The sequence below is a fragment of the Sorex araneus genome, chromosome 2, assembly GCF_027595985.1.
Source record: "Sorex araneus isolate mSorAra2 chromosome 2, mSorAra2.pri, whole genome shotgun sequence".
Lineage (NCBI taxonomy): Eukaryota > Metazoa > Chordata > Mammalia > Eulipotyphla > Soricidae > Sorex > Sorex araneus.
In genome coordinates this window covers 125,439,241-125,561,272 of record NC_073303.1, presented here as the reverse complement: position 1 = coordinate 125,561,272, position 122,032 = coordinate 125,439,241, and the positions used below count along the sequence as shown (strand labels likewise).

The following is a 122,032-nucleotide window of genomic DNA, read 5'->3' as shown; positions in this document are numbered from 1 at the left end:
GGTGAGACTCACTGCCAGTTTCTGTTCCTCTTCCCAGCCCAGAGCAGTTAACACTGCTGTCAATAATTCTGCATTGCCTCTTAAAACAATTTTTGTTTTCAAATATTAACTCTTTTTTAGCTTTTTGGGGTCACGCACAGGTTATGCACAGGGGTTACTTCTGACTTTGCACTCAGGAATTACTCCTGGCGGTGCTCGGGGGACCATGTGGGATGCTGGGAATTGAACCTGGGTTAGCCACGTGCAAGGCAAACGCCCTACCCGCTGTGCAGTCGCTCCAGACCTCAAATATTAACTTTTAAGCGAGAAATGTGCTGGAGAGATCGTATAGGGGCTCAGGCTCTTGTCTTGCACATGGTCCACTTGATATGGTCCCTTGAGTCCCCTAAGCCCTGTCAGGAGAGGTGTGAATCCTGAGCACAGAGCCAGGAGTAAGCCCTGAGCAATGACACCCTTTCCCCCAAAGCACCTCCCACCCCACCAATTCTAACAGAAACACTTTCCTTCCTGCTATTTGGTAAGATTAAAACCAGGGGGCCTGAAAGAAAGTACGGCAGGTAAGATGATTGCCTTGCACACGGCCACCCAGGGTTCTATTTCAGACACCACACATGGTCCTCTGAGTCTGGCCAGGAGTGATCCCTGAGTCTAGACCCAAGAGTAAGTAAGTCCTGCAGACTGCCCTGCCTGCGAGATGTGGCCCAAAAACGGAAAGGGGACAAAAAATGTTAAAAGTAACACCAAACTGTTTCGATCCTTCACCATTAGGTGTCTCACCAAGCTAGAGTTTTGGAGACTTGAGAGGCAAGCTTCAGAAACCAATCGAGGACGCAGAGATCAGCGTGGCTTCCTGAATTTCATATGCCACTTGTTATAGCTAGTGTTTTGGAAAAAAGGCACTAAATAAAACAAAATTTCTGTTCATCTACACCTTTGAAGTGTCATATGGCCCCCACCCCACGGTCAGCCAGGAGTGATCTCTGAGCACCACGGTCCAAGGCGGGAAAGATAAACAGCCGGCAGGATGCTCGCCTTGTACACGAACCCGGGTTCAATCTCCTGCACCGCATATGGTCTCCCGAGCCCCTCCAGGAGTGATCCCTGAGCGCAGAGTCAGAAGTAAACCCTGAGCATCACCGGGTGTGACCCAAACCGACCCCCCCCCCCCCCAATAATAATAAAATAACCTTAAAGAGGCAGAGAGATAGCTCAGTCAGCTGGAGCTCATGGACACAGCCTGATCCCCCAGCACCGCAAGAGCGACCCCTGAGTACAGAACCAGGAACTGATTCTGAGCACCTCCAGGTGTGACCCCCCAAACCAAAAACTAACTTAAAAAAAAAAAAAAACTTCAAGCGAAATCCCGGGTTGCTTGTAGAATCGCTGCATTTACTCATTCCCCACTCCCGCGAGCAATCATTAGCAAGCCTCCTCGCAACGCTCTCACACCGGCCCCCCAGCTAGGAGAGCTGAGAAAACTCCCGCCGAGCGCTCGGTCTGGACCACTGCACTGGGTCAGGTTGCAGCAGGAAATGTCCCTCATCTGTTAGTCTTACCAGCCGTCAGCCTGCAGCTCCGCGACGTCAAAGCAACGTGGGCTTCCAAACTAGCGAAGCGGCCCCTCTGCCTTGCAAACTCCCGCGCCAGACCTGGCCGCGGCCCCGGGCATCCGGCTAACCCTGGCGCGCCGCAGCTCGTGCTGCGGGGGGCTTGGAACGCGCGCCAAGGCCGAGGGCAGGGCCCCCTGCGCCTGCCAGGACCTAGTCACCTGGGTGTCGGCTTGCTGCGGCCACTGTGGGAGGTGGGGGGGACACGTGGAGGTGCAGGGGCCGCGGCGGCGCTGACATTGGTTGGTTCGCCCCCGAGTGTCAAGTGGGGGCGTGTCGGGGGCGAGCTAACGGTCCCCCCGGTAGGGGGGGCGTCACCTGGAGAGCAGGAAGCGGAGGGCGGCTTGATTTCCGGGCCTCTCCGAAGCCCACCTGGAGGCAGAGCCCGAGGGACGCCGCCCCCGCCCACCTGGACGCCCCCGCGATGCCGCCCCGAGCGGGAGGTGGCCCAGGTCGGCGGCCAAGGTGGCCAGCGGAGGGACAGGCGGCCGCCGCGGGCACGCCGGGGAGGAGCCACGCCTCGTCCCCCCGGGATGCGGGGCTATGGCAACCCCCACGCCGGGTTAGCTTGGTGGCGCCGTGTTTCCCTGCTGCGGTTTGAACTGCCCGCCAGAGCAACCGCTACGCCCCGCCCCGCAACACAACGCAGCGCGCCCCGCCCCGTTCCTCTAGGCTCCGCCCCTTCGGTAGGCCACGCCCCGTCCCGCCGGGCCCCGCCCCGGCCCGTTGTGCCCCGCCCACTCCGCCCTGTTCCTCCTCACTAACTGTTCATTGGTCTTTTTCTGTAATCCTACTGGTTTCTAGTTTAACGCTAAGCACCATTTCTAGAAATGGAGTTTGGGTCAGGGTAGGGTTTGGGAGAAGGATGAATTATGCTGAATTAGCATTAAGTATTAAAGCATAAAGTATTAAAATTAGCATTAAGTATTAAAGCATTATTAAAGCATAATCACTAAATTAGAATTATGTATTAACGCATAAAGTATTAGTAATGTAAATAATGTTGGGACCAGAGAGAGCATAGGAGTTAAGAAGCTGTAGGCAGTGGTGCCCAGTTTAACACCCAAGACCATATGTGGTCCCACAAGCACCGCCAGGAGTGACCCCCCTCAACACGGCTATGAATGGCTAAAATATTTTTTTAAAAGACTGTATTTAGAGAATTAAGAGAACTAAAGAAAGTGGTTTTAGTAAGAGTGAAATAGTCACAGTTGGGCCAGAGCGACAGTACAGCTGGTAGGGTGTTTGCCTTGCACACTGTGACATGGGCTTGATTCCTGGCACCCCTGAGCACTGTCAGGAGTGATTCCTGAGTGCAGAGCCAGGAGTAAGGCCTGAGCAGAGCCAGATGTAACCCCAAAACAAAACAAAACAAAACAAGCAATAATTTCTAATCATCCACTTTTAAACATTAAGTATGTCTGGGCATCTAAAAGGTGGCTGATTACCAGGTATTATCCTTCTGTTCATGGCAGTCTTATTTTGGTCTCCCTTTCCTGTTCTTTTACTCTCTGTCTAGACCCTAAATGAGGCATCCTACTGGAATGAGCCCAGGTCCAAAATGAGCCCAAGACACAAAGCCTGCTCCTTAATGGTGAACTCAGGAACAGGGTGCTCACCCAGCTGGAGAGGGCACTTGGGATCCCAACCCTGCCCCTTCCTTTGCGTATACCACCTTAAAAGGAAAGACCTTGCTGAAGGGACTAGTGTAGCAGCTCTGAACTACGGAGATCCCTTCAGTGGGCTGCAGGGATAGTGCAGATGGTAAATCACTTGCCTTTCACGAGGCAGTTCATGGTCCCTGAGGCACTTCCTGGAACAACTCCTTTGCCCAGAGTCAAATGTGGCCCAAAACTTCCCTCTCCGCTCCCTTCAAAAAGACAGAGGCGGGGGCTGGAGCGCTAGCACAGCGGGTAGGGTGTTTGCCTTGCACGCGGCCGACCTGGGTTTGATTCCCAGCATCCCATATGGTTCCCTGAGCACCGCCAGGGGTGATTCCTGAGTGCAGAGCCAGGAGTAACCCTGGTGCATCGCTGGGTGTGACCCAAAAAGCAAAAAAAAAAAAAGAAGAAGACAGAGGCTACCCAGGGTTAGAGTGCTATAGAGATTATGCATCCAGATATGGAATATTTAATCTCTATTAAATACTTAATATATTAAATATTAATCTCTATTAAATAATTTTAATAGAGCTATTAAATCTCGGTTAATCTCTGTTAAAAAGCATGCTATGGGGCTGGAGCGATAGTACAGTGGGGAGGGTGTTTGCTTTGCATGCAGCCAACCCAGGTTCAATCCCCAGCATTCCATATGGTCCCCACAGCACCGCCAGGAGTAATTTCTGAGTGCAGAGCCAGGAGTAATGCCTGAGTATCACTGGGTGTGACCCAAAAAGCAAAACAATAAATATATATATAAATATAATTTCCAGTTTAAAAAATAATAAAAATAAGAAGCATGCTATTTTCTTGCTGTTTACTGACCAGTCTTTGACCTCCTTGTCTTCCTCTCTGGATTTTATGTCAGCCCACTGCTGACCACATTCTAAATTCTAAAATTTAGGTTCTAAATTTTAGAACCTGTCTGCTTTTTACAAGACTTAATGCTTCTCATAAAACAATAGAAGGACTGAGAGATAGTACAGGGGTTAAGGTCTTGCTTGCCTTGCCTCCAGCCAAACCCAGTTGATTCCCATATGGCTCCCCTGAGCATCAGTGAAAAACTATCCCTGTGCACAGAGGCAGGAGTAAGTCCTTGGCACAGCCAGTGTGAGCCAAATCCCACCCCAACTCCATAAGAAAAGATAATGGAAGACTTTTCCGATCTTCTAATCACTGTGATATTCAGCTATGCAGCTATGCTAAAATGGATCAAGGAACAAAGAATCAGACTTTCAGGCTGAAATATTAACTTGCATCCCCATAACCATCTCAGGATTTTGTTTCGAGTCACACCCAGTGGTCCTCAGAGATCACTTCTGGTGAGGCTTAGGGGACCATATGGGGTGCCAGGGATCCAACTTGGACCAGCACATGTAAGGCAAGTACCCTACCCGCTGTAACTATCACTCCTGTGCTTTTCTTAAAAGGCACTGGTATTCCGGATGGCAAGGCAACTACCCCGTAAGGATGATGTAGTGATGTCTGCCACATAGTAAGTGCTCAAGAAAGATAACCTGCTACCATTGATAAATGTTTCTACTAAGCAACCTACATAGTGATCTTGAAACTTCAGCTTCCTGCTGGTGGGGGAAAATGATGTGAGATTTATTTTTTAATTTAATTTAATTTTTTTCTTTTTGGGTCACACTCGGCGATGCACAAGGATCACTCCTGGCTCTGCACTCAGGAATTACCCCTGAGCACCGACTATATGGGATGCTGGGAATCGAACCAGGGTCAGCCGCGTGCAAGGCAAATGCCCTACCCGCTGTACTGTCGATCCAGCCCCCTGATGTGAGATTTAGAATCAACACAAAGTTTTCCATCTCCTTGCTTCCAATTGTCATTGCCCTGCCCCTCTGATGAGTCCCAGGATCCACTCCCACTGTGTTTGATGCAAGTTGATCCATGCTCTTCTCCATAGTCTGATAAATCAGAATCAGCTTGATAACCCAATTGGAGAGTCAGAATCCAGAGCAGTTTGTGATTATTAACACTTCTCTTTATGGAGCACTTCACCAACATTCCTAATTAGGTGCTATATAATACTTCTTCTAAGGAAGCTTATTTTGACGCTACTATTGATAACCTTCTCTCTTTGGTTGAGAGGCACTCAGTAACAAAGGTGATGGCCAGAATATTTGTGTCTGGTGTCATTCTGAGAAACAAAAAAATTTATGCTGTATCCCTGGGAACTTAAAAATGGGAGGCTAGGGAGATGGGAAAGATCAACTTAAATCTCCCGTTAAAACGGACAGTTGGAGCTCTTTCTGAGAGCGCAAGGTAACTCAAAATTCACGACTTGTGGATGGAGGAGAAAGAAATCGGTTTCTCCGCTTCATTATAATGACATTTCACTGGGTTCTTTTCTAAATGTTAATCGCTTTCTTCTCCTATTTGTGATACAGTGTGAAGGAAGCAAACAAATATAAGTGTTGTGAAGCCAACAGCATTTATTTTATATTTTTGGTCCACAATCTGCCCTGCCCAGGTAGGCACCACGCAGTGCCTGGATTCTGACCCGGGGTCCTTGCATGCACAGCAAGCGCCTGGGCGGATCTCTCTGCCTCGGGACAAAATCCACAGGGCTGTACAGGGCAGTGGATGAGCGCGGTCACCCACATCCCTTAGCTTGAATGCGGTGGCTGCCCCCACGCCAGCCTCTGCAAGGCGGGGCGAGAGGACTGTCAGGTATCTTAAGAGAGAAAAAGTGGCAAAGAATAAAAAATAAATAAACAAACAAATAAATAAATAAATAAAATTTAAAAAACCTGAAATAAACAGGGGCCAGCTCCAGCACACGGCTCCACGAATGGAAAAACAACGTTCTGTTCCCTTTCCCCTGGCAGACGCAGCAGCTGCGGGGCCCCTACCTCCTTGCCCTCGCGGTAACGGCTCACCGAGCACTCTAGGGACACTGCGCTTCTTCCAGTCCTCTGTCCTCCGGAGGACTGTCACCTCCTAGCGACCTCAGGAGTGAGTCAGAAAGACCAGCCTGACACGCGGGGCTCGGTTTAAACGCTCCGTTTTATTTTATTTTTTTTGCTTTTTGGGGTCACACCCGGCGATGCACAGGGGTCACTCCTGGCTCTGCACTCAGGAATTACCCCTGGAGGTGCTCAGGGGACCATATGGGATTCTGGGAATCGAACCCGGGTCAGCCGCGTGCAAGGCAAACGCCCTACCCGCTATGCTATCGCTCCAGCCCCTAAACGCTCCGTTTTAATGAAAACTCGAAAGCAGCCCCAGCCCGACCGACGGCCCAGTACAACTGCGCGCCATTCCCTCCCCTCCGCCCCGCCCCCCGAGGGGCTCCATCGCGCACGCGCAGTTCAAGTCCCCCAGCAACCGCCAGGGCGGAAGGGACGGTAGCTGACGTCATCTGCCGGCGCCGGAAGTTGGCTGCGGCTGTGCCTGGAGCCGGCATCGGGAAGGGGAAGCGAGGAGTTAGTGTTCTCTGCATCTTAGACGCAGCTGGCGGTGCGGTTTGGAGGTAAACATGCGGGACGGGACTGGAAGGAAAGCCCTACTTTAGATGCGCTGGCTTGGGGATTCGAGTTGGGAGAGACTGGGCCGTGCTTCTAGTTCCTCTGAACTCTTGCTGCTTAGCTGGAGTCATTTTCTTAGTCTTCCTCTGCCTTGGCCCCAGGAGGCATTTCTAGTGCATGCAGAGGACAGGATGGAAACAATTTTGGTTTTGTTTGGGAGTCACACCTGGCAATGCTCAGAATTTATTCCCTATGGGATGCCGACGATGGGACCCAGTCCGCGGCCTGCAAGCCAGCGCCCGGCCCGCTGTACTCGCTCTCCAGCCAAAGAAGGATATCATTTTTAGCCATTTCCTACGAAGGTGTGGAAACACACCACTTCGTGCCAGTGGTAAAAAGACTCGAGCTTGGCAGGTCGGAATCTCGCTGCTTCTTGAATTCCCACTAATCCTGTGCGAGCCAGTATCCCTGAGGCTCTGTGTCTTCATCTGTGAAATAGGAAAGATGCCTTCCAAGCTTTGCGTGTGAATTAGGAGGCAACGTCAAATGACTGCTTGGTTTTCTCTTTTATCGGGTCGAATTGGGGAATAAGTAAATTTGGGTATCTTGTTCCGTTTAGAGCCACACATTGGGATGGGAAGAGTACAGACTTGTGAAGAACCCTTTTGCCATATTAAGTGTCTTGAGTCTGATTTCAGGAGCTACCAATGGACACCCAGAAGGACGTCCAACCCCCAAAGCAGCAGCCAATGATATATATCTGTGGAGGTAAGAGTTGACTCGATGGACAGTGTTTTATTCTTTCATGTTGTATGTTTTAATAATGTTTCCCTTTGAAGTTACGAAGTAGAACCCTTTGACAGCTATAAACGTTCCTCATATTAAAGTTTCGTTTCCTCTCCTGGACCCGTGCATTGCCCACAATTCTTTTTTCTGTCATCCTTAATTTATTTGCTAACACTAACATACCCTTGAGCTTGAGTATATTTTACTACAGACAGTTTGCTTGGCTGTAATGCTTTCCTCTTACACATTGAATGGCCATATTTTCTTTTTCAGAATGTCACACGGAAAATGAAATAAAATCCAGGGATCCAATCAGATGCAGAGAATGTGGATACAGAATTATGTACAAGAAAAGGACTAAACGATGTATCCTTTCGACTATGCTTTCTAAGCTGGAGGCAGAAGAAAGGGGGCAAGTGTGGGGATTAGAAAAGACCCATTTGCTAAGGATTCTATTTTATGACACCAGCGTTGCAGAGGGGCTACTCCTGGCTGAGTGCTGTGGGGGCCGTGTAGTTCTCGGCATTGAGCCTTGGCCCCTGTGTACAAAGCCTGCCCTGGAACTCACTGGGCAGTTTCTCCTGCCCCAGGATTCTATTTCTAGCTAAGTGCTCATTTATAAGTTTGAGTATATGGGTAAACTAAAACTACAAGGAGACACAGAGGGCTGCAGAAATAGTGCAGGGATTAAAGTACTTTCCTAGGATAGGACTGATCCTTCCCTCCCAGCCACCCAACTCCACCCTCTGCTGGGAGTGACCAAAGCACTGACAAGTGTGGCTAAAAATCCCCCAAAAGAGAACTGTCTAATTATTGTGTCTTTCGATTAATGGGAGCAGAGAACTGAGACCTGTGTGTTTGTCCACAGTTAAGAATAAATTATTGTGTGGTTTTCTAACGGTAATTTTTAAAACTTTGTTTTGGTGTGGGGATTGGGCCAGAGCTCTGGGATCTCTGCTCAGGGATCACTGAGTTGCCCCTGGGATCATATATACCGCCCAGAATCAGATGGTAGCTGTGTGCAAGGCAGCGCCTTAACCTTTGTACTATCCAGCCCCTTGAATTTTATTTGTGTATTTATTAGAGTAAGTCTGATATGTGAGGGGTGGGGTGGGGGGTGCTAGGAATCAAACACAGACCCTTAGTATGGTGCTGCATGTCTTCCTCTACTTAGCTACCTCCCCAGCTGAAAATAATGTTTTATATTTTCATTTTCCAGACTCTGTTGTTTTTAAGGGGTAAATGATTTTTATTTGCTTCAGATCAGGAGCTCAGCCTCAAGAACTTGCGTTACTCACTGGTTTTTCTCCCCCATGTCCTCCTTGGGCTGCTTCAACATGTTTTTTGTTTATTTTGGATTTGGTGAGCACTCACCAAGCAGTGCTCAGGGCTTACTCATAGCTCTCTGCATCGGGATCACTCCTGGCAGTGCATGGAGGAACCATATTTGCCCCACAAGCAAGGCAATTGTTCTTATCCCCTATATTATCTCTCTGGCCCTAACAGTAATTTAAAATCAACACGTTTTTCACCTTTTGGGGATTTGGGGGCTGCTGGGGATGGAACTTGGGGCCTCACGCATGTAAGTGTTCTACTGCTGACCTACATCCATAAACTTTTTTTTAAATTGATTTTTTGGTCAGTTGGTTTTTGTCATAGGAAAGGGATCAGTAAAAATTTTTTTAGTTTAGTATATTTCCAGTTGTCTTAGAAAATATGAATTCCATTCCTATGTGTATTTTAAATAACTACTCATTGCAAATGAAGAAAGGACTTGAAGATGTTAATTCATTCATGTCTTTAAAAATTTTTTTTCCTTAACTTTTTTCCCAGTGGTGGTCTTTGATGCTCGATGAAATGTGGAATTCAAAGGAATATCTTCACATGTTTGAATTTGCTGATTTTTTTCTCAGTGTTATATAGTTTGATTAGCTACTTACTGTTGTGAATAGAACTCTATACCTATGATTTTATTTTGTTTCCCTTATAAAAACATGTAGTCTTTAAGATATAAGCGTTTGTATAAAGAAATTATTTTTGTTGAGTTGCATGATTTATGGTATTTTATGGTATATAATCCGACATGCTGACATTTGAAAGGTGCTTATAATCACTTGTAATCACGACTTGGACTTTTGCGAAGCTCTCTGAATATCTGAGTAACACTAAGAAGCCACTTTTTCCATTACCAATTATATAAACTCTAGTATCACTTTTAATAATAGAGTATGCCAGTGCCTTTACTATCTCTATATACACGTCATTTTGGATTGTACTTTATGTCACTTGATGTAAGCCTCTGTCCTTATAATGGTTGATTTCTTTTTCTAAATTTGGGCAGAAATGTTAATGGTTGCTTTCTCTAAGGTAGACTAAGCCCCAAGTTATGTGAATAAAGCAGAATATTAAGGCAGGTAGAAATTTCCCAGGTATAATCAGTTCGCAAAAGTAGAAAATTCTGCTTCTGGATATAAAAAATAAGGACTGGCCTACTCTGAATTACTGAAGAAACACTTAAAATTTTGTGCAGATTTTTAAGGCTGTAAAATGGATAGTCATATCTGTACTGCACCTGTCCCCCATTTCTTCACCATGGAATGCCAAGTTGACCTCCCTGATCATTATTTTGACGATGACATATAGTCCAACTTTTATTAAAGCCTGTGTGTCTCTAACATTGAACAAATAATCTGTCCCATGTTAACAAAACATCTGTCGGAGCACGAGAGATAGCTCAAGTGGTAAAGGGGCGGTGAACAAGGCTAGAGGGTTTTCCACACCTTTCCCAACAAACGTTGGAGTGTTGAGGGGAGGGGAATTATAGAGAAGTGTGGGATTGCAGCTATTCTCCCAAATCTCAAGGATTTCTCCATGTGATGGAAGTAAACTGTTTGACCATATAGTGGGCTGAGTATTTTAGGGCAGAATGCTGGAGGAACTGCTGGCTCATTCTAAGAGCCATGAAATGACTACATAACCCAAAGCTTGAGATACTGCTCCTCATGGCAATATAGCAAAGTAATCTAAGGATTACTCTTAAGATTTGAATCTTTACAAGTATGCAAATTCAACACTGTCCTGCATTGGCAATGGACATCATCTAAATATAATTAACATTGGACTTGTTTTGCCATTATCATTGCCTACTAGTCTAAGTTTCAGTGCAAGGAGAGATATACATTTATTGAACTGTTTTGTGTCAAAGACAACATTAGATACTTTAACTCATCTGATATTAAGCGTGTTATATCTAGCATTATTCCTCTGAAATGCATTGTCTTACCAACTTTACATTAGAGTATGCAGTAAGTATAGTGTCTAATTCAAGTCAGCACTCGAAAATTTTTGAATGCATAAGGATGAGGGAATTTTCTTTCATTTACCCTTTTTTGTACAAAAGAGGGAATAACTTAATCCAGGATGAAATCCAGATTTCTCAAAAGATTGTTTCAGTAGTTACTTAAGGAGTAGATATTTCCTGGCAGGTAGCCCAAGTCTCTGAAACAAACAGTAAGAGCATATTCATGCAATAGAAAACCAAGGGAATGGGAGAGGAAAGAGAATTCAACTTCAACTCTTCGATTTTCTTCCCATAACGGCTCGGGGCGGGGCAAGACTGGCCCGTCGGTCCAATCAGCGACATGGCGGGGCTGAGGGTAGCCAATCAATCAGTTGGCTGCTTAGGCCCCGCCCGCCCCCTAATCCGGTGGTGGCTCCACGCCCCCTCTGCCCAGCGCTTGCAGGCCAGGTACTGTCCTGCGCTCCCGTGGGCCACCCAGGTGAGTACTTGTCGGCCAGAAGGCTATCAGCCCTGTGCCCGGAGCCGGGCTGCAAAGCGGAGCTGGAGGCGCAAATGCATGGTCCAGTTCAGGGTGAGGATTATCCTCCCGGCACTGGGGAACAAACCGAGGGTCCTCCTCTCCCCCACTCCGACTGGCCGGCATTGAAGTGGGCAGCCTGGAGTGGGGTCCTGGAGACCCTGGGCCGAGAGTGCGGAATAATGGAGCGGAATCAGAGGATCCCCGGGTAACCCCTGGCCGTTGCGAGCGGCTGTGGACCCGCTGCCTCGCGCCCCCTGCGCTGTACATAGAAACCGTTGCTAGGCTGGAGGATGCACTCCTCTGGCTCCGGCAGCAGGGGGCGCTGCGCGCGCCTGTGCTGGAACGCTGGTCTCGATGCAAGAGTTCCTAGTCACACACCAGGTCAGCAGGCTAGTTAGGCACTCTAGGGCAGTGGGTGTGGGGCCGTCCAGATAAAGGAGAAGACTTGAACCCCACCTCGGACCGGGGGTTTTCCCGACTAGAAACAAAAGCGTTGCACGTCGAAGCAAGAATTCTAAAGAGAGCAAATATGCTGTGGCAGAGCTCTTAAAACTGAAGCATGCACATTTAGTGGTGGTGAGAAGTTTACTACCGGACAACAAGCAAACGTTCCAGCTTCCAGAAATGTTGAAAGGGTGGGGCGGGAGCCATAATACAGAGGGTGGAGCATTTGCCTTGCACCTGGTCAACCGGGTTCCAGACCAGGTGATCCCGGAGACCAGCCAAGAGTAAGCCCTGAGAACCGGGTGTGGCCCACACAAAACAAAAAAATGTTGAAATGACGTTCAGAATGAGAATGTTGTTGTTGTTTATTTGTTTGGGGCACACCTGGTCATGCTCAGGGGTTACTCCTGGCTCTGTACTCAGGGATCACTCATGGCGGTTTTTGGGAACCATATGGGACACTGGAGATTGAACACAGGTGGGCCAGTTTCAATGCAAGGCAAGTGCCCCGTCTCCTGTACTATCTCTCCAGTCCCCAGAATGAGATGAATTTAGGATATTTTCACTGTAAACATACAATACAAATTCCAATCAGAGTCTGCCAGATACTATCAGGGTAATCAATTTTATCCCAATAGGTGCATAGTGATGACTAGCTCATCAGAGATTCCATTCTGGGCGTTTGAAAGTTCTCATCTTGCAGAGTCAGACGTCGTAAAGGTGTTAAGGTGTTAAGGTTAAGGTGTTTGCCTGGCCTGCAGCTGGTCCACATGGGTCCTTGAGCCCCAAGGTAGGAGTGACTGGCTGGAGCACCACCAGACATGGCCCCGAAGACAAAAAGTGATCAGCTTGGGCCGAGACAATGTTAGCGGAACTCAAACTGATCTCTGCTGGCTCTGTGCAACAAGCACAATCTCACTTCTCAGCTGAATCCTATCTCAAAGGTGATGAAATGACCCAGATATTCTGTCAAGTCAAAGCCAGCCAGGAATGCGTCAGAGCGCCCCCTTCCTGCAGAGCGCTGACATTGAGCTGTACTGCAGGACATGCTTCTAATGAATTGGACTATTGCTGCTCCTCATTTCTCTTTCATTATGTTAGGTTTTAAAAAAACGTTTTGTTTGTTTGACACACCCAAAGATGTGCTTCTGACTCTGTGCTCAAGAATCACTCCTGGCAGTGCTTGGAGGGAACCACGTGGGGTGCTGGGGATTGAACCCTAGCAGGATGCAAGACAAGTGCCTTACCCACTATACTATCCTTCTAGCCTCCCCATGTTTCTTTTTAAAATCGCTTCCATCCTCTTTGCTGTTGTTTGCAGTAATGGGTGGCTGGGGATTGCGTGAGTGTCCGATTGTGGTGCTCTCAGAGCTTTGCGTTGCTCATGGGAGTGGGGCACATTCTTGGTGGAGACACATACATTATTGCTGTAGTTTTGTGTGGAATCCGTTCCTTGTGGCACTCACACCTCTTTCTAGTTGTTTTGGGGCGGGGGTGATGCATCCCTTTATGTGGTTCATACATACACACCTGGCTGTGGTGCAGCCAGGGTTGGATTGTGGCACGGGGGACCCTTTGGGTTGTCAAGCCCAAACAGCACGGTGGCCAGGACTGTGCCAACCATATCCAGGACACTCGTGACTATGTGCTTGCAAGTCACCAAGCTGTTCCTCCAGGCCCTCAAAATGATTTTCAGCACTAGACCCGGGAAGGACCCTCTGCCGTGAAATTCTGTCCTGGAAGGCAGCGCTTCCCTTTGGGAAACTGCCCTCTGTCCTCTCCAGCCCCAGTCCCACCAGGTGAGGCTGCCAGAGGAAAGTGCCCTAAATAAGTCCTGTCTTCCGTTGTTTCTCCCATAGATTTACCCTCCCTGAACACCCCCACCTCTTTCCCAAGGTCCAGTCACCCTTATCAGAACGGGAGATGAGTTCCCAGGAAGAACTCTGGCTTTGGATTTTCACTTCTTTTCTCTGAAGCCCCGAGGTGCATCAAAACCAAACTATTTTCTGTATCGTCTTGTCTACTAGGGAGATAGTACTGGGGTCACCAATCTCCCTGCATCCCGGATGGTCTCCCCAGCACTTTCAAGAGTTGTCTCTGAGAGCAGAGGCAGGAGCAAGCCCTGAGCACCACCGGCTGTGACCCACAAAGCAAAACAAAAATAATCTGTTTTTTTGTTTGCTTGTTCTTTTTTTTTTTTTCAGTTAATTTGCAGGCATCCAGGATAGATCATGAATGGGCAGAGGAAAAGATTTATTTCCCCCTACAGAACCAAATGTTTTGTTACTGTATTTCAATTTTGCCTATGTGAGATAAACCCTGAATGTTGACTGTTGTGTTTTAGGAAGTTGAAAGTGAGTGGAGAACATAGTCCACCTCCTTTTCTGTGGAAATAAAAACAAAACTTTTATAAGTATCTAAGTGGTTATCAAATACTATCCAAATTGTGCCTTGGTGTGGCCAGTAGCTGAGTCAAGTGGGAAGCATGGGATATTGGCTTGAGAAAAGTGTTTCCACTTCTCTGCTCAACCCACCTCGGCCTCCAGTGCCCAGGCAAACGCCTGGCCTAGATCAGGCCAGCCCCAACCACAACATGGGCACTGTGGGTCCATCTCCTTCCCTCACAGAAAAGAATTTCACTGAGGAGGCAAAATGGTGAAGCAAGGTTGTTATTGAGACCGATTTTAAAAGATGTGAGGGGAGAGAGAAAAGGAGAGATACACATTGGAGAGAACACAGGCTTCTTAGAACAGAAAAGGGGAAGTAAAGAGACAGAAAGACAAGCAAGTGACATACATGTTCAAGTGGACTTGCAGAGGAAGCTGCGAACAATGTTCAGAAGGAGCTTTATACAGGTTTTCCAAATGGATTCGCTATGTTTTCACATCACTGTCACTGTCACTGGCATCCCATTGCTCATCGATTTGCTCGAGCAGGCACCAGTAACGTCTCTATTGTGAGACTTCTTGTTACTTTTTTGGCATACCCAATACGCCACGGGTAGCTTGCCAGGCTCTGCCGTGCGGGCAGGTGTGTAAAAACACAAAAGGAAAGAGGGGGGCCCACCGGGGCTCTATCTCTCCCGCTGCCGGCATTCCGTAGTCTCCAGCTTCCCCACCCCGGGGGAGGTTGATGGTGATGATGAGGCAGGCAAAGGAAGGAAGAAGGCCAAACTGGTTGCTCGATCAGTTTATTTCGTTCTCTCTCTCTGCTTCTCTCCCGGTTCTCGATCTCTCTCTGGATCTTCCTCTAATTCCCTTTCTGCCCCGCTCGCTCTCACTTCTTACATCTTGTACTCTGCTTATGTGTGTGCCACTGTGCTCTCTTCGTCTGTCTCTGTGTCTGTCTCTCTGCGTCTTGTGTCTTCTTCCTCTGTCTTCTGCCCCTTCTGTCTCTGTACCCCTTGTCTTCTTTCTCTCCCCGTCTCTTCTATCTCCCCTCAGTGCCCCACAATCTTAGTTTTTATAGCAAATTACATAGGGTGGTGACACAAAGGTGAGTTTAACATCAACAAATCAACAAAGAAGGGTAAGACCACTTCTCGAGGAGATTAACCAAATCTCATCTAAGGAAATCTCATCTAAGGAGATCCACTCAAGGGTGGGGGTCCAAACAAGGGTGTGTCAGGGTGTGAGCTAGTAATCTACTTAAATAGTTATAGTAAATCTACTTCTAATATTTCTAGCAATGTCATTCTGTATGAGCACAGTAAGAGATAGAAAGTTTGGTTCTTCCTGAGGACATCTCACTATACAGTCCTCAGGCCAGGTTAGTCTTCCTAACCCCAGCAGGGTCCTAGTCTCGTCGTTACCTTTGGATCATGACAGCATTGTCCATGATCATGCCCTCAACTTATAGTTGAGTATTGTGGTGCTTTGGCCTGGCCTATCTCGATGCCAGGGTAACACATAACTCACCACTTGCCCTGGATCCATCCTGTCCCTCATCGGGACCCTGATTTTGGAATGCTAGGAACTGAGGGCAACTTGAGTTAAGAAAGCAGATGCCCAGAAGTAAATATTATTGGAGTCAATCAACTCCCAAGTTACGAGCACAATATTGTCTTCCTGTGTCCATACAGAAAAAAACATTGCTTTAAGATAATCTATGTTCCCTAAGTCAAGGCTAAAAGGACAAACCCCATGTTCTCCTACAGGCAGGATACTCTCAGTAGCTTGCCGGGCTCTGGAGAGGGATGGAGGAATCTAGCCTGAGTCAGCTGTGTGCAAGGCAAATGCCCTACCCGCTGTGCTATCACTGCCAGATTCATGTTTTCACGTAGTAAAAGTTAATCTGGGTGTTGTCATAGAAAAACCACTATTAATGGTCTTCTATAATCTCATCCCTTGCACTGTTGATGGGCTCTTCATAATCTCATGGATGGGACCTTGGATTTCTGCATCTGGGTGGTGCTTCAGTGTCCCCTGGCTACAGAGCTCAGGATCTCTGCATCTAAGAGTGATGGTCCTCACGCCTTTGGGCTACTTCAGTGCTCGGAAATCTCTGCTTAGGTTTTCAATTATTACTGTTTCCCCAAAGCACATTATCAGGGCCCCCCTACCTATTTGCCTTGCAGTATTTGGATATATATTAAATTCTCAACTGTTTCCTTACTTTATGTTTTCAGCTATGACTACAGAAGATAATCCCTCACTGTGGGGGTTCGGAACGACAAAAACGTTTAAAATTCCCGTCGAACATTTGGATTTCAAGTACATAGAGAAATGTTCCAATGTTAAGCATTTGGAAAAAATTCTCTGTGAGCTCCGGTAAGCATTTAAAATCATCTACGTTCAAGTCTGCCATTGTTAAAGGAACCAGGAACTTGGCAAACCCAAAGCTAGTTTAGAAATATTAGCGCCCATTTTTAAATGTTGAGGCTGTTTTTGTTGTTGCCCCTGTTTGGAGTTCTGGAGCAGCGGTTTTGATCCTGAGGTTGTTTCTGCAGACTTGTTCAACAAGGCAGTTTGCCTCTTGAAGCCAGCAGTGGCGCGCCAAGTTTTGGGGAGAAACAGGGTTAATCGGGCCCTAGGAACTTGAAAAGATGGTGCACTTGCTGTCTTCCCCAAACCACTGTGCTCTCAGGCGGAGGCTTGGAGCTTCTAGGGTGGACAGAGGCAAAAGAGGGGGAGATGGGCTCGTGAAGAGGGTCCAGACGCAGGGTCTCTGGGCTGACAAACAAGGGGGGGCGGGGAATGGATGTCAGTAAGTCACAAGCCAGAAAGAGCACAGGTCTCCACGAGCTGGGCAGAAACGGAGTTTCTAGTGGCTGGACTGAGTGTTCTTATCTCGTCCTTTGTTTCGGTGCTCAGACCATGCCGGGTAGTGTAAGGTATGCAGGGAAAACGCCTTTTCCCTGTCCCGTCCCTCTGTCCCCCACCTCCTCTGCCATTTTCTTCTATCCATGTAGCAGGGAGGGCGGGTGAAGAATCAGGAGCAGAAGCTCCTCCTTGGGAAGTAAGCAGCATGTCTCACATTCCATCTCACATCAAATTTCCATTTATAACTATCCCCCCACCCCCAACACTCGCAGTTTCTAGGGCCTGAAAGGTGGTATAGAGGCTAAGGAACACACCTGTATGTGTTCAGTTTCCTGCCCCCAATATGGTCCCCAAACATCTCTCACTTGGAGGGGTCCTCCCAAGCAATGATTGCCCCCCTCCCCAAAACTAAATAAATAATTTAAAGGACAAAGGAAGACACATAGAGATAGTACAGGTGGTAAGGCACTTACCTGCCTGGCATGTCGTCAACCCACGTTCAAATCCATGGTACCGCGTGTGATCCCCCAACCAATGTCAGGAGCGACCCGTGACCACGTCAGGAGCAGTGCCTTAGGACTGCCAGGTATAATTACATAAAAAACCAAAAAGCAAAAGGTTTTATTTTGCACCTATATTACCCATTTTAATTGTTAATCTTTGCATGATCATGGCTTATCATAGTATAAATATGGTTTTTGTTGTTATTGTTTTGTTTTTGGGGCCACACCAGGCCATGCTCGGAGCTGACTCCTGGCTCTGTGCTCAGGGATGCTCCTGGCAGGGCCGGGAGGACCAGATGGGGTGCCGGGGATCAAACTCAGGTCAGCAGCATGCAAGGCAAGCGCTCTCCCACTGTACTGTCTCTCCGTTCCCAGTACTAATATTGCTGAATGGGTACCATATTCCTACACCAGGCCTGCCACCAGCGTGCCGGTATCTCCACTACCCCCCTCCAGTCCCTGCTCCTGCCACCCCCCACTCTCAGCCTCGCTTCCTTTGGCATGATGTCAGGGGTCGTTTCCGTTGGGCACTATTTCCGGACTTTATTTATACCCCACATACAAGAGAGATCAGTACACGTTCATCCTTCTCCTTCTGACTCAGTTCCCTATCCATGACCCCCTCCCGTTCCAGCCACATTGAAGCAAACTATAGCGTTCCACCCCCCGCATCAGCCCAGTGCTGTTCCTTCGTGTATGCAGACTGCATATGTATGTGGATGTGGAGTTTCTCTCTCTGCTCACTCTCCTCAGGCACTTGTGTTCTTTCTAGATCTTGGCTGTTGAACTGCACTGAGTATAGGGGTGTGTCTATTTTTATGTTATTCATTTAAAACTTTAAATGAACCTTATGTACAAAATTAACATGTATTAAAGGCGGGTGAAAGTGTTATTAGTTGTAATTTTTGTGGGCGGAGCCCCACCAGTGGTGCTTAGGGCTTACTCTTGGCTCTGCACTCGGGGAACCACTCTTGGTGGCTTAGGGGACATGTACAGGGCTGGGGATTGAACCCGGATCATCCATGTGCAAGGCAAGCGTCCTCCCCACTGTACTATAGCTCCAGTCTCATCCCTGTAACTTTTAAAATGTGTGATGTGAGCCAGAGAGAACAAGCTGGCTAGAGAGCACGCTTTGCAGATAGGAGGCCAGGTTCAGTCGCCGACAGTGCATGGTCCCCTGAGCACTGCTGAGTGAACCCTGAGCAAAGAGTTGCCCCTGAGCACCTGTTTTTGAGCTGCTGACTCAAAAGCAAATAAAAATGGAGGCTGGAGCGATAGAACAATGAGTAGCATGCCTGCCGTGCAAAAATGGTTGACTTGTTTTTGATCCCTGGAACCTCACAAGGTCCCCTGAGCCCTCCAGGAGCGACCCTGAGCACAGAGCCTGGAGTAAGCCCTATGAATAGCTGGATTTGGGGGAAAAGGTAAAGGAATAAAAATAAATAAAATAGAAAATTTGGAATGGAAATTGGTGTCTTTGGGCTGTCTCATTTCCCCCCTTTCATTGTAGCCCCTCCACTCCATGGAGGAACAGAAAATAATGAGGGTTATGTGGGTCGAGGGAGTGGGTGGGAGGTGGGGGTAGCCCCCGAGATCTCCGTGGAACCCCTGCATTTAGATACTTTCATCCACTGGTCTAGACAACCCACAGTAAAGTGAAATTCTGAATTTTGTGTCAAGGTCCGGCGAGGAAGGGTATTATCCTGAACTTACAGAGCTCTGTGAAAAGCGCCTTCAAAAACTGGCCCCTCAAAGTCGGGCTCTGCGGAAAGACAAGCCTGCAGCAACCGCGTCCAGTTTTACCGCAGAAGAGTGGGAGAAAATTGACGGGGATATAAAGGTAGAGAACACGCCATCCGGTACCCCCTTCCCTGACATCCCAGCCTTCTGGGGTTTGGGGCCATGTGGACATCTGCTTCGCTCACCAGAAACCCCAGGCTTCTTGCTGTCATAACAACTTTTTAGTGATAGCACTGTAGCACTGTTGTCTCGTTGTTCATCTGTTTGCTCGAGCGGGCACCAGTAACATCTCCATTGTGAGACTGGCTATTACTGTTTTTGGCATATCGAATATGCCACAAGTAGCTTGCCAGGCTCTGCCGTACAGACAGGATGGATACTCTCGGTCGCTTGCCGGGCTCTCTGAGAGGGACGGAGGAATCAAACCCAAGTCGACCACATGCAAGGCAAATGCCCTATCCGCTGTGCTATTGCTCCATTCCTGTTTAAATTTATTATGAGCATTTTGAATTAAACTTAATACTTATTAAAATAGTCCAAGTTAAGAACTTTGGTATTGGCTTTTAGGATCTATATCATGTGTGCCTTTTTAAGTTTGGTAAGAAATTAAATCGTTATATCCAAAATATACAATAGAATACTCAGAAATTGGAAGCTATAGCTCACAAGTATTGGGAATGTGATCTCTATGTTATATATATATATATGTATTATTTAAAATCATAGATAAAATTAAGCATATAAATATTGAGTAATAATGTAAGTAATTATAACTAAGTTTTTCTTTTCCAAATATACATCTGATTTATTAAATGTTGGCATCATCCAAAATATACATTAGAAATATATTTTGTATGTATATTTGTCCAATGTAAGAGTGAATGAGTCTAGTCACACTAATATTGCTTCGAAAAATATGACATAGAGAAAAACTTATATTTGGCTATTTGCAAATCAAAGGTAATTTCTAAGTTGAGTACATATAACCAAAGTAATAACATCAGCTAATTTTGCTAATTTGTGATAGGAGTATTTTCTTCTAAAACTTATATCCATGTTGTCTTATGTTCAATGTAAACGAAATCAACATAAGAAGTGAAGGCTGATGATACGTAGGAAATATTTTCAGTGGTAAAAACATAAATCTCTGGAGCGGAGTGATAGTCCAGCAAGGAAGGTGTTTGCTCTGAATGCGGCCGATCCAGTTTCGATCCCTGGCATCCCATCCCCCGAGCACTGCCAGGAGTAATTCCTGAGTGCAGAGCTCCTGAACATCCCCTGGTGTAACCCAAAAAAGCTAAATAAGCAAACAAACAAAATGATACGGTTCTTTGCTGTCTCCTGGGGCCTATTTGAAGAGGATCTGACAAATATTAGACTCTCAATATGATGAATAAAAATTGGTACACTCTCTCTCTCTGCCTCTCTCCATCTCTCTCTCCCCCCTCCCTCTCTGTCTGTCTCTGTCTCTGTCTCTCCCTCTCTCCTCTCTCCTCTCTTCTCTCTTCTCTCTCTGTCTTGGGGCCATATCCGGCAGTGCTCAGGGGTTATTCCTAGCCCTGTGCTCAGGAGTCACTCTTGGCAGGCTCAGGGGACCTTATGGAATGCCAGGGGTCCAAGCAGGGCGGCTGTGTGCAGGGCAACAGTCCCACCTGCTGCACTATCGCTCTGGTCCCCCGGCTCGGTCGCCTCGCGCTGAGAGAGAGAGAGAGAGAGAGAGACGTCCTGTTGAGTCCTCCTTGCTGGCCCCTGTGACCTTCGAGGCTGGGAAGCTTGCTGTGGACTCAGTAGCTGCTGTCCTCGCTCTGGGCTCGAGAAGGTGAGGAGGGGCGCTGCGCCCTCCTGGAGCCTCACAGCAGTCAAAGACCAACACTGAACAGAGGGTTTCTATGCGGCTAATGTAGGAGAGGAGCAGTTTTGGTCCAGCCTGGGGAAAGGGGTGATGATCAAGATCTTGCAGGAGAAATGGAAGGGCAGCAGCACTGTGACTGCACTTAACTGTCCATGCGTGACGGCCCGGGAGAGAGCTCCCGGGGCCGGAGCCCAAGCTTCGAGAGCTGGAGATCTTCTGGTTCTGTCCCCAGCACCACAAAGTCCTCTGAGCACTGACAGGAGTGACCCCAAGCCCCGAGCTAGAACTAGCCTCTGAGCACCACCAGGTGTGTGGCCCCGCAAATAAAACGAAGTCAGGCGGCTAAGGGCCTCTGGGACGGCTCTGTCGGCAGAGTGCCTGCCTGGCGGGCGTGAGGCCTGGGTTGGATCCCCGCTCGCCTCCCGGGCTGCACTGGGCTGCACTGCCTGCGGGATCCCACAACCAAGAGCATGGGCTCTCCAGCGAGAGCACCTCAGGCTGGGGGGGGTGCGCCCCACGCGCAGGGTGCAGATCCCTGGACAGCACCAACGCTACGCGCATGACCGCCCTCCATACCCTGTGTCCCAATGCCCTGAGGCCTCAGGTTTTCGAAGCAACAATTAAAAAAAAAAAATGAAAAAGTGCCTGCACTCAGGGATCTCTCCTGGTGCGCTCAGGGCACTAGAGTAGGTGCCAGGGATTGAACTCCGGTTGTCAGCCAAGAGCTTGCAAGGGAAGAGCCCTGCCTACTATACTATGTGCACCCATGAAAAGAGGGGCAAGGTCCTGGCAGGCAGAGAAACAGGACACTGTGAATCCTTAAAGTCAGTTCACGGAGGTGTGGGGGGCTGGGGAGATTGCACAGCGGACAAGGGCTCAACTCCTGGTGTTTCCCCAAGCACTGCTAGGAGTGATCCTGAGCACAGAGCCAGATGGAGCCAGAAGTAACCCCTGAGCACTTCCCAAGGCCATATTATTGTTATCATCATCATCATTATTATTGTTTTATTTTTAAATTTTGTTTTGGGGCCACTCCCAGCGATGCTCAGGGCTCACTCCTGGCTGTGCACTCAGGAATTACTCCTGGAGGGGCTCTGGGGTCCAGTATCTGGGGTCCATTATCTGGGGTCCATTATCTGGGGTCCGTACAGGGTGGTGGGGATGGGGCGGGGTTGACCACATGCAAGGCCAGCGCCCTCCCTGTGTCCCTATCACTCTCGGCTGCTTTACTGGTTTCAAACTGTCGTCATTTCCCTTCTCAGAGCTGGGTGTCGGAAATTAAAAAAGAAGAAGGCAAAATCCAGTGCACCGACGCCGAAACAGTCCCGGCGCCTCGTGGGGACCCACTCCCTCCCGTCCGCGGTGCCAGGAACTCTCTCTGCGACAGGAAGGTGGGTGCTTTGGGATGGGGGTGGGCCTGGGGGCTTCATTCAGTAGAAGCGCTATCTCTGTATAACCCAGGGGCCAAAGTGGAGGTTTCCCCAGCCCCACCCAGCAGCTGGTTTTTTTTCTTGAGTCACAGAAGGAATTTTGGGGCCAGAGCGATAATACAGCGGGTTTTTGCTTTGCATCCAGTTGACCCTGGTTTGATCCCTGGCACCCCAAGTGGCCCCTGCTCCAGGCTGGCTGAGTATTACTATCACTCCCCACCCCGGGGCACTGCTTGGGAGCACTCCCCCTTCCCCAGAGAAACATTTGTGGGGGTTCTGGTGATTGCTTCCCTCGTCCCTTCTGTTGCCTTCAATGTGCAGGTGACTGGGTGTGGTCACTTTAAGCCACCCAGCTGGTACTTGGTCAGGAGTGGGCAGGTGCCCCCCCATGAGGTCATCATCCCAGGGGCTTGTCACACAGGGAAAGCATGGCACAGGAGGTGGGGGCAGGGCAGAACTCAGTTGGACTTTGTGAGCCAATACTTGAGTCTTTTTTTTCTTTTTGAGTCACACCCAGCGATGCTCAGGAGTTACTCCTGGCTCTGCACTCAGGAATCACTCCATGCTTGGGGGACTATATAGGATGCCAGGGATTGAATTCGGGTCAGCCACATGCAAGGCAAAAGCCCTACCCACTGTACTATCACTCCAGCCCCCGTTGTCTGACTCTTCTAAGGGAGCCAGTGAGAATGTAATTGAGTCTTTTCAAAGATAGAATTAGTACCAGTTGGGTGTCCATCATAAATTAATCAGCTCATCAGAAATCATATTTTTATTGCACCTGTGGGGTGTGGCTCACACACAGCAATGCTCAGGGATTAACCTCTGTTAGCCAAGGATCAAACCAATGTCTGCTGCATGCAAAACTTCCCCAGCTTTGAGTCTCACGTGTGTGAGTTGTAAGATTTTAGGCATGTACTCTTAAGTACCATAGATTGTTTCTAGAATTAACTTTAACACTTTTTTTTGGGTTTCGGGCCCATACCCTGCTGTGTTCATGGGTTACTCCTGACTCAGCAGCTCAGGGATCACTCCTGACAATGCTCAGGGACCCTCTCGGGTGCTGGGATGGAATCCAGGTGGGTTGCATGCAGAGCAAAAACCTTAACTCTTATCCTGTCACTTTGGCCCCTAAATTTCAAATTCTTTTGGAACTTGCTGTATATTATTCTGTTAATTACAATATTGGATTTATGTCTTCAAGGATACTATTTTTGTTATCCATTCCATTTGTTTCTTTGTGGTATTTGCTACAGTTTTTTTGTTTCTTTCACCAATACTGCTGTTTCCTCCATGGGGTTCTGGTACTAAGTGCTCACTGCCAGGGTGGCTGAGTCACCCATTCAGTTTTTCTAGCCAGTGCTTCAGATTCCAGTGTGAGCCCCATACTTTACATTCCCTTGCTTAGTCACATCGGCCAGTATGTGCATTTACGGTGAAACCTACTAATCATGTGAAATATGATTTTGCTACAGGAAAAACACACCAAAAGTAAACCGGCTAAAAAGAAAATTCCAAGAGATTATGCAGAGTGGGACAAGTATGTTTTCCCTTTCCTTCCCTTCCTCCTTCCCTTTTACTTCCCTCTTCCCTTCTCCTTCTTCCCCTTCTCCCTCCCTTCTCTTCTTCCCTTCCTTCCCCTCGCCCTTCCCCTGCCTTCCTCCCCCTTCCCCTCAACTCCCCTCCCCCTTTGGCCATACACCCAACACTGCTCAGGGGCTACTCCCAGCTGTATGCTCAGGGGCCACTCCTGACAGTGTTCTAGATACAGCGTGGTGAAGGAGATCAAATCAGGCTCCCTGCATGCAATGCCTGTGCACAGCCTACTGAGCTATCTCTCCAGCCCCCTAAACACTTTCCCTTTGTGTGTATTTTTTTCTTTAAAAGTTGTTTTTGTTTTTGGTATATTGATCTCTTCTTCCCCATAAACTACTGCATCTCTTTGTAATCACAAACAAAAATAAATAATATTGTAATCCATACACCTACTCAGAGTTTTAAAAATTATTTTGAGAGAAATTGATCAGTGTAATCACAGCATTCTGAATAGTTTACATCTGATTACTAATTCAAGTTCTCATTAAATCACGTTTTTTTCTAAGCAAGAATGCATAAGAATTGCAATTCAAAGTGCATTTTTGGAGCATGCTTCTGAAGCAACCACAATAGTACAAGAATATTATTCATACATTTTATTTTCTTGCGTACAACATACTTTACAGAATTATTCTCCTTTCTTTTAAGATTTGATGTGGAAAAGGAGTGCTCAAAGCTTGATGAAGATTACAAAGAAAAAACTGTGATAAACAACAAGTTGCATTTGTCTAAAATTGAAACGAGTATAGACATAACAGGTAATTGGGGGCAAAATAAGAATAACTTAGTCTTGGGGCTGGAGTGGGTAGGGTGCTGACCTTGCACACAGCCAACCTAGGTTTGATCCTTGGCATCCCATATGATCCCCTGAGCTCACCAAGAATGATCCCTGAGTGCAGAGCCAGGACTAAGCTCTGAGCACCGTCAGGTGTGGCCCAAACACAAAACATCCACAAACAATAAAAGAAGTTAATCTTTACATTAAAAAATTTTTAACAAAATCTCTTGCCACAGAAGACATTCCCTCAACGTTACCTATGTTGGAGCTGTGGTACACGAGTGGGAAACCTGCCTGTAGGCGTGAGGTCAGGAGTTTGGTCCCCAACACCTGCCCACATACCTTTTGTGATCCCCAGGCCAGCCATGACAAAATGTGTAGCACCGCAGCCGCAGCCTTGAAGGGAATGCGAGGTAGGGAGGAAGTGTCACGATTTTCTCCTGGAAGTGATCACTTCTAACAAGTTCAGCTATGTCCATTTTTTAATTTCACGTGTAACAGTTATCATACTTCTATAATAAGAGCTTAAAATAAGGCCAGAGAACCGCAAGGCCACATATGCAACACTCCACAATACTGACATCCCAGTAGGAGCACACCAAACTAAAGGAGAAAGTAACATAGAAGCCAACTAAACTCAACACACAAAAACAGTTACACTGAAGGCTCAGCTAGTGATGAACAGCTTAGGAAATCCTCAAACACTTCACAAGCCTGTGGTGAGATATAACAATTTTCACAAATGTTCTTTCACTGAAATATTTTTGATAATCCCTTTAGCCATTTTGGTTGTTACAAGCAATATAAAATAAATTGCTGTGTGCCTGATAAACGGGCAGGCTTGGGGGGGTCGTTGGGGACAATGGTGGAAGGAATGTCATTCAGGTAGGTGGGATTGGTGTTGGAACATCAAAAGCCTGTAACAGCTTATATTGAGAACAACTTTGTAGACCATGGTGTTTAAATAAATAAAATAAAATAAAATAGGGCCAGAGAGATAGTCCAGTACGTAAGATACTTGCTTCTTGCATGTGGCCTATCTGGGTTCAGTTCCCAGGACTATATAGTCCTCAGATCCTGAGCACAGAGCCAGGAGTTAGCCCTAAGCACCACGAGGTATGTCCCCCTGAAATATGTGTGTGTGTGTGTGTGTGTGTGTGTATATGTGTGTGTGTGTGCGTGATAAACAGCAGGGCCAGAGAAATAACTCAGTGGGCTATAGGCTGAGGACATACTTGGGATGCTGAAAACCCAATTTAGTACCCCTCCACACCTGGTGCTTCTCAGGTACTACTCTTGGTTCTGTGTCCGGGGGCCATTCCTGTCAGTGCTGGGGGACCCTGTGTGGTTCTTGGGATCAACTGGGGTGGGGAGTCGCTGCATGCAAGGCTATGCCTTAACCCCTGTGCTATCTCTGGGTCCTCAATTTGTTTTTGTTGTTGTTTTTTTAATCCTCTTTCTTTTTCTTCCAAATTCTTCCCCCATCCCATTTTTAGTTTTGTTTCCAAACCAAAACTAAAGCAGTTTCATTTGAAGTCCATAGTGCAGAGAACCACTGAAATAAACCAAAATCAATCATAAAAATCTCCAACCCCAGAGGTCCGGGCGGGCGCTGTGACCTCCTGGGAGTAAACACTCAGCACAAACAAGATAAGACAGAAATGCCCGCGCCTGAGAAGTGTGATGGATGACTGCACTTGGGAGCTGCAGAAGGGCCAAGGGTCTTGTCTTCCATCCTGCTAACCGCCATCCTGACCTTCTCATTGTGTGCCATCCCTGAGACCAGGGGTCAGTTCTGAGCACAGCGCCAGGAGTGGCCCTAAGTATACCCCACCTTTTCCCTACCCCCAAATAAGTGTGAATGGTTGAAAAGCATGTCCTTGAATTTAGGAAACCTTTTGGTGATAAACTTTATACTTCTGTCAGAAAATAAATTCTTGTGGCTGGAGAGAAAGTACAGTGGGTAGGGCGCTTGCCTTGCATACAGACGGACTAGATTTGATTCCCGATGTCCCACAGGGTCCCCCATGACCTGCTAGGAAGTGATCCTTGAATGCAGAGCCAGGAGTAAGCCCTGAGCACTGCTAGATGTGGCCTCAGTAAACAACAAATAAGTGTGTGTGTGTGTGTGTGTGTGTGTGTGTGTATTAAGCGGACTGTAGCAATAGCACAGCGGGTAGGGCTTTTGCCTTGCACATGGCCGACATGGGTTTGATTCCTACATCCCTCTCTGAGAGCCTGGCAAGCTACCGAGAGTATCCTGCCCACATGGCAGAGCCTGGCAAGCTCCCCATGGCGTATTTGATATGCCAAAAGCAGTAACAGCAAGTCTCACAATGCAGACATTGCTGGTGCCCGCTCAAGCAAATCGATGAACAATGGGATGACAGTGCTACAGTATATTAAGCACTCTTTTAAAATTTCTCTTAATTTGGGGGGCTGGAGTGATAGCACAGCAGGTAGGGCATTTGCCTCGCACATGGCTGAACTGTGTTTGATTCCCAGCATCCCATATGGTCCCCCGAGCACCACCAGGAGTAATTCCTGAGTGCATGAGCCAGGAGTAACCCCTGTACATCGCCAGGTGTGATCCAAAAACCAAAGAAGAAAAAAGAAAGAAAAAAATTCTCTTATTTTTGTTGTTGGTTTCATTTAGGGTCCTGGCTTTACTTAGCAATGCTAGGTATGTGTTGCTGGGCTCTTGCATGAAAAGCATGTGCTTTAGTCCCATGAGAAACATTCCTACCTCTTAAGTACTTTTTTTTTTCCTTTTTGGGTCACACCCAAAAAGGGGTTGCTCCTGGCTCTGCACTCAGGAATCACTCCTGGCGTTGCTTAGGGGACCATAAGGGATGCTGAGGATCGAACCCAGGTCAGCTGCATGCAAGGCAAACGCCCTACCTGCTGTGCTATCGCTCCAGTTTCGTACTTTTCTTTTCTTTTCTTTTTTTTTGTTTTTAACACCATACCAGCTAACCTGTATTTTTAGGCCTCACCGAGAAGGAGAGAGATGTTCTTGCTACCCGTGAAAGGGAGAAGGGCAATGAAGCCTTCCACTCTGGAGACTACGAGGAGGCTGTCATGTATTACACGAGGCAAGCGGACTTCTGCGGGGGTTGAAACTTTCAATTTAAAAGTTGATCATGGGGGCTGGAGCGATAGTACAGCAGGTAGGACGTTTGCCTTGCACGCGGCCGACCTGGGTTCGAATCCCAGCATCCCATATGGTCCCCTGAGCACCGCCAGGAGGAGTAATTCCTGAGTGAAGAGCTAGGAGTAACCCCTGTGCATCGCCAGGTGTGACCCAAAAAAAAATAAAAAGTTGATCATGTTTCAATTTAACTGGTGATAATTAGTCTAGTCTGAATCAGAACCATTCCAGGGACTTGTGACTTATCATTTCCCTTGTGTTTGCCTCTTTGTGTTTTGTTTTGAGAGCCACCCCTGGCAGTGCTCAGCAGCTACTCCTGGACTGGTGCTCAGGATCACACCTGGCAGTCCTCGGGGAACCGTGCTGGACCAGGAATCAAGCCCAGGCCTTCTGCTTGCAGAGCATTGCTCCAGCCCACTGGGCCCTCTCTCTCTCTGGTCCCCTGCCCAGTTTTAAAAAATACTTTTCTCATTTGACTATAAAACCACGCTCCCGGAATGCGGCCATGTGACCTTTCATAGCCCAGTTCTCCCTCTCAGAGAACCTGGCTAGGTACCGAGAGTATCCTGCTCGCATGGCAGAGCCTGACAAGCTCTCTATGACATATGATATGCCAAATAAAGTAACAATGATGGGTCTCATTCCCCTGACCCTGAAAGAGCCTCCAATGGAGCACCGCTGGGAAGAACGAGTAAAGAGAGGCTGCTAAAATCTCAGGGCTAGGATGAATGGAGACATTACTGGCGCCCGCTTGAGCAATTCGATGATCAAGGGGATGACAGTGATACAGTGATACGTTTCTCAGGGGCCAGAGCCATCATACAGCAGGTAGGATGTTTGCCTCTCACATGGCCAACCTGGGTTCAAAGTTCCGCCAGAGTGGTCCCTAAGCACAGAGCCGGGAGTCAGCCCTGAGCACTGCTGGGGCTGCATCCCCTGGAAAAACAATGCCTGCTTACACCTGAGTTTCTATCTCTCCCCGCCATAATTTTTTTTAAATAAAGATTTTATTGAAATAAAGGTAGAAGGGCAGGAAATATCCCATAGCAGAAAGGGGTCTCATAAGCAGTCACCCCCACTTTTGTCAGGGGACCTGATGGTCGTTGTTTTGTTTTTCTTTGGCTTGAGGGTCACACCCGGTGATTCTCAGGGCTTCCCCCTGGCTCTGTGCTTGGGGGTCACTCCTGGCGGGGTTCAGGGGACCGTGTGTGGAAGCTGAGTTGACCCTGGAGAAGGCAAGCACCAACCCCACTGTGCTGTCACTCCGGCCCCCTGATGCTCCTATTTTTGCAAAGAAAATTAGCGCTATCTGGATACTCCACACAAAGTCCCCTGGGCACAAAGGTCGCTTGCACCTGTTTTTCTGGTGCCAGGGAGAAAAGCCAGGGACTCACACAGTCAGGCAGTGCCTTGCAGTCTCAGCCTCTTGGGCCCACAGTGGAGGCATTCAGAATGGGGCCCGTGGTCACATGGCCTCCACCCAGCTCCAAACTCCAAGGGCCCACGTCACATAGGACCTTCCACACACGGGCCCTGTCTGGGTCCCCCGCCCTCTGCTCTTCTTCTACTTGAATCCTAATACAGTTTTTGGCTCTTAGCCCATGGCCTCACTTTTGTCTGGTTTTGGTCTTGTTTGGGGCCCCCGCCTGGCGGTGCTCAGGGCTTACTCCTGGCTCTGTGCTTCGACATTGCTCCTGGCAGGGCTCAAGTGCATGACCCCCTGTACTATCCTATCACCTGAGCCCCTCGTGGCTCTTCCTATGAGAAGTCTTCCAGACTAGGTTGCATTCCTGCCCTGCTGAATCATTCATTCCTGTGCCTGGTGGAAGGGCTCTTGCTCTGTTTTGTTTGGGCTCCAAGGGCCCAAGGGCCACTTCGAAGCAGGGCCGGTATTCTCCTACGAGCCACACCCCGCCCCTTAAAGGCCCTTCAGAGATGTTCCCTCTCCTTCAGAGCTTGCTGGAAATACAGTTTCAGTCTCCGTGACTGGCTCTGATTGGACCACGAGCTCCCTAGGAGCAACCTGCTTATCAGCTTGGCTTTTGTTTTATTTTTGTTTGGGGGCCACACCAGGCAATGCTCAGGGCATAGTTCTGGCTCTGCTTTCTGGGATCACTACTGGTAGGCTGTGGGACACCATATGGGATGCTCGGGAACAAACCTGGTTTAGCCGCGTGCAAGGCAACTGCCCTACTCACCATACTATTGCTCTCGTCCAGGGCATTGTCTTTTTTTTAAATATCATCATATCACCCATCCACAGCAAGGTTGCTGGTTCATCATCAATGCTCCATAAATGTGTGTGCCAATATGTGAGCCTCCTGTATCTGCGGAAAGTGCGTAACTTCCAAAAACACTGGCAGTGGCCCACACCTTCCCTGTGGTCTTGGGGACACATTTCTTTTTGCTGATCCCGGGGATGGAACCCAGGACCTTTACACATGCAAGTGTGCACTCTCTCAGTGGACTTTCCTCAGTGTCCTTTTGGGAGATTTGTGGGAGTTGGAACTCATGTCACCCCTAAAGCCTGAGTCAGCTGCAGACCTCTCAGCCAGATGTTAGCATCTCTGTCCACATATCAGTTTAGTACATTTGAGGGCATTTGTTTGGGGGCTACACCTGGTGTGCTCAGGGCTGACTGCTAGCTCTGTGCCAGGGGACCATATGGGATGCTGGGGATCGAACCTGAGGTGGCCATGTGCAAGGCAAACGCCCTCCCCCGTGTCCTATGGCTCCAGCCCCTGATTTAGTACATTTTGCAATTTTTTTTATGACCTTTGATGCTGCCAGAGGTATGTTTTTTAAGGCCTTCATTACAAAGTGTGCCCCATGCTAGGACAGCATCACTGGGTTTCCTCATAGCTGCTGAGTCCACTGAGCACTTCCCGTGTCCTCCGTGTCATCAAGTGGCTTTTCCGGGATGTGTGCCTGGCCCCTAATCTCTTCTGAGGAGGCCCCTCAGTCAGGTTGGATGAACACCCCCCTTCCTGACCTGCGTCATTCTCATGACCTCCTTAAAGCCCAACTATCGGTACATTCTGGTCAGTGGCCCTGAGTTGGCGTATGGATGGTGGGAGCCACTGACTCTTTCCCCGCTTACCTTGCCCTCACCGTGGGGTGCCGGTCCCCGTCTGTGTTCCAGGAGCCTGTCTGCCCTGCCCAGCGTAGCGGCCTACAGCAACCGCGCTCAGGCCCAGCTCAAGCTGGAGAACTGGAACAGCGCCTTCCTGGACTGCGAGAAGGTCTTGGAATTAGAGCCTGGAAACATAAAGGGTAAACCGTGCTCCTCACGCTTTCAGATTGAGAACAGACAGGGCCGGAGAGATAGGCCAGTGGGTAGGGCGCTTGCCTGGCTTGTGGTTGACCCGAGTTCAATCCCAGCACCTGCCAGGAGTGATCCCTGAATGCAGAGGCAAGAGTAACCAAACCAAAGAAAAATTACTGGGCCAGGGTGAAAGGTCAAAGGAGAGGACACAGGCTTTGTGCCTTCGAGGCAAGGGCTCCGTCCCCAGCAACTACATGGTCCTCTGGGCACAATCAGCAGTGACTCCTGAACTCCACACCCCAAGAGCTGCTGCATGTGGCCCCAAATAAAACCAACAAATCAGTAATAAAATGAAAACACACAAATTGTAGTCCCCAGACCAGTAAATAAGCAGTAAGATAAAAATTCTTCAAATATATTCCGATTTCTTTGTGTCAATCATTACCTTCATAAAGTTGCTTAGAGATCCAGGTTGGTACAACAGGGAAGTGGTACAACAAGGAAGACATTTCCCTTGCATGCTGAGGTTCCGGGTTCAATCCCCAATATCCCATATGGCCCCCCAAGCACTTCCAGGAGGGATTTCTAAGTGCAGATCCAAGAGTAACCCCTGAACATTGTCATGAGTGGTCTGTTCCCACCATAAAAAATAAATAAATAAAGAATCCATAAAGTTGCTTTAAATGTCAAGTTTAACTTGGATTATAAATCCCTAACTATTTGCACTCAGGTAACTAGATAATCCCTGAGTAAGGAATACCACTTATCTGTATTTTAAAGGAAACGTCTCATGTCTCAAGATTATCTTCAGCGTGGCAGGGTTTTTTCCTTCCACGTTTCTTTTCTGTTTGTGGTCAGTGATCAAAGGCAGGGCCTATGTGCCAAAGGCACGTCCACCAGCCAGGCTTCCTCTCCATGCCCACTCGGTTCTTTTCCAAACAACGACTTACTCTGCAGATTCCTGTTGCTCAATGGATAGGGATGGGCCTGGGAATGTGCATTTTCAGTATTTGATCGTTATCAGATGATACATTGAACCCAGCAAAGAAAATCTGAAGCAGATAAGCGAACTGCTCCTTTTGACCCTAGCTGACTTGTTCATCAGAATTCCCCCAGTTGTTTGGCAGAAAATGCTTCCTGCTAATCCTCATAGAGGTTGCTAGAAAGACTTCACTCATGTCCCACATTTTGAGCCAGATGCTGGTCAAAGAGTGGAGTTATATGGAAGAAAGGGTTTGCTGCTTTTTTCAAAGGCAAATGGAATGATCAGAAAGTGGCATCTATACAAGTGAAGTGATGAATACATTAGAAGGAGGAAAGCGTGACCAGTTAGGCAAAAGCTCTCTGTGATGGTCACAGGAGAGGTGGAGGATTCAGGTATATCATCCCTCGGCCTCAGAGTAGCCGGCCAGGCCCCCAGTGGCAGGCTGTGTGCTGTGGTCTCTGTCTTCTGTGTACCTGTATCATCTTCTGTACACACAATGTCATGAAAATGACCATAACCAAGCTTTGCCCAGTCTTCTGACACCCTAAATTGTCCGATTCGACATGTAGTCATCCCCTGGATAAAATACGTTTGACCCCTGATGCCATATGTCAAAAAAATTAATTTTAAATTTTTGTAAAAATGTCAGGTCTTCTACGCCGGGCCACAACATATAAACATCAGAACAAGCTCCTGGAAGCCAAAGAAGATTTAAACAAAGTGCTGGAGGCTAAACCAGATGATGCGCTAGCCAAAGTAAGCAGAAATGGGATTTCCCAGCGGATTCTAGGGTTGGCTCTTTCTTTGGGTTTGCGTGGAAAGGTTATCTCTGTCGGCCAGAGAGACGGTCCAGGGGACTGATGCGCTTGCCTTGCATCTGGCTGACCGGGGTCCATCTCTGGCACCATATATGTTCCCCTCGAAGCACTGCCAGGGGTCACTCCTGAGCCCAGCGCCAGGCATCGCCCCTGAGCACTGCTCACTGGATGTGGCCAACCCTGCTCCCTGCCACCATGAGATAAAACATCTCATGGTCATCTTGCTGGATGCGTGGTGAGAATTAGCCACGGCTTTGGAAAGGAGTCAGTCCTGTCCAGATATGGATGGAGAAAGCTGCCTCTTCCCTTGCCCACATCCATGAGCTGACTTGGGGACACGCATTTCCCATTTATGTTGTCGGCGAGATGGTTTGTCTTCATTCAGTGCAGAGACGGACAGACATATAGTGGACAGACATGTAGGGCTGGAGGACGCCCCGGGCAGAGAGGGTGTGTGTGTGTGTGTGTGTGTGTGTGTGTGTGTGTGTGTGTGTGTGTGTGTGTGTGTGTGATGCTGGTGTGCCTAGCAGGACCACCTACCTGGGGTCTCCCTCACCCAGCCAGCTCACCCCGTTCTGCACTTAGGGCCTCTGGACAAGAGGCCTCCCAAACCAGGCCTGGCCCAAGATCCCACAAGCTAAATGAGCAGATCCCATGAGCAGGCGAGGGGGACTCCTCAGCCAGACCCAGGGCTCAGCTGTCCCCAGACACAAAGCAAGCCAGTCAGCTGCTAGTTTACGTCACTGCCTCTGGCTCAAAAGTCTCCTGGGGTGATAAGGGGTGACCCAGAACAACGCCACACACTCACTGACTTATATCGCACTGACAGGGCTGACATCAAGGACCCCCTGACTTTTTATAAGGACAGTCACCCACCCAATATCCATTCCAAAGGGAAATATTAACTTTTTTGATGAAGAACTGACAAACCTTTCTCTTTTTTCTCCCTTTTTGGGTCACACCCAGTGATACTCAGGGGTTTACTCCTGGCTCTGTACTTAGGAATTACTCCTGGCGGTGCTCGGGGGACTATATGTGATGCTGGGGCTCAAACCTGGGTTGGCCGCGTGCAAGGCAGATACCCTACCCACTGTACTATTGCCCCAGACAAACCTCCTTCCTCCTGCAGAGAGAGAAACCTGTTCCCCATGCCTGTTCCCAGCACAGACCCACAATCCAGCCCTTAAAATATAGCTAGAGCAGCAGCAGTGAGCACAGGGGCAAAGGCGCCCGCTGTTTTGGGGTTTTGTTTTGGGAGGGCCAGAGGAGAATGTTGCAGGGGAGGCGGGGAATTGGGCCAGACCTGGTGATGCTCAGGGCTTGTTTCCTACTCTCTGCTCAGGGGTCACTCCTGGCAGTGCTCAGGGTCCTGAGGATTGAAACCAGGTTGGCCGTGTGTAAAGGAAGCGCCTTACCTGCTGTACTCTCTCCGTCTCTCTCTGTCTTTCTGTCTCTGTCTCTCTCTACCCCTCTCTCTGTCTCTCTGTCTCTGTCTCTCTCTGTCTCTGACTCTGTCTGTCTCTGACTCTGTCTCTGTCTCTATGTCTGTCTCTCTGTCTCTGTCTCTGTCTCTGTCTCTGTCTCTGTCTCTCTCTCTCTCTTTCTCTCCTGATATCTTTATATTCTTGCTGGACAGAAGGGTTTTATTTTTCCATTCAAGGAGGATGTTTTCTTTGAAATTGTGATTATGTTGCAGAAAATCTTGGCAGAGGTTGAAAGAGAGCTGAAAAGTTCTGGACCCGTCTCTAAGACTCAGACCAAAGGGAAAAGACTGGCGATTCAGGAAGTAGAAAACTCTGAAGATGAAGATGGAAAGGACAGAAAGAAGCAGGAAGAGGGCAGTGGAGATCAAAGTAAAGCCTCTTTTCTGTTCCGGGCATGCAAACTTCCTTTCCCTCTGATGAGCTGCCTCAGGTTTCTGTTTGGATAGAATTTTAGCTTGACAAACGTTTTCTAGCTTTTTCTTGTAAATTTACCATCAATTATTTTCTCAACCTTTTTTCTTTTGGGGGAAGGGAGTTCTGTAGGAGAAAGGGGCTGGACCCCAGCCTACAGTGTTCAGGGGTTAATCTTTTGAGATATTAGCTTTCAATAATCTGGATTAGGGCCCAAGAGCTAGTACTGGGACTGAAGCACTTGCCTTGCACGCAGCCAGGCAAAGTTCAAAATCTGACATCAAGAGTCTCCTGAGCACTGCTGAAAGCATTTCCTCACCCAGCACTGAGCTGAGGATAACTTCCCCCAACACACCACACACACACACAAACACACACACACACACTCACACACATACTCACACACACAGAGTCACACACAAACACACACACACACACACACACACACACACACACACACGCTGCTAGGTGTGGCTCCCAAACAAACCTAGATTAGATCAAGCTTCATCTTCATAATGTTAAGCAGTGAAAAACTTTTAGGGAAAATAATCTGCATACTCTCTTGACCAGTTTGGGGCTGATGGGGGTCTGGGTGAAGCTTTCCTCACCCTTGAGTTTCTGAAACAACCCAGGGAAAGATATTTAATTTGTGAGGCCAGAGAGAGAAGACAGTAGAGGGGGTAAGACACTCATCCTGCGTACCAGTCAGCCACCACCGTTCTATTCCTGGCACTGCATGTGGTCCTCTGAGCACCACCCGGAGTGATCCCTGAGCACAGAGCCAGGAGCAAGCCCTGAGCGCTGCCGTGTGGGGCCCCTAACAAAACAAAAAGTTAATTTTCCAAAATCCTCATCTGGCAAGCAATTAATTGTGAGCAATTGAATAGATGATTTTAATTTTTGAGCAAGAAGTAAAGATTATTCAAATTCATACACCTTAACAAGGAGACTAATTTTTAACTTATTGATAAAAAATCATGCTCAAATGTACCCTTCAAGTTAGAATCCGAACAGGTGAACTGGGACAAAGGAAAGGAAAGGGGCTAGAGAGATGGTACAGAGGGTCAGGCTTTTGTCGCATCAACTACAGACCACAGTTTGGTTCCCCGGCACCACCGATGGCCCCAGTATTGCCAGGAGTGACTTGTGTGCACAGAGCCAGGGAGATCCCTGGGCACAGCATAGAGCAGCCTAAAATCCAAGCAAGGGTAAAGGGAGGGGGAGAGGAGGAGCAACCGTGACAGCGACAGCCCCAGCCACGGGGAAGAGAGGCATTGCACTGAGTGAAAGAGGCATAATGGAGGCACACCGCCCCTTAGGATAGAGGCCCACTGCCCTTCAGGATGGGCCACTGCCAGATATGCACCCCCCAAAAAGCCCCCCAAAAAAACGAAAAATAAATAAATAAAAAGATGATCAGCCAAGTGCATTCCAAGTAAAGGAAATCATTTGAATCTGGAACAAGACAGAGTATTAGCTTCACCAACCCAAGCCCAGGGAAGCTTTGTGAAACTTATTTTTGTCTGTTTTGTGGGCCATACCCAGAGAGGCTCAGAGGCCGTTCGCAGCCCAGTTCTAGGGGTCACTTCCTGGGGTGCTCGAGGGACCATGGAGTGCAGAGAACAACCCGGCCTCCTCTTGCAGAGCATATTCTCCGACCCCCTGAGCAATCTTCCTGGTCCCGAGGTTATCATTTTTTATTTGTTTGTTTGTTTTTGCCTTTGGGGGGTACACCCAGCAGAGCTCAGGGCGTACTCCTGGCTCTGCGCTCAGGGTTCACACCTGGCAATGGTGACCATAGGGGGTTCCAGGGATCAAACCTAGGTTGGCCACATGCGAGGCAAAAGCCCTGCCTGCTGTACTATCACTCCAGCCCCAGATTATTATTTTTTTAGTGACATTTAATCAAATCAGGACTCTCGAGATGGAACGGTGTATCTGATTTCATGCTCCTGCCTCCAGACTTGGGCTGGAGAATGGTGGCAGCGGGCCCAGCCCCCCTCGCTGGTCTCTTGGAGACAAGTCTTTCCCTTGCCACAGCCCTTGGCAACCTTTGGTTTCTTCACTGTCCTACCAGCATTTTATCTTTCCCCAGAACATCAGGTAAGTTGAAGTCAAAGCGTACAGGACGTTGTATCACTGGCTTTCTTCATTTTGCTTACCGTCAGTGGGGTCCAGTCATAGTTACATGGATTGTTTCGTTTATTGAGGCAATTTATTCATCTAGCTGCATACTTTATATTGACAAACTAGTTGGTTCTCTTCGTCAAGGGCATTTGGGTTGCTGCCAGAGTTTGGTGTGTCTGACACTCTCCTGCAGGTTTTCCTTTGGGCAGACGTGGTTTCTGCTTTCATTTTCCTGGGGCAAATACCCAAGGATTGTTGAATATTTTACATCTCTATTGAACTTGGTTTCCGTTTTGTGTCACACCCAGCAGGTGCTCAAGGCTATATCTTGGCCCTGCACGATGGAGTGGGCAAGCCTTCCACCTCTGTGTTTAATTGTGTTCTCAAATATTTGTTCCTTTGTATACTATTGCAAATGGAGTTGCTTTTGTTTCTTTCTCTTTTCTCATTACTCCTTGCCAGTATACAGAAAGAAACGGTTGATTTGCGTCCATTGATCATGTACTATGAATTTTTACTTAATTTACTTATCAGCTCTAGCAGTGGTTTTGTGCGTGTGCGTGTGTGTGTGTGTGTGTGTGTGTGTGTGTTTGCTATCTTTGAATTGCTGCCAGTGGCTCCCTGCAGTGGACAGTGAGGGAGAATGGACTCAAGGAAAGAAGGGCGAGGGAGGGGGACCCAAGAATGCTTCCCCTCTCTGCTTGCCACACCTCTGCCCCCCACACGTGGGGAAATGCCTGCTTGGGTGATGACTGGTTAAGTCAGCTTGAGCACCTGCACCACTCAGGTCCCACCAGCGCTGCAGGCAGCCGTCAAGCTGGAGTCCACTCACTCTGCCCAGCGTGGGAGACGATCCCTGCCACCCGATTCCACAGGGAGCTTCAGGCTCAGGCTAGATCGAGGAATTGCTCTTTGCAGGAGAGGAAAAGTCAGTCCTCAACTCGGCACAGGCATCCTGGGTCTATCACCTTCCCTTATAGGAAAAGATTTCAGAAGGAGGCGGAATGGTGAAGCAACATAGTTTTAATTGGATGAAAATCTAATTAGAAAGACGTGAGGGGAGAGACAGAGAGGAGAATTTCTTGAACAGAGAACTCGGGCTTCTCCACAGTGGAACAATGCCGGGGATGGCTCCTAGCAGGAGGTGATGTACAGTTCCCCCAAATGGTGTTTTTCTGGTGCTCTTCAGATACATAAAAGTCAGTCTGGATGTCGTCCCAGGAAGGCCTTGCACTGTGGACGGTTTTCTCAGAAGCTCCTAGATTCTTCCATACCTTCTCTCCTGAGGGGTTCACCCTTCTCTGGGTCAGGCCTTGGATTCCTGCATCCGGGTGGTGCCTCAGTTTCTCCTCTCCAAAGAGCCCAAGATTTGTATTTCAAAGGGAAGTGGTCTCCATACCTCTGGGCTACTTCAGGACTAAGTCATCTCTTTTAAGTCTTATTATTTCCCAAATGTACAGTATCAGGGATCTTTACCTATCTTCCTCAATGGAAATGTGTAGGTTTTTTTGAAATACATATATTCAATAGATACATATTAAATATATGGTGTGCATATATGTACACATACATATATGTATGTATGTATGTATGTAATGCCAAATACTTTATGTAATCTTGCCATCTATGAACAGATCATTTTATTTCTTCCCAGTACAGATCTGTTTCTTTTTCTGGCCTCATTGAAGAGATTCTGCCTTCTTATATGCTGTCCAGGAGCTGTGGTCAGAATGGCATACTCAGCCTATTCATTTTTTAAAAAACAAACAAACAAAACCTTTTTTATTGAATCACTGTGGGATAGAGCATCACAAAGCTGTTCATGATTGAATTTCAGCCATACAGTATTCCAATACCATACTGCCACCAGGGCACATTTCCCAGCACCAGTGTCCCCAGGTTCCCTCCCATCACCCCCACCCCCACCCCCACCCCCTGCCTGCCTCTATGTCAGGTGCTTTTCTTCTCTCTCTCTCTCTCTCTCTCTCTCTCTCTCTCTCTCTCTCTCTCTCTCTCTCTCTCTCTCTCTCTCTCTCTCTCTCTCTCTCTCTCTCATTTTGGGCATTGTGATTTGCAATATTGATACTGAAAGGTTATCAAGAATGTCCCTTACCTACTTTTAACCCTCTGACTCTGCTTATTCTTAATCTCCTAGGAAATCTGTCAGGATTTCAGCCTTGGGTATGATGGAGCCTTGATTTTTTTCCCTTAAATTTACTTTATCACATTGATTATCATGTTGAAAATTTTCACTTTTGTTCCTGATTTCCTGAAGTTTCAAGAAAACACATGAAAAGGGACTTGGTCAAACGCTTCCTTGCTTCGTTCCCTCAGTTCTCTTCATGCGGTGTGCTGCACTGATTTTCTTCTGCCCGCGTCATGTTACATTCTTGAAATACATTCCACTTGGTCGTATTGTGGGAACCTTTTTTGGTTTTGTTTTGGGACAATATCCAGCAACTGCAGGCATGTGGGGGGAGGTAGGGGACCATATGTGGTGCTGGGATTGAACCGGATCAACTGCGTGCAAGGTCCTCTGTCTCTGGCATCTCTGGCCTCTCTTTCTGGCCCCGTGAATTCTGGGAATACGCTGTTGAATCTTTGTATTTTGTGGGGAATCTTTACCCTCTGTAGCCCCTGCCCCCCCCTCGAAGCCAGTATGGCCTTGGCCTCTCCACCATCGGCTCTTTTGAGCTCTTCTGATAGGGATTCTCTTGGTGCTTCCTCAAAGAATCCTTCCTGCTGCCTCCTTGCTCCCCCAAACCTGCTGGTGCCCGGGGCAGTGGCTTCTCTGCATCATCCCTCTGATCAACCTTTCCCGCCTAGTAGTTCTGTTTCTTGGGGATCAATTGGCAGAGCCAGATGGCCCTACCCATGCCCAGGCCTCCAAGGTCAGCGCCCCTCTGGTCTATATTTATTTGCAGTCACCTTCTGAAGAGCATCTCTGGAATGTCCCATCAGTAGAGTGACGAAGGCAGCAGGACTCACAGGTTTTTCCTGTATGTCCCACCTTATGCTCACCTTTGCAGAGACTGGGATAGTTATTTATTTCGGGACCAGTTCAGCAGGTCACTGCGTTCATTGCATTGTGGGTGAGGTGACTTGGCGAGTCGGTAAAGCAGGGAGCAAGGGAGGCAGCCTCTAAACACCAGGGCTTCCTGCTCTCTGCTCAACACCCCTCCGTCACCCACTCTTGGAGAAAGGACTGGGAAAGTCAGCCCTCACACCCACCCAGCGCCAGTCCCACGAGGCAGCCGGCAGTCAGTCAGGCCTCAGTCTGTCGAGACGATCCCTGCCACCCCATTCCCCCGGGAGTCGTGGGCTTAGGCTGGAGAGAGGAATTGTCCTTGGCAGGAAAGGAGAGTCAGTCCTAACCTCAGCATAAGCTTCCAGCTCTTCGGCCTTCCCTCACCGAAAGGAATTCTAGAGGAGGAGACAGCATGAAGGAAGGGATTTTTTTTACTGAGTGAAACTTGTTTAGAATGACGTGAGAGGAGAGAAAGAAAGGAGTCGGTGTTCAGGGTCTCCTGTTTCAGGACCAGAGAGAGACAGTCCAGAGGGGAGGGTGTTTGCCTTGCACACAGCGTACCAGAGTTCCACCCTCATCATCCCATATGGTCCCCCGGCACCGCCAGGAGTGATTCCTGCATGCTGAGCCAGGAGTAACCCCGAGCACCAACCAGGTGTGACACAGAAAGCTAAAGCAAAAAACCAAAAAATACAGGCTTCCCCAGTGGGAAAAAGTAAGCAGAAGTCCAGAGCAGCAAGGGAGCAAGCTGTGTTCAGCTTGAAGAGCGATTCCAAATAATTTGGGGAGGAGCTTTTATACAATTTCTCGAAAATCTGTTTTCCTAGAATTTTGCATACATAAATCTCAATCTGGGCTTTTATTCTAGGAAAGCCTCATACCACTGATCTCAGAATCTCCTGGATTCTTCTGGAGCTTCTCTTTTTCTGAGGGGTCTTCCCTTCTCTGGGTCAGGCCTGGGATTTCATATTCTGGCTGGTGCCTCAGTTTCCCCACTCCAAAGAGCCCAGGATTTGTATTTCAAAAGGAGGTGGGGATCTTCTACTTCAGGGCTAAGCGATCTCTTGGGTTTTAATATTTCCCAGAAGCACATTACTGAGGAGGCCCCTCCCTCTCTGCCTGCAACAGCAGCAGATAACTCCTGGTTGTGTTGGCTTGCGGTATTCAGGGAGTGTGTTCCTTAGTGCGTTCCTTAGAGGCTTCCCAAGAGTGTCTGTCACTGCTGCACTTGTGGGGAGAGGAAGGTGACAGTGAGTCTGAAGGTTACTGACGATGGGGCGGGAGCATGCAGGGACAGCTCTGCGTGGTGTGTCAAGCCGTCCGTCCACTGCTCTTGCTGACTCAGCCCTGGGCTGCGGGTTGGGTTTTTACGCCCGGGGCAGGGGTGAGGCTTCAGAAGGAGAGGCTGGTGGAAGACTAGAGTCCTTGTTCTCCTAATTCTACTGTGTCCACCCTGGGGCCTGGCTTCCTTGGCTTGTCACCCACCACTGGGTGTTGTTCTGCTGCCCCCAAGAACGGTTAATTAGTATGTTCCCATCCACTGATTTTTATCTACTGATGTTTGTGGTTCTTCTCTTCCCCCAAACTTGTGATTCCAATTCTGGCTTGACCACTCACGAAACAGGCTGGAAATGAGTCTATTGAAACTCCCACGGGGAGGTGGGGTGGGGGGAGGTGGCGCCAAGGGCGATGGCATCTCACATGAAGGTCCCTCTTGGTCCCCTCTCCACTGGGGGAGTGAGAGCTGAGAGTAACCCCCCTCCCCCCCAGCGATACCAGCCCCGCGTGGCCGTAAAAACTCAACCCAGCCAACCAGCAAACTCAGACGAGGGGTGGGAGATGTGGCTTGGTAGTGGTTGGCCATGTGCCTTGCATGTGTGGGGCCTCTTGGTAGATCGCTGGGCCCCGAGGGGCAAAATCAAACCCAACAGAAAACCATTCGGAATTGCTTAAAAGAGAAAACTGGGTGTCTCTTGTATTTGAGTGCTTCCTGATGGTATTTTGAAATGCATTTTGTGTTCGAATCAGAGAACTATGTATACATCATTTTCATATTCAAAAAGAGTCACGTCAATTATGAAGGCATTGACGAGCACCTGAAAACTTGTCCTTAGAGAGCAAAAGGGTGTCTCCACCCCAGAAAGGTGTTGTTAATGCCTTTTAACCTGAAACCGTTTCTTCCCAAGGCTCCTCGCCCAGGGATGATTGAGGGCCTTTGGGCTCTGAGGCTTGTTTCAGGGAGGGGGGCCTTGGTGAGGGGAATGTGCAAGAAACAGACTCAGGTACTGCATAGGCTAAGCATGGGCTCTACCCATTGAACTATCTTCCCGGCTCCAAGTAGTGCTTTGTGCCGGGGGGGGGGGGGGGCAGGGAAGCTCACACCAGCTGTGCTCAGGACCTACTCCTGGCACAGTGCTCAGAGATCACTCCTGGCAGTGCTAGGGACCAAACCTAGCATGTAAAGCAAGCTCCATACCCCTCAGCACTATCTATCTCTCTGACCCACAAATACTGGCTTTCTTTTTTTAAAGGCTCACTTTAACCTTAAAAACTGGGTGCTGGCACCAGATCAATAGCACAGCAGGCAGGGCATTTGCCTTGCACACGGCTGACCCAGGATTTATACCCGGCATGCCATTTAATCCCCCGAGCACTGCTAGAAGTAATTCCTGAGTGCAGAGCCAGGAGTAACCCCTGAGCACCACCATGGCCTCCAAACAAACAAAACAATTGGGTGACTTGGGCCAGGGAGAAGACTCAGCACCAAATGACCCCTGAGCCCCACAGGGTGTAGTTCCCAACCCCCAATCAGCCAAACAACCCGGGTGCCTTATTGTATGTGACTTCTTGTAACTTAATTTAAACACGACTTTAAAAAATCAGGGCTGGGATTTGTTGTTGTCGGCTTTTATTTTATTTTTATTTTTGGCGGGGTGGGGTTGCCACACTCAGTGGTGCTCAGGCTCTGCTCTCAGAGGTCACTCCTGGAGGGACTTGGAGGACCATTATGGGATGCCGGGGATAGAACTCAGTCAGGCACATGCCAGGAGAATGCCCTCCTGGTTGTGCTATGGCTCAGGCCCCTGAGGCTGTCTTTCAAAAGAAAACTCATTTTCTTCCAGGTCCTTTATTTTTTAATTCATTATTCTTATTATTTATCGGATCACAGTGAGATACACAGTTACAAAGTTGCTCAGGATTGGGTTGTAGTTATTCAATGTTACAACACTCAAGACACTTCACCAGTGTACATTTCCGGCCACCCTTGTCCCTAGTTCCCCTCCCTCCCGCGCCCCCCCACCCCAAGACTTTAACGTGGTGCCTGACAGAGGGGTTTTTAGCCCTAATGAGTCACTCATTTTATTCTTAAGGAGGAGGAAGAGAGAGAAGAGGAGGAGGAGAAGGGGGAGGGGGAGAATGGAGGAGAAGGGAGAGGGGGAGGAGGAGGAGGAGGAGGAAGGGAAGGGGAAGGAAAGGGAGGAGGAAGAAGAGGGGACGGGGAGGAGGGGGAGGAGAGTGGAGAAGGGCAAGAGGGGATGTAGGGAGGAGGAAAAGGGGGGAGGAGGAGGAGGAGAGGGGGGGAAGGAAAGGGAGAAGGAGGGAGGAAGGGGAAGGGGAGGACGGGAGAGGGGAGAGGGGAGGAGGGGGAGGGGAGGGGAGAAGGGCCGGAGGGGGATGTAGGGAGGGAGAAAAGGGGGAGGCGGCAGGAGGGGTAAGAAGGGGCGGTGCGGGAGCCGGGCCGGGCGGCGCGGTGCGGGGCGCTGAGTGCGGTGCCGCCCGCCCGGCCCGGCCCGCTCCCCGCCCGCGCCCCGCCCCGCCCGCGCCGACCCGGGCTCACGGCTCCCGCCCCGGTCCGCAGAGGCGGCGCAGCCGGCCCGGACCATGGGCAACCTGCAGAAGCGGCCGGCGGGCCCGAGCGCGGGGGAGCGGCCGGGGGCGCGCGGGGCGCGGCGGAAGGAGGCGCGGGGCGGGCCGCAGGGCCAGGCGCCCCCCGCCCCCAGGCCGCCCCCGCCGGCCGCCCCCGCCGCCGACCCCGCCGCTGACCCCGCGGGCCTCCGCGGCCAGGGCAACGCGCTGTTCGCCAGCGGTCAGTTCTCCGAGGCGGCCGCCAGGTACGCGGCGGCGATCGCGCAGCTGGAGCCGGCAGGTAGGCGGGGGCGCGCCCGGGGGTCCCCACCCGCCCCCCACCCGCCCCGGCCGCGCCACCCGCCCGCCGTGCTCTGTGCTTGCAGGCAGCGGCGTCGCCGAGGAGCTGAGCACCCTCTACTCCAACCGGGCCGCGTGCCGCCTCAAGGAGGGCGACTGCAGGGGCTGCGTGCACGACTGCTGCAGGTAAGCCGCCCCGCCGCGGCCGGGACCCCCGCGAGCCCCCGGCAGCGGGCGGGGACCCGTCCCGGGCGGGTGGGAATTGGCCGGTCCGTCCTAAGGCAGGTTCCCGCAGCCCTGCTTCGCAGACAGCCGCCCCGCAAACGGGCGCGAGAGTGTGCCAACGGAGTTGCGCTGTGCCAACACTGGCCCCGTCTTATCACAAAGCCCAGCCCAGCCGGCGCGCGGCCGCCCCCGGTCTGGGGTGCCCTTGGCATAACTTTGTCTGAAGCGTGTCCCCCGCCCCCCCCCCCCCCCCCCCCCGCTTCTTCCCGGTTCAGACTTTGCAGACAGGCTGGTGAGTGGCTGGAGATGGGCTTTCAGATGATGAGAACCTCCCGTTCCCACCCTGCCCCTCCCTCCCCACAGACAGGCTTTGTGTTCCCCCTTGAACGTGCCCACCCCAATGCCCTGGGCACATCTGTCCTTCTGAGAGATGGCTGCGGCCCTGCAACCTCTTCTGCCTGCTGTTGGGACTGACCCCACCTTCCCCCCTTCCACTCTCAGAAGCCAGCGCTCACCTGCTTGGAAAGGGGATGCTCCCATTTTTCATCAATACTGTCAGTTTCTCCCGCGGGTAAGAACTCGCTAGATCTGTGCCCTGTATTTTAAAAAGAAGATCTTGAGACTCTCGGCGTTTTTTTGTTTTTTTTTTTTTAATTTTGGGGGGGGGCATGCCAATTTTATATATTAACACTTGAAACAAATTTAGGAGGTGGGGGTGGGCTTTGGGCCACACCTGGCCATGCTCAGGGCTTACTCCTGGCTCTGTGCTCAGAGATCACCCTTGGTGGGGCTCAGGAGACCATCTGCAGTGTGGCACCGGGTTCATGCCCGGGTCAACCACATGCAGGGCAGGCTGCATCTCTCCGGCCCTGTAAGACAAATACTTATATTTACTCGAGCTCAGCCCAGAAGCCAGGGCTCGGATAATGTTGACTCACTCCTGCTCACTGTTCCAGTTGTCAGGATTTTGCCAAGTCCAGATTGTAGCCGGGAATCTGCCCTAGTTGAAGTCCTTCTCCTGTGAAAGTTGGCAAGGCAGCACATTCGGGCTCCCCCCCCCACCCCTGCAAAGAAGAGCCATTTGTTAAGGCGCACTGCGGATACCTGGCCCTTGGGCAGGTGCCTGTGTGGGTACCAGGCTCTAGCTCTGCTGTCCCTCGTTCATGCATGACCCCCTCCCCCTGCCTGCCCCTGCCGCCGGCTTTCTTGGTCCTCAGTGAGATGGTCTAAGATGGCAAGGGCAGGTGCTTCCTTGCCAGAATCCCTTTGTATTTCAGTGCAGACCTAGGAGGAAGTCCGCAGTGGGGTATCTGTTGGCGGGGCGGGGTGGGGGGTTGCCCTGGGGAGGCCTGTGCAGGGGGGAGCTGGGCTGTGGGTTAGATCCCGAGTTCCAGGCCCAGGATGCCAGCCCTGTGAGTGGGTCCCAGTGGAAGGCTGAGGATGCTCAGACCCCAAGTCGCCATTCCTGGCACAGCCACGATGAGCGGCTGGGCTCAGTGAAACGGGGTCATGTCTGACGGCCCTGCAGGACCCAGCTGCAGTGGTCAGCACTAACGTGGCTGGGATGGTGTGTGTGTGTGTGTGTGTGTGTGTGTGTGTGTGTGTGTGTGTGTGTGTGTGTGTGTGTGTGTGTCTATTAACGTGGCTGGGATGGTGTGTGTGTGTGTGTGTGTGTGTGTGTGTGTGTGTGTGTGTGTGTCTATTTGCTTTTGGACCACATCCGGAAACCCTGATACTCTGGGGTGGGCTCTTGCGGTTTTTGGACAGCTCCCGGAACCCCCTTCTCAGCCCCGTCTCGGTGTGTGTCCTGGCTAAAACTCACCGGGAAAACACAAGACCTGTGTCCAGGGTCTCGAGTGCCGATGGTGCTAGCCAGAGTCCTACAGTGAAAAAGTCTGGGGGTGGCAGAGAGGTGACTTTGAAAATCAGGACCTCTGGGGACCTGGGACCTCGGGGGTACCTGGGACCTCTGGGGACCTTCTGTGGACTGGGGAAAGCAACCTTTCATGCTCTAGAGGAGTGGATTGCATTTCAGCGTCTCACTTCCCAAGGCTGCTCTGCGGCACCCCAAGATGTTACCCCAGGGCCTCTCTGGGGGTGGGGTGCTGAGGGGATGCAAGGGGCTGGGGGCCGTCGGCACAGTTTCATGTTTCAGGAGAGACAGGAAAACAGCTCACGGTGCTTGTGCAAAAGTTTAAACCTTTTTAGGTTCCAAATGTTTTGAACCATTGTTGAAGAAATTACCTTTCATTCTCATAATTTATTGTTTATGATGAGACAGTGAAAAACAAGCTTAAGCTTTTCTTCTCCTGTCTGTCAGAAAATCTTTTTGGGTGGTCTAAACCCTAAAGTTGAGTTTTGTTATTTTTTTGTTTTTTGTTATTTCTAGATTGGGACAGTTTGAGCTCAGGGGTTCCTCCTGGCTCTGTGCTCAGGAATCACCCCTGGCAGTGCTCTGGGCACCATGTGCAGTGCCAGGATCCCACTGCGGCCAGTGGTGTGCAATGCAGATGCTTAGATCCGGGGTCATCTTTCTGACCCCGGTGTATAATTATTCTTTAAATAACCCTTACTGGTTACAAGCGCAATCCATACCCATTCACAGAGAAACCGTGTTAGATCCCAGTACAGCACAGAAGAAGACCATCAGACCACCCCAATCCTGACACCTTGGTAGAGAAAAATTGGTCATTTTTAGAGAAATGAGACAGATCAGGATTAAGGAAATTTTCAGGCGAGCACAAGTGGTGCAGAGTTTGGAGCCACAGCCCAGGGCTCTGGAGTATGACAAGGCAGGAGGCACGGAGCCGGCCAGTGACTCAGTCACTTTATTGTGTATGTGGGCAGTCTGGGTTCCTGGGCCTACTGCATGGGGAGTGTGTGTGTGGTGAGTGTGGGATACGGTCACTGTGTGGTGTGTGTGTAGTTATGTGTGGTTATTGTGTGTGTGTGTAGGGGGGGTTATGTGTGGTGTTGTGTGTGTGTGTGAGATTACTGGGGGATATGTGTGATGTATGTGTGGTGGTGTGAGCTGTGGTCATTGTGTGGTGTGTGTAGTATATTTGTGGTTACTGTGGTGTGTGTGTGTGTATGTGTGATTACTGTCACACATACAGTGACAGTGTGGTGTATGTGTGCCAGGTGTGTGGTGTCTTTGGAATGTATGTGGTTCCTATGAGGGGAGTGTGTGGCGTCTGTGTAGCTTGTGTGTAGCTTGCATGTGTGTGGAGCATGTGTGGTATAGGGTGTGTGTGATATAATGCATATTGGGGTGTCTTTCCCTCCATCCGTCTGTCCCGAAGGCTTGTTCCAGAGGTGTTTGCGGGGGGGCTGGGGGCCCCCTGTTGGGTGGGGCCTGTGGCAGGCAGAGGCCTTCCCTTCCCGGGGCCTCGGTCACTAAGGACCAGCTGTCTGTGGCAGGTGGGCTGTTCCTTGACTGCCCCTATGGCCAGCAAGGCGGGCTGCCGGCAGCTGAGGGGGGCCCGAGGGGCCTGCGGGTTACTGGGCACGGTAGGGCTTGGAACTGGCGGAGGGTGGCGAAGGCGCATGAAGCCTGGGGCTTGGTCAGGGTCAAGGTGGCGGTGAACGCTGGAGGCCGAGCTCAGAGGGGGAGCTCCAGGGAGGACCCCGGAGGGTCCAGTCACTGTCATCATTGGCCCTGCCGTCTCTGGGTGCTGTGCCTTCGTCCTGAGCAGGATGGAGCAGGCAGGGAAGGACTCTGCACTGTGGCTTGAGCCCCCAGGAGCTGAGCCCGGAGACTGTGCGAGGGCCGCTTGCTGATGCTACCCTGGTCTGGGCGCTGTGGTGGTGGCGGGGTCAGGCCTCGCAGGGGCGCCCAGGCGCTGGACAGTTGAGAGCGGGGCTTCCTCTGCCTCTCTGGGGTTCCCAGGCCCTCTGGGAAGTAGCAGGTCAGCATGGGTGTGAGCATCCGTCCAGGACAGGTCAGAGAGCACTTTCCCAGGAGTAGAACCTGGCTTTGATTCCAGGGTGGCCCCGGGGACCCTCAGCACCGCGTCCTCGGGCCCTTGTGCTAAAATCCCAGTGGGGCCCCCGAACCTCCCGGGCACTGCCTGGAAGAGCCCAGCACTCCCACCCTTAAAAGAAGCATTTTTCCAAGGCTGGAAAGATGGCTGGCTCCAGGGATTGGAGTGTGTCTTACCTCCAGAGACCCTGAGTTCTGCGCCTCGCCCCGTGGCGCCCTTGAGCATCCCTGGTGGCCCCGGTGGCCTCGGGCCGTGCTGAGCCCCAGCTGCAGCCAGTCGTGAACCCCAGCACTGAATCCCTGCCAACCCCCTCGCCACCTGGCCCCCCTCAGTAGCATAATTTCCTGGTTTAGGGTATTTGTGCTTTAGTTTAGTTTAGTGTGTTGTTTAGGGAGGTAGGGGTGCACCTGGCGATGCTCACCTAGGAATCACACCCTGTGGTACTTAGGGATGCTGGGGTCGAACTTAGGCCAGCCGCGTGCAAGTCAAGCACCCTCCCCACCGTCCTATCACTCCAGCCCAGCAGTAGCACCATTTTCTGTGTCATAATTTCCATTTTTCCCCCCTCAGGGCTCTGGAACTTCGCCCCTTCTCCGTGAAACCTCTGCTGCGGCGTGCGCTGGCTTACGAGGCGTTGGAGCGGTACAGGGATGCATACGTGGATTATAAAACCGTCTTACAGGTGGACTGCGGGATCCAGACGGCCAGCGACAGTGTTAACAGGTGCCAGCAGGTCCCCCCAGCCGGGCTGGTGGCCAAAACGGGGATCCAGTTCATCGCTCCCCGACTCCACACCGGGCACTTCCCTCTGTCCTCGTTTCCATTGAAATTTTTTTTAAGTGTTTGGGCCACTCCTGGCAGTGGTCAGGGAACCATTTGTGGCTCTGGGGACCGAGCCTGGGTTGGCCGTCTGCAAATACGGTGGGGAGGCAAATACCCTCCGCACCACGCCATCTCCCAGCCCGCTGCACCGTTTCTAACGTCACACATTTGCCATCACCCCCCTGCACTCTTAAATGTGCTTCCTGGTGCAGGTCATACCTTTCCATGAGGCTTTTCTCTTTCTTTTTCCTTTTTCGTTTTCTTTTGAAAACGGCCCCGATAATCAGAGTGCGGGCGCTCCTTCCCGCCTCTGTAAACCTCAGCGTGTGTGGGAAGGGGTCTGGACTGGCCTGGGAGCTGGAGACGGATTATAGAAAGGTCCCAGGAATGTCCCTGCAAAGGCCCGGGGGCACAAGACGGCCTCTTCCCTCCCACCACTCTGTGCTCCCCCATCCCCAGAGCTCGAGGCTTGCAGATGGTCATCGCCCTCCTCTGTCCACTTCTGCCCAGGGCGTCCGGCAGTTCCTACCCTTCGCGGAGGCTGCTAGGTCTTTGGGGATCTCTCTCGCTGGAAGTGAACCCTTGCTCTGATGAGGAACTGCACGCAGCGGGAAGAGGGGCCCCGTGTGCTTTAGAGCATGAGCAGTGTCCCCCTGAGTGAGAGGGGGTAGGGGTCAGCATTGTCAGCGTCCCTGAGTGGCTTCCGGGGCACAGTGTGGGGAGAATGAGTGTCTTTAGCTGTGCAGTGCTCCCCAGTGTTTGTCTGGAGTGGAAGGCTTTCGAGGGTTTGTCCTCCACAGCTGAATCCCACCACTGTCCGCACAGTGTGTGGGGAAATGGGGGGCGTCCTGGAGCCCCCAGAGCACTGCACTTGGGGGGATCTTCGCCAAGAACAGACAGTGCCCTCTGGTCCCAGGGGCCCTCGTCAGGGTGGGCTGAAGCAGGGCGGGCTGTGCTCCAGGGCTGGCTGCGTGCAGGGCTGGCGCCTTCACCCCAGCACTGTCAGGGCTGTTTCCTTTTTTTTTTTTTTTTTTTGCTTTTTGGGTCACACCCAGCAATGCACAGGGGTTACTCCTGGCTCTGCACTCAGGAATTACTTGTGGCGGTGCTCAGGGGACCATATGGGATGCTGGGAATCAAACCCAGGTCGGCCGCGTGCAAGGCAAATGCCCTCCCTGCTGTGCTATTGCTCCCGGTGGTGCTCCAGGGGACCATGTGGGGTGGTGGGGATAGAACCTGGGTTGACCACCTTGGTCCAAAGTGGTGGTGCCCTCCCCGCTGTGCTGTCCCCGGCCCCTAGGCCAGCTCTTCAGAGACCGTGGACGTGGACACGAGTCATCCAAGAACGTAGGGTTTCTTGGTCAGTCACAGCTTTTGCAGACTCGCCTCTCCACAAGATCTGCAGCAAGAGAAAGAGCACATCAGGTGACCCGTCGGGTGCTTGTTTTCTTCACAGAATAACGAGAATTTTGATCGATCTGGACGGGTCGGGCTGGCGGGAGAAGCTGCCACCCATTCCCGTGGTGCCCACGTCGGCCCAGGTGCGGGCCTGGCAGCCTGTCCCAGCGCCGTCCCCGGACCAGGCTGCAAAGTCCCACAGCCCTTGTTCGGGCAGTGGCCCAGGTGAGTCCCCGGGTCCAAGTCTGCCCCCTTCCGGGGCGGTCTGAGTCGGGGGGGGGGGGCATCCACTGTCCAGCAGGGCTGCCAGGAACTCAGGCATGGTTCTGAGCTATGTGACATCCTATTGGCCCCCCAGTTCCAGGTCTTCTGTTTTTCTGGTATTTTTTTTGGGGGGGGGTCACACCCGGTGATGCTCCAGGGTTCCTCCTGGCGCTGAACTCAGGAATTACTCCTGGCGGTGCTCGGGGGACCATATGGGATGCTGGAAATCAAACCCGGTTTGGCCACATGCAAGGCAAATGCCCTCCCCGCTGTGCTATCGCTCCGGCCCCTGCAGAGTCTTCTGAAGTTGCCTCCTGTCCCCAGTGTCCCCAGGTTCCTGGAGCCAGGGGGGAGCGGCAAGAAGACTCAAGACCTTGTTCTCAGGAACAGAGGGGTATCTGACTGGGGGCACCTCCAGCCCAGCACCCAGGAAAGTTGAGGTAGTGAGGTAGTGAGGCCTTGAAGAGGAAGAGATTGAGTGTAGAGGCTCTCTCTCTCTCTCTCTCTCTTCCTCCTCTCTCTCCCTCACTCTCTTTCTCTCCCTCTCTCTCTCTATCTCTTTCTCTTTCTCTCTCTCTCATGTAAACATCCAGCAGATACTCCCTCCTGCCTTATAGCTCTATCTCATTTTGGTAGGGGGCCACATCTGGTGGTGCTTAGGGCTCACTCCTTACCCCAGGACTGCCGGGAGGTGCTCCTGGGGGCTCTGCGGTGCTGGGGAACTGGGTTCGGCCACATACTAGGCAAGAATCTTAGCAAGTCCTGCCTCTTGGCTGCCCTCTCTGGTCAGCTCTGAAGCCTGTGGAAGGATCCTTGCTCCAGCTTAGCTCTCTGCAAGGGTCCCCGGAATGAGCTCTGGGGTTCCAGAATTTCTGAAGACAAGGTATCCTGTTGCAGAGAAAGAATCAGCAAGGACCCTCTGCAGGGGTCAGAGTGATTGCACAGCGGGGATGGTGCCTGTCTTGCTCACGGCCAGACCTGGCCAGGTTGAATCTCTGGTACCCTTATGGGGGAGGGGCAGAGAGGGAGAGAGGGGGAGAGAGAGAAAGAGAGGAATGAGAGAGGAGAGAGAGAGAGAGGACAGAGAGAGACGGGGGGAGAGAGGACAGAGAGAGAAGAAGGAGAGAGAGAGAGAGAGAGAGAGGGGAGAGAGAGAAAAAGGAGAGAGATTAAAAAGAGAGAGAAAGAAGAGAAGAGAGGGGCCCGAACGATAGCACAGTGGGGGGGCGTTTGCCTTGCATGCGGCTGATCTGGGTTCAATCCCCGGCATCCTATATGGTGCCCCGAGCACCGCCAGGAGTGATTCCTGAGCTCCCAGCCAGGAGTAACCCCTCAGCACTGCTGTATGTGACCCAAAAAACAAAGAAGAAACAGCAGAGAGGAGAGAGAGACAGACAGACTGACTTCTGGCTGGAGGTTCACTGTGAGTCCTCAGTTGCAGTGCTGGGCTTCACCCAGGTTTTGGGGGTTTCCAGGACTGCCTCTGGGCTGCTGGGGATTGAACCAGGGCCGGCTGCAGGCGAGGCCAGGCCCTCACCCTGTCCCATCTCTCCAGCCACCCGGGACCCCAAGCATGACTCAGGGTTATTGTTCCTTTGTTCTTGTAGTTACCGAAATGCCTGTAAAGGCCACGCAGGGCGCCGGGGTGACAAAGCACAGCCCTGACTGTCAGCTGCTCTTCCTGTCTAGGAAAATTTCCCCTCCCGTTCCAAAGAAGAAAATTCCTCTGTAGTAATTCTCTTCTAGGGCTTATATACTCAGATTCAGGGGGTCGTCATTTGACCACACTTTGTGAGATCTTATGAAACAGGAGACATGAGGAAGAAAATGCTTTGACTCTGATTCAAAATAAAAGATGAGGGCTGAAGAGATAGTATGGGGTTCTAGCACTGAAAAAAGATGGAAAATTTAGTTCTTGGAGACAGACAGTAGAGTGGGTAGGGCACTTGCCTTACACGTGGCCGATCTGGGTTTGGTACCCCGCACCCAATATGGTTTTCCCAAACTGCCAGGAGTGATCCCTGAGCACAGAGCCAGGAGTAAGTCCTGAGCACCGCCAGGTGTAGGCCCCAAATGAAAACAAACAAAAAACTACTTCTTTCATACCATTTGTTCCGAGGGACACATATGGTTAGTGTTTGCATTCTATGATTGTTGTACAGCTTCAGCCCATCAGAAAGTTTTGAAATTGTAAAATTTCGAGATGTATTTAGCACTTCAAGAAACAGATATTTGGGCCCAGAGAGAGGATACAGAGGTTCAGGCCTTTACCTTGCACGTGGCTGGCCCTGGTTTGATGCCCAGCACCGCACGAGTCTGGGTTTGCTGGGAGCAGACTCCCAACACCACGGGATGTGGCTTCTGGCTGTTATTACCAGTCCCTCCCCAGGGCGGAGTGTGTACCGAGGTCTCAGGCGGTGTTAGACGTTGGTTGCAAGTGATAGGAAACTTTTGTCCGCTTAAACCCTGGGGCATGTTTTCACGCGCCCAGAAGGCTTCTGGCAGGTTCTGAACTCAGCCTTTGCTCCCGGACTCGGCTCTGCCAGAGCCAGGAGTGGAGCAGGGTCGGCCCTTGCCCGCAGTTAGCGGAGTCTGTTGCGTTTATTGAAGGCCTCCGCTTTGTTTTCCCTGTTGTATAAAAATAAAAAGAAAAGGCGCGGGCGAGGGAAGGGATGCCTCACCGCACCGAGCCAGGCACAGGGCTTAGGGCAGCAGCTGTCTCTCCCGCCACCCGAGTTCGGTAGCCTCCGGCCGCTTCCCCCACCCCAGGGAGGTTGATGGCGATGACGAGGCAGGCGGAGGAAGGAACGGAGCCATGATGGTTGGTCTCACTTGCAATCTTCCCTCTATACACTCTCTGTCCTCTATACACTTTCCGCCCCTCACCTTCTCTCTGAACCCCTTTTATTGATCATGGCCCTTCCAAAGGGCCCAATACATTGACTTCACCAAAGGCACCAAAAGATCTTACAGGAAGAACTTTGAGGCAACATAATTCTCTTGTATCTGCAGGCCGTTAATCTAGGCCCCCCGGAAAGAAGATACAAAACCAAAACCGAAGCCTTCATTGGGCTGAAAGCACTCGGATTTACATCCCAAAGACCGGGCTGGGCTGCAGCAAGAAATCTACATGTCAATTACAAACTAGACAGCACCTGAAATTTACATCCCAAAGACCAGGCTGGGCCAGAGCCTGGAATCTACAATGTCAAGTCAAGCCTGGCTAGCACCTAAGTACTTCCGGGTCAAAGATCAGCTAGATTTCTGTGACAAAAGGTTTCTGTGACAAAACTCCAGAAGGCAGCTGGAAAAGAGGAAATATTCCAACACCTGTAGTGCTGGATGGAATGCAGGACCCCACCCTGGGGTGGGCATGTCTGCTCTGCCCAGTGGCCTCCCGGGCCCTCCCTGGCCTTTTGACCCTTTCAGTCTGTGGGCTTCTGTGAAGTCACATGCCCCTTCTTGCTTTTGTTTTTTGGGGTTCCACCCTACTGTGTCCACTGCTGGAGGAGCTTAGGGATCTAACCTGGGTCAGCCACGCGCTTTCCCTGCTGTACTGCCGCAGTTCTGGGCTTACTCCCGGCCCTGTGCTCAAGGGTCACTCCTGGCGGTGCTTGAGGGGTCATATGTAGTGCTGAGATTTGAATCAGGATCGGCAGCCTACCCACTGTACCATCTCCCGCCTTGCTTCCTAGGAGGATAAAGCCCCTCCTGCCCACCCCCTGCTCCCACCCTCCCAGCCCTGCACCATCAGAATGCGGTTCACTGAGTTCTTTGGCTCTCAGCCCTAATAAATTCCACAGAGGGCTTGAGTGTGCAGATGAGAAAAGCAAGGGACTGACCCGCAAGCGTGAGGCTCTGTTGGGGTTTGCTTTACCCAGCCCGCAGGAGTGCAAAGTGGAGGAGGTGTGATGTTTCCAGGGAAACGTGGTTCGCTGGACCTGTGTCTGCTGCCAGCTTTACTTGTGTGCTTAATTGGGGGCCACGCCCTGCCACTTAGCTCCTGTCTGCACTCAGGGATCGCTTTTGGTGGAGCTGGGGGACCGTACCCGGTGCCAGGGACTAAATCAGGGCTGGCTGTGATTTGGAAGCAAGCAATCAAGGCACCACCGCCAGCTTTAAAGGGTGGTTGGGGGCTGGAGCCATGGTACATCGGGGAGGGCGCTTAGCTTGTATGGGGCTGACCTGGGTTCGATTCCCAGGACCCCATAAGGTCCCCCGAGCGCACTTGGAGTGATCCCTGAGCACAGAGAGGGCCAGGAGTCAGCCCTGAGCGCTGCCAGATGTGATCCAAAACCAATAATAAAGGGTGGTGGTTTCACAAGAGATGTTAAGCAAACAGAGAGTATTTGTCTCCTGGACTCACAGGTATGGTTACACAATCACGGGTTTCCTATTTTCTCATTTGGAAGTATATTGTCCAGAGAGTTGTGTCGTCATCTTTATGATGACCTTATCTCTTCGCTTGTGCACAAAGTTCTGTTCCTTTTAGACTTTAGCTCTGTGCCATGTGCGGTCAAGTTAATTTGTAATGGAAGATTTCCTTACAGAAGTAATCGCGACGGTACAGGTGCTGATACGAAGGCTGCTTCTCATGAATTATCATCATCATCATTATTACTTTGCTTCATAGATGAAAACCTGTTTAAGACCCTTAAGGAGGAAGGAAACCAGTGTGTAAAGGATAAAAACTATACGGATGCTATCAGCAAGTACAGTGCCTGCTTAAAGATTAATGACAAAGAATGCGCCATTTATACAAACAGGCAAGTTTGTTTCTATGTTCATTCACATTTTAGACAAAAATGCAGATTCATTCATTGCTTAAGTTCCCCCCAGCCCCCCCAGTTACTGTGTAGCAGGTTGTCCAAAGACTCTTTCCCACAGGGTCCCAGGCCCAGTCTGGGGCTCTGGAGAGACTGGAAATCGTGCAGGGGTGGGGTGGAGTGAGGGGCAGGAGGCCAGAGGGTTCATTTCTTGTGGTTCCTGCAGGCTGCCATGCGTCTGTCCACCTGGGCTCACTGCAGCCGACTCATAGGGGGACAGGTGGATGGAGCTATTTGATCAGATGATAAATTTCCTTTGATTTTTATTTTATTTTTTAAAAGGATTTTATTTATTTGTTTTTGGGTTTGGGGCCACCCCTGGTGATGCTCAGCGCTCAGCACTCAGGAATTACTCCTGGGAACTATAAGGGATGCGGGGATCAAATCGGGGAGGCTACTTGCAAGGCAGACGCCCTACCCGCTGTGCTATTGCTCCAGCCCATGTAATTATATATATATATATATATATATATTTATATATGTATATACATATATGTATATAATTGAATCACTGTGAGATACAATTACAAGCCTCTTCGTGTTTGAGTTACAATCATACAATGATTGAAGAGCCATCCCTCCACCAGTGCACATTCCCCACCACCAGTCTCCTTAGTATTCCCCCTCTTTCCCACTCCCCCCCCCCCCCCCCGCCTCTATGGCAGACAATTCCCCCCATACTCTCTCTCTACTTTTGGCCATTATAGTTTACAATGCAGATACTGAGAGGCCATCCTGTTTGGTCCTTTATCTACTTTCAGCACACATCTCCCATCCCCGGCAATCCCTCCAACTATCACTGACTTAGTGATCCCTCCTTCTCTATCCCAGCTGCCTCCTCCCCCAGCTCACGAGGCAGGCTGCCGACTATCTCATGTAATATTTTGCCACCAGGCCCATCAAATGAATTCTCTTTTTTTTTAATTTGGGATTTTGTCCCCCTTATTTTTTATTATTGTGGTACCGTGATTTAGAATACTGTCAGTGTTACTTTTCATAAGTAGATTGTTCCAACAAAGTTTTATTGGTTTTGTTTTATTTTGGGGGGTGGGGTGAGTACACCTTGAGGTGCTCAGGACTTATTCCTGGCTCAGTGCTCAGGGATCACTCCTGGCATTGCTTGAGGGAACACAGGTGATGTTGGGGATTGGTCCAGGTAGGGCATGTGCAAGGCAAGTGCCCTACTTGCTGTACTCTCACTGTTTCTCTCCTTCTCTCCGTGTCTGGACTGGTTGCTGGTGGCCCTGCAGTCCCCAGTGCTCATTTTTCTGGGGTTCTGTTGGCCCCCTCCTTTGCTCTACTCTCTTTTCAACTTCACAGACCCCCTTTGGTGTTCGCTTCCCCAACCTCTCCTCTGAGCTGCAGACCGAGGCACACCCTTTCCCGGCCCACCCCCGGCCCCACACTTGCTGTGGGCTCCCGTCTGTCCCTGCAGAAGCCCCTCCTGAGTTCCCCATGTGAGCTGTTCTCTGCCCACCAGCCCGCCCTGCCCCTGCACCTTGAGCTCCGTGCCGCTTTCCCACCCTTTGCACCCTCTGGACCCGCTGGTTCCTTCTCCCAGTGGTCACTGGGCGATCCTTCTGGACCACGGAGGGCGAGCCCTGCTGCACAGCCTCCTAGGGGACTAGCTTGGGGGCAAGCCCCTCTCTGGCCATGGCACAGCCCCTCGTGCTTCTGCTCACAGACCTTCCCTTCTCCCCTCCCCCACACTCACCCCTCCTCTCCCTTCCGCCCCTCACCCCGGAGCCCCCGCCACTCCTCCTCCCACTCTCTGCGCCTCAGTAACTCACTTCTGGGACTGTTCCCGGGCGCTCCTCCGTCTCGACACCCGCCAGGTCTGAGCCCTCCCGGTGTGCCCCCCATACCCCCGCATCTCGCTGTGTCTGCTGCCTGCCCGAGTGCCCCGGCTGCTGGCACGTGTGCATGTGGGTGGGTGGGTGGGGAGTGTCAGGCCTGTGGGCTGGGAGCCTGTGGGAGCCCGTGGGAGCCCGTGGGGGGTCTGTGGTCTCAGAGCCCATGGGAGCCAGGGCGCGAGGCCTGTGCGTTTCCCGGGCCCCTGATGGCCGCTGCCCCCCGCCCAGGGCGCTGTGCTACCTGAAGCTGGGCCGCTGTGTGGAGGCGGAGCAGGACTGCTCGCGGGCGCTGCAGCTGGAGGCGGCCAACGTGAAAGCTCTCTACCGCCGGGCCCTGGCCCACAAGGGCCTGCAGGTGAGGCCGCCCCTCGGGCCACAGGGGGTGAGGGAGCCTGGGAGGGAGGGGCTGAGAATGGGGACCTGCCCCAGGCCCTCTGAGCACCTGCACTAAGGGTGGGCACACCGGCCCCTCGAGGCTGTGGGGGCACATCTGTCCTTGGAAGCAGGGGTGAGGCCCTGGAAGCTGGTGGAGAGACCTCGCCTGTCGGGAATGCAGTGCTCTGACCCTCACACTGGCGGGGGGTCGGTGTGACGAGTAATGGCCTCTGGATCTTCCCCAGTGGTGCCCTGGGCCGACTCCTGGCTCTGTGCTCAGAGGTCACTCCTGGCAGGCTGGGGGGACCATATGAGATGCTGGGGAGCAAACCCAGGTGGGCTTTGTGCAAGGCAAGCGCCCACCGCTGTACTATGGCTCTGATCTTGGCCCATTTTTATGTTAGGGTGCTAGTCTTCTTTGTTGGTGGTTGTTTGTTTGTTTTTTGCTGTTGTGTTGTGTGAGTTTATTCAGATTTTCGATGTTGGCTCTGCATCATATACAGAGCGTATTATTCTCCACCCCACAAGGAGCTTTTCATTGTGTTGACGATCTCTGTTAGTGTGCAGAAGCTTGTTAGAGGCGGTCCTACTTGCTTCTGTGTGTGTGTGTGTGTGTGTGTGTGTGTACAAAATCACCAAGACGTCCAGAAGCTTCCTGCCCATCCGCCCAGGGACCCCGTGCTGTATGGCACTCAGCTGGAGCCATCTGCACCAGCCCGCCCATGGTTGTGTCCTGCCATTTAGAACATTTCCTGTCTCCTTCTGGCTCCTCTGACCCCCCAGACCCGTGTGTGTGTGTGTGTGTGTGTGTGTGTGTGTGTGTGTGTGAGAGAGAGAGAGAGAGAGAAAGAGAGAGAGAGAACAGACCAATTGCCCTGGAGGCCTCCAGCCTATGCCCCCCACTTCCCGAGCACCCCCTGCAGCCCCGGCTGAATGCCCACCCACTTCAGGGTCCCTCTGGGTGCCTCCGTTTCTTCCTCTTTCATTGGGACCATGCGTGCGTTTCTAGGACGGGGGCAGTTTCTAGGGCGGAGGGGGAACGGCCACACTAGCTCTCTGCTTGCTGTGACACTGCGGGCTGGGTGAGGGGCCCAGAGATCTGGGGCACAAGCCGCCTAGCGGACATTGCCCAGGGGTTGGGGGGCATTGCAGTCCGTCCTCCGGGGGTTTCCAGACCTAGCCCCACCTCCCGGCCCCAGGTCTGAGCCGTGTGTGAGCAGGTTCACGGTGTGGGCGTCTCGGGCTTCGTCGGGTGCAGCTGTGGGCGTGGCTGCTTCCTCCCTGCTGCTCCTCCTTAGGGCCAGCTGTAGGGGCCAGCTGTAGGGGCCAGCTGCGGCCACTGCCTTTGTGCAGAGCAAAGGGTAAGTGTCATCTACAGCCAGGAAAGGTTTTGGGAAGCAAAGTTTCTCTGTTGGGGGGCCCACACCTGGCTCGGTGCTTGGGGGACACTGCGGTGCCGGGAATGGACCCTGGGGCCTGTGAACTCCCTGGGATTTTAGTCTGAGATGGCCAGGAGCTCCATTCTCTCCTCATGGAGGTTAAAAACCGAAGCGGGTCCCTGGGGGAGGAAGGGGGGGGTTGCCAGGCGGGGGGTGCTGGAGTCTTGTGCATCAGAAACCATCATTTCCAGCATCATAATGAACCACAGAATAGGAATTTTAAACATTAAAAGAAGCAAAAAAAAAAAAAAAAAGAAAAAGAAAAAGCAAAGCGGGACCCGAGCAGGCAGTAGAGCAGGCGGGGTAGTAAGCGGGTGGGGGAGCGGCCTTGCACACTGCCCACTTGGGCTCGGTCCCCTACACCACACGTGGCCCCGCCAAGCCTTGCTGGGTGGTGCCCCCACCCCCAGTCAAAATAAATAGAAAAGAAAAATGCCGCAGCTCAGAGCGGGTGCGGGGAGACACCCCGTGGGGAAGCGGAAACCAGTGGGTGCTGGGGCCGGGTTGTTCTTCCGTCCAGCGTTGGAGCAGACCGACGGCCCCCGGTCAGGAGGCCCCGTGAAGGTCACGGTGATGGACTGGATGGCCTCTCCCGGGCCCAGCACGCCGCCTTCCCTCCAGGCTTTGCTGGGTTGGGGCTCGTGGCCCTGCTCAGCTCCACCCCGCCTTTCTCCCTGCAGAACTACCAGCAGAGCCTGAACGACCTCCGCCAAGTTCTGCAGCTGGACGCCAGCATCGCCGAGGCCCGGACGGAGCTGGAAGAGGTCACTGGACTCCTGCAAGCGGCGGCGGTGCCCGCTCCCTCCGGCAAGGACAAGGAGAGACGGAAGATCGAGATCCAAGAGGTGCTGGGCGCGTCGGTGGCATCCGGGGCTCCGCTCGCGAGGGGGCTTGCTCCTGGCGCCTGTGCTAGGCCTGCCGGGCGAGGGCCAAGTGTGACCGAGAAGGAAGCGTTGCTTTGCTGCGGGCATTATGGAGGTGCCCTGCGGTGCCCCTGGCAGCAGAGGCGACCTTTGCTCCCGGCTGACCCGGGGAACAGGTTGCTGGGCTCTGGGGGTGGACTCGGGCCCTTTTCTGCATCTCCCGAGAGCTGCCTCCTCAGAGATCTCAGCCCCCTTTCAGCTCAGGGCTCTGAAATGATTTGGGGGCCCTGGGGAGGGAGACTGGTGACCCTCCCCTCGTCCTGCCCCACTGGGCCTCTTCGGGGAGCGCGAGGCTGGTAGTGAGGGAAGCTGGGGAGTGTCAGCCCGCGAAGGAGAGAAGGTGGAGCTGGAAGAGAACTCAAACTCTGAACGTTCGCGGCTCTGAGAAAGGGGAGAAGAAATTAGTAAGTTGTCAGGTTTGTCATGAGCAAAGGGATGAAGTTGTTTGAGGTATTGCGTCCATTGTCCTAGAAAATCATGCAAATGGACAATTAGACCCTCGTCCTGGACAATTATAGCAATGGATTGTGGTCACCTTTTCTGGAGCCAGGAGAGAATTCTTTATGACACACACTTCGATACTTCCCTTCCTGGAAGGATTCGGGTGTTGTGGCTCATTCCAGTGCTTTCCAGCGGCACGTTTCCCACTTAGAACTGAGTTCAAACACCATTTCCCCGGGCTGGAGCGATAGCACAGCGGGTAGGGCGTTTGCCTTGCATGCGGCCAACCCGGGTTCGATTCCCAGCATCCCATATGGTCCCCCGAGAACCGCCAGGAGTAATTTCTGAGTGTGTGAGCCAGGGTAACCCCTGAGCATAGCTGGGTGTGGCCCCCCTCCCCAAAAAAAAAAACGGAAAAAAACCCCATCATTTCCTGCATTCTGCGTGTCCTTCCCATCACTGGCTCACTGGTCTGTTGCTTGGGGGATGCTGTAACTCTTTTTTCCTCGTGAAGGTGAGTGAAGAGCCCGAAGAGGATCCCGGGAGCGCCCCGGAGGGGGGCAAGAGCCCCAGGCCCTCCGGGACCTTGGAGCCACTCCCCGTCACCACGCCAAGCAATGCCTACGAGTTTGGCCAGCTCCTAAGTGCCATCGGGGCCCGCGGTGACACAGACGCCTGCGCCCGCCTACTGTCCACCACTGACCCCGAGCGCCTGCCCGCCCTGCTGAGTAACAAGCTGGAAGGAGACACGTTCCTCCTGCTCGTCCAGGCGCTGCGAAACGGCCTCCTCAGTGAAGACCCTTCCCTGGTGTACCGGCACCTTTTCTATCTGAGCAGAGTCGAGAGGTTTAGGGTAAGGAGCAGGCTCGGCTCATTTCATTACTTTCATAGACATTACTAAAGTCTACAGTTTCGGGGCCTTACCCAGTGGCTTCGGGGCCCAGGGGTCAAACCTGGGTTGGCCATGACTAAGGCAAGTGCCTACCCACGTACCATCTCTCCAGCCCACATGAAAACATTGCTTATCAACAGATGGTTTTGTTTATTTTTTAATTTATTTATTTTGGGGGCGTTTACTGGGGGTGGGGAAGGAATCTATTTTTTTGTTTGTTTGTTTGTTTTTGGGTCTCTCCCAGCAATGCTCAGGGGTTACTCCTGGCTCTGCACTCAGGAATTACTCCTGGCAGTGCTTGGGGATGCCAGAAATTGATGGGATATGGGATGCCAGAGATATGGGATGCCAGAGATTGAACCCGGGTCGGCTGCATGCAAGGCAAACGCCCTCCCCGCTGTACTATTGCTCCGGCCCTGTTACTTTTTTAAACATTCTATTTGACATTCTGCTGTTTTCCCTCTTTCAGATGGTATTGACGCTTATCAGCAAGGCCCAGAAGGAACAAATTGAACAGCTGTTCGAGGATCTCATGGCCAAACCAAACACGCATTTCTCTCTGGAAGAGGTGCAGGCCTTGAGTCTGCAGTATGACTGCCCGCCTTCCCCCCGCACCCCTGCGTCCCAGTCACTCTGACAGCGGGGCCAGAACTGCATTGCGCGGAGACAAGATTTTACTTATTTTTATACTGAGAACATGTCTATTCTACAATCTGCTTTTTATTAATTGTAAATATTTTCTTATGTGTCAGAACTAATATCTTTCTATTTAATAAGTGTATTTGGGCCTTGCTAAAATTAAAATGCATTTTTATTTATGGGCTGCATCTTGGTTTGAATGACTCGTGTTAAAATTTTGTTGACTACATTTCTTTGGGCTAGGAAGGGGTCCTCAAGACTGGTAGAAATGTGTTTAAAAGTGGAAATCATTAACATAGATGATTATACCTCCTTTACTTCCTGCTAAGGTAAAAATATAAATCTTATTCTGTATTACAGCTAAGGTGAATGCAATACTAAAGTCTATAATATGAGATTATTACTGAATTATGATTATTAGCATTATAAAAGAAACTTGTTTATTTCAGTATCTGGCCCTGCCCCTGCAAAGAAAGGAATTCTTTTCTAAGATGGAAGCTTGTGTGATCATTAAGAACAGAAATGGTCAAAACTTCTATCAATTATTACTAGATTTTCAAAGACTGCTTTCCCTTCTACATTATTTGTATGAGCAATAACAAAGCAATAAAAGCAAGAACTCAGCCCGGGTTTCTGTTTGAATCATCACCTCACGTACTCCCCAAACAGTTCCTATGTCTGCTACCTCTTCTTCTTCTCTTTAAGCACATGCACCCCCGTCATTGTAAAGGGGAAAGGGAGGAGGTCTTTATCATACTTGGCGCCTTGGCTAACTGTTCAAGTTCAAAGTAATTAATAAAACATTAAGACCTGTATCATTTCTACTGTCATTTATTCCTGTCGTCCATATTCAGTTTTATTTTTCTGTAGTACTTTCTTTTGAAGATGAAGGATAAGTATTCTTTGTTTGTTTGTTTTTTGGGTCACAACCAGCGATGCTGAAGGGTTACTTCTGGCAGTGCTTGGGAGACCATATTGGGTGCCGGGGATTGAACCCGGATCGGCCCGGGTTCAATTCCTAGCACCACCTATGGTCCTGAGCCCAGCTGGGAGTGATCCCTGAGTGCAGAGCCAGGAGTAAGCCCTTAGCAGTGCCGGATGTGACCCACAAACATAAAAGACCAAACAAAGTATAAATTCTGGGAAAAAGAAAAGAATTCTCAACGTGCATTCCAACGTGGGTGTGTCCCGCTTGCGGATTCTACTGGCTCCTCTAGTGTCCTGAGTGCTACCCCAACCTCCAGCCACCGTGGCCGAATTCTCACGCAGGTTTCTGGATATGGCAGCGAGCACATGCAAATGAGTCTTAGAAAGATGACTGGGGGGAGGTGAATGTGGGCCGGGAGGAGGGGCAGGAGTCATAAGTGAGCCACAGCACCACCTGGTGGCCCCCTGCAGCCAGCCCGGTGCGTGGACGTGAAAACACAGAAAAAGGTTCTGATTTCTGCCACCAGAGGGAGCCAGAAGAGCACACAGTTCTGTCCAGTCAGCATCAGCGCAGAAATACAAGCACCATGAAGAATAGGTCAGCTGGGGCCTGGTACCGGAGGTGAGGTGCTTACTCCACATGTGGCCGACCCTGGCTCAAAGCCCTGGAACCTCCGGATGTGGCCCCGAACAACAACAACAATAATAATACGGCTACCCAGGGGCTGGAGTGATAGCACAGCGAGTAGGGCGTTTGCCTTGCATGCGGCCGACCCGGGTTCAATTCCCAGCATCCCATATGGTCCCTCGAGCACTGCCAGGGGTAATTCCTGAGTACATGAGTGAGGAGTAACCCCTGTGCATCGCCGGGTGTAACCCAAAAAGCAAAATAATAATAGTAATAATAATAATAATAATAATAATATGGTTACCCAAAAAAGATAGCAGTAATTCCCAACAGCTAGAACTGACAATTGTCGTTTTGAAGAATCCCAGGGGCCTGACCAGAAGCCTCAGTACATGAACAGAATGAACTTTGCTGAAGAATTCAGCGAGTGAAAGGATGAATACAGAGCCTATGTAATGGGGAAGAGTCAATGCAGGACTGAACAAGTGAGTCACAGGAAAGGAAGTCAGGCAGGGTAGGAGAGGCAGACGAAGAAGGGATGAGAGTGAGCACAGTCTGTGAGTTACAGAGCCCCATCACAAAGCATTTGTTAGAACAATCAGGGACCTAAAAGAGTTGGGGTTCAGGCAGAAAGGTTATTTCCAGAAAGAACTTTAAAACTTTACAAGCACGGGGACTATTTGGATATCCAAATCCATGGAGCTAGTAACTTTATGGTCTCAATGCAAAAACATCCAAGACACACTGTAACGAAATGATTGGTAGTTATAGATAAGGTGACAGCTGATATCTGCATAATATATTAGCTCATATTATTTCAATGACTAAAGAGAAAAAAAGTTTTAAAAACTTATGGCCAGGGGGCCCATGCTTTGCACAAGAGAAGTTTGGGTTTGGTCCCTGGATCACCACGATTCCTCAAACATTTGGTGGGGCCCAAAGAACCAAAGAAGGAAAAAGAAATCAGCCAAGGAGAGAGCCCAGGTGATAGAGCACATCCCTGGTACATGTGTACACTCCTTGCATGTGGTGTAGTAGGGCACACACCTGGTACATGTATACACTCTTTGTGGTGCGGTCAAGCACATGCCCTGTATATGTGTACACTCCTTGATTGTGTTTGGCATGGTACAGCACACGCTTGGTACATGTGTACACTCTTTGTTTGAAGCACAACTGGGCACATGCCTTGTACATGTGTACACTCCTTGTTTGCATGTATCAGGCAGAGCATATGCCTTGTATGTGTGGCATCCTGAATTCAATCATCTGCCTACACCGGGGCCCAGGCACCGATTCAGTGACCCCTCACCCCTGCACCTGAAGGTCAAAGCAGAAAAGAATCAAGGACAGTGAGGTGGAAAAAACATTCCTTCATAGAAGCCTCACTCCCATTAGGTGACTTCTCTGCAAAACCCCGGCAGGCCAAGTGGTGTGGAATGACATGCCAATTGTTGAAAGATACTGACCGCCAGCCAGTAACAGTTATCAGCAAAGTCATTGAGAAAAATCTAGAATAGATTCAGGAAAGATTTTATTTAAAAAAAATAGGGGGGGGGGTTGGGAGATAGAGCATATCACAGCGCTGAAGCACCAAAGGTGAGAAAAACAAAACAAAACAGAAGTTAAGAAACAGCAGAAATAGAAAAGAACCAGAGAGCATCATCAGATGCCAGAATTTAGTCCTTTTACTCATCGATACATGTCAACGGATTGAAATCACCAAAGCCAAAGATACATCAAAAACCAGGAAAGTCAGACCCAAGTGTACGCTTCTGCCTTCAGACACTCACTTCAACTTGAAGGACACAGTGGCTCCCGTTTCAGTGAGGGCTGGCAGGACTCACCTCCGTGCCACTGAAACCCAAAGCGAGGCTGGCAGCCAAGCTTGTATTGGACAAAATCGACGACATGCTCAAAATGGTCGATATGGCAAGATTAAAGTCGTAAGTACATATGCATTCAAGTATATACTTGAGATTTTGTGTGTGTGTGTGTGTGTGTAGATAAAAGTTGTAACTACATATGCATTCAAGTACATACTTGAGATTGTGTGTGTGTGTGTGTGTGTGTGTGTGTGTGTGTGTGTGTGTCTTCTGGCCCATACAAGGAGGTGCTCAGGGCTTATCCTGGCTCTGCTCTCAGGAATTTTTTAGTAGATAACTAGACATTTTAGTAATAAAGGCAGTGTTTAAATCAACTGGGTTGATTACTTGACAAACAGTGACATCACATGTGGCTTTCTGGGCTGGAGAGAGAGCTCAGCAGGTTAGGTGCTTGCCTTGCATGCAACCAACCCGCCAAGTTCAGTCCTCACCACCACATGTAATTCCCCAGGCCTGGCCGGGATTCCTGAGCTCAGAGCCAGGAGAAAGCCCTGAACACTATCAGATGTGCCCCCCCCCTCTCCCCACCAAAAACAGACAAACAAACAAAACAAATGGCAGCTTTTTATCTGGAAGGAAATAAAGCTGGATAGCTATATTATACAAAATGCTGGTAGATTTGCACAAATACAAAAATAATTTTTGCAAGAAAGTTAGGAAACTAAGTATACCTCAGTAGGAGGGAGACCCCAATACTGACCAAAGTTATAAAGTATAATTAGGCACAATAGACCAGAGTTTTTCTATGGCAAAAATGAACACATGCGTGAATGTATGGGGAACTGCCAAACTACCTTTACAACTCTTCCATAAAATAAAAATATTCCAGGGGCTGGAGCGATAGCACAGCGGGTAGGGCATTTGCCTTACATGGGGCCAACCCGGGTTCGATTCCCAGCATCCCATATGGTTCCCTGAGCACCGCCAGGGGTAATTCCTGAGTGCATGAGCCAGGAGTGACCCCTGTGCATCACTGGGTGTGACCCAAAAAGCGAAAATAAATAAATAAATAAATATTCCAGATAAAAGAGAACCAGGAAAAGCTACATGACATTCCTTACTGATTTCCCATGAGAACGTCACATGAACCCTGGAAACCTGGCTCAGGGCGACTAAAACACAAACAGAAGGCCCAGACAGCCTAAACAGTAATTACCACACGTTTAAGGAGGCCTTAATCCCAATCCTACGTACTCAGAGAGAGAAGCTTATCCCAGGCCAGTTTAACATTTGAGAATCAGTCACCACAGTCACACATTACCCACAAAAACATCTGCAGCAAACGTCCTAATGAATGGCTCTCAGAAGGAGAGGGTTCTCTTCCAGATTACTCACCAGTCAACCATTCCCCTCCAACCACAGCAATTTGGCTCTGTATGTGCCAAAATAAACACATGAAAGGCCTGAAGAGGGAGAAACAAAGTCTGAACAAAGTCTGAACCCCAGTCCTGCAACTTACCTGCTCCACAACGCTGGGGGCAAAGAAGTTGAGGAACCTGTGCCTTGGTTTCCACATCTGTAAAATGGGGATAATCAATACCTTCTGCACAGGAATGTTCTGGAGAGTCAATAGGTTAGCATTTTAAGAATATATAGAGTGACAGCCAAAGCACTGCAAGGCATGGCAAATAAACTATTCTGAGAAGACTGAATTTACATAAAGCTCAACCTAAACTAGTGGGCCATTCTCCAAAGTCCCCCCACACAAACTGGTTGTTTGTCAATACAATATTACTAACAAACAAGATGGCAAGTGGCTGGAAATAAAATTTAGTGAAAGATTGTAAAAGGCCTCCTTAGGGATATTATAGACTCATGCAATCCCAATCAAAATTGGTGGAACTCTGGTAAGATTGTTCTAGAGTGTCTGTGTAAGTGGAAAGCTGAAGAATAATTGAGACACTTTCCTAGGGGAAAAGAGGGCAGGCATGCCCGCTAGTTCTCAAATGCCAAGACTGATGTTCACATTGCCCATTAACTCACCTGGGAGATTCTTTTGGTTTTTATTTTTTTGGGGGGGGCACTTTTTGGGTCACACTTGGCAATGCTCAGGGGTTACTCCTGGATCTGCACTCAGGAATTACTCCTGGCAGTATTTTGGGGACCATGTGGAGATGGAATGCCGGGGATCAAAGCCATGTAGGTCTTGTGCAAGGCAAATGCTCCACCTGCTGTACTATCACTCCTGCCTCACCGGGAGTATCCTCTCTGGAATGTTACTCCACCGGGTTTATCTGCACGGTTTGTCACTCACAGCCCCAGATCTGTGTACAAATGTCAGGTGGCAGAGATCTTCTGGTTTGTCCAGTTTAACACAATTCATCCCTAGTCATTTTGTCATTCATCTTTATGTAACATTTCAATCTACCACGTGCAATATTACATCGTTTTTTTCTAACTGTAAGCTCACTAAAACCACAGAGTCCAGATACTCGATACAATACAGTATCTCCCGCACCAATGTTTTAATTTTTTGATTTATTTTAATGTAGAAAAAAATCACAACAGTTGATACAATTCTAGCATAAAATTAGATAACAAAGCTCCAACATCCAACACCGTGTTAGTCTGCTGAATAAGTAGGCAAAAATCACAAAAGTTCAAACTGAGATATGAAAGTGGAGATTAAATATGGGCTAAAATTTAAAACTGCAAACTCACTGTTCATCTAATAAATGTTGGCTGACCAAACACATACAAAGTACCTCTCCAAGTTTAGAATGCTACTTCTGCACTGAATCAATCAGAAGAAATAATTGGTTCATAGCACGACTAGTTTAATGCAGCATGGGCTGAAGAGATAGCACAGCGGGTAGGACATTTGACTTGCACGCGGCTGACCCGGGTTTGATTCCCAGCACCCCATATGGTCCCCCGAGCACCGCTAGGAGTAATTCCTGAGTGCAGAGCCAGGAGTCACCCCCTGAGCATCGCTGGGAGTGACCTAGAAAGCAAAGAAAAAAAAATGGTTTAATGCAGCAAAAGAAACACTTCAGGACTGGAGAGATAGTATAGTGGATATGGTGCTTGCCTTGCATTGTATCCAAGTTTGATCCCTGGCACTATGTATGGTCCCCTGAGCCCTGACATGAGTAAGCCCTGAGCGTGGCCGGGTGTGACCACAAAATCCCCCCCCAAAAAACAAACAAAAACCCCAATAACAACAAACAAACAAACAAAAAACCCACTTCAAAAGCACCATATCAATGCACCTGAGAATCTTGATGATTAAGAAAGGCAAAATGATCTAAGGAACACGATATTTTGCTCGTATCATGCAGGCATTCGTAGCTGAAGTAGGTTTTAACGTATTTTATGTGGTCCAAGATGGTTAATTTTCAGACCCTTTCAGTAAGAGGCTTTCAGGAAACAAGTGTTCCAGGGGAGGAAAACGGCAGGAAACAGCTCTCCGCAGCTGTCGACTTCTCGGCCAAGGATCCCCAGCCTGGGTGGGGAGGTCCTGGCATGCTCTTCCCTCCTCTGCTCCTCCTCTTGCTTCCTGGGGCACGCCAACGACACGTGGCACTCCGGGAGCGGACATCTATGAAGTCAACAGACTTTGTCTTGCCCTCATCCTCTCCTCGCTACCACAGGCCACTGCCTGGTATGAGCTGGAACCCCACTGTTGTTAGTGTTTTGAGGGCCCATTGCACCTGCCCCATGCCTGGTCTCTGCTTGGCTACCCGCCGCTGGACACACTGAGTTAGACTTGACTAGACCACTTGATGCACGATACTAACAAGTCAGCCAAATTCCCAGTGAAATCAGTCTTAGTAAGACAGTGTTGAGCGTAAGTGGGTACAGCGCTCTGAGGCTGGCAATTTGTACACTTAAGACAATCCAGTTAAACTGGGTGTCTATGCCAGTGTTTAACCAACCCCCCCCACCCCCAAAGTGGCACCCTTCTGACCTTGCTTCCTTCCTGGACAGGATAGTCCTCATATCTTGATTGGCTCCCTGGCCTCATTTACATCATTTTCATCTGTGGCCACCTTGGAATATCCTGGAGGCCTCTCAGGGGACCACACAACCCCCTAGTCGAGAAACGCTGGTCTACACCATGAGCAGGAGGGTATCCCAGCATGCTCTTCGATCAGTTACAGCCTTGAGGGTACGGTAGGCTTTGCGGAGATTTTGGGAGCCAAAATGGATGGCTCAAAGGGCTAGAGGTCACCCACATGGCAGAGTCCCAGGATCCTTCCCTAGCACCAAAGAACTGGAAGAGCTTCTGAGCATGGCCAGCAGTGGCCCCAAACCTAAATTAAACTACTTGGGGGAAGGCGCGGTTCTTCCAAGAAGTGCTGGGGATCCACTTCTGGTGCCCCACGGCCAATACTGCCAGAGCTCCAGTGCCAGGAGGGGTCAGGGGTCCGCACCACCCCCTCTCCCCTGCCCCTGCAACTTACTCGGTTGCTTCTGAGTGAGTCTACAGTGGAACTCCAGAGCAATGGGAGGTTTTACTGAACCCAATTTTGAAGGAGTCCTGGGTGTGAAAAGAACTTCTGAAGGCTGCTGAAAGGTTTGGACCCTTTCGTAAAGAGAGACCAAGTGGTGCTGGGCGAGGGGAGTGGAGGGGGCAACCCACAGAGTGATGGGGTGACAAGCAGTGGCCTCCTGACATAGCTCTGCTTTTGAGGGCTTTTCCTCTTCAGTCTTATAAAAAAAAAAGTCAAGGAGGCAGTGAATGTTTTCAAATAGTTTGTATGAATTTTGTTTGGGGTGTTGCAGACTGTTGTGCTGTATCTGCAACCCCAAGTTTTCATGAACTATGAACTACGTGACAGGATAACAGGAAAAAAAGGTACGCATATTACAGAAGCTATAAAGACTAAAACAATTTCATTTGGTTACGGCGAATTTAAACGGCTCTAGTTTCACAGTTTACTGCTTGGGGGGGGAACTTTTTTTTTTTTTTTGCTTCTGGCCACACCCAGCAATGCTCTGGGCTGACACTTGACTCTGTACTCAGGGATCGCTCCTGGTGGTGCTCAGACCACAGGGAGTGCTGGGGATTGAACCCAGGTCAGCTGGCAAACACCTTACCCACTGTACTGTCTCTCTAGCCCCAAGAATGTTCTACTTTTTTAAGATTTTTTTTTTCACTTTTAAAGTGAGGATTTATAACTATTGTATTTTTTCACCATTTAATATTAGATTATTTATTTTCCAATCAATATATTCCATGTTGAAGCAGAAAGCAGCCCTCTTTCTGAAGAGGTTGGAATAACTCATGAATAAAGTTTGGTTTCAAATACTGTTAATAACAACTTCAGCTATGCTTCCCTTCAAACTGGATGAAAAATTATCTTGGTGGCTTGTAATACTCATGAATAACTATTACATGACAGATGATTATTTCTGTATTTATAAAACACACCTGTGCACAAACCATAAGGCAGCAATACATTAGTATTTACATTTATTTCATGTATGCAGTTTACACACTCACAATTGAACAAAATTGGAATGCAAACAAATATACAAATATAATAAGCATCATCAAATAAAATAACTGGCACTAGTGTTCTAAGCTGATTAATGGGTGGACCTGTAAGAAAAAGTGATTAAGAAGACTGCAGCCCATGGCATTTTTTATTAAAAGAAAATGCTCAGTAGCACCATCATGATAACACTTATAAAAAAACACAGAAGATGGAAAGTTTTCACTGCTGTCATTGAGGTTAACCTGTTTTATTGAAGAGAAATTATACAGGAAATTAACAGTACAGGCAGTATTTTGGCCAACTTCTGCTTATGTCAGCTAAACGTCTTCCATAAACAAAAGCGAAAGCAAAGAAAGGCAGCCCTGTGTGGACCCTCCTTAGCTCCTGATCCAAACTCTACACGAAGCTCTGACTTCAGGATTGGGAAAGGTATGCATATATTAAAAAATGAGGTTATGTAAAGATAGTCACAAAAGCCTGAGTGTGTCTTTGGTAGGCTAACACTTTTTTCAGCATTGTTATTAATCATACTTATGTTTATCCTGTAGTTTTCTACATAATCCAAGGTGCTATAGAGGACACTATGGAAAACAATACAGCAAAATTCTCAAGCAACTGGGCCCTTAAAATCCAGTCTATTCCAAAGGCACCAAGGATCAATGGGGCAGAGAGGCCCCATAGTGGAAGGTGTTTTTTCTGTAATACTTACAAATGAAATTTTATTTTGCAGTTTTATGTATCTTATTTGGTGCTGTCAATATACTTCACTACCTACTTTTATACTTTTCTTCTACTGATGGCATCGACCACATACAAGATAAATAGAGTACCAGGTATTTCTATTTCAAAGTTGTGCAAAAACTGCCACAATCTTGCTCAAAGTGTCCCAGTATCCAAATGGTAGCAAATGGGCTGCTAAGCTTTATATAACCACATGTATGAAGAAAGAAACAGATTTTATGCCGAGTTATAGAAACATTACAAAGAATATCATATACTGAGGGTAACCTGGCAAGTATCCTATAAACAGTATCCTATAGTGGTTTCAATAAAATGTCACTAACCACTTCTCCCTAAGTCTCAAGTTTTCTCCACCAGAATGCTGCATTAGTATTTTATATGGATTATAAATTAAGCCAAATTTCTATCTAAATATACAAGTATGTGCTTCAAGCAATGCTTTGTGGCAAATTCACAAAACATAGAACTTCTCTGCAGATATTTTGTCCTTTTACAAGAGTACATTTTTAAAGCCTTCATTTCAGGGTCAGGTAATTTAAGATCCACGTGAAAGACAATGCTTTGCTGAACACAGAAAAAGGATCTGCATGAGAATCATGTAACCCGGCATTTGCTGGTAACTTGAAACTTAAGAGTTGTCACATGTAGTTCAACTAGCCCCGAACAAGGTTGTTCAGTGGTAATGATTTTTGCAGCATTTATAGGCCTAGATTTCAGTCTGAATTGCAACTTTTAACTCCACTGTCTGGTGCGAGTGGTTGTTATTGGTTTCTTTGAGTTCATCCCCAAAGTACAAGTCCATCTTGGGCTTCATCCCGCTGCCACCGTGCTCCTCGGCAACGTGGCCTGACTGTGGGCCTTCTGGACACGAGGCTGTCTTGGTGAGCACAGAAATGCTACACTGGTGCGGGGAGTTTTCCAGACGGTCGTTCTCCACCTCGGGAAGAATGTTGACGGTGGCGAAGCGGGCATGGTAGTCACTGGACCCGTGGCTACAGGAAGTCTTCATGCTTTCCAGGTCAGAACAACTGAACTCTGAAAAGTGACTCGAGTGGGACTCGGCCACGGAGGGCACGCTGTCACTGAGGGACGGCGCCTCGAATTCGCTGGAGTTCGTGCTCTGCTGCTCCAGCAGCTGTGCGTCCATGTCCTCGCGGGTCTCGTTGATCTTCATGGTGCTCTTCTTCCTCAGTTTGCCACTTTTGGGTTTCTTTCCCGCCGTGGCTTCCTTGGACCACTTGGGGGCGCTGGACTTCCCCTCGGGCAAGCCACCGGCGGAGCCGGCCGGATGACTCCGGGGACCACTGCCGTCCTCCACGCTGCTGCTCCCGCTGCTGTGCCGGAACTTGGACGGCTTGGACTCAATGTCCACTTGCACCTCCATGCTGCTGCCGTCCCTGGCGGAGAGAGAACAATACGGGTCATGTGGGGTCGCCGTTGCACCTGGGTGACCTGTGACTAGGAGAACGCCTCGGAACACATCAGTTTGGGATACATCCTACTCTGACAGAGCGCCGCGTGAAACCTGGGGCCTGCCTTCACGAAAGGACGAGGGCAAGCAGCGGCTACTCTGTCGCGTCTGCCGCTCCCCACAGCTGGCCACCTTTCTGGTTTTCATTTCTTGAGAGGCCAGCTGCCTGGGTGATAGGTACAGACCCTCAGAGCGCTCCTCAGTACTCCACAGAGCTGTGCGAGGCGCCCACTGGCTCATCCCCACCCCACACAGCAAGAGACTCTTCCCGTAGCAGCCAGGCCCCTGCCCCCCAGCCCCTACGAGCGAGGACTCAGATCATTCCCACTCTCGAGGGACTTGCTTCCTGGACATGTCAACAGTTAGTTTTCCCAGAGAATTTACTAGTTGCAATCATCACTTAACGGTAACTCTGCCTGATTATAGGGACAATATTTTTCAGACTTAATTTTTTTTTTTTTTAAACTCCAGGTTCCACAGACGGAACTTGGCAGAGTTCCTGGGCCCCGAGTACTGCTGGGAAGTGTGCCCCACCACAAGCCTCCCCAAACCCAAACACACTCTGATTTTCTAATGTTTCTTTCCTTACTTGTCCAAGGGGATGTAGGAATTCAGAATGGATCCTGCCATTGCTTTGGTGCTGGCATTGTCACTAACTGTCCCCAGGCTGACAGTGCCAGATTCTCCACTCAGACTAGAACGTTCTTTCTGTACATCTGCTTGCACTTCCAACCTTAAAGAGGGGGTACCAGAGAAAAACAAAGTTATATATGATGTCAGTGTTACTGTTACACACATCTTTAATTCTGCTATGACTCCTAGTAACAAACTAGTTTGGACACAACTGTAGATATATATTTTTTAGTTTCCTATTATTTGGTTAGTGAAATTCTACTGAAGCACACCTAACTACTAGCTATGCAAAAAAAAAGGGGAAAATTTACTGCTTTCCAAGTAAGGTAGTATGAGAGTAACAACAACAACAGAAGACACAAGAGAAGTTTAAGTTAAATAGGCTTCATTATTCTCAATCAGACTGTGGCACTTTGCCTGCCATGTTACAGAGCTAAATACAAAATCCGAATACAGTATCAACTACTGCACATGATAGAGTAAGGAATAAAAAACTGCTGGACTGGAGAGACAGTACAAGGGATAGGGTGCCTGTCTTCAACATAGCCAAACTGGAAATCCCTGGCACATCATGTAATGTGGAATGATCCCTGAGTGCAGAGCCAGGAGTAAGGCCTGAGCATTGCCAGGTGTAGCCCCCAAACAAACAAAAATGCTGGGTTCTATATTTAAAAAGAATAATAATAATAATCATAATAAATATACATAATCTGACTTTCAATAAGGTATAATCTACAGCATTAAAATGTAGATGTAATAAGACACATATAAGATTGACATAGTTTTTAAATTTATGAACCCTCTCCTACCTCTCAAAGACTTAAAAAAACAGGACTATGGGCTGGAGCGATAGCACAGTGGATAGGGTGTTTGTCTTGCACACAGTCGACCCAGGTTCAATTCCCAGCATCCCATATGGTGCCCTGAGCACTACCAGGGGTGATTCCTAAGTGCATGAGCCAGGAGTAACCCCTGAGCATTGCCAGGTGTGACCCAAAAAGCCAAAAAAAAAAAAAAAACCCAAAAACAGGACTAATAAGGGACTGAGAAAAACCAAAACAAAACAAGATGATGCTTTAATCTGGGCCAGGGAGACAGCTCACCGGGTTGGAGTGCCAGGGTTTGTTTCTGGGCCGCACCCAGCTGTGCGCAGGGATCACGCTTGGCTGTGGTGCTGGGGATGGAAACTACATTGGCCACATGCAAGCCAAGTACCTTAACCCCCGTGCCATCTCTCCAGGGGAGAAGGGCAAGCTCAGTCCCCTGCAAGCCCGGTTCCCTGAGCTGGAAGTGGCTGGTGGGCGGGGAGCAGTCCCTCAGCACAGCCACGTGTCGTCTACGCCAAGAAGCACTACCTTTCCGGGCTACCTCGCTGGCTTCGGGAAGAGATCTGGCGAGCGAACCCAGAGCATCCCAGGTGCACTGGCTTCACCTGCCTCTCAGTCAACCGCCCACGCCTCATTTCCGCCCCAGGCGGGGCTCAGGCTTGCACACCGTCTGAGCCGTGTCCGCTGAAACAGCTCCAGCAGTGACACAGAACATCAAATCTGACAGGCAGAAGGTTATGCCCTAGTTTTTATCCTACCACAGGCACAGCTGAGACAGAAAACTCAAACATGCAAAAATCTACTTACTGCTTACCACAGCACGTTTTCTTTTTTTTTTTTTTTTTAATATTGCAGAGCCTGGCAAGCTACCCATGGCATATTCAATATGCCAAAAACAGTAACAACAAGTCTCACACTGGAGACATTACTGGTACCCACTCGAGGAAATCGATGAACAACGGGACAACAGTGCTACAGTGCTAATATCGCTGTTGTCAGTTCTGACATTCTAGAGTCACATACAATCAGGGAGCTTTTGTGCTCAAAATTCTCCAAACCTAACAAATACTTTGTTAAGGTAAGAGGCAGACAGAGCCCAGACCTGTTTCATACCTGTTGAAGCAGTTCACCATGGCACTTCCGGACAGACTGCCCGTGATGCTGGCCCCGGCCAAGGCCATGGTACTGGCTGTTTCACTCAGGTTGTCACGGATGGCCCCAATGCGGTCCATATGGCTCCCACTGGCACTCAGGCTGCCCGTGAGACCACCGACACTTCCCTCCCCTATGCTCGGGTTGTGTCTTGCTTCTGCTACGGAAGTTGTATCTAAATGCAAATATTTCAAAGAGATTAGTCCATTTATTATTTTTTTTCTCTCTCCCTAAGTGCCCCTTGACTTCCAAAAGGCACTATCATTTTTCCACCCAGGAAAACATAAAACAAACATGGGAACAGAGTCAAAAAAGGACTTTGATTTTGCTGCTGTTGTTTTGGGGTCACGCCTGGTGTCTGGTGCCTGGGGGACAATGTGTTCCAGGGGATCAAACCTTGGCCACCCACAGGCAAAGCCATACCTGGCTCACTGAGCTCTCTGACCCCAAGAGAAATAACTGAGACTCAACTTGGATTAAAAGCCAGACCCCAATTTACATAACTAAAAATGTGTTAGGGGTACAATTTCAACCTCTCCAAAATATCTATGACCACATTATTCCTGCCACCAGGATCCACATCCCTACATCGAGCTGTTCTCTGTACCCCTCCCCGAAACCTCAGCTCTGCAATTCTGAGTCCAAAGGTCTGTTGTGCTTTGGCTTGGATTGTTCCCATCTTCTCTCTATGGATGTCTGAGTGAGATACTTGGCTATGTGTCTTCTTCCTGCCTGCTTGCGAGGATTTGCATGGCCTGCTCTGTTTGCCGTGTGACAAATGACAAGGTTTCATCTTTTCCAGGAGCTCAGTGCTATTCTACCCTGCACCTTGACTCCCTCCTCCGTCCTGGCTCACGTGGTTCTGTTTCTGGATCTGGGCTACTGACCACAGCGTTGTGACAAACCACTGTGCACAAAGTCAACACAAATTTTCAAGTTAGTATTTTTGTGTTCATGCAGTAAGTACTCTGGGGAGGAAGGGCTAGATCATAGGGCAAATCTATTTTATGATTATTTACTTTGGTTTGGGGGCCTCACCCAGCAGTGCTCAGGGATCACTCCTGGTGGGCTTTGGAGACCTTATGGGGTGTCGGGGTGGGGAGAAAGTCTCCAAGTGCCTTACCTGCTATACTCTGGCTATTTTTAATAGTTTAAAAAAAATCCAAAACTTTTCCATAGAGGCTGAATCAATTGATAATCCCAACAAGAGGAACTAAAAAAAAAAAATACACTACTAATTTTTTTTAAAAAGGAGCCATTTTTACAGGCATGAGATGATCCTGCTGTTGTTTGATTTGCATTTTCCTGAATGAGTGATACTATTTTTTCACGAGCCTGTTGGCACTGGCCACCTGTATGCTGTCTTTGGCGATGTATCTGTTCAGTTCTTCTCCCTATTCTAATTGATTTTTTTTCCCCCTGAATTTTATTAACTCCATCTTGGATATTAGCCTTCTGCGCAATTATTTTTTCCCTATTCTCTAAGGTACCTTTCATTTGTTTTTGGTGGAATCCAGGGCCTCATACACGCAAACACACACACACCCCTATCACTGACCTACAGCCCCAGTAGTTCTACCTTTTCATTTCTGTGCTTTGCTTTTTATTATAGGGGCCGCTTCCAGAGATGCTCATGCTGGTGGTAAGGTGCTAGGGCCTGGTGGAAGGTGACCCCGTGGCACCATACCCTGTGTGCATCAGGGTCTCCAGGAATACACCTGATGCTGCTCAAGGTCCCACGAGGTTCTAGGGATGGAATTTAGCACCTCACACATGCTAAGCATATGTAGGTACTTAAGCGATATCCCTGGCACCCCATCTTTTCTGTTTTGTTGCTGGGTTTTTGTTTTGCTGTTTTTTCTGGTATTTGGGCCTCACCTGGTGGTGCCCTGGGGCTACTCTGTGCTTGGCAGTGCTTCTGGCAGTGCTCAGGGCCCAAATGGGATGATGGGGTTTGAACCCAGGCCTCCCTCCTACATGCATAGGTGCTCAGTTCATTAGCTCTCTGGACCTTCTTTCCCATTTTAATGATAGTTTCTTTCACTGTGAAGTTTTTTGTTTGTTTTTCATCTAACCGCATTTATTTTTGCTTTTGTTTGTTTTCTGTTGGAGAAGAACTCCCAAGTACACCACAGAAAATCAGCATCGTGGAGTGTTTTGCCTGTTTTCTTTAATGTATTTTATGGTTTCAGACCTACCATCTATGTTTTGAACCCAGTTTATTAACTTGTGTGTGTGTCCGGTGTGTATACTCTGTCCCTGTCTCATCCTTTTCTCAGGGGTGGAGAGCCCACACCTGGTTGTGCTCAGGGCTTGCTTGTGGCCGTGAGCTCAGGAGTTAGTCCTCGAGGGGCTGGGGCCCACTCCTGGGATGCAAGGCTACACTGTCTCACCTGCTGTACTACCACTACCTGGCTTTCCCAGCACCAGTTACTAGGTTTTCCTTCTTTGAAGCTTGTTGTCATAAATTAACTGCCCATGTGTAAGAGTATTTAATTCTGGGTTCTCAATTCCATCCTACTGGCACCTATCAATGGATTACTGTTGCTTTATAGTTTGAACTGGGGGCTGGGAAGAATGATGCCACCATTCTTTGGGTCTTGGGCTTGCTTTGGCTAGCTAGGGGCTTTGGTGGTTCCATTCCATTTCAGCAGCTATCTATCCTATTTCCTTGATGAATATCACTGGGTGGATTTTGAAAGGAACTGCTGTAAATCTGACAGGACAGAGTGGTCACTTTTGACAGTATTAATTCTTCCAATCCATAGCAAGATCTCCTTTGTCAGGTACACATGTGGAGAGCTTGAATCTTCCAGGGGCTGATCAGATCCTTCTATCGTACTATGCCCATCCCTATCCCTGTTTCTTGCTACATTTTTCAAACTTATTTCAAAGTCTATTTTATCTGATGTAAATTACGCTCTCTCTGTCTTTTTTATACTACCACTTGTCTGTACGATCATTTCCTAACCTTTTATTTTCCGTCTATAATTATCAATGGAATACAAGAGTCTCCTAGAGAGCAGGTTGGCTTTTGTTTTCTGATTCAAAAGACACTTTTGTCCTTTGACTGGTGAGTTTATGACCCTATTTATCGTCATGATCATCATGATTATTTGGGTTTGGGGCCACACTGGCTGTGCTGAGGGATCACTCCTGGTGGGGTCTAGTTTCGGAGACAGGTGAGAAATGGTCGGATGATGGCTAAATGCTTAAGGAAGCAGCAGAATTTGCTGATGGAGTAGACGTAAGTAACGAGAGAAAATGAGGAGTCAGTCTAAGTAAAGGGTTTGTTTCCGAGTGACAGTAAGAATGGGGAAGTTACTTATTAAAGTAAGAATAACAGGTTTTAGACTGAAGAATCCTCTAGACAGGTCAGGCTTGAAATTCTTGTTGAGACAACCAAGTGCAGATTAGAGAGGAGAGTCAGATATCCAAGTGCAAAGTTCAGGGGAGAATTCCAGAGCAGATGCAGATGTAAGAGCAGTCTCTGAGCCAACAGAGAGCATCTGGGGAGTGGGCACAGATCGAGACATGTAGTCTGAAAACTGAGGCCTGGAAAACTCAAATTCTTTTCTTACTGATTTGTAATGTTTTAGGCAAAATTTAAGATTAAAAGCCTCAAGTTTCTGTGATGTTTCCTGGAGATTTGGAACCCAAAATTATCCCGTGGCTTTGACTCATAATCTTCCCCTGGCAGCTCACGTTTCAGGACGAGCCTGAGGCCTCATAAAGGAGGGCGAGAAAACCCTGACTTGCGTGTTACCTATGACCTCCCCCAACTTAAAAGTAACAGCAAGGACATTTCTTCTGCTGTTTAAAGGACTTACCTACAGCCGTGTTAGTTCCACCAACATTTATATCATTTTCATCATCAAATTCGATCCTGACTCCTTTCCCATTGCCTGCCGACACTCCACAGCCTCCACTTCGACAGAGAGAAATTGGAACGACGCCATAAACATAAGCTAACATAATAGGGACACCAATACCTAGAGAGGAATTAAGGTAGTCATCACAAACCCAAACAAGTAAGTCACAGTCTTTTCAAAAATAAGCATACAAGGGAAGAGTGTGAGGGTTGGAGCTAGGGGTATGCAACCTTGTCAAAAGTGGGTTTGATCAGTTAAGGGACATGAACAAATTCAAAACTACTATCAAGCCTTTCAGGTGACATCTAGGAAGGGGAGAAAGGTCTAATGGGCACAAAATTTCACCAACTATCTTAAATATAGGTTCTTGAGTCTATAACACTTTTAACCAACAGCTACTGAATTTTCCTATAGCTCAGTATGAACAGTCATAATAAATTAAAGTGTAACTCCTGTGGTCAACAACATAATGTATGGCTCTTTGAAACTCCCTCTATGAACTTTGTCTATACAAAGTGAGGTAACAAATATTTTAAAGCATTTTCTTACCTACAGTTACTGCAGCTACAACTGGAGATACAATTACAGACAATGTTACGCCACCAGCTATGGCCAAATTCCGTTTGTGCTTGGAAATATCCTTGCCTTCATATCGATTATGAATCTTGAATTAAAAATAAAAATGAAAGTGAGCTTAAGGAGAAAATAAACATTGAATTTAAATATTTAAATACGGACTGGAGCGATAGCACAGTGGGTAGGGTGTTTGCCTTGCATGCGGCTAACTCAGGTTCGATTCCTCTGTCCCTCTCGGAGAGCCCGGCAAGCTATCAAGAGTATCCCACTTAACACAGCATTGTTGTTTTTTTAAAAAAATATTGTAGAGCCTGGCAAGCTCCCTGTAGTGTATTAGATATGCCAAAAACAGTAACAACAAGTCTCACAACGGAGATGTTACTGGTGCCACTCGAGCAAATTGATGAACAACGGGACAATAGTGCTACAGTGCTATAGTGCTTTCTGTAAGTTTATCTGCGAGGGGGCCAACAGGGCTCTTGGGCTGCTCCTAGCTCTGTGCTCAGGCGTCACTCCTGGCTGTGACTGTGAGGCTACAGGAGAGGACTGGGGGATCAAACTCGGGCTGGCCACATGCAAGGCAAGCACTGGAAAACCTGTACAATCTCTCTGGATCCCACATTCATTTTAAAACTGACCTTTAAAAGTAGTAATAGTACCTAAAGATCACAATTCAAACCAATTTTTTTTGAGGTTCCTTTCTGAGAAAAATACCAAATAATAACTCAGGATCTTGAGCTCCCATTTATAAGCTGAAGACAGAAAAAGACAGAAAAAGACAAAAAGAAACTAATGCTTCAGAAGACGGGAGTTAAATCTATCTAACAACTTTACATGGGACAGGTGCTAATAAACAGAATATAATATATTTATGAAAAGTGGCTTGTGAGGCATTTAGGAAATAGTCTGGTATCTGTTCATACGGCTTGTAAGAGATAAGGTTATTATTTCATCCTCTATTTTAAGACTCAGCTTCAAATAGAGATTACTGTACAGGTAATCTCAAAATGAAAATGTATGACTTATAAAACAGTATTAGAGCTGAAATACAATTAAATGAGTTGCTGTTACTATGTGTTTATTTTGGAGGATACAAGTAAAATTAACCCTGTGAGATATACTGTGAGTAGAAAGACTGGGGAGGAAGGTGGGTGAAGCATGGCGAGGATGAGGAACATTTCGGCTTCCTGCTCAAGTTCTGTCCCCAGCTTTTTATTTACATTTCTTTTGGTTTATTTGGGCCATACCCAGTGGTGCTCAGGGCTGACGCCTGGCTCTGTACTCAGAAGTCACTCACGGCAGGCTTGGGGAACTGGATGGGTTGCCAGGGATCAAACCTGGGTCAGCTGCATGCAATGCCCAATCCACTGGACTGTCTCTCCAGGTCCTGCTCCCGCCTCCCAGCTCTGATGGCCTAAACTGTGGCCTACACTGTTCATGAGACCTTCCCAAGGCACTTTCATTCCTCTTCAGAACACACGGCAGCTATTTCTTGCTCCTCCCATTCCCATCCCTGGAAAACTTAACCGAAAGCAGAAAAAGCCAAAACTAACACCGAAGGAGTAGGACTCGTAAGGACAAGCTCCCGGGAGAAAGGAACTTTCTAGAAGAGATTTCCTCCTCAAGCACCAATGTTCAATATATAGCAACCATACTATTCTACTATTTCAGGGTGAAATTAATATTTCTGACTACCCCTCACCACATTTTCAATCTGTATTGTAATTGGGGCTGGAGTGATAGCACAGGGCTGGAGTGATAGCAAGGCGGGTAGGGCATTTGCCTTGCACGTGGCCGACCCAGGTTCGATTCCTCCGTCCTTCTCAGGGAGCCTGGCAAGCTACTGAGAGTATCCCGCCCGCATGGCAGAGCCTGGCAAGCTATCCGTGGTTTATTCGATATGCCAAAAACAGTAACAAGTCTCACAGTGGAGACGTTACTGGTGCCCACTGAGAAAATCTTTGAGCAATGGGATGATAGTGCTACAGTGCTATTGTAAATGAAGGCTCATATTTCGGTTCTTTACCAACTTAACAGGTTTTCCTGAATGGTGTGGATCCCTAAACACCATAAAAACATAATTTCAACAAAAAATTCATTGATGTGCCACCACTGGGTATGTACAGGCTTGAAAAAAGAAGACTTGGAAGTGCATCTGAGACTTGAACAATGAGGTAAATTATCTCTCCTCTATGAATTATTCGTAGGTGCACACAGAACGAGTCTCTCTTTCCCTTCTACTTCTATTTCAAAGTACCTGAACAAACAGCTCTGTTCTTAGCCACAGCTGGCTCTGGTTAATTAAATGAAATATTATTATAATCACCCCTGTGGGACTTTAAGCAATCTGTATTCCTTAGAGTCTTCTGAAATAAACATGTAGCTCACAAATATCTGTTTATCTTTATTCAAAATCTAATTTAAAAAATAGTATAGCTTGTTATTTTTCTGATTATAAGAGCAGTGTGTGTTGAATATATAAAAAATGGCTGTTAGCTGGAAGAAGATCAGACTTGTAGCGAGTCTGGGCTGAGAAGACAGAACTAGAATTAAACGGAACAGTTGACAGGGAACAGACACTGCCTCGATATAGGAATTTCTGAACAATTTACAGCTACCTGACAGCAGAATGATCTGCTCAGGAGCGGCTGGCTTCCTGTCAATCCAGTGTCCAAATGGCTTGAATGAAACTTTGTCTTACATAAACTGTTTTAGGTAAGGGGTGAATTTAATGAATTTATGCATCTGGGTTTAAATCTCAGTTCTATTACTTTATATGTAATTGAGATAAACTGTATAAATTTTCCTAAACCTCTATGACACACAAATTATTGTTGAGTTTAAAGTGAATCAAAGTATGTACAATACCTATCACACAAAAAGAAGTCTAGAACTTTCCTTTCAAATTCTTGTGCTTTGCTGCTCTCCTTAGGTATATAGGGTTTGGGTTAGATGGTTTTTAAGATCATTTCACAATTTTAAAAATTATTTCACAATTCTGAGATTCTACTAGTTTAGACAGCAGCATACCTTAAATCATATCATAAATTATTCTTTATCATTTCTAAGAACTATTTAACTAATGAAGTATAATTCATCTCTTGCAGGCAGTTGTAGGTACCGGAGTTATCTACAAGATAGCCACAATCTGCAGACAACTATATTTACTAATAGTAATTTGAGAAAAAAAAGTTTTTATCTAAATAATTCGTGAGCTAGCTAATTATGATTTGCTTTAGGACATGAATTATTTATTAACTTCTAAATTTATCTGACTTTACAAGGATATACATGATGTCAGATGTTTATCACTAAATATTTCAAATTTAATAAAATTGATTTCTAATACAAACATACTGAGGTTTTCAGATCCAGACTGTTTGAAAGCAAAACTATTCTGTATATATACATAAGAGCTTGCCAAACACTAACAATTTATCTTATGAAAAAATAGTAATTGCTTTATACTGAACACTAAAAATTACCTTTGTCTTTCAAAACAAAAAAAATTCGAATGTCATCAGTTCTAAAACTAAAGATTTAGAATAAGATCATGAATGAGGTTAGAATTTTACCTTCCGGCCCACATACACAGGAATGCCAATGATCATTGCAGGGATAGCAATGCCAGCGATTAAAGCAATTCCTACGGGAGCGCCAACAAGTGTTCCCAGCTGCCACAATATTTTCTTCTTTCTGCTCCAAGGTTTCTTCCCCCAGAAAGTACATCCTGATGGACTAAAGGAAAAAATACAATGCAAAGTAGCTGTTACAAAACATCTAACAACAAACATCTATAGTACATTACAATAAGGGCCGAGGAAGATAGCACAGTGGGTAGGGTGCTTGTCTTGCACACGGCCAACCTGGGTTTGATCCCGGCACCCCATATGATCCTCTGAGCACTACCAGGACGGATTCTGAGTGCAGAGCCAGGAGTAAGCCTTAAGCACTGATGGCGTTTCCCAAAAATGAAAACAACTAAAGCAGTAACTATAAAAGAAGTTTTGTTTTGTTTCTGCTTTTTGGAGTCACATGTGCTGATAATCAGGGGTTACTGGTTTGGAGGGGGCACACCCAGCGGTTCTCTGGGCTTACTCTTAGCTTAGGGTTCAGGGGTCACTCCCCAAGATCCTTGGGGCTGTATGTGATGCTGGGAATCAAGCCACAGCCTGTCACGTGCAAGGCAAGTGCCTTACCCCTGGACTATTTAACTGGCCCCTTTTCTTAAAATTTTTATTTCAAAATTTCATTTTATGTTTTGACTAGTTATAAATCCCAAATGACTAGCATAATGGGCTGCTTTTAAACTTATGTAATTAGGTGGGGGAGGAGAGGGAGAAACTTAAGAATTAGAAAGCCAGGAATTTAGCTCAGTTGTAGAACCATGTCTAGGATGAGGTCCAGGATTCAATCCCTGGAACCCACTTCCCCAGAAAGAGAATTAGAGGCTAAACCTCTCCTCCAACTAAAAGTCCTTCTGTTTTATAATATGAAATTACATTCAGATAATATAAATAGCTACTTCTCAAAGCTTACCTTAGATAATGCAAATCTGAGATTTCTTTCATACACAACCAACAAAACTCACAACCACAGACGGCACAAGTCATGTGATTACAGCTGCCATCGTTCATCTTTATTATGTAAGCGGCACAGCGTGGACATGGTTTGATATCATCAGCTATTAGGAAGGGAAAGAGACCTGTTTAGTGCATGAAACTGACTTTCAGACAATTGACTATAACCAACAAATCTGAACACATATAGATTGTGAAATGATAGCTTTAGCCTATTTCAAGTACATGATGCAGTTTTTCTTCTCTTCTGAGAAAGGAAATGTAACGAAGAATTTACACTAAAATGTAAATGGTCCTTGGGTGTCAGTCTTGTATTACGTTATTTTATACTCCACTAATGAGTGCAGTCCTTCTATATCTGTCCCTCTCTTTCTGAATCATTTCACATAGCAAGATACTCTGCATGTCTATCCATAAAGGAGCAAACAAGATAACCGCTCAGTATCTGCCCTGTAAGCCATAAAGCCCAAAAGTAGAGAGAGAGTATGGGGAATGTTGTTTGCCATGGAGGCAGGGGGAGTGTGGGAAAGGGGGAATATACCCGGGATACTTGTGGGGGGCAATGTGCACTGGTGGAGGGATGGGTGTTTTTGTATAATTGTAACTCAGACATGAAAGCTTGTAACTATATCTCACGGTGAATCAATAAAATTTAATAAATAAAATATAAATAGTAAAAATTTTTCAAACACAATAGAGCAAGGGGGAGGGAAACAAAGTCCAAGATAATAAAAGAGAACCAAGAACAAGGTCAATGTGAATCATACAACAAGTTTCTCTTTGTCACTACTCCAGAGCTATCTTCTCTGCCTGGCACTTCAAGTTCTAGAACTTTTCTATCCATCTTCATTTAATTAAAAAGTAGCTATCTGCTGTTCCGTTAGTGAAAGAACACTGAGATCAATCTGTCATTGATCTGAACCTTTAGGCACCCAGCACTGAGTTTGCTTCTAAATAACATCAGCTACAAGCACTGCAGACATAGAAAGGCAGCCCTCCCTTGGGTTTTAAGTCCTGAAAGAGACAGATGCACTAGAGAGGTAAGAGTTAAGAGGTTAATCGTTATAAACACAGTTGTTAATACTCAATGGAAAACAATTTCAGGATGAAAGCAGACATTTATAAGTTATGCTGATGACTTTTAAATGAGTTACTTACTTTCTCATTTTTATTCTTTGTTCAAATGCGTCTGTGCCGGTGATTACACAAAGGTGCCAACTTAAATCATACAGTGCTTAACTTTAGGAATCACTGGCATAAAATAAATTATCTCAAGTCATTTTGAACTTTAGCATCTAGTTAGATAACAGAACTAAAGGACTTCACTGTTTCTATTAGTCAGCATATATCTTAACTATAGAGTTAAGAAAAGATATTTAGTACACTAGCCACTTGATTCAAGAATATGATCCGATTTCTTACATAATATGCATTAAGCTGTACTCTCTTCTCCTTTCTCAAGTTTTATGGTCCAACTTTGCCTGTGACTTATCAGTGATTTCAAGTTTTCTTAGGGCTTCTTCTAGGGCCAAAGCTTTTTTTTAACTTAAGAACTGGCCAACGCTCTTAGTTAGTATTTTAATGATTCCAGCAATCTTGAGAAAACTGTTAATTTTATGTAGCCAGATCAAGAAAGATGATAATGACTAGACTATACAAGTAAGCATGTATTAAGTTGCCTTCCATGTGGCAACGTGAATTAAAGCCCCAGCACCAACTTATGGTCCCCTGAGGCCACGCCAGGAGTGAGGCCTGAACATAGTGAGGTCTGGTCCCCCAAACCAAGATACAGGGAAGCGTCATGCATGTGTCTCACACCTGCTGCAGCAGACTCCTGACTGTAACTGATGGACGAGGAGCGAATGGTCCGGAGACGTAGGCTCTGGGCTCTCTCCTGCCGAGCAGCATCGCAGGTCTGGTTGGGGTGCCAAATCTGTTTACAGTGGTAGCAAAACTCAGTGCCACAGCCTTCGCGCCCACAGGTTAACTTGGGACAGCTCGCACATCCGAACGCTATCACAGCGTACCTTGAAAGAACAACACAATGTTTAAAATGTGCATTAAACAAAAGGTGAGCAGACTTGTCAGCTGTAATCTACTGAGGAAGTTCCATACCAGGCGTGAGCACACAATCCTAAACCCTCACATACAATCTCATTGGGATAAATGTAAAAATGGGAGAGCAGCCCCCAAATGAAGACATACAAACAACTAAAATGTGTATTTTAAAGTTCAGTTTTTAAACTTTCAACTTGTGTTTATATATGGTAGTATGCAGACAATGCTAGGAGAGAGCTCAAAGGGCACATACGTGCAGAAGGCCTGGGCACCATCCACACAGCACCATATACTCCCCTGAGCACTGTCAGGAGCGACCTCTGAGCCCAGGGCCGGGAGTAGCCCCTGAGTACTATCAGACACTCCAAAACAAAAACAAAATACCTCTATATAAAAACTTGATGCCCATTTTATAACATTTCATGGTGAGGATGTGGCTCAGTAGTAGAGCACATATTAGCAAGTGTGAGGCTGGAAATGAGGTTGCTTGGCACCATGTACCTCCCTAGAGCATCACTAAGGGTTGCCCTGGTGGCCCCTGGCTCTACTGCGTATAATCCTAATTAAAAATTAAAAAATTAGTTATATGCACATAGAAATGACTAGAAGTAAACACATCAAAACTCTTACTAGTTTTCCTAGTATTCAATTTCACTTTCTTTATATCGCTATACATTTCTGAAATTTTACAATTACTCCTTTTAAAACCATAAAGACAAAGAATACCAATATATTAAAAATGACCATGGATCAGCTACATTTATGAGTTAATGGCAAACAGTATCAACTCATACATTTTGAAAAAACTACCTGACATTTATGCATAAATTCTTACATTTTTGCTTCTGAGGAGTGTGGCAAAAGTTTTGACGCAAATTCTGACTGTACTTCTTGGTGCCAAAAAGCATACAACCTGAATTTCTCAGTCGGGATAGGTTTTTTTTTTTTTTTTTTTTTTTTTGCTTTTAGATAAAAGAAAACCAGGATTCAAGAAATAATGCAAAGAGCTGGAGTGCATGCTTTGTACACACCATTGTATGGTTCCCCCCCAATACCCTGGAGCAACTGCTGAGCACTTCCAGGTGTGACCCTAAAATTAAAAAAGAGAGAAAGAAAGAAAGAAAGAAAGAAAGAAAGAAAGAAAGAAAGAAAGAAAGAAAGAAAGAGAGAGAAAGAGAGGAAGAAAGAAAGAAAGAAAGAAAGAAAGAAAGAAAGAAAGAAAGAAAGAAAGAAAGAAAGAAAGAAAGAAAGAAAGAAAGAAAAGAAAAGAAAAGAAATGAAATCTGGGGCTGGAGTGATAGCACAGCGGGTAGGGCGTTTGCCTTGCACTCGGCCAACCCGGGTTCAAATCCCAGCATCCCATATGGTCCCCTGAGCACCGCCAGGAGTAATTCCTGAGTGCAGAGCCAGGAGTAACCCCTGTGCATCACCAGGTGTGACCCAAAAATTTAAAAAATAATAATAAAAAAAAAGAAAAGAAATCTAAAATTCTGGGTCCTCTTGGCATAATTTATCCCAGAAAAATGAAAACTTATTTTTTAAAAAAATGTGTGCACAAATGTTTATAGTATTTAATAGTCAATGCCTAGAAATAGATTTCCTTTCTCAACAGATGAGTGGTTGAACCATGGTGCACACACACAATATGGAATACTACACAACCAAAAAAAAAAAAAACCACCCTCCCGACCAAAAAAAAAAGTTGCCTGCTGATATACCTGATCAGCAGGATAAATCTGGAGAATTATGCCGCCGAGTGAAAGAATTTTTTAAAAGTCAATCTTAAGTCACATATTGTATGATTCCATTGTCTTTGTTGCTGTTGTTTATTTGGGGGCCACACTCAGTGGTGTTCAGGACTTACTCCTGGCTCTGCACTTAGGCATCACTTCTGGGGATGTGATGGGGTGCTGGGGACTGAGCCTTGTATGATTCTGTTTTATAACATTTTAAAATAACAAAATGGAAAACATGTGCCTTTATAAATGGAAACCATTCATCTGGTTTTTTTGGTTTCTGGGTCACACCCCACAGTGCTTGAGTTATTTGTGGCTGGGTACAGGAGGCTGCCTCCAGATGTGCCTTTGACCATGTGGTTCAAGGGTGCAAACCTGGACCTATGCATGTAAAGCATGTGCTCTGCCAAAGAAGCGTCTTTGTGCCCCTGCAAACAGGTTCAGGGATGCCAGTGGTTAGGGCTGGGGTGGGGAATGGATGAATTTACAAAAGAGCAGTGTGCAGGGTCCTTGCTGTGTGGGGAAGTGTCCCCACCATGACTGGTAGTGGACACAAGGACTAAACGGCTAAGATAATGGACAACCACATACACACCGACACACAAATACATTTGAGTCAAACTGAAGAAGTCTGAAACAGCATCACTATATTGAATTGGTGCCAATATTCTGGTTGTGCAAAAATCCTACAACTTTGCAAAAAAGGTACTACTGGGGCAAACTAAGAATAAACACTGCATACTCTGTGCTTCTTACAATAACATGTAACTACAGTTATCTCAAAACTTTCAAATAAAAGCTATCTCCATCTGGAGAGATAGCTCAAAAGACCGAGTACATGCTTTGTATGCTGGAGGCCCTGGTACCCTTGAGCACTGCCAGGTATAACCTTTGAGCACAGAACCAGGAGGAGCCCCTGAGCACCCCAAACCAAAACAAAGCAAGCAAAAATGTTTACAAGTTTTTGGTTCTCTCTGAAACAAAAACAATTTCAATATTAGGTATCTTATGTTATCTTATAACCCTTTTTACACAAGAGACTTTTGTAAATATCAACCAGGCCCTTCCGCCTGGATATGTAGGATAGTTTTCAAGGCTCCTTGTCACTCACAATAAAATTCAAATAATAACTATAACAGATTGTAATTTCCTCATAATATATTAGACAACATTTTAAGAGTCAAGATGTTCCTACATTTGGGGCCCTGTTGCTCTCTTCGTTTCTCACCCTTTAAACTTTACAGCTACTTAAAAAAAAAAACAAAAACACATTTTTTTGAGGCACCAGGATTTACAATAGTGTCAATCATACTTTTTAGGCAAAAGTCCTCACCACACCACACTCACCACCAGAGAACCAGCTTCTTTCCACCAGTGTCCCAAGGACCCCTCCCAAACTACACCACTGTTCTACGCCCCCCCCCCCACCCATTCCACCATCACGTAAGCTCAGTTCTTTTGACAAAATCTTCAGTTCCAAATACTTTGACCATTTGCTGTTCCCTTACTATGTTTCCTTTTTTACCGCACATATGGGAGAGATCCCTTTTTCTGCGTGTGGAGGTGGTGACACCTACACACAGACAGATGCACAGAGCAAGTCTCTGGAAATTCCACACATTAAACTTTATATCTTAAATTCCATTTTATTTCCAAGGGAAAAAAAGAATTATTGATTATTTAGGAAACCAAGATAACTCCCCCCCCCAAAAAAAAAATAGGCCTTAATATAACCTTTAAAAAACTGAAAATACAAGCTGAACATCAGATTTGATCCAGTTAACGGGAAATGTTAAATTTTCTATTAAAGAAACCCTCACATTGCCTCTTAGCAGTTTCGAACATTCCAGCAGGAAAGGAGTGACTCACTCGTTAATCCATTTGGGAGAAAGCACAGACCATGGTGCTCCCAACAGTGGGTGACCGTCCCTCACCCAGAAGGTGCTGGAACCACCCAAGGAGGTGGTAAGTAATTGGGGGTAATTCTGTACCGTAAAGAAGGTAGACTACCAGGGTTTGCTGTAACTGTGTTTCTCCAAAGAGGGTGGTAGGCCAAATCTGTCTGAGAGCCTAGAGAAGCGGGGCTCGCCCTCCACTGCACCTCCCAGAACCTGCTTTCTCACAAGAATGCAGTTAGCTCTGCTGGGCCCACGGGAGGCAAAGGCTGATGGCAGCTACAGAGAACGGCCCGGACGATTTGGAGAAGTTAGGGGTGCTGTGTGAGCAAGTCATTCTGGCTAGAGTGAAAGCCACATTTTTTTGTTTGCTTCTTTGGGAGTCACACTTTGGAGGTGCTCAGGGCTTACTCCTGGCTCTGCACTCAGGAATCACTCCTGCTCGTGCAAGGGGATCCCTATGGAGTGCCAGGGATTGAACCCAGGTCAGTGACATGTAAGGGAAACAGCTGGCCTGCTGTTCCATCTCTCCAGATCCCCAAGGTCACATTCCTCAGCAGATTAAGTAGAGAAAGCTGCCAGAGCTCTTGTGTCTTTTCTGTTTGGTTACCTTATCTATCTGTGTCTTATCCATGTGGCTCTGTGTCTTACCAAGTTGGTTCTGAAGGAGAGTGTGACACTATGAATATTATTTCTATAGTTTCCCTAAACTTCCACCAAAAGTCTTAGTATCAATGAACAACTTTGGTGCTACAGGAGGATAAGCTGAACCCGTTACTGAAGTATAAACTGTTATGACTAGGAAGAACAGAGAGAGAGAACCCTCAGCTCAAGTTATTAAGTCTCCATTCTAACACATAGGCAAGTCATGAACAATAGTCATGAATTACAATTTCCCCTGAAACACAGTTGATTCATTTTGGCTCCCTTTACATAAAATCTGCTGTTTTCTGTCACACATACTTGTTTCCTCTGGGGGGGGAAAAATCAAAGTTGAATCAGTCACCTGTGTAACATCTCAAAAAGAGCAGTCACGAAAGCATTTCAGCATGTCGAAGGCACTAAAGATATCGCTGGAATCTTCCTCTGTAGACTGAGACTCATATGGTTAGTAACTAGAGCGCTAAAATAGATTCTTTAGGCCCTACCTCTATGGCCCATGAGAAGCATAACAGAGCCGGGATATTCTTGCCTGCCTGTGTTCAACCCTGGCACTGTGTAAGTGAGGGGAGGGGAAGGGGGATCATTATGAACAATGTCCTCTCTCAGAATAAAAAAGAATAAGCTGTTTCTTGGTGAGGCCTCCCCAGTGGTGCTGAGGGTCACCAGCATGACACCCCACAGTGCTCAGGAGGTCATGAGGTACTGAGATCAAACCCAGAGCCCTGTGCAGCCTTCAGCATGTGCTCCAGCCTTGTGAACGATATTCCTGGTCCTGGAATAAGCTTTAATAGAGTCACTCGAATGTCAGCAAATCATTCTGAAGCTACAAAGTACCTGTCTAGCTAAATAACACTAGGTAACTTTTCTCTGCATGTAAGGCAGTGCAAGACATATGCTCTTCCATGGAGCTACATCCTCAACCTCTCAAATGACCACTCTGTGCCACCTGCCTCAACAAAGCACCAAACAGACCTCCCTTCTAACACAAAGTGATCAGATGCACTTATCCAAGACAGGCTCTGTGCTTCTCTCCAGTGCTTCTCTCCAGCCTGGATCAGGCTGTTCTTGGAACCTGGATAGACAGGCATATTCCAGAAGCAGTCTAGCAACTCCAGCTCCGTTAAAATACTGCAAACAGGGGCTGGAGTGATAGCACAGCGGGTAGGGCATTTGTCTTGCACACGGCCAACCCGGGTTCGATTCCCAGCATCCCATATGGTCCCCCGAGCACTGCCAGGAGTAATTCCTGAGTGCTAAGCCAGGAGAAACCCCTGTGCATTGCCGGGTGTGACCCCCCCACCCCCGCCAAAAAAAAAAAAGGGAAAAAATACTGCAAATAGGCCAGACTTCCAGTGTCTCTCAGAAACACTGGTCTTTACACAACTGTGGTCTATACTAGAGCCTGGCTCACAAGCAGACACACTATTGCATCAGAAACCCTGAGAGGTCTTAAATAGAAACCAAGTCAGATTTTCTTTCTGCTCTGAAGAGAGCAATCATTTCTCCAAGTATATTTAGAACTACAAAAGTACAACTTACTCCTGGCACAGAAAAACCTTATTGATAAATATCGAATACAAAAGGAAAAATCTGTAATTTTACAGCTTGTGTTTCTTGGGGGGGGGAGGTGCGGAAAAAGCCCTTCAAGTGTGGTGTACGAACCAGAGCTGTGAACACTCCAGATATACCTAAAGTCCGAGAACGGGTGGAGATGCGGTTCCATGAATTATTCAGTCAGTGTTTACGACTATTCCTTTTTTTTTGTTTTAGTTTGGGACTGGAGTGATAGCACAGCAGGTAGGGCATTTGTCTTGCACGTGGTCGACCCGAGTTCGATTCCTCCATCTCTCTCAGAGAGCCCAGCAAGCTACCGAGAGTATCTCGCCCTCACGGCAGAGCCTGGCAAGTGGTGCATTCGATATGCCAAAAACAATAACAACAAGTCTCACAATGGAGACATTACTGGTTTCTGCTCGAGCAAATCAATGAACAACAGGACAACAGTGCTACAGTTTGGCGCCATACCCGGTGATGCTCAGAGCTTACTCCTGGCTCTCCACTCAGGGATTTCTCTGGGTGGAGTTTGGGGAAACATATGGGGTTCCAGGGATTGAACCCAGATTGGCTACGTGCAAGGCAAGTACCTTACCTGCCATACTAGCGCTCCATTCCTGACAGCATACTTAATAATAAACGGGGCTTTGATGAAAAATGTCCTATGTGGGTGCAACGATTTTAGTATTTCAAGAGAGAACAGGGTTTTTTGTTTTGTCCATTACTAACTGTTCAATGGCACAGTTGCACAATTTCAAAGTCTGATTAAAAAGACAACCTTCAGAAGTGATTAGGAAGACTAAATAAAAAATCTTTTTTTGGACGGGCAGTGTTGCTGGACCACATGCAGTGAGGCTGGGGACTGCTCCAGGCTCTTGTTAAGGGAACAGTATGGAGTGTAAGGTAGTGAACAGGGTTGGCTGCAAGCGAGGAAAGCTAGTGCCTTACCCCTGTCCTGCTGCTCTAGCCATGCTACAGAAATCTTATGGTGCACTAAAGTTCTACCTCATCCTGAGCATTAAGTGAATTCCTGAGTGAAGAGCCGAGAATAACCCCTGAGCAGTACCGGGTGGGCAAAAACAAAGTTCTATCTCAATCCTTACAACATGATAGGATAGAGATTCGAGATCAGTCTGCACATACTTTAGTGAAGGTTACATCATAATCTGTGTCAAAGTATCCATATACATTTTCTGTTACTGGGTGATATTTCCTACATAATGCAGCCTTAAAAATGATCATGTCATCAAGCATATAAAATATATTCTTAGCATAAATGTATATGTATACATATACATATATATGTGTGTGTGAATATAATCTCTATAATAATATCTGTCCCTTGTGGGGTACAACCACCAAAACACTTAACTTAAAGCCAATAGCTGGTACCACATGATCCACTAAGCACAGCCAGGTACAGTTCAATGTACCACACCCCCAATAAAAACAACAAAGCCAAACAAAATTTAGATATTTATTATATCAACATTTTACTGTTAATTGACATATTTTTCCTGATTTTGTTTTTACTGGTGTAGTGGGGGCCCTTCTCAGTGGAGCCTGGAGGCTACCAGAGTCACCTCCAGTGGTACAGCATAGACCATGGTAGTTTCTTTTCTAAGCCACTGAATTATGAGAGGATCTTCTCCGTTACAAAGTATATTTGTGTTCAGTGTAATGTGGGGCCTGAAAGATAGTACAAGTGTTAAAGCATTCACCTTGCACATGGCCAACCCTGGCTTAGTCCCCAGCACCACACAGGGTCCCCCAAGCCCCATCAGGAGTGATACCTAAGCTCAAAGCCCAGAGTAAACCCTGGGCACTGCCAGGAGTGATCCCAGATCCCCCATTCCCAAATAATAATGTGGCAGTAGATCAACTAATCTCTATTTTCTTTCAATTTTATCTCTTTCATATACATATCTCTGTAATGTTATTTCCCTTCAAAATGCTAATTTTCATAATTCTATGTTTGAATAATCAAACCTTTCTTTCTCTGGCATGCTTCCCTTGTAATCAAGATGTCTCTCTGGAGGTTTTAGGCCACACATGGCGGTGCTCAGGGCTACTGCTGGCTGTGGGTACCATGAGATAACAGAGAACAAACCACATCTGGCCACATGCGAGTGCCTTACTCCCTATAGTATCTCTCTTGCCCATCGCCCCAAGCCCTCCACTAACATCCCTATTACCTTTAGTTGACCTACTCACACCCCCTCATCATCTGCCTGTGGTAATCTTAGTTCCACAATCCAAGAGGAAAGGTTTGCAATTGTTTGATTCTGGGAAAGTTTTTCTGTTAAACCTATTTTTGTTTATAGGAACTCGTTATACATCTCTTCTCCTGAGGGTCCAAGAAATATAGGTAGAAAAATACACCCTCTAGACAAAACACAACACAGAGCCATATTCCTAGCTGGACTTTTTTTCCCTTGGCTTTTTGAGGCAATACCTGGCAGTGCTCAGAGATCACTCCTGGCTCTGTGGTCAGGAGTCACTCCTGGAAGAGGTCCAGGGACCATACTGGCTGCTGGGGATGGAACCCACGTTGGCTATGTGCAAGGCAAGAGTACTGCCCACTGCTCTCTCTCTCTCCAGACTCACAAATACCTTTTCTTTCTCTTTTGACTTTTTTTGGGGCTATCCCCAGCCATGCTCAGGACTCTGCACTCAGGGATTGTTCCTGGCAGGTTCAGGAAACCAAATGGGGTGCTGCAAATTGAACCCCGTCAGCCGCGTGCAAGGCAAGTGCCCTACCTCTGTACCATCCCTCCGGCACCTCCCCCACAACCTTTTAAACAAAATTTGCTATTCAAGTTGAAATCTAGTCTAATGAATACACATACTTACACCAGAAAAAAAAAATGTGACTCCTGTGTCTGTGGGATCAAGAATGATACAATCATGAAACTTTTGAGAGGATATGTCTCCTGTTCAAATTACTTAAAAGTTCACTGTCTCTATTTTCTTCCCATCTTTTTCTTGAATATTTAGCTACTCACAGGTCCCAGAATTTCCTTCTAATCTATATCTGAGCAAAGCACAACTTGGTCCATTTATATAGTATATTTTTAACATTATTATCAGTTATGTTATAGCACAAGTTCCCTGGAGTAGAGGGAGTAATTCAATTTGATACTGAAAAGTATCTGAGTTTTCATACAAGTAATTCATAAAATGTTACTAATGAATGTTATGAAATGATTACTATGAATATTATGAATGTTACTAAATGTCATGAATGTTATAAAGTAACATTTTTATAGCTTTTACAATACAGAGAAATTCTTGGTGGATAGATACATTTAAAAAAAAGAGCTGAGATTTAAACAAGCTAGGAACGTATTTTCCCATTTGAGATTATAAAATACAGGCTATATGCAATCTTAAATATTTGCTACTCAATAAACTTTAATTTTTTAATTTTTGGCTTGAGTCACACCCAGCAACATTCAGGCTCTGCACTCAGGAATTACTCCTGGCAGTGCTCAGGGGACCATATAGGATGGCAGGGATTGAATGTGGGTTGGCTGCATGCAAGACTTAAACACCCTACCCACTGTACTATCACTCCAGCCCCTCAATAAATGTTTAAACGTGGATTTAATTCAGGGGGGGATGAGGCTCAGTGGTGGAGCACTTGCCTTACATGTGTGAAGACTTGGGCTTTTTCCCCCAGTACAAAAAAAGAATTTAATTCAAACTGTCATTAGATAAGTTAAACTAACTTTTCAATCTTCTCTCTGAGATTATACCCAGAACCTTAGAAATTAAGGGTTTTCCCAAAGTCTTATAATCTCTAGTTTACTAACAGTATGGTAAATCACATCTACCAGTCAAGACTTTTTTTTGGTTTTTTTGGGTCACATCCGGCAATGCACAGGGGTTACTCCTGGCTCTTCACTCAGGAATTACCCCTGGCGGTGCTCAGGGGACCATATGGGATGCTGGGATTAGAACCCGGGTCGGCCGCGTGCAAGGCAAACGCCCTACCCGCTGTGCTATCGCTCCAGCCCCTACCAGTCAAGACTTTTATAATTCTTTTACTTAAGTAATTTTCCTTTCATTTCTGGGTTTTAAAGTGAACTTTATTTGTAAAGTGCAAAATTATATCTTAAAAATCTCATCAGCCGATCATAACATGCAAAAGTTTTCTTCTGCATGGGACTGCTTCCACACGCTCTGGATCTCAATAAATGACAAAGGTCCTTCATTTGTAGTTCTCGCCTTCTTTAGGGCACTTCAAAGCATTGTGTGATGTAGGAGAGAGGTAGGGAAAGACCACCTTAATGAACTGCCCTCTTAATTGTAGAGAATTTGTAAGACAAAATTGACAATGCCAAACCAGGTCTCTGGTGCATCCAATGTGAAGAATTAGTCCCAGGAGTGTTCCAGCCTTTGCTGGGCACTTGATAACAAAACCCACTGGGGCTCTGAACAACTGTACCCAGAAAGCCTTCTCCCTTTCTCACTGGCTAACTCTCTGGCCCACCCAGTCTGCTGGCTGAGGGCAGTAATTGTTCTGTTCCGCCCACAGAGACATGCTGCAGTTACAGAAGGACTGATGTCAGGCCTGTTTGTGCAGACAGATCAGACAGTATCCATCCCCTGCACTCTGTGCCTGGTGCACGTATCACATTCCCTGTGCCCACCCCACAGAGTCACTGGTGTTCCACTTCTTGGGGGTGACTATTTGCTGCCTGTGCTTCAGGAGCGAGAGAACTGGGTGCAGGCTCTTCGCCTTCTTCCACACCAGTCAAAGAGCTGGTAAGGAACGGACAGTGGAGATACTGTGTGGGAAAGGCAGGCAGCTATGAAGGCTTTTTATTTTTTTGACAGGGGTGACAGTGCGGTGCTTCAAACATGACATGCCTCATACACACGTACCACTTGAGCCATGTCCCTGGTTATTGTTCCTAAGGCGCATATAATTATTTCTTTTTAGTTCTGACAACTATACATAGTGAATGTCGTACAAACAGGCCATTCACAAACATGTTGGAAAAGTGGTATTTAAAAACCTGAAGTAAGTATTATGTAACCTCAATTTTGTGATTAGCAAATATTCATATATACAAACACATCCATACAAACACGGACTCTTTACACTGTGGTACACAGTAAGATACTTTTTTCATCAGTCATTTTAGATTATAACCACAAATACTCTTCCCATTAACCAAACAGAACCCCTGATCATTTACTCTATTAAACCAAAGTAATATTCTCCAAATCAATATGAAAAATCAGTTTTGTCCACAACAACTCTTATATTCTACTATTTGATCCTTTTTTTCTGAAAATGCTTGTAATTGATGGTGAGAAAATATGAAAATGAGTCACGTAACATTCCTGCTCCTTAGTATCTGACATTGTGCCTGATACATGCTATAAACTTAATAAATGTTGACCTACTGGATGAATAAATGGGTGTCTTGGCATGTTAAGATTTTTCTTTGGAACAATAATCAGCAAATCTTACTTGATTCACAGAGAAAAAGAATAACTCGAGAAAGTCAAACAGACTTCTTACCCACAGTCTGGAGCCGGACACCACCTACAGTCAGGGTCTGCCACAAGCCACCGTCTCAGCATAAATTCTTCATATTTTTCCATCAAGACATCATCACTTAATATTAAGCGAATATCATGGGGATTAAACCGTTCAGTACATTCTGGGCAGCTGATATTAACTCTGCTTTCAGAGATTTCAATCCTTAGATACTGTCGTAAGCAATCCACACAAGATCTATGATGACAAGTCATAATCTCAGGAAATCTGTCTTTAGAATGCCGCAAAAGGCACAAGGGGCACTCTATGAAGTCTCCAACTTGTTTGCTGATGGAAGATAATCCATTGTCAGAGGAGGTATTTGTAGAGAAAATGGAGTTCTTATCAGTACACATTTCAGAATGTATACTTTCAATACTCGCAATTCCATCCACTCCGCCATTTAGCTCCCTTGATTTACGTTTGTTATCCTTTTTCCTCCGAAACAGAGAGCCTATTGAAATTCTTCTTTTCTTAGGTGCCTTTTTGACAGAAGGCAAGCTCACTGATGAAGCAGAAGACTGAAGATCTCGATCTGAACCCATTTGTCGATGTAAACTCATGTCTAAAATATTCATTAGAATTGAGTCAGGGTCTGTGTTTATACACAGCCCTTCATTATATTTAAAGATAAGACCGATTTCTTGTTCTTGCATTCAGATTAAGTCATGATGTAAGTAAATATTTGGTTCCCTCAGAAATTCTTGAAAAAGTTTGATGTGCAGAAGACTATTATAGATGTCCTGAAAAACAAAAAGAAATTGAAGATCACTTAATTACATTCTTAGTCTGCATCTGAAAAAAATAAGCTTGTAAACTTACTATGGAACTTCATACTATATGTTCTTTAACTATTAAGTTTTGTTTATTAAACAAAGCCAATTTTGTGAGTAGTCAGTCTGCAAAACAAAAACCAATGCTGAAATAACAAGGACATTCTTTAATCTTAATAAAAAGGATAGATTTGAGCTGATCTTTTCATTATTAAAGTTGTACATGGAACTTTTGATTAATAATAATTACACAGACCTCACTAATTCCTCTCAGGCTACAGAAATATTTTAATTCATTGAAAATGAGTTAAAATTAATTGAAAATAAACGTATATGCAAATACAAAGGTCTAAATACAGCTTAATCTATCTTGAAGAACAAAGTATGTCTGAGTATTCTTTTACTGTCTGATATAATGACTTTTATATCAGGGCGTAGGTAGGGCGCTTGCCTTGAACATGGCTGGTCTGACCTGGGTTCAACTTGGGCATCCCATATGGTACCAGGCCCAGAACTGCCAGGACTAACTTCTCAGTGCAGAGTCAGTAGTACCCCTGGAGCACTGCCAGCTGTAGCCCCCAAACCAAAATTAATGAAAATGAAACTAAAGTTACAGTAATTGAGAAAACAGGCATATCACAAGGATGAATATAAAGAACAAAGGATTAAAACATAGTCTGAGTGAATAATATGGATAATTCACATCAAAGGTTGATGCTGTGCAACACACGCACGCGCCCCCAGCAGAGTATTTATTTATTGGTTACCATGGGAGAAAAGAAACCTGACCTACTGCTCACCCCATTTATGTCAATTCCAAATGGTTCATGATCTAAATGTAAAAAGCAAGACCACAGACCTGAGGGGATAGTTCAGAAGGCCAGAGCAGCATGCTTACATGCCAGAGGCCCAGGTTAGATCCCTAGCACAGGCGGAGCAAACCCCCAAGCACCATCCCAGAAGTAACCCTGACCATCCCAAAATCTACCCTCTTCCAAAAATCCCCAATAAAACCATAAAGTTTCTAAGAGTTAAAAGAATCAAACATTCCCATGAAAATAAAATATATCTTAAAGGAAACTTTCAAAAGTACCACCAATTAAAAGAAAAAGTGGGGCAAGGGACATAGTCAAGTTGTCAAGCACATCTTCCACATGTGTGAGGCTCTAAGTTTATTCCTGAGATCCACATTCCCCCAGCCCCAACATACCCAACACCACCAGATGTGGCCCCGCACAACTAAAGATGGATAAATTGAAATGCAATTGTATCAAGATACAGTATTAAGCTACTGGAAAAAAGCATTTGCAGTTTATTACTAAACAAAGGACTAAAAGGCACTTTGCAAGAGGAAATGGAAAGTGCTTAATATCATCAGTCATCGGGGAAATTACATTAAAGCTATTCAGAAAGATGGCTAATATTCAGACAGACATTTCCAAGGGTTAGCAAAGATGTGGAGTGCTAGTGAGAATGTAAAATGTCTCACCACTTCAGAAAATTGTTCAACAATATGCATCAAATTTGAAAGTATCTCTCTATTATTCAATTACACTCATATAAGAGAAATTAATGCACATGCATTCACAGAAATAAAAATATTCACGGCAGCACTAGTTATAATAAGCCAAAATATTATACTGAAAACAATTCATGTTTCCATTATAACAGAATGGATAAACTCACTGTAGTATATTCACACTCTATATGCCAGAAAGCAATGAAGGTGAACAAAATACTAAAAGTGAACCAAGAATCTCACACCAAAATCTGTCTACTGTGAAATTCCATTTAAAGACATTTAAGTCCATTCAAAATGTAATCAACTGCATTCAAAAACAAAAAAGAACTAATTTATGATGTTAAAAGTCAGGACTGCCATTACTTTTGGTGGGATATGCAAAAAAGAACTGACATGTATAATATTATACCAATATGTTCAGTTTGTTATAAATCATTCACCTACAATTTCATGATTAAGCACTTTTCTGGATAGTCATAGTTGATTAAAGTTCAAAAAGAAAAATGCTTCCAGCTGTTATCCACATACACGCTTGAGAAACTCATTGATTTCCCAAGACAAACTCTAGGAAAACATTTCACTTCACTTAGGCAATCTTTACTCACAACCATTAGTTAATTTTTTCCTATTATTGCAGCACTCCCCCTTACTTTTGAGGTAAACATGCAGTAGAAAGGCAGATTGTACTAAAACAATGTCCATCTGCTCTCCATTATATAAGTCTATTTTCTCTCCGATCTCAAAATGCCTATAGAACTCCAGGGTTCAATCTATGTATCACAGAAGAGAATTGCAGAGGGAATCTATTTTAGGAATCTTGTTCTAAGAACTGATCACTTAAATTTTAAATCAATGGTACTTAACCGATATAATCTGGAGAATTTCTCCAAACAAGCACTTAGATATTTGCTTATCATACAACTTATTATCCAGATGAGAACCTTCTAGGAGATAAAAGGTGTGACTGATATTTATGCTAGAATTAAGGAGCACACAGTGCACTGTACTGTCAACCTACTTAAGAAGCCTTTCTAGGACGCTTTGCAAATATGTAAATATGCCTCAAAGGAAAACTCATTTGAATACCAGAACTGTAATATTTCTATATGGTAAAAATACTATAAAGACACAAAAAACATTTTCAAAATACACAGGATCTGGTCCCATCCTCATTCTCTTTTTGAGCAGCTCAAGCGTGAAATATTTCTTTATGTTTAGTGTTCAATTAGGTTATTTTTGGCCCCGACTATGCTCAGGCTTACTCTTAGCTCTGCACTCAGGGATCATTCACAGTGGACTCAGGGGAGCACAGGATGCTAGGGATGCGAGGGATCAAACCCAAGTCAGCTGTGTGCAAGGCAAGCACCTTACCCACTGTACTATTTCTCTGGTCCCCGATTAGGATTTAAAAAAAAACAACAACTATTCAGTAAGAGGTACTTATGATAAAAAAAAATTAACTATGCAAAATACATGATAAATTAGGAAGAAATGCATAACAATAAAAAACACCTTTCTATAAAATTAGCTGCAACATCAATAAGAACAAGATATGCAACCCAGAACTGGGCAAAAATGAAGGATGAAGTTCATAGAAAAATATTACAAAGTTAGGAAGACAGAAAAGTGTCCAGTGGTCACAACAAAATGAAAATTCAAAGATGATATTAGTTTAGATTGACTTAGTATCAGATTGACAAAGGCGGTGAAGAGCTATGAGAATGGAAGTGAAAGAAGTATCTCACATACTACAAGGAGGGGGGAAAACCAGCTAGTTTGGGAAACCTAAGTGACATTACTTATTAAATTTCCAAGTGGAAATAATCTCTAACTAGAGAAAATCCCATTATAATCTTGAGCACTAGTTTCTGCCTGTCATTCAGATAAAATCAGGTTGCTTTAGTTCCAGTTCCCAAAGTCAAAATACTGGGTCAAGATGATGGTTCAAGGGCCTCAATGCATATGCTTTGCAAGCAGGGGACTGAAGTTTGAGACTCAGCACATGGTCCCCCAATACTGCCAGGAGTGATCCCTGAGCACTACGCCAGGAGTAGCCCTTGAGCTCCTGTGGTAAGGCAAGGTAATCGCTCCCAGAATAGCATATAAGCTCTGCGCACAGGAAGCCCAGGGCACTGCACATGGTCTCCTGAGTATCCCCAGAAGCAATTCTGGAGCAACAGGCTGGATTCTGGACCACTCGGTGTGTCCAAAATAACTAAAATGTAAAGAGCAGAGTACCTACAGTTTCTAATATATATTTTTTTCTTGTGTACAACAGCTACCTGTATAGCATCTCTAAAGTTCACATGTCATAAAAGTAGCATGCAACAGAATTTGCTGATATTGTTATTTTAGGCCCACATCCAGATCCCTGACTGGTATCCAGGGGCCACTTATGGGGGGTGGTCAAACCAGGGCAAGCCACATGCAGGGCAGATGCTTTAATCCTATACTCCCTGGTCCCCCAAAGTTGTTTTTTTGTTTTTAAGGTGAAAAGAGACTAGGAATAGGTACAGAGAATTCCCAGCAGAGGTTCTATGATGACCAGTAATTCTGGTCATCAGTGAAGCATTTCTTTTAATGTCTTGCATCATTATGGGACACACCCCTATATTTTCTTAAATATGTTTTACTCTCCTGTGCTGTCTGATTTCCTTCTGTTATTCATATGTTAGTTTAATACTGTCCCAATGGCCTGTTCATTTGTGTCAGTTTTTTCCTCCATTCTTTAGAGTGGACAATCTTATCTTCCAGTTTAACTTTTCCTCTGCCTTCGCGATGTGCTGTTTAAATCTATACAGTGAGATTTTTCATTTCAGATACTGTAATTTTCAGTCCTAAAATGTCTAATGGATTCTTTTTAAGCATCTATTTCTCTGCTGAGATAATCCATTTCATCACTGTGAGCATGCATCTCCCTTTTAGTCTTTGAAAATATGAGTTACTTTTAAGTCTATTTTGAGGGCTGCTAACAATTTTGGAGGGGAGAGTCTTGACATTATAACACATTTTTTGGATTCTCCACATGTCGGGCAGTTGCTTATTATAAACTAGATACTGTGAATGGTATGCTGTCGAGACTCTAAGATAAGTAAAGAAGAGCCTCTTGCATTCTCATGGTGAGGGAGGATCTCTATTATACCTGGCAGTTAAATCACTGGCAAACTAAGCTGAACTTGTGGAGGCTTGTTGCTATGCTTTTTAAAGAATGGGTCTGTGGAAAGCACACATGCTAAACCACACCCTCTGAACTTGATGGAAACCAAACACCAAATTCTGTATCCCTTGCAGCTGAAATCTCTATAGTCAGCTTTTTCAGCATTACAGCTTATTTTCCACTGAGCTTCTTAAAATCTTCCATGCACAGTTCAGAGGTCATCTAGACATCTGAGAATTCATGTCATGACTACTACTCTTACATTCTGAGATTTGTCCACTCAATTTCCTGGCAATCCCAAACTCCATCCTGACACCTCAATCCAGGCTTTCTGTTTGATTTTCAGTAGTTCCATCCTACATGAATGTTTTCTTCCCTCAGAAGGAAAGCTATACAAAATCAGTGGTGGTGGTAGGATTACATTTGGCAGTTTTCCAAAGGCTATCTTCAGCTCCCAGATACTTTATTTTTGAGTTTGTACATGATGCTGTCAGAAAATAAGTAAGAAATTTTAAGTAAGCTTAAGTATTTGTTATTGCTATAATATCATCGTGGCGTATTCGATATGCCAAAAACAATAACAAGTGTCACAATAGAGACGTTACTGGTGCCCGCTCGAGCAAATCGATGAGCAACAAAACGACAGTGCTACAGTGCTACAGTGCTATAATATCATCAATTACAGTGCTGCTTTTAAAATTGAAAAATCCTTAAAGGATTTTCTTGCATTATCTAATACCCACAACTGTAACAGCTTCTAGAAATAATGAAATGTGTTAAATGCTTTGCCTTTTTATTTTACAAATTAACAGTGGAAGATTAATTTCTCTTTTCAACAAATAGGCTCAGCGCCTATCACATGCCAGAACTCTTCTAAGAGGCAGATACACAATAATGGACAAAATAAATAAGGTTCCTGTTCTGTGACACCTTCATTTTAGTACATCTAAACCAAGCCAAAAAAAAAAAAAAAACAACTCAGCTTTGTCTTTGAACAGTTCCATAATCTCAGCAAGTATTTATCAAAATTCATTTGAGGGGGGCAGGAGAGAGAGAGTACAGTGAGTAGGGCGCTTGACTTGCCAAACCAGGTTTGATCTCTAGAACCCTGTAAGGTCCCCCAGGCCCGGCCAAGAGGAAGCCCTGTGCACTACTCCCCCACCTCTTTACCCAATCCAGCAGGAAGTTCTCTACTTGCCTATAGGATGCTGACTTTCTCATAGTAGCGACCAAGGCTTTCTACCACTGTGCATAGCAGGCAAGAATCTAAGCTGAATAAAGAGAAATCATTAGCTACCTAACCAACTGACCTAGCTGAAAGAACATTTCATGTTCACTATGTATGACTCAGGAACCAATACAATAAATGGAGAGCAGAGGGGAGGAGATTCTCAACCCTTGTCTTGAGTTATTTTGCTCTGCTTCCCCCTCCAGGGTTAAAGGTTCCTTGGGCGGCGAGACTAGGAAGCATCTTCTCTGAAAGAGCTACAAATGACAACCCATCAAATTTAAATATGGCAAGTACAATTTTAAAGTGGTTGCTGCATACCAAAAAGACAGACCTAAATATAAGAAGCCATCCTTTGATCAGAGAAGGACAAGTGTGCTAGAGATGGTAGATCTGAACATAAGCTCACTGTGATGCAAAATAGCTTCTGTAAATCCGAATATCATTTTACTGGCTTAAAAAGCTATAAATCGAGAAGGTACAAATATATATGTTATGAACCGGACCATGCCACTGGAAGGTTAATCATACTTAGAGGGTAGATATAAAATGAAACAAACTGCTGGCTTTCAAAAATCTTTTCTATTGTAGTCAGAATAGCACCTTGAAGCCTGGAATACATCATCAGAGTACATGAATTTCTCTGTGGTAAATACAACATTTTCAGTCTTTTACATCTATATAGCTATAAACCTATCTCAAGAGAACCATTCTAATATTAAAAATGGAATTTCAACTCAATTGCCTATTAAAGGAGGGGTTGGGGGTGCTTCAACCAACTATGTGCATAATAAGTTTTCTGCAAGTTTTTTTTTTTTGTTTTTTTTTTTGCTTTTTGGGCCACACCGGGCGATGCACAGGGGTTACTCCTGGCTCTTCACTCAGGAATTACCCTTGGCGGTGCTCAGAAGACCATATGGGATGTTGGTAGACCAAATGCCCTACCCGCTGTGCTATTGCTCCAGCCCCAGTTTTCTGCAAGTTTTGAGGAAAGCACGAAGGTTTACCAAGACTCAATTATACTAACTGTGCTTTAACATAGTTATTATGATGTCCCAGGAAAGGAAGGTAAAAGTTCAGAACAAACCCTTTGTCATAGAGCCCCCTAAATAGTTCTTAAACAGCTTCATAAAAACATGCCTACCACAGTTACCTATTTAAGTGGATCCTTGATTTGATGGCAGAACAGAATGGTGCTATGTGGTTTTAATACTCGTCACAAATATCCATTACTCAAGCCATTACCAAAAAGTACGTTGCAGCAGAAAAAAAAAGCATTACTCACTCCATTTTTACAAGAACAGAGTTAAAACATTCTGCTTAACTCATTCCAGACTCTTTTCAGAAACAATAGGGCACTGAAAGGAAGAGCACAGTGCAAAATACATGCAGGCTGTGGTCTCTGGTGGACTATGCAGACATAAAAAGTTTCAAAACAGGCTATAAACAGATATGTAGCAGTCAAAAAAAATTTCAAGTGGTTAATTATTCATTGCTTCATGAGAATCACTAACCTACTCTGTGATCAACACCAAGTTTATATTTTTGAATTTCAATGTTTTTATTTTATTTTGGTTTGGGGGCCACACTCAACAGTGCTCAGGGCTTATCCTTGGCTCTATGCTCAGGGATCACTGCTGGCAGGTTCAGGGGACCATGTGGTGTCAGGATAGAACCTGGGTCAGCTGCATGCAAGGCAAGCACCCAACTCACCACATTATAGCTCAGGCTTTTTGTCCCTTTATTTTAAACATCATGATTTTCTCCTTTGTTTTTGCTTTATTGCAACCACTATCCTAGTAACTAGGGTTCCCACACACTTGGGTGCTGTGCTCAGTGGAGGGGCCCACATTAGCTTATACACACCCGAGGGCCATTGTAGTACTTTGCACACATGCTTCTGGGGGCCACACACTTGAGATTTGGAGCTCACACACATACATCTCGATGTGCACAGAGGTTGCACAATCTGTCAGGACAGTGCGGAGCGCTAGCAATCAGAGTGGCTAGCACCACATTCCCTGCATGTGAGTGACACTGGGGACAAAACTCAGTCTCAAGCCACTGAGCTACTACCTGGGCCCTAATGCTACATTTTATGAGAAAATTAGTGCGGAGCTACTCAGTTACTAGTCAGTCATGAGAGGTTGCTTAAGTTTAGATTGATTAAAATTTTGGAAAAGGTAGATTTTATTCCTCACTAATCACAACACAAATGGCTATGTGTGGGGGTCGTCAGGCAAGTTCTAGTATACTCCCAGTCCAAGGACTGAGTGATCAGGGCCTGAGCATTAGGATATCCTTGCATGCAGTAGACCTAAGCACCGGATTCAGTACCCCAAGCCCACCAGGAATGATCCCCAAGCACTGCTGGGTATGGCCCAAAAACAAACCAAAACAGGTGAGTGATTGATCACACAGCTCCTGCAACAGCACCAGTCTGGGTCTTCTTTCTATTACCTTCATTCTAACCAAACCATTGGCTGGGGTCTGAATGAAGGATCATATTAATCTTTTTGTTAAGGTCTGCTTACACATCTCTATTCTCTGAAAGGTAAACATTTCAAACCTTGCATTGAAAAGTACTCCACAATATAATTTTAGTCTTTCACCGTTCTCCTACAAAAAAACCACTCTTTAAGAGACGAGGTCCATGGTAGTGTTACCTCCAAAATTCTCTGCCCCCCACGTTCTCCCTCAGTCTCAGCCTAAAATACTTATTTCCATCTTCTTTGCTTATTGAAAATTCTGCTCTTCTTTTTTTTTTTTTTTTGCTTTTTGGGTCACACCTGGCCATGCACAGGGGTTACTCCTGGCTCTGCACTCAGGAATTACCCCTGGCCGTGCTCAGGGGACCATATGGGATGCTGGGATTTGAACCCGGGTCGGCCGAGTGCAAGGCAAAGGCCCTACCCGCTGTGCTATCTCTCCAGCCCCAATTCTGCTCTTCTTTCAAAGCCCAACTCCTATCTCATCTCCACAAATCATTCTGTCAGTAATTATAAACAACTGAAAACTGGTCCTTCTGTATTTTTTAAAAGGTGATCCCAACTCTGGGGCTGGAGGAATAGCATAGCGGGTAGGGTGTTTGCCTTGCACGCAGCTGACCTGGGTTCGATTCCCAGCATCCCATATGGTCCCCTGAGCACCGAGAGGAGTGATTCCTAAGCACAGAGCCAGGAGTAACCCCTGTGCATCACCGAGTGTGACCCAAAAAGCAAAAAAAAAAAAAAAAAAAAAGGTGATCCCATTTTTTGGGGATCAAATGATGACATTTAAGGGAAGACTGACATAAGGTAAGGGAGTTAGCCAGGTGGAATTCTAGGGAAAGTGTCACGGGCAGAGGCGAAAGCCACTGGAAAGACCCTCAGTAGTGTATGGGACGGAGAGCAGGGAATCACTGACATGGACCCGTTTAAAGGCTACTGCAATACTATAAGTGAGATGATGATCAATAGAGGTGATAAAGATACATTTTATAGCAAATTCTGAAGGCAGAGCCGGTGTAATTTCCTGATGATTTCGAGAGGACTACGGTCTGATTAACAGAAGGCTAAATGGAGAAGTACTATGAAAAAGCACTCCTTATAAGAGTGGAGCTAAAAGCAAGGGCCCTCAGACATTTTAATTAGAGATGTCTTATATATTTTACATAGGGATTTTTCTATCTCTATATGTGCATGAACTGGAGTGATAGCACAGCGGGCAGGGCATTTGCCTTGCACGTGGCCAACCAGGTTCAATTCCCCTGTTCCTCTCAGAGAGCCGGGGAAGCTACTGAGAGTATCCCGCCCACAGGGCAGAGCCTGGCAAGCTACCCAGGCGCATTCGATATGCCAAAAACAGCAACAAGAAGTCTCACAATGAAGGGGTTAAAGCGATAGCACAGCGGGTAGGGCATTTGCCTTGCATGCGGCTGACCCGGGTTCAAATCCCAGCATCCCATATGGTCCCCTGAGCACCGCCAGGAGTAATTCCTGAGTGCATGAGCCAGGAATAACCCCTGTGCATCGCCAGGTGTGACCCAAAAAGGAAAAAAAAAAAGAAGTCTCACAATGGAGACATTACTGGTGCCCACTCAAGCAAATTGATGAACAACGGACGACAGTGCTACATATATATGCATATGTAAATGCTATATGTACTGTATTATGGACTGCAGCAATAGCACAGTGGGTAGGGCGTTTGCCTTGCACATGGCTGATCCAGGTCCAATTCCTCCATCCCTCTTGGAGAGGCCGGCAAGCTACCGAGAGTATCCTGCCTGCATGGCAGAGTCTGGCAAGCTACCCATGGCGTATTCGATATGCCAAAAACAGTAACAACAAGTCTCACAATGGAGATGTTACTGGTGCCCACTCAAGCAAAACGATGAACAATGAGACAACAGTGCTACTGTATTATATGCATACACATATATACTAAATCTACAGTTCAGATGAAAGTCTGGACTAGAGATACAAATTTGGGTGTTGTTAAATGGGTGCTGTGTGAAATCACGTGCATAGATGCAATCACCAACAGAGTAAATAGATGGGTAAGGACTGAGCCCTGTGGATTCTAACAAAATATGTAAGAGGTAAGGGATCCCTGTAAAGGAGCTAGAACAAAACTTCATTGGTTTGTTCCTTTATTTTATTCACCTCTTCCTCTAAATGTAAATATATATCCTAAAAAGTAAACAGCAACTAGGGCAAGCTAGCAGGATGGAGGGCATGACATAAGAGAGAATAACAAAGTATCTTATGGGGCAGAATCTATTTCTTTGGCCTGTTGAGACTAGAGGGCATTAAGACACTTCCTCTGATGTTTCTAAGAAAGGACTAGAATTCTAAAGAAGGATTTAGACTCTAGTCTCTGACAGTCACAATGCATGGTAGGCAGCAATGATAAGATCTTTCACATACTAAAGACTTTTGACTATACATTGGTTTCCTGCGGCTGCTATAACAAATTACCAATAAGTTTGTGGACTAAGACAACAGCAATTTATTTTCTCACAGTTCTAGGTGCTCAACATGCAACCTCAGCAAAATCACAGTCCCTTTGAGGAATGTGAGGGACGTGACTTTTCTTTGCCTCTTCCAGCATCTAGGGACTACATGGATGCCCTGGCTTTGTACAGTCACTTCACCTCAAATTCTGGCTCACTGATCACATTAATTCCACTCTTTTGAGTGTCTTCTGGAGTTTTCCACTATTTCCCCTTGGCTTGAAATTTGGACACACTCAAATAATGCAGGATCATGTACCTCATCTCAAGATCCTTAATGACACCTGCAAAAACCCTTTCCCAAGTAAGAGATTAGAATATGAGTTTATCTTTTGGAGGGCCACCATTCAACCTATTATAAATAACTTGATTCTATGAGTATATGTTGAAGACAACTGTAAAGCAGTTGTGTTTATGCAAAAAGTCAAAAAGATACTTAATGTTCACCTGTAATTTTAAGGGTTTTTTATTTGAAGACTATGGCTATACTGGCTATAACTATCAAATAAATTTTATCCAGGGTTTGGATAAAAAAATTAGTTACTGTCTCACCAAAAACCTGGGATGGTAAGTTCTTCTTCTAAGCGACTCTCTTACTTTCTCCATGTTTAAACTTTCTCTTCCTAATGGACCTTATGATTTTTTGTTTGTTTGTTTAGGGGTTGTACCTGGTGGTGCTCAGGGCTTACTCCTGGCTTGGCACTCAGGGACCACTCCTGGTGGGGTGCAGGGGACCATATGTGGTGCCAGGTGTTGAACCTGGGTCAGCTGCATGCCCTATCCACTGTGCTATCTCTTTAGTCGCACAATTTTTATTCAAGGATGTCAACATACATAGTGTTGGCCATTCATATACAAACTTAAGCTTAGTTAAGGCAGTATTTACAGACTAGAGGTTTAAATCCTGGTATTTCATATGGCCTGGTTCTCTGTCTTGGATGTAAGCATTGTTTATTGACTTATTTGTTGTAACTTATTCCAATATGACAAGTAACAGACCTTCCAAATGCAGCAGACCCATGTTTTTTTTGTTGTTGTTGTTATTTGGGAAGGGGGACCACACCCAAATGTGCTTGGATTTCTGACTTTGCACTCAGGGATCACTCCTGGTGGCTCTGGGAACTGTATGTGGTACTGGGAATTGAACCTTGTATGTCAGCCGCGTACAAGACAAGCTATTTACTGTACTTACTTATTTCTCCAGCCCCAATTCTTGAAAATTTGCTGGAACAATCTACTAATACTGGTGAAAAAACTCCTTAGTCACAATCATATGGAAGTTCCAATTGGTTTGGTGTTTGGAAAACACACAATAACTCCTGGAAGGCTCGTGGGACCATATGGGGTGCTGGGGATCAAACCAGGTTGGCCACATGCAAAGTAAGTGCCCTTCCTGTTGCACTATCACTCTGTCTCCAATTATTCTTATTTCAGAGACATAAATTATATAAATCCAATAAAAATAAGATAGAATATTCTCCCTATTCTTGTTTTGTTTTGGTTTGGGGCCACATCTGGCGATGTTCTGGAGTTATTCCTGGCTCTGCACTCAGGAATCACTCCCGGCGATGCTCAGGCAACCGTATCGATGCTGGCAATGGAATCCGGTTAAGCCACCTACAAGGTGTACTCTCTCTCCAGTCCCTCCATTATCTTAAAAAAAAGGCAAAGACAGGGGCAGTCTTTTGGTGAAGTTAGAAAATCAAGAGCAAGGGACTAGAGTGATAGCACAGCAGGCAGGGAGTTTGCCTTGCATGTGGCTGACCCAGGTTCAATTCCCAGCATCTCATACGGTCCCCTGAGCACCACCAGGAGTGATTCCTGAGTGCAGAGCCAGGAGTCAGCCCTGAGCATCGCTGGGTGTGACCAAAAAAGCCAAAAAAAAAAAAAACCCCCAAAAAATCAAGAGCAAGAGTCAGGAATCATATGCTGACTTATAATTCATTTCAGTAATTCCAATTCAATTATATATGAGCTTCTATACTTGCAATAGTAAAGGACTATCAAAAAAGAATTTCTGTGGAAAGGAACAAATATACAAAATAACCCCAAACAGCACAGTAGGTAGGGCGTTAGCCTTGTACGCTGTCGACCCAGGTTCCATTCCCCTGTCCCTCTTGGAGAGCCTGGCAAGCTACAGAGAGTATCCTGCCCGCATGGCAGAGCCTGGCAAGCTACCCGTGGCATATTTGATATGCCAAAAACAGTAACAACAAGTCTCACAATGGAGACGTTACTGGTGCCCGCTCGAGCAAAGCGGTGAACAACGGGACAACAGTGCTATAGTGCAGTGCAGTTACATTATCAGTGTAAATGCATACCGGATCAAAGACTCAGTATGTAACAACAAATGCAAAGTTGAAATATTATATGCATTGAGATGTTACTAAGGATATGTTAGGTTAAATAAAATGTATTATAATGTCACCTATACTTTTTAATCTTTTTAATGTGGTATTTCTGACTCACACTATATTTTGATTAGATAGCCCTGCTGTAAAAAAAGTTATGAAATAGGCAACTTATATTCCACCCACTTTATTCAGTTAGGAAGTGCTTATTCAACATGTATTACTTTAAGGTTTTATGCTAAGTGCTGACACCTTAAGAGTAAATGAATAGTTCTCACTGTCAGAGTTTATACTGTCTCCTGCATCAACTGCATATCTCACATATATAAAAACCTCATTTGTGATAATGCATAAGGATCATTGAGAGGACATTATACCATTTTGGGGAGCAAATACCCAGATGTAGAAACCATGAAATAGAAATCAGAATATTCATGATAATGGTTAGCTATTTTTGTAACACAGTATTTATATAACACTCATTTCGAAGCTTATAACAGTCCCAATAGCTCCTCCTGGTTGCCAGCTCCTTTTTCGCTAGTTTGCTAGTTAGTCACTCCTTATGGCCCAATTCCACCAGAATTCTCTTCAGTTGGCACCTTGCCTGCTTTCACACCATGGCAGGACTATTTATATCTTTGGGGGCCTTCAGATATGACAGAGGTTGAAAATGTTAAGTGTACATAATAATAAGCATTCAACTTCAGTTTTTAGATTCAAGGCTATGTTATTAAATTGTCTTTGGGGATTAATTTTTTATGTTCTAATTTTTAAAAAAGGTTGATTTCTGAGTAGGATTTTGCTTCATGGTTCATGGAACAAACTTTTTGTGAACTAAAATAACTCCTCTGTAACTTTGCCCAGGGAGGCTTTCACACAAGAAAACTCTCCAGATAGGACTCCTGAAGCAAATAAGCAAGTATTATTTCTCTACTAAGTTACTGTTGAGATCAAATCCTGGGTAACACAAAGAGAAGAGTAAACACTGCTATTAAGGCTAAGTACATAGCTTTCAAGAAAATAGAACCAATAAACAAACTGCCCAGCTTTTACTGGCAGCACAAAGAGCAATACAACTTACTTTTATCAAATGATGCTGATTTTCCCACTTCAGTACACAAAACACAACTGACATATGAAACAAATGTAGTACCCAAATTTTAACACCCAAAATGATTTCACTGCCTTTTTTGGTTGAAGTCTATCACCAGCTGAAACACAGATGTGTTTAGTAAAGAACGACTATCCCTCGATCTCGGGCAGTGTACACATGGTTATGCACAGAGTGGTTCTGATGCTATACATCTTCTACTGCAACTAAGAATTGATTTCCTGTAATTTTCTTTTTAAAAGACTTAAGAAAATACTCCTGATTTGGGGGGTGGGAGCAGGAAATGACCTATGGAAAAATTCACTGTTCTCTATAAAATAATTAAGATTAGTATTTTGTGGGTTGGGGAATACAGCTCAGTGGTTCAGCAGTTGCCCTACACGTGTGAAGTTCTGGGTTTAATCCCTGACACTAACCAAAAGACGACACACACAAAAAATGATTAGCTCTTTGCCAAAAAGGTGTCAACCAAAAGTGTCTAAGCTAAAGTACTTCTGAGATCCTTTTAAACAAGAATTAAAATATTATTTATGTTAGTTTGTCAACACAATGCAACAGGTCCTACACAAATAATTTAAATAAAAATACATAAATCAACTTTTCTTTTATCTTTGGGTCCTTATGGCCTTTTTGTTTATTATTATTATTGGTTTGGAGCCACATACAGCAGTGCTCAGGGCTTACTAGTGGCTGGCCCTCAGGGATCACTCTTGGTGAGGTTCTGGGGATCACAGGAAGTGTCAGCATTTAGAAGCAAACGAATTGGTTACATGCAAGGCAAGTGCCTTATCCTTTGAACTAGCTCTCAGGCTCACTGGCCTACTTTTCATAATGCCTCAACAGGTACTAGGAGAAAGTACCCTAAAGAAGCAATTCAGATGTAAATACAACAAAACTTATCCAGTTCTGTGTGCACAGAACTGGATAAGTTTTGAGCTGGGGTGTTTTTAAGAGTTATCATAAATAAATGCCTTTCTTCTATTTCCTGTGAAAATTCAGAAAACTTCATTTTTCAATCCTGCACCAAGTACCTTTTAGATTTTTTTTTTAATTCTTGGAGGCTAATTAGAAACCAACGAATTTATGATTAATCTAAGATAAAATCAGAATCTGCCAGAATATACAAAGGATTCTTTAAACTATTCAAAATGTTTGCTTCAAATTACCAATATCTAATTCCATGAGACAAATCGTAAGAACAAATAGTATCTTTGCCTACATTGTAACACAGGTGAAGATACTATTTTAGGAAAAGATAAGTTCTTCACCTGTGTTCACAAATTTGAATGTAGATGAAGAACTTATCTTTCACTAAAACGGGGGAAATATTTAAAAACAGATGCTAATCATACTAATTTTCATGTTAGAAAAAAACCTGAGTTCTCTTTGTCAAGTGAATAGGCACCCAGGGTCTACAAATCACAACAAAAACTTTTTAAAAAGTCATTCTAAACTGGTTAGATGACAAAATTAACATGGACAGTTCTTTATACCCTAAAAATCTACTGAGGAATGTCAACAATAAAACAGTATTTCATGTAGCAATTTGGAAAGTACGGCTGGGTTGTGTTTCAATTCCTAAAATAACAGTTGCATTTTCAAAAGTTAATCTTACTGGAATCCTCCGGAAAGTCAGAGCTATTGGAAAAATTACTTACCTTAGTTGCCAAATGTAATTTTTTCCCCCAGAAAAACAGTTATGATTGAAACAGTCTCCATGGATACATGAGAGTCAAACTTCAGTTACACAAAAACTTCAGTGATAATATAAGCTTCAGTTATTAAGAAAAAGGCAACTTTATTAATTCAAACAAAAGTTTTTCCTGTTTTGTTTCGGTTTTGGGCGGTGTTTGCATAACTGCCGTTAAGTCCCAAGACTGAGAGTCCTAAACCTTTTCCATGGAATTTCCTTTCCATGTGGCAAGGAAAGAACGTCTGAAATGAACGTCCGCACTACATCACGGTATTTTCTGAACAGAAGCATCTACGTTTTGATCCAGTCCAGTCGTCTGGGCGTTAGAGCAACAGACGAGCAAGTATGATAATAGCGTGAACTAGAAACAGAAGAGTGGTTTGAGAGGCACAACTAAGATGAGTAAGGGCAAAAATCGAAAACGAAATATAAGGGTCCAGAGATCTAGATTAGAACAACAAAAGAGGGGACAGGAAGCCACTTCCTTCCCCCCTCCCCCAAAAAGAAAAAGGAAAGTGGACCAGAAAGGGGGAAACCCCCAGTTTTGTAGGGCAGCCGGTCGGGGTGGGGGAAAGCAGTCCATCTGTGCCCACTGTTTACCAACATCTGAAACTAACGTTCCCAGCCCGCGTCCGGGCGTGGAAGCTGCAGCGCCCCAGGAACGGGGCACTTACGAGCCCAGTGCGGCACAAGGGCTGGGCCGCGCTCGGACCACCCAGTCCGGACCATCCCGGCCGCGACCCATCCCGCGGCGTGCGCCTCCACCTTCGGGCGGACCGGGCGCGTCTTTCTCCCTTATATAGCCGCAGCCACGCTCTCCGCTTTCTTTCTTTCTTTTTTTTTTTTAATTTACCGTCCCGGCTGCGGGAAAGGACCCCAAATTTCCTTTCCTCTCCCCACCCCGCCCGCGCTTAACAATAGAAACAGGGGCGAGAGAAGACAAGCGGGGCCAGAGGGGAAAGCCGAGAAATAAGAAGGGGGGAGAAAGGAGAAGAGGGGGGAAAAATCCTGGAAATTTAAAGTAACGGCACGACTGGCCGGAAGGCGGCGAGGGCGTCAGCGGCGGGTGGAAAGAGAGTGAGAGCGAGAGAGAGACAGAGAGAGACAGACAGACACAGAGAGAGACAGAGAGACATAGAGAGACACAGAGACAGACACACAGAGAGTGAGACAGAGAGAAACAGAGACAGACAGAAACAGACAGAGACAAACACAGAAAGACAGAGACAGAGAGACAGAGAGAGACAGAAGCAGACAGAGACAGACACAGAAAGACAGAATACAGAGACACAGAGATATAGAGACAGACAGACAGAGATAGAGACAGAGACAGAGAGAGCGCACGCGGGAGAGACCCCCCTGGAGAGACCCTTCGGGGGCCACTTCTGCACCTCCGCTGCCCCGCGTGGGGGCGAGGAAAGCGGGCCGCGAGGGTCGCGCTGCACGGGCCCCCCGGCGCCGACTCCCGACCGCCGGGGCTGGGCTGGGCCGGGCCGGGGGCGCCGCCCGAGGAATGCGCCCCGCCCGCGCGAGCGGGGCCGGAGCCCGGGGGTCGCGGCAGGGCCGGGGGGCCGCGGCGGGCACCGACGCCGGGAGCCGCGCGCTCGGGGCGGATCCCACGCTCCGCGGCGGCCCAGGGGGCGCCAGCGCCCGGCGGGGACCGGGAAGCCGCCGCGGCCTGCCCGCCCGCCGCCCGCGCCCCCCGCCCCGGGCCCGGGGGTCCGCCCGGCCGCCCTCGGGGTGCCCGGCCCCCTCGCCGCCCCCCGCGCGCGGCGACCCGCGGCGCCCCCGTACCTGCAGCCCGTCGGCGGCCGCGGCGACCGAGGCGGCGGGCGCGACTAGGCCCCTGTCCCGCGGGCGGCGGCCGAGCCCGAGCAAGTCCGGGGGAGGCTCCGGCGACCCCGCCGAGGTGCCTCGCGGCTGCGGCGCTGCCGACGCCGAGGCAGGGTCCCGCGCGTCTCCCGGCTCGGCTCCTCCTCCGCGGCGGCGGCGGCGGCGGCTTGACGGTTGTTCCCGGGAAGCGGCGCCGCCACAGCCATCCTCCCCCGCCCGCGGCCCGTGGCCCCGCCCCCGCCTGCCCCGCCCCCGCGCCGTGCGTCCTGACGTCACGCCCCGCCCCCGCCGCGGGACCTTGTTCCATGGGGCGCGCTTCGGGAGCCGCCGCTGGCCTCCGCGCCCCGGCGGCCGGCGGCCGCAGCCCGAGCGGCCCGGGCTGTGGGGCGGGTGTCTCCGGCCAAGCCTGGCGGGGGATGGCTGGAGCTGCTGGGCGCGGGATATCCCTGGGCACGCCGGCAGGCGTATTCTGGGGGTGCTCGCGGCTCACCTGCTGGGTAGCAGCGCCCCTCCACCCCTATCCCCGATTTTTTAAAATATTTTTTTAAAACTTGGCTGCTTGCAGCAGATCTGAGCCCGGTGTTCACACCCCAGTGAGAATTCCGGCTCGCCTTCCACGCCTCACCCCCACCGCCTTTCCAAAGGCACTTTAAATGTTGCGGATTCCTGCTTCAGTGCCCTTATTGGTACATTTAGAATTAATTTCCATCCAGCTTTATCTGGCCCAACGCTTCCAGGGTTCCCCCTTCTTTTGAATTTTTAACCTGCATACGACATATAGCAGTTGCAGGGGGCCGGGCGGGGGATTGCTTTGTTTTTGTTTTTTTGCTTTTGTTTTAAAGTTGAGTAAACCCTATAGTGCAGACCTGCCCTGTTCCCTTCTACTGGCTTTCTCTTCAAATTTAGAATCTCTTTTCCATGGAATGTCGAGAAATGGAACGTACGTGATGGATGCTGGACAGACTGTCCATTTGCCATCTGTTAACTAAATATATCACCCCTTCAGTTCTTGTCTTAGTGCATCTCGTTTAAATTAGAAACAAACCAGAGAGCCGTGGTCTTTCAGACTCTGCTTGGTATCTTTAGTAACCAGGGACATGTTTATCAGTTCCAAGGCTAAATAAGCCAGGCAGTTTAGGTGGAAGTAACTTTGCATATCTCCAAGGGAGTGAAAATGGTTCTTTATGTTTTCATTTATTGGCATTTATGTATTTCTTTCAATGCTACTTGAAGACTGCCAGCAATTTGATCAATGGGGTATTGTAAGCCTCCAGGTTGTACAAGAATGGTAAAGTCAATGGATTTATGCAACTGTACCCATGCATAACGTAATCCTTCTTGAAAATACATCAGCATATTGAACTTCTCGGGGTTGCTGGGGCCCAGCTTGGAGAGGGGGGTTGAGTAGGTATGGCCTCCTGGTCTTGTATTCTCTGCAATTGTCAGATTTTCCAGATGTGCCTTTCCCTGCTTTTCTGGTCTTGAAAACTAGAGGGATTTCCTGCTCTTCTTGAGAACAACATAAATCATGTCAAGAAGCAAATACTGAATATCTCCTCTCCAGTCTCCACAGGCATCTCCAACCCTTAGGATTTTTGTCAAAATCTCAGGACCCTCCTTTTTTTTCCAAGTTGAGGTGCTTTTAGAACTCCTGAAACCAAGCTGAACCCTCCAAATAAACTAGGATTTCGGAGGGTACACTCAGGTCCCAGATTTCTCAGGGTGCACTCCAAGTTTAAATATTTAAATTTAAGTATTACATTTAAAAGTGACTCAGTTAATATCAATACAGAGTCAAGATAGAAAAATTCCTGTTGGTGCCTCACCATTTCTCATTGGGTTGCTGCAAAGGCATCACTGTTGGCCCCCTGGGCCTTCATTTTGGGCTGTATTCTTCCTTATCCCCCTGCTTGCTTCTAATTTGTTCAACATTAATTCACTACAGTTATATTGAGGGGCTGGGGAGATAGTACAGTTTGGGATGCATCCCTTGCATGCACCCTTGCCTGAGCCCTCTGACCCTGCAACAGGTGTGGCCCTGGAAACTTCTGAGCATCATCCAGGCTGGCACTGGTGGTTCTGGTACCACAGGACCCTCATTTTAAACAGCTCCACTAGGCGGGCGGAGAATATCAGGGAGTAGCTTATCACTGCTTTGGAATCACACCCCCCCAGCCCCCAACTCAAAAAAATTTTTGAAGAGAAGAATTATTGACGTATGGTATGTGAGGAGGATGGGTTCACACTTCTAGGCACTTGGGAATAGAGACTGAAGATTTCCCTGTACTTGCACTTACAGAGTGGGCAGGGGAAAAGGGCCAGGTAAAAAGAGCAACAAAGACGTAAGAGAAGGACATCAGTTTGTCAGAGGAACAATAGAGAAGCCAGAGCAATGGGCACTTTGGTCTTTCTAACTAAAGACTCAGAGCTGGTCTCTGGAGGGTGAGAAGGAGGCAAACTAGTTGTGGAGAAATGATCCGTGAGCCACGGAAATGGCCTGGGCAAAGGTTCTAGCTCACTCGATCAGATCAAGGTGCTAGAAAGCTCAAACAGTGAGTAAGAGGAAGTTCTATATGGTTTTTTCCCTTGACCACACCCAGATGTGCCCAGGGCTTCCACCTGGCTCTGTGCTCGGGGATCACTCCTGAAGGGGCTCAGGACACCATATGCAGTGCTGCAGATGGAACCGGGGTCCATCGCATGCAGAGCATGCCCCTTAGCCCCTATACCACCTCTCCAGCCCTTGCACGGAGTGTTAAATAGAGGAGAGTGGGACTTTTAAAGATTTTTTTCATTGTGATGTCGGTGGGGATCTCCATGTGACTTATATGAAGTGGGGAGAAGAGAGGTGGCAGCCTCAAAAAGGAAATCTACCACTTTGTCCTCTATCACCCAGAAACTGGTGTGGAAAGCTAGGGCTGCTAAGAGCCTGCAGGAGCCTTGCTTCATGCAGGAAAGGATTCAGGCATAGACTTTGCCCAGGCCTTTGGGGTCCTCACCTTTCTCTCCCCAAAAAAAAGAATTTCAGGAGGAGAGGAGCAGTGAAGTAAAAATAGGTTTTATTTAGAAATTCTGAGGTGTGTGTGTGTGTGTGTGTGTGTGTGTGTGTGTGGAGAGAGACAGAGAGAGAAAGAGAGAGAGAGAGAGAGAGAGAGAGAGAGAGAGAGAGAGAGAGAGAGAGAGAGAGAGGAATGTCCAAGAGTATGGAAGCCCAGAGTGAGAGTCCCACTACACGTCCCAGCATTAAAGTATGCAAGTATGAAGTGCACATTTCAAAAAGGGGTCGTGCAAAACACATGTGGACACGCATGTATGTACTTCCTTTGTTCAAGATGGCTTTTGTAAGGCTTTTCCCATCCTGCCCCATGGGGGCCTTTCTACCTAGGTTAGCATCCATTGCCAGGGTAGTCAAACAGGGGAAGAGTTGAAAGCAGTTGATGGTCTTCATTGACATTCTTTTCCTGGCCTTTGTTTCTGCTGGAACTTTTCTGGAGGGGTGGGTGATGGGTGTCCAGCCTGCTCTGGGTCTGCAGAGAGGCCAGTTAAAGGGCTTCTCAGGCCTTACTTAGTTCCTGTGTCCACAAGGTGGATCCTGGAGCCTTACTCCCAAGAACTCGGTTGCCATAGGGTGGGGAGGGGTGGAGGGTGGAGGCTTTCCCTATCTGCCTGCCTGCTTCTGTTGGTCAGTCTTAGGATGGGACACACCGAGTTTGTTTATGGGTAGCCATACCCACCAGTGCTCAGGAGTTAATCCTGGCTCCGTGCTCAGGAGTCCCCCCAGCCATGTTGCAGGGTACCAGGTGAGGTGCTGGGGGTTTGAATCGGGGTCTACCACATGCAAGACAGCCTTTGCCCCGTCCTGTCTCTAGTCCAGAGACAGAGCTTTCTTCGTGGAGAGACACCTGCTACGTTTTGGAAAGGGACCCCTCAAGGCGCTGTACACAGCAGAGCAGGAGAGGAGCCAGTCAGGATGCCGCAGCTGGAAGGAGATGCAGTTCCTCGGGCCCGAGTGGAGACTGTGCAGACGGAAGTGAACAGCTTCGGTGTTTGTTCTCCAGGCAGAGGCAGGAATGCTCACTTGGAAAGAGCACGAGTGGGGAAGGAGAGAAGTGAGCAACGCAGTTACAGTAAGAGCTCCTCGGGGTTGAGTACGTACTACATGCCGCCGCCACTCTGAGGGCTCTGGGAGAGCTAAACCTCAGAGTTATCCTGAGAGTCCCCAAAGGTAGTTGCTTTTATCCCATTAACAAACTGGAGCCGGAGAGGTTAAGCAGCTACTTGGCTGAAGAGCTGGTAAGAGGCACTGCTGGGAGCCGGGCTGGCGGCTGGGCTCTGGGGCGCACACTCCCTACCTAGCTGTGCTCCCCTTGGGGGCCAGTCAAGAGGAAACAAAAGCCTCAGCCACTTAAGCCACTTGTTTTACCACACAGCCTCCCTTTTTCCTTCCTTTCTTCCTTCACCTCTTTCCTCTCACACCTGAGTATGGAACTTTCTGGAATGTACTAGCCACCCTTGAGTCAGCTTGGCTGGTCCCTCCAGGAGAAGGCAAACCTGTTATCTCTGCCCTCTCACGGCAAGCCTCTGGAATTTTCTGTGGAGACACTGGGTTCTCCTTCTGTGTCGGGTTCCCCCTCGCTGTGAAGGCAGGTCTTGGAGGCCTCAGAGAGGAGGTGAGAAGCGGAGCCCCACGGCGAGCCCTCCTGGGGCCGGCA

At 47.2% G+C, this 122,032-nt stretch overlaps 3 protein-coding genes across 3 annotated transcripts; 2 read left to right on the top strand and 1 right to left on the bottom strand.

The window, feature by feature from the left end:
* Positions 1–6,640: 6,640 nt before the first annotated feature.
* On the top strand, positions 6,641–9,586 carry POLR2K (RNA polymerase II, I and III subunit K). Its single transcript, XM_055127517.1, has 4 exons — positions 6,641–6,761; positions 7,455–7,524; positions 7,816–7,908; positions 9,376–9,586. The coding sequence occupies exons 2-4, from the start codon at positions 7,464–7,466 to the stop codon at positions 9,396–9,398; spliced, it is 177 nt and encodes a 58-aa protein (XP_054983492.1). The 5' UTR covers positions 6,641–6,761; positions 7,455–7,463; the 3' UTR covers positions 9,399–9,586.
* A 6,850-nt stretch (positions 9,587–16,436) lies between these two features.
* On the top strand, positions 16,437–63,277 carry SPAG1 (sperm associated antigen 1). Its single transcript, XM_055127350.1, has 19 exons — positions 16,437–16,576; positions 19,252–19,411; positions 22,426–22,554; positions 24,069–24,133; positions 24,838–24,947; positions 27,957–28,062; positions 31,261–31,391; positions 33,018–33,124; positions 34,883–35,039; positions 40,065–40,099; positions 44,098–44,383; positions 44,469–44,568; positions 49,161–49,313; positions 50,869–51,035; positions 55,708–55,840; positions 57,982–58,108; positions 60,248–60,414; positions 61,451–61,784; positions 62,293–63,277. Exons 1-19 carry the CDS (start codon positions 16,437–16,439, stop codon positions 62,458–62,460), a joined length of 2,775 nt encoding a protein of 924 aa, XP_054983325.1. The 3' UTR covers positions 62,461–63,277.
* An 8,028-nt stretch (positions 63,278–71,305) lies between these two features.
* RNF19A (ring finger protein 19A, RBR E3 ubiquitin protein ligase) lies at positions 71,306–117,543 on the bottom strand. Its single transcript, XM_055127294.1, has 10 exons — positions 117,282–117,543; positions 98,642–99,402; positions 87,018–87,226; positions 85,159–85,303; positions 84,195–84,357; positions 80,593–80,707; positions 80,002–80,163; positions 76,133–76,346; positions 74,149–74,292; positions 71,306–73,485 (listed from the first exon to the last, which is right to left on the bottom strand). The coding sequence occupies exons 2-10, from the start codon at positions 99,313–99,315 to the stop codon at positions 72,795–72,797; spliced, it is 2,517 nt and encodes an 838-aa protein (XP_054983269.1). The 5' UTR covers positions 99,316–99,402; positions 117,282–117,543; the 3' UTR covers positions 71,306–72,794.
* Positions 117,544–122,032: the final 4,489 nt, after the last annotated feature.

What these genes read in the sequence shown, in the direction of transcription:
- POLR2K (XM_055127517.1), top strand. Translation starts at nt 7,464, where the DNA reads ATGGACACCCAGAAGGACGTCCAACCCCCAAAGCAGCAGCCAATGATA. An exon ending in AATGATATATATCTGTGGAG is followed by an intron (nt 7,525 to 7,815) that starts GTAAGAGTTGAC and finishes TTTCTTTTTCAG; the next exon opens with AATGTCACACGGAAAATGAA. An exon ending in CAAGAAAAGGACTAAACGAT is followed by an intron (nt 7,909 to 9,375) that starts GTATCCTTTCGA and finishes CTTTTTTCCCAG; the next exon opens with TGGTGGTCTTTGATGCTCGA.
- RNF19A (XM_055127294.1), bottom strand. Translation starts at nt 99,315, where the DNA reads ATGCAAGAACAAGAAATCGGTCTTATCTTTAAATATAATGAAGGGCTG. An exon ending in TCAGGAGTCTGCTGCAGCAG is followed by an intron (nt 85,304 to 87,017) that starts GTGTGAGACACA and finishes CCTTCCTAATAG; the next exon opens with CTGATGATATCAAACCATGT. An exon ending in TGGAACTAACACGGCTGTAG is followed by an intron (nt 76,347 to 80,001) that starts GTAAGTCCTTTA and finishes ATTTGCATTTAG; the next exon opens with ATACAACTTCCGTAGCAGAA.
- SPAG1 (XM_055127350.1), top strand. Translation starts at nt 16,437, where the DNA reads ATGACTACAGAAGATAATCCCTCACTGTGGGGGTTCGGAACGACAAAA. An exon ending in AACGAGTATAGACATAACAG is followed by an intron (nt 24,948 to 27,956) that starts GTAATTGGGGGC and finishes CTGTATTTTTAG; the next exon opens with GCCTCACCGAGAAGGAGAGA. An exon ending in CAGATGATGCGCTAGCCAAA is followed by an intron (nt 33,125 to 34,882) that starts GTAAGCAGAAAT and finishes ATTATGTTGCAG; the next exon opens with AAAATCTTGGCAGAGGTTGA.